The following is a 144,179-nucleotide window of genomic DNA, read 5'->3' on the forward strand; positions in this document are numbered from 1 at the left end:
GTCAGTGGATGCAGAAGCAGAAAATTCCAAAGCATCTTGAAATCAACCAGAAGTGTGCATCAGGTGATGGCTTTTTGATTTGAAGGTTTCTGTCTGTTCCCTCCATAGCATGTTACTTCTGCTAAAAGCTCATGGAGAACCCTACTGAAGTGATGAGTACTAGTTTTTCTCTCTTAATAAAATAGGACTTGTTACTGTTTTGCTGATCTTTAATGAGGATGTCAGAAAGAGCCTCAAGTTTTGGAAACGATGTGAACACATCCCTGAATTGTCATTGAGGGTTGACCGTCGTTTAGATTTGCATTTAAATTCCTTTCACCTAATATCAGTCAATCGTATTTTCTTTTTCTTTGATACTGATGTTCTGAACATCGTTCAAAACTAAGATGGAGAAGACCCTCACAATTTTTACAGACACAGGACCAAAGCTTCACACACCAAAAAGGAAGCTGCCCTGACAAACTTAAGTTGGTTTTAATACGTGTTTTTTAAAGACCTTTGGATTTAACTGTGACAATTAAGTTGCTAATTTTGGCTTCTCAGACAATGGTAGATCATCCTTCAGTGCACCATGCAAACCCTTTGTTTTCATCAGACCCAGACAAGACATAAACACGGCTCCACAACCGGTGATGTACCCCGAGGGAGGACTTAATTGTCCTGTGCTGCACAAATGCCTTTGAATTACATATGAAAGAAGTTCTGAGCTCGAAGATCCAGAATACCCATTGCAATTTTGTTCGTTTGTAAGACTAAGTCTCTTTTCAAAAGATTTAGATGCTAATATAGGAATTTCACCGTGAAAGATTAGTTCTGGAGTCTGACAAAAGCCGAAGAAAAATGGTGATGGCCTCAGTGAACTATCTGCTGACTGTGCTTCACTTCAGTAAGAAGCAGGAAGCTATCAGAGGGTTACAATATCTACATTTTGTTTGCCGCAGTAAAAGCTCTGGGAGGGAAGGGCCTATGCAGTGCTCTCCTGGAATTGGTGGACAGATGTAAGGAAAACACATCTATCACCAGCCAAGGAAACATTATTCACTGGTGACAAATTAGTATGAGTCTTGATTTTTGTATTTGTTACTGATGATTCCTTTTGTATTTACAGAGAAAGGAAATTTGATGTTAAACTTTATTATTTCTTCTCAAGCGCTGAGATGAGGTTAAATTCTCAGCTCTGAAATGGCTAGACAACTGGAAATCTCGATTGTTTTAGTGATTATGATGTATTCTGCACCTGGATTCAGCTGTGCTACCCTTCTGTAAGCATTCTGTGTTTAATTTACTGTCTTCCCATTCTCCGGAGGAAGACCTTCTTTGGAGAACACAAATAGTTTCGTTGAGATGTTGTCTCATAAGTGTTATCTCGTTGCAGAAATTTAAAGCTGAAACTCAGTGTCACAATCCGTGATTATCCAGACTTCTCACATTCTGCAAATTGCCCAAGATCTGAAAATTGGCTAGACAAAATATTAAAAATAGCAGGAGATTATTTAGTTCCTCGACTACATTCTTTTATTGGGTCATGATCAGGAAGTACAGCCTGTATTCTTTTCAAATATGCAAATAGTTACAAATAAAGAATTTTATTATAAAATGGATAGTTTTTAAACTAGAAGCAGGGAAGATTATTCCTATTAAAAAGTCAGTCTGATCTTCTGTTTAGGCATTTTTCCTTTCTCTAAGGTATGAGTGTAATAGGAGAAGGCGGCTCTAGTATACAGCTATAAACCACAGTATTAGAACTATGCATTGAGGACTAGCTCCAGGGTATAATTTAAAAGGCAAATAGAAAAGTGTCAGTACCTGACATTGGTCTTTTTAATACATTAATAAAGCTGTGTTTCTTAAAACTCTGTTTGCTGCATCACTTACCATGAAAAATATAGTACTGTGTTTGTTTCAAGTTCTGCATTTATTGTGTTGATCTACATCTTATTTATGAAGAGTCAGAAGAGAAGTGAACTGTTACTCATATCAAACTACTCATACCAAATTGTTAACTAGATGCTGTAGAGGATGTAATATATACTAGATGACTGATCTCTTGCTAGGCTGCAGTTGGCTCATATAAGAAGACCCGAAGTCATCCTGTATCACTTGAAAGTTGGAAGAGAACTATTCCTCTATTTCTTATTTTGATAATCATGTCTGAGAGATAAGTATCCTATGAAATTCCAGCATTTTTTAACTGTTTAGCCAACAGAGTCACTCTCAGTTGTCTAGAGAATTATTTAAAGATGCTCTATTCATCCATAGGTGTTGACAAGGACAACATGTAGAGTACTATTTTGTCCTGGAAGTAGTGTTCTGAACACATGTAATGTCTTGTGAGAATGAGTGCTAGTAGCTAAGAATTCCTTCAATCCAGTGAATTTTCATTAGTACTCTTGTCAAAGGAAGATAGGTTTGAGTGGGAGAGGGCTTGGCTGTACAAATTCTGTGAATCTACTTTAGTTGACTAAAACCAGCAGAGGGTAAGTGAGCTTCTTTATTGACATGTACTATTTATACTGCTTTTGGAGGAGCGCTCTGTTTGCCAAGTTTACTCACCCAAAATAATCTTTGGGTAATTTCACCAGTGAATGCTTTCGACATTCAAATTTTAGCTCTGAAAGCACAGTTCACTCCGGTGCTAATCCTTTGCTCAGTGTCCTAGGCCCTGAGTAGTATTCTATATGCTGTCCCAGGTGTTATGGCAGACAATGATTGACAAGGTAGTAGTGATAGTCAGATCAAGCTAGAGTTGAACCCCAATTACCCTGCCTATGGAATGATGTTTATTTATATCAGGAATTGATGTTTTTTCTCATAGCTGTGGACCAGTTCACAATTTATTAATAGCTTTCAAAATTATTAATTGGGAGGTGTTATATATTTGACTTTACATAGAATAGACGGTATTTGGGACATTTTTGGCAACTCTGGAGATGAATATTAGGCCTTCTTCCTGAGGTCCACCATATTGCTTTAATAGTATTGTTGTAAAAATAGAAATAAAAATTAACCTTCTTTGATGTTCACACTCCCCCAAAGCCCCAAACCTTCACAATGTTAAAATCAGTTTTGTCTCTAGTTCCGTTGATTCTGATCACTATGGACTTCGTTTTCCTTTCATTGATCCTGAATAAACATGCGGCAGCCTGGTGCGTACTGCTTTCCATGCCTCTCAAACTTTGCAAGCAGACTTACATTTTACTTGTTATATAAACAAGAATATCCAACATGACTTCATCTGGATTAAATGCTTTTGAAAAATGACACTTATTGCCCTGGGGACTTGGGATTGCTTTTTTTCTATAGAATAAGGTAGATGGCTGATGAGTGGCAGTGTAAATTTCTTCATGCCATAAAGATCACTTTGTTTCATTTTGTACACTAGTGGGGACTGTGTAAGCAGATCAGGTTCTAAAGTTTAACAAGTTTTATATCACCTCATCAGTCTGCAAACGTGCTTACTTGAAATGGCTGAGGTGGTGGCTGCAGTGATATGGCTCCCTCCTCTAAGTTATAAAATGAAAAAATACCATGTCATTTCGTATGTCATCACGGAGTGCCTGTCACCACCAGATTGTCATTGATCTGAGCCAAGAACATCCAAGGAGGAAGACTGTGCCTCCCTCGTCCTGGGGGAAACCCTCAACCGAGGGGCTGGGGAGGCTCGGGTTCTGTTCTACATTCTGGCACTGGCCAAAATGGTCATCAGCTTCCCAAGCTAAGATGCATACACTTGCCCAAGTGTATGAAAAATGATGTTGACCTTCTTTGCAAGACAATTTGAGCACCATTCTTGGAAGAGGTGAGGGCATTACTGCCAATTGATTTCCCTAAGATTAAAATTTTTAACACTTAAGCATAGGTTTTGAAACTGATTTACTTCAATACTATAAAAAGTTTAAAGGCATTTCATATATCAATCAAGTGGATTGCTGTTGTTATCTGTTGTTGCTTCTTGAAGCGTAACAAATTAGAATGGAATCTTGGAACAAAGTTCCCTACTGAAGCACAGTTGCAAGTGAAAATTACAGAAAATCACCACTAGATGGAGTCAGTGATTTTCTAATTTATTCTTCATAGCTCTGGATATAATAGAGTTGCGAAATGATTATGATCACTGAGTTGTTAAGTGGAATATGTTAATTTAAGTAGCTCACCTGTATCTTGTTATAATTGCATTATCTGTTCTTTAAGTTTTACAATTCTATGATTTTTCACCTGATCTAAAAATATTTTTTACAATTTGATGCTGAACAGCAATATTTAAATAGAATTTTTTATCAGACTTACAACATCCTAGCCCTTGTTCTCGTGGGTGACTTCAGCTTACCAGATACCTGCTGGAAATACAATGTGGCGGAGAGAAAACAGTCCAGGAGGTTCCTGCAGTGTGTTGAGGATAATTTCCTGACACAGCTGGTGAGGGAGCCAACTAGGGAAGGTGACCCACTGGACCTCTTGTTTGTGAACAGAGAAGGACTTGTGGGTGATGTGATGGTTGGAGGCTGTCTTGGGCACAGACATCACGAAATGATAGAGATTTCAATTCTTGGAGAAATAAGGAGAGACATCAGCAGAACTGCCACCTTGGACTTCTGGAGGGCAGACTTTGGCCCGCTTAGGGGCCTGGTTGACACAGTCCCTTGGGAGGCAGTCCTGAAGGGCAAAGGATTCCAGGAAGTCTGGACATTCTTCAAGAAGGAACTCTTAAAGGTGCACCCTCAGTAAGTTTGCAGATGACACCATGTTGGGCGGGAGTATTGACATCAAGTTGGGTGGGAGTGTTGATCTGCTTGAGGGTAGGAAGGCTCTGCAGCAGGATGTGGACAGGCTGGATCGATGGGCCAAGGCCAATGGTATGAGGTTCAACAAGGGCAAGTGCCGGGTCCTGCACTTGGGTCACAACAACCCCATGCAGCGCTACAGGCTTGGGGAAGAGTGGTTGGAGAGCTGCCTGGTGGAAAAGGACCTGGGGGTGTTGGTTGACAGCTGGCTGGATATGAGCCAGCAGTGTGCCCAGGTGGCCAAGGCGGCCAACAGCATCCTGGCCTGTATCAGGAACAGTGCAGCCAGCAGGACTAGGGAAGAGATTGTCATCTTGTACTCAGCACTGGTGATGCCGCACCTTGAGTACTCTGTTGAGTTTTAGGCCCCTCACCACAAGCAAGACATTGAGGTGCTGAAGCATGTTCAGAGAAGGGCATTGAAGCTGGTGAGGGGTCTGGAGAACAAGTCTTATGAGGAGCAGCTGAGGGAATGGGGATTGTTTAGCTGGAGAAAAGGAGGCTGAGGAGTTACCACTGTCTACAACTACCTGAAAGGAGGTTGTAGCGAGGTAGGGGTTGGTCTCCTCTCACAAGTAACAAGTGATAGGACAAGAGGAAGTGACCTCAAGTTGTGCCAGGGGAGGTTTAAGATGGATATTAGGAAAAAAGTCATCACAGAAAGAGTTGTCAAGCATTAGAACAGACTGCCCAGGGAAGTGGTTGAGTCACCATCCCTGGAGGTATTTAAAAGATGTGTAGATGTAGTGCTTAGGCAGATGGTTTAGTGGTAAACTTGGCACTGTTGGGTCAATGGTTGGACTCTATGATCTCAAAGGTCTTTTCAAACCTAAACAATTCTATGATTCTATCCTGTATCAATGCTCACATTCCCTCTTCAGGTCTCGTAAGTTGTTCTTATGATTCTCTTCAATCCTGTCATTTCAAAGGTTAAGTTCAATTCTAGTGGTTTCATCCTTTTTATTAATTATAAATTGATAAATGGGGTGAATTGCCATACTTATACATTTTAGTTGATGTTTAAATAAAAATACTGTTATGCACTCTTCTGAAAAGCAACTTTGAAATCATCAGCAATCATGAAATCCCAGTGGTTAGAAGTAAGCTGTGCTAAATTTACCAGCACAAAGATTCTTCTGTTGGGATCTGCAAACTCACCTTAGACCAGGATTATTTTCATTTCAAGCGTCACCCAAGTGAAATTGTAATAATTTTTTTCATGAGGCATTACTTAGAATAGTCTAGCTTCCTTATCTGAAGATAGCTAGCCAGCCAAAAATTTCATTCATTTTTATTCTATAAAATATAACTTGTTTTCACCAAAGAGTTGTCCAGATACGCCAGCTTTCTTCCCATGGGCCGTTACTAGTGTGTCACTTGTGAGGTTGCGCAGAATATACAGCCATTCTCAACTTCTTCGTTTTCTGAGATTTTTGCCTTGCAGGCAGACCCATTGTGGTTGTCTTTTGTACAAAACAAAAAAGGGAGAAAAGACTTCCCTTCAGCAACATTGCTCTTCTTGGACTACAAGTAGCAGGCAGGTTTTTTGTAATTTGTTGGAGAAAACCACTTAATTTATGGCAAAACAAGCACGTGGCAGTATTTAAAAGGAGCTCTTTCACTATTTAATGGATATAATCACTAGTTCAGGACTCTTACCAGTGCTGGATCTCTTCTAACATAGCTCTTACCTTATTTTATCTCTTCTGTTAATAACAAGAAAAAAAGTAATAAAAAGACAAATCTCATTTTACACTTAATGTTTCTGTTACTAAGCAAATTAGTAAATGCTTTCAGGATATTACTTTTACCCAGCTTCTTAGAATATTAACTTATACTAATAAAGAAATTATTTATGATACTGAAAATAAAAACCAAGAATTTTGGAAATGCATACTACCAAGTGAGAAAACCACACAAACAGGAAGATATATATTATTGAAATACTATAGGAAAAACTTTAAAATCTATCATTGGCTGTAATTATACAAAATTATAACTATTTAAAGAAAGCAGATGACCTGCATCTTATTTTTAATTATCCTCATAAAAAAGTGGTACTGAAAAGAAATGAAGAGATTTATGTGAATTCCTTGCTTGCTTTTTGTCATCTTGTGTTTTGTGAAAAACATAAATAAAACTGATGAGGAAGAAAAGAAAACCAGACTTTTTTGAGCCGAAAGCCTGTGCTTTGTTGTCTATCTAAAATCTGAGCCCTATTATTCCTATATGATATTACTGTAGAACTCAGTCATACTCATGCCTATCTATATGTAGCTTTTTCCACTCAGGTTGCTGAAAGCCAGACCGAGAATTTGTCTAAATTCTGCTAATTATTTTTTGTCAAGTATTGTCCAAAGCACCATTATTTTGCAGACTAAATTCATGTGCTTTTAATCAACTACTGCTGCAGGGCCATAGGTTTAAAAATACACAGTACAATTACTTTCATACATAATGATGTAGCTAAGACTTTAATAGTTTGTGGTGTCTTTTCACATCTAAACAAGTAAATGGGTTTATGCAACAACTGTGTTGAATAAAGGTCACAGACTAACAAATGGAATGGAACACATTAGAATAAGCAATTTATATAAGCTTAATTTTGTAAAGTTTACAAAGATTATTTTTAAACCATATGTAGGCTCAGAGTCAGCTATATTGTGCATCTGATGATATAGTCATCTCGTGGAATAGTTTATTTCACTATCCAATTAATTTCGGAATTATACCGTATGGATTTGACATGTTTGCTTTATGCATTCATAGCTGTTATCAAGAACTTTAATGGCTTGCTAACCCCCACCTATGAATAAAGCTTTTTCCTTTGTAAAACTGGAAGGATGTGGCAGAATAGAAGCAAGAAGGGTTTTTACACCTCCTCTTGTCAGTCTGAATGATTCACTAGTCATGGTAGGCTGTATGCTCTATATCAATACAATTAAATAATCAGTACCTGTAAGTTAAATCACTTCTCACACCCACTAGTAAAAATATGACAATAAAGCTATTCCCATTATAGTTTTCTTTTTTCATTGAAAGTAATTACATACAGTTTAGAGACTACAGCTACAAGACATAAAAAGACACCTAAAACTTTTTATCTATAGGTAATAAACTAAACAGAAGAAAAGATACATTTCTGTAGAAGTACAGTATGTAATTTTTACAGGGACAAGACACTGAAAGATGGTAAAGTATCTCTTGTTTATTTAATTGTAGGCCCTGTAAATGTCACTAGGATCCTAGACAAACAGTATTTTTGACTTGAGAATTAACTGCATGATGCAGTAGTTATAAAATGAGCATATAAACCATTTTTTAAAAAAGTGAAGCATTGGTTTAACACTTAAGCTCATTCAGTAGGAAGAAGGTGCTTATTCTTACTATGAGCTGCGCGGCTGGGGCTTCTGATAACCTGCATTGGGTCTGGACAGCTCAAAAGCTCTGCTAATTCCATGTAAAACCTGTGGTCCCCGTATTAGGTGTCCATTAGAAACACAGGCGTCAACGAAAGTTTTTTGCTACCCATTCACACGGTTCTTTACCTAAAATGAAAGTGTTACCAATGTGGCAGCTATCGTGTAAAAAACAGCATTATGATTCATAAGAATTAGTATCTCTGAACTTGTGACCTTCTTAATCTACTCTGAACTATGTCTAAGCACCATGAAAAGTCCAGCTCACTGCTTTTTTAATTTAATTTTAACAGTGCTTTAAAGAAATAGTGAGAAAACAATAAAGTTAATCTTGACAGGTTTACGTCCTGCAGTGATTTGTGCTCTAGAGGTGGACAGGCCAACCTGGGGCTCTCTACAACTTAGAAATGCAGATAAAAGGTAACTCCTACCTTTTGTTGTGTTTGAGTAATGAGTGCCTAAATAATGTAGCTGAGCTCATTTGGGCACCATCAGCACCAGTTTACAAAACAAAGCATTTCAGGGAAGCTCTAGGTATGAAACGTAGATGTTCAGTCTAGACAGATAGTACAATCAAGCATTAGTATTTTGAGGCTGTATGTAGCATTCAACATGCATGAAAGGAGATTATATATATTATGCATTGTCTTTTGGTAACTTAGGTGGTCATTTTAATGGTGGGAGGGTAATGAAAACAGAGGTGATGCAACTGGCTATCAATGAAGAAAGGCTGGAAGAGGAAGCATCTCAAGGCATTTTTTTGCAGGAAGGTTTCATTTTGCCTTGTGAACTCTTACATTTACCTCTGTCACCTTTTTACTATGAGAAAAGATTTTAAGCCTTCTTTAAGGAAGGAATTCAATTTTGCTATTTTAGGCTTTCTGTCCTTTTGACAGATTTAGAAGGAGCATCAATGTCTATCTAAAAGGCAGCTGAATTTCTGTCTCAATAAGAATTCATATTGAAGTTTCTCAAGCAGGGAAAGTATTACATGAAGAAGTTACAGGGCAGAACAAGAAATTTTGAGGAATACATCTTGAAAGACTCATTTTGTTGGCTTGCAGTGAAATGGGCTGCAGACTCCATGTACTGAAGTTTGAAAAGAAACTTAATTTGGCATTTATCCATGAAACATAAGCAAGTTACCCTTATTTTATAGTATAATGCAATGCCATTTTAGAATGCACAATGTCTTCACTATTGATAGAGTCATAGGAAGTGGGGTGGCCACATTGGAGACTTTTGGGACAGACAGTGTTATTAGTATTGAAACATGTGAGATGTACTTGGACTACAGGGAGCTCTTTTTCTTTGGCTGGACACCTAAGGCAACAGCAAAAGTTAGTACTGAAAGTAAAACTGGCACTTAAATTACAGAGTTCACAGCTAATCTTAAATGAATAGGCAGAGTTAATCTGATAGATTACTGCTGGAGGATGCCTGCAGACTAGCCAGATAGGGCAGCACTGGTTACTCCAAGACTGCAAAATGGCCCCCCTGCCCTGCCCCCTCACATTTTCCGCAACACATTTCTGTTATGTGTCTTTTAGCAAAGCGTATGAGCCAACTAGCCAGCATCCATAATGCCTTCTGAGACTCTTCTAAGGGCCAAGCCATTCATATGCACGCTGACGGCCTTCAACACACTCTGGACCTCTTCCTCAGTCCTTAAGGTCCTGTGACATACCATGCAAATACAGGCTTGGTGACCTGGCCTTTGCTCCTCTATAAATGCACTTTTTGGTTGTTTTGTGGTAGAGCTCAGTGCAGGGATGGTAGAAAGGAAGGACAAGGAGGAGAATGCTGAGAATTTCTGTTTGTGTTTACCACAAAAGATACCTGGTGGTATTTCAAAGTTCTCTCTGCTGAATTTCTCACCTGTGCTTCCAGGCTGGCAGTGAGATTCACAGGAGCTTTATGTCAACTGCTGTGCACTGACCGTACTAATTGGGATAAAAGGTCTTGTGATGAGCAGACACATGAGCAAGCAAGGGATGGCCTGGGATGCCACAGAGAAGGCTATTCCCACAGCTGAAAGCTGCTTCTGACTTTTGCTTCTCTTTTTGTGTGCGTGGTGGTGAAAAGTGCTTTTCCCAAAATTGATGCTGATGGCTAAGGCTACCCTTTGACACATCCTGGGAGAAGGCAGGAGAAAGATCTGCTCAGTTGGTCAGCTACCACCTTGCAGAGTAGCGTAACAGGTACAAATAGTACTTGAAACGTGTGCAATTAACCCTAACTAATAAAGTCTGTTGTGATTGAGTAGGGGTGTTAGATGTGAGAGATTGTTAAAACAGGTTATTTAGAAATGCTGGCAAGATTTACTGGAGCGGAGGCTCCAGAGGGCTGGGGGCAAGGGGCAGGCTGCCTTTTGAAGCCACAGGCTGGAGGAGGATGCGAGTTGGTCGCGCACGTGAAAGTGTGGCAGGCCCACTTCCACCTCTGGGCATACATTTTTCTTTCATTTGTGTCAATACCACATTCTGCACTGATGCAGTGCATCCCCCCTGTCCCCAGCAGGTCTGGTACAGCTGTGGCAGCAGGGGTAGACCAGAGCACCAGTCCTAAAAACACAAAACAGGCAAGATATTGGCCTGTAATTGGTGAATTTCGTGAACACAATGTTACAAGCTGGGCAAATGGCAGCGGGTGTCTGTTTCCTTTGAGTGGACAGATCTCTGTAATGTCCTATTTCCTGGCGTGGATTAAACTGAACTTTGGTCTTGGTACAGTTTTTTAAACATTTTGTCTTGATTTTTCCAGTATTAGGTGTGAGACGCATTTACATCAGTACGTGACTCATATCAATAATTAGATCCTTACTCACACAGCTTTGTGAGCGCTCTGCTTATAATATTTAAGTCAACTATTTCCTTTCTGAGACAGAAAAAGTACTGTGAATAATTCTGCTATGCAATTTGTGATTCTGTTGTGTAGGTCTTTGAAGTAATTCTTCTGATTTATTTATATATCAGGTATTTCTCCTGATGCTTGCCAAAACTCAAGGTATGTCCTTATATGTTTGAGCCATAATTTGTATGTATCTCTTTGCCTTTTGTTTATTCAACAGTTAATATAAGCAGAAGGATACAAATTAAGTTTTTAGCTGGAGTGCTGACTGATTAGTTTTCCAAGAGAAAGACATCGATGATGTTATATATGGTTTTAAGATGCACAGCACTGGTGATATTTATGAACACATGGTAGGTGTGCATAAATGAATATGTTTGTGTGCATGTAAAAGTGGCGTTTTATTGAAGAATCTGAGGTGGGTTGTCATGGAGATTAAAAACTTTGAAATGCTATTCATTGGTATTAGTTGTGTTTGCTGGGCGTAGGGATATTGGTTCTGCTGATCTGAAACTTTCATTGTAAAAACACTTTTACCTCTATTGCACAGGCTATTCTAGCAGGCTAAGTAAATAAAGACCTGATGAGCACATTCAATTTAAGGCAAATAAACTGTGATCTATTTTTGATCAACATTACAATTTTAGTTTCTAATCCGTTAAAATGCTTGTCTTTTAATTGTGTAATATTTCGGGCTATTTATAAGGTGGCAGAAAATTGTCAGCTCCCCCAAACCTTCCTACCCTCTACCAAGAAAAGAATAAAGTTCTGGTTACTGGTAAATGAAAAGATTTTCTTTAGATGGAAATGATATAGAAATGAAAAGCATCGCATATGTTTTGCTAGCATTTGGTTTTACAGTATTATATACATTTTCAGCTTTCTCTGTATAAAAAGCTAGGAATTTTCTGTGCTTCTTCCTTAAGTAATTAGAACAAAACCTTATAGACAAGTTTACCTTTGAAGACCGTTGTTTTCTGCATGAGATCATTGATGTGTCGCAGTGAGTATGGTTGTTTTTTTAACCAATAAATCAATGAAAATGCTGCAACAAACGCTGCATACGTACACAACATCACACACACTCTGAATGAGTAATACAGTTTTCATAACAGACTTGAAGTGATGACTATTAACTAGAATTATATATATTTATATTTAAACTGACACTACAGAATTCTTTTGAGTCTTGACAGATATGTGGAATATTTAAATGGAGTAATTGTAGTTACCAGACCTCCTGGGATTAACCTGCTGGAAAGAAAGTGACATTTTGCAAAGAGAAAAATGAATTTATAATGTGGAAAAAAGCTAAAAATGAGGTTATGGTGTGCCTGTTTATAACCATTCAGGAGGAAAATATGTTTACATGGAGTCACTAATATGCTGTAGCGATTTACTTCACTTACACTTAATTATAGAGGAGCTTTGAAAATAACTTATTGGATTCTATGTTTCCTGAAACAGAATAAGCCATATTAAAAGGAAACTTATCAGTTATTTTATTTTTGGTGCATTCGTGTTTAGGATTCGATTCTGTGCTATTTGTATTTTCATCAGGAATAACTCTACTAAATTCCACATGCTCTATGCCAATACAAAAAAAATACATCCCAAAGAGAACCAACACATACAACCAAAAGAGAACCAATGTCTCCCAAACTACTCTTGGATAAATCACACCCTTTCATTTATAAGAGGGACCTATTCTCTCAGGCATACTCAGTTTTTCAATTAGAGTAGTTTCTTTAATGACAAACACTGCCTGCTGAGCTCTCCTGGACTGGAGTTGAATAGAATCACAGAATCACCACATAATTTAAGTTGGAAGAGACCTTTTGAGGTCATCTGGCCCCACTCAAAGTACGACCAACTTAAATAGGTTACTCTGTACCTTGCCTGATTGAGTTTTGAGCAGTGGTGGTGCCACAGCTGCTGTGGGAAACTTGTTCCGCTGTTTGACTACGGTGAAAATATTTTTCTTAATGACTAATTGGAATTTCTCATGTTGGAATTTGGGTCCACCACCTCTCATCCTATGACTGTGCACCCTAGAAAGAGTTTGGCTCTGTTCTTCATGCCCTCCTAGTAGGTAGTTGAAGACAGCAGATCAATAAGATCTCCCCTTTGCTTATTCTTCTGAAGACTGAATGAACCCGCTTCTCTCAGCCCCTCCTTGTACGCCATGTGGCCTAGTGCTTGGCTAGTACAGACAGCCAGTGTCCGTGGAGACTGTGGTTGATGGGTAAGAGCAGAACTGGAAAAATTCAGGAGTAAGTGGAAAGAGGTTGTTTCAGAAGAAGGAAGGGACTAAGTGGGAGAGAGATCAACCATTCCTTTAAGGATTTGCGAAGACCTCCATGTCAAGCCTATGTCTAATGCAGCAGATAATGCCACTCATGAGCTGGCAAGGAAAACTAAGCCATAACAATCTATGACATTACAATTTAAGAGAAACACTACATTCATGGGTATTGAAGTGACCTTAACTCACGATCTACCTATGTACTGTGATACTATCTACAGCATGAATAAAAGTAAGGCATGGTGTATGACAACTATATCTTCCTACATTAAAGAATTTTCATTTCATCACAACTTTTACATTATATACAATAAATATAATATATTTTTTTATTAATTTAACATATTTGTCTAATTTTCTCACCACCCTGTAATCAGTCAGGACACCATAAGTAATTTTCTTCTCCTAAATGATCCAGGCTAATAAATAGATAATGCATGACTAAGATGAGGTGAAACTCACTCATGACCCTCCTTCTCTTTCTGTTACATGCCATTTAGCAGCTAAAACTTCAAGCTAGTACCATTGCTTTTCCTGTAACTATGGTTATTAGTTAACTTCGGCTGCTATTACTAGGGGAAAAAAATGCTGTTACTAGCCTCTTTTAGCAGCAAAAATTTATCCTGTTTTTCCCACAGCACAGTCATTCAGCCTTTACTGAAAGCTACGCATGCCCAGAGATAGTACCTGTCGCTGTGCTCTTTGGTTTCTTTCTCCCCTTGCTCAGGCAGCTAACGAGGATTTAAAAAAATGTATCTACACTATAAATTGCTGCGATGAACCATGCAACTTGTTAATTAAATGTAAGCCTTTCTTTGCAAAACATTTGGCCAAGTATTTCTTGAAGGCAATCACATGCAATTCCAATTACAGAATGATTACCCCTTCCCTGAGAAGTAACCATGGTAAAAAAAAGACTAAATAAAGGAAGAAAACTCCAAACATGCAAAGTCCCCTTTAAAATATTTTATTCTGTTTTTACACTACCTTCTACCTTCATCAGGGTAGTGTCAGCACCTTGTAGTTGTGCATTAAACTAAGTGTATAATGAGTGGTTCATTCTCTTTCTTAGCTTCTCCTCAGGGGGGGAATTAAATGTGCACTCATACATCCTGTTTTGGTGGAGTTTTATTTTTTAATTTTTTAGAAGATTTATGCAGAAGGTGCCTTAACTGTAGAAAGTTGTCAGAATGAAGGACTCGGGGGACAGAGAATTACAGAGCAGAACATTATTACGTATCCTAGTAACTATTCTTTTAATCCTGTCTCAGCCTATACAACCACAAATGGGCAGAAGGAGGAATGAAGGCCTATTTCCCGAATCTGCATGTGATTCTACAAGGCAGGCATTGAAATGCTTAACTGCTGGGAGCTCGGCTGGACGGTGGGATCTTCTCAGGTGTGTGGAGGAAGGTAGGTAGCGTCATCCCACTCGCAAGCTGTCTTAGGGGATTTCTTTTCAGGAGCTACACACGGTAGAGCCAAGCCATTTTGGAAGAGGGTCTGCAGCACAGGTCTTTGCTGTTCAAGGAGCATGTGCTACCTCTACCAAGCAAGAGGTGACAGGTGTGTTTCTGAGTTCCTCTTGTCTGAGGCCACTTTGCACAGATATGAATTCTTCATTTGAGATGAGAAGCTGGGCAAGCGTGGGACTCAAAGGGTTGAAGGCTGCAGACGGTTCTACAAAATGTCTGGCTGCCCAGCACCAACATATTAAAGAAGTTTTAGTAAGATTTCTGTCTTTTTCTGTATTCTGTCTTTTTCTGTATTTTTGTCTTTTTTATCGTCACTGTGAAGGAAAGGTAACATTGTAGCAAAACTAAGTAAAATCTTTAGATAAAACTTAATAGATGTCTCCTTTCCCCCACGTTATTCTTTCATGCTTTGCTGAATATTAGGAGAATAAAAAGACAGGGAAAAGAGGGAAATATTTGCCTAATATGAAAGAGAGAGTTACAAAATGAGCATTCAACTTGAAGAGAATGTCAGGGAACAACAGTACCTTATACTGCACTCTGAAAAATTGTAAAAAGTACAAAGGTTCGTAACATATTGTAAAGAAAATTCTTTAGAAATTGCTCTGTTATCTTGGAGGTAACAGACACACCATATGCTGTGTCTGGCAGTTGCTATGGCAACTACTTTTAAAATTTAAGCACGGGGAAACTATTGCCTAAAATCTCCATGACTTGGGGCCAAATCTTGCATGATGCTGAGCACCAAGGGAGAGTAAAAAAAGACATAAAGGAAATCTTAAAATATCTTTCTCGTTAGCTTTTGAATTTTTTTCTTGAAATACTTCTTATTTGTTTTGGGAGATTGCAAGCCCTGGACTCCTGAGAACATTGAAAAAGGGATGAATGGGATGATTGCAATATCTTAAATTTAATACCGTGCAAACTATTTGCAATGAAAAATAGGAAAAACCTATTTGTTCATAGGGGCACGTTACATAAAAATTGTGGTATTTATCTGAACGTCATCTTTTTGTCACTGTTTTATGTGCTTCCGAGTTCTTGCGTAGATGTCAAAAAAGGAAATAGATGAGAAGGTAATACATCTTAATAATCTGCCACTACGGATTAAAAACGAGCACATGCAGATTTCTTTCTGTGGAAAAGTAGTTTCAAGCTTTGAATAATGTTTTCACTATCCCACCGGCAGCCTCCATAGTGCACTTCTGATGCAAAAGAGGCTTAAAATATCAAATAAGGATGCTTCTAAGGAAAAATCAGTACAAATAAATCTTTGCCAAAAAAAGGTCTATTAGGCCACGGTACTATGAACGCTGTTATAAACAAGTTCAGCACGTCGGTAACTGGATTTCTGTGATCCAGCTGCATCATAAATTCTGCCTTGCCCACGTGCCTTCCACAGTGCCTCCTGGAGGAGTCTGCACAGGTGGGACACGGTTTGGCCAGAATACAATCATCCTGTACTGTAGCTCTTAACAAAACTACCCATACAAATTTCACAACGTGGCCTGGAGTCATTCAGTAATGGTCTGATCCAAAGTCACTGAAACTGGTGGGATTCTCTCTATAGACGTCCCCAGGCTTTGTTTGAGGCACTGCGCCTGCTGCTAACCTTATATTGATAAATATCAGATTAATCCTTACCCAAAATGTCTCATGTTTTGAGCACGCATCATGTAACACTGGCTTTTTGAAAGTAAATTTAAAAAAAAAAATCAGATTAGATTAGATTAGATGAGATCCTTGAAAGAAAGTTTAATTGATCTGAAGAGTATTTATCTCATGCTGTTAGGTCACACAGGGGTGAGACCTTTCTGTGAGTTCCCCCTCCAAAGTAACGTATCCTGAGAGCTATTGTCCTGTGATTCTGGCTCTCATAAGCTGCCACAAAATTGCCATAGCCATTATTCACCAGAGAAAGAGTTTCAACTTCAAACCTAGTGTAGCAACTAGTCCGATCAGGACCTTACATTGTGAAAAAAAATATATGTTTTAAACGCACCTTGTTCAACTATGTGGATCATTATTCTGTCTTCCTCACTTTGTCTGCTACGCATTAATGAAGGTGCCTTAATTTAACTTCTTGAAAAATTCTTCGATGGACAGCAGCAATAGAAAAGGTTAAACTGACTTGCAAGTAATGTGACATTGACTAGATTATGAAAATGGCAAATACATTCCTTATCTGAGAAATTATTAATATGTAGGGCTCTGAAGTGAGTAGCAGAGGTTGGAAGAAAGTGAAGAAAAGGCTTTCTTTTTCGGCTACCGATCCCGTTTAAGTTTTGGGCAGGGAATTGTAAAAGGATCAGGACTGTCCTGAAGGAGGTTGGATTCAGTCTGGCAGAGCCAGCTGTTAAAATCACAGCTGGTTTCTGGACCTACTATTAAGAAGGGTTTTCACACATTTTGTTCTCGGCTGCTGTTTCCTCTCTGGGGAAACGGTGACCAGGTCCTTCTCCTCTCTTCCCCGTCCACCCGGGTTTGCACCTGAAAGTCACTGCCACGTCTGTGAGAAAGACAGTCCTTGCTGACTGCTCGTTCCTGCCCCTGTCCTCTGGCTCTATCCCTGTACTGCCTGGCTTTCTAGAAAAGTCGAATATTTGCTTGCCAGCCCATTTCTGAAGAGGATATACATGATTTCGCCGCAAATCTGAGAATTCTGGGTGCCACGTTAAGGTATTTGCTCACAAAACCCGACCTGCTGCTGAATATACATTAAGGCACTGATGTTCACAGTATAGCTGATAGCTGGTGGAAATGAAATCATCTGTATTGACACATTTGGAAGTTTCACATCTTTTTCCACTTAACATGCTAACGTGATAATTGCTAGACTGATGATTTTTCCAGTGACACGTCTCCTTTTGTCAATATTTAGACCTGTGTATAAAAGCTTATCTATCACACCTGGCTAATTTTCACTTAATTTAAAAATAAATGGAACATGTTTAGTTTGCAGGGTTAGCAGAACAAAAAGAGGTTTTTATAAACATTTTTCTTGAAACATTCTTTGAAGGATAGGAAAAGATAATGACAAAAGGATACAAAATCTGGCTCAAATTACGCTAGATTCCATGAAACAATCAATTATTTTAATGCTTAAATAAAACTAATGGAACACTGAAGTTGAGACTTCATTTTGCTTACCATTCAATGCAAATGAAAACAAAACGTAATGCCAAGTAAAAATAGGAATAAATACCCAATAAAATTATTTAGTAGCACGCTCCAGGAGACAGGAAAATTTTTAGCTGAAGCGATTGAAGCGCTGGAGCATGTCCAGAGGAGAGCTACCAGGCTGGTGAGGGGTCTGGAGACCAGGTCATATGAGGAGAGGCTGAGGGAGCTGGGCATGTTTAGCTTGGAGAAGAGGAGGCTGAGGGGAGACCTCATTGCCCTCTACAACTACCTGAAAGGAGGTTGGAGAGAGGTGGGTGTTGGCCTCTTCTCCCAGGTGAACAATGACAGGACCAGAGGAAATGGTCTGAAGTTGCGGCAGGGGAGATTTAGATTAGATATTAGGAAGAATTACTTTACTGAAAGAGTGGTCAGGCACTGGAACAGCCTGCCCAGGGAGGTGGTTGAGTCACCATCCCTAGAGGTGTTTAAGAAACGTCTAGATGTGGCACTTCAGGGCATGCTCTAGTGGCAGAGATTGTAGGCGTTTGGGTTTTTATTGTGTGTGTATGGTTGGACTCGATGATCTCCAAAGGTCCTTTCCAGCCATGAAGATTCCATGATTCTATGATTCTGTGTCTCACTGGACAATTCTTCGTAGGGCTTTGATATTGAATCCCTGGGCTTGATTACCCAAACAGCTAATTCAGCTAGGCTTCTCTCGCAGCGTTTGTTTGCTGTGCATAAAATGACTTTCACTATTAGTGATTAGTTAAAACTTCATCAGTGAAGGAACATAGGCGTAGTATTTTGAGTATCCCGAAGGAACCAGAACTGCATTAGCCTCAGTTTTCTTTAGCTTCAGTGCTTTTTGCAGGACAGATCCTCAGGAATGAGTGTGACCAGACCAATCTGCAAGAACAGCTATCGTGACCGTGGAGTGAATCACTTGATCATTACTTATAAAGGCTGAAGTCATTTTTTGGTATTAAAGACAACATTTCTTCTACATGCAATTGTTGCTCTTCCTGTAGTTCTGTTTTCACACCACTATCTTGCAACTGTGTCCTGCCTGTTAGGGTGGACAGTTTATTCTCTTATCTTTAATAGAAGCACTTCTGTCAAGAGGAATTGTTTTCACCTACTTAAAGCTCTTATTCTAGAACAGTTCATGAATAGTTTTGCTTTATTGTGGTATACACCGGTATTCCAGCCACATGATGGAGAATTCAGTCATGGTCAGCTTTCAATGGGATCTCACATGCAATACAGGTGTTTGACAGGGTTTTCAGTATTATACCTATGATATCACTTTTGAATATCATTAAATTGGTTTTTTGTTTTGTTTTGTTACCTTTTTCTTCAGATAATGATGACCCACTTTTGGGTTCTACTTTTGGAAACTTTTGTCTCACAATCTGAAGGGTGGCTAGTATTCTAGAAATACGCCGCTGGGCATGTGGACACGCACCTAGACATGAGAGGCAAAATTCATACTTTCTTCCACCAGGTCACCATTGTTCCTAATACTTCTGTAATCTTAATTTGTTCCCAATATCACAAATGTGTTATCTGAAAAAAAAATTTTGTCTTGTAGATTTTTATGAGATCCAAGAATCTTTTTTTCTGCGTGACCAAGGTCATTGTGACAGCTTTGTCTTCTAATTACATGCTTATTAATACACTTCTGCTTTTCTTCGCATTGTGTGGTGCAACTTGTGCTGATAGTTGCTTTCGCTGCGTGTCTGACACAGTGCTGCTTTGCTGAAAATCTCTGAAATTGTTTCCATGTGTCTTAGGAACAAATCTGGTCTTTGCCATTTGACTATATTCATGTTCTGGTTTAATGCCCATTTATTAATTTTTATTTAGCAGCCATTATTTCACATATTATCTCTCAGTAGACGGTTTTAATTTATCCTTCAAACAGTTGCGGTTGCTAATGAAATTTCTCAAATAGCTTATTTTTGATCAGAGATCAGGGATTCTGTATGCAGCTTTTACTGGTTTTTCAGCTCCATATACGATTATCGTGCAGGCCTTTAAAATCAGAAATGTGGGTAAGTGGAAAGAAAATGTGCTTTTGCAATCAATAGTCTTGTTAGAAATATTCTGAATTATTCTGTCTTGCAAGCCTTGCAAAGGGCTTTGCAAGTCTCTCTCATTCTGCTGAAAGATTATGTTGTAGCTTTCTATAACCTGCAGACACAGCTGAATATCTGATTTCCTGAGCAGCAGTGTTGGTTTTTTTTCCTCAAAAATCTGGAAATATTGTCTTCATTTCTTTCAATTCTTGGGTTCCTATCCAGACTAAGAGATTCAGATGGCTTATTTTTTCCAGAAAAAAAAGAAAATTCACTCAATCCCATAAATTAGAAGTGTTGGAACATTTGCAGAATGCCAGTTACTTGAAAAGGTCAGGATTACAACAGGTTTCTACCCTTTCACATGATAGTACCCACAAACTTCTGGAGCAATAAAACTAAACTTCAGCCCATGGATTCAACATTGTCATCTTTCAGATTTTATCACAGTCTTGTGATATGTGGTGCATTTCTCTATGTTTCAGCTGCTAAAATTATTTGGATAGAGGAGATTCTGAGGATTTGTTTTAATAAAAATATAAATTCCTAGACTTCATGTTTCTCAAAAAAAAAACTTTAACATACGATTTAGATTTTCACAAGAGTTTTAAAAATGAAAAGTAAATAAAATTCTGAAGTGTATTATTAAATGAATATTTAAAAATTATTGTAATTTTGGTCCCAAAGCAAAGGTCAGGGAGTATTTTATGGTGCTTGAAAGCTTGTGGTTGATACTGTTGTGAAGCAAGGCACGATTTTGCCAAGCCCATGCCATTTTTGGAACTACCAAATTTCTGTATAGGCTTGTTCTTCTGTAGGTATATTTGCACAGAAGGGGAACATTAGGACTTGGGTAGGGAAATACATAAAATCAGTGGAGACGAGCTTTGCCTTAAGACTAGACAGTGTTGTAATCACCCTCCACAGCTTTGGGAAACAAGAGTCTTGGTTTTGCATTTAAATCTGTTTGGCAATATGCACTATGTCTCCCAGCCACTTGGCTATTTGTAGAATTTGCTGTATTCAGGGGGTTTGAAATACTTTAAAACAAATTGAGCTGAATGGGGATCTTAAACGATTTCCTGATTGGTGTGTCTTCTAGCCCCTAATGTGTCTTTCTAGGTCTTAGTTATTTCCTTTTCATAAAAAAATAATTGCTCTTAAAAATGTCTGGTTGGATTTCTTTTGTAAAGAGAGCAGAACTGAGGAGCTCTAGGCAGATTAACTGGACCGCTTCGTTTAGTAGGCTCCCTGAGCTTTGAAGAATGCTTCAAAAGTATGGAATAAAGCTCTTTTTCTTCTTATTTTTACATGGGCTAACAACTTCCCAGTCTTTTAATTTGCTGTCCTGTTGCATTAGAGTTCATTATCTTTGTGTTACAGTTTAGTAATTCTGTCTGAGTTTCTATCCTTTCTCTCCTCTGAGTCCCTGCTGAAAATGGCAATAGAAGGAACACAGCAGAAGCTTGTATACAGACAGAAGATATAATGAGAATAGCACTTCTCGTGGGAATTAAATGCTGCATCACAGGGTTTCATTTGCAAATATCTGCAATGGAAAAGCATGCTTAAAAGTGCATTCAGATTCACTGTTTGGAGTCTCTTCTCTTCTGTACTGTTCACATTATAAAACAAGGGATGCAGTTTGAGGTTGGTTGAGGGTTAGATATGTAAATTTGGAGGAAACAATTCAGAACATGGTTTTAAGGTGCAGTGAAGACAAGGATGACTTTAACCTACAACACAATTCACAAAGCAATTTGCAAATATTGGTTGATAATATCTTTCACGTTACAAATGAGAAATTCAGAGAACTAAGACTTCAAGTGACTTATCCAATGCTGTTTGGCCAGATGGTGGCCAAATGCAGGTCTTCAAATGACAGTTCCCGTGTGCTGACTTCTCAGTGAGATTATCACGTTGGCTTTGAACACACAGATTATGTTCTGAGTGGACAACCTGACCAGTCTTGTACCAGTCCAGAAGAAGTCTCTTACAACATAATAAAAGGTGGAGAGAATAGATATGGACAGTTCACATGTGGAACTGCCAGTTCAGTGAAATGACTACCCATTGTCATAACTGTATATAGTTAGAGTTACTAACTGGGGAAAAAAAAAAAAAAAGCATATACTGTGTGGTAAGCCACTGTTATAGTGGCTCTTGTATGAGATTTGTTCCCTTTGGCCTTCAAAGGATCTTCCATCAAATCCTTTGCTTTTTTAATAAGAAACTTGGGAAAAGCTTAAAATGTCAATGTAGGTATTTTTTCTTTTAATGACAAAGAATGCAAAACTTCAGAAAGGTAATCTTGACTTTCAAAGAGATCTTGTCAGTTCTGTTGATGTCAGTATCAAAAGAAGTTAATAATTATCTGAAGAAAACACATTTCTCTTAGTTACTTTCTTTCTCATACAAAATTTCCCAGGTTAATCACAGCAGCAGATCTGCAGAGGTACGTACCCTGCACCTTCACTTTTGCAGCACATTGTCTAAATGCTACCAAGATTCATACAGGCAATTATAGCATTATACCTTCTCTGGCATGACTAAACTTATGTTTGATAGGCTGCAAAGAGGAAAACCTAGTAGTTATCTTAAACGTATATTTCTCGTACAGTATAATTATACCAAAGGAGTGGGTTGCCTTTTTGCTATCTATAGGTCACATGTTTGGCCATGTTGTATATCTTTTAAAGGGGACTATAGCAGATGTTGAAGGTGAACAGGTAACTTGTGGAAAATTGTGAGTGAATTTCACTTCTGGATGATCAGTATTTATTTGAGAAAAATAAACCTCAGCATTATTATTAAATGTCATGAGTTCCTCAGCCAGAAGGGGCTCTAGTCTGTGGAGCATTGGTCCTGATTTTGATCTGTACACCACTTCTAACAGAGTGTTAACTCGTGAAGCCACTGGAGGACTTCCCAATGAGAGTTTAATTTCAAACTGAATTGCCATCAGGATCAGTTTTGAAATTCAGCTAGATGATGAAACAAACAAAAATACCTTACTGCAAACGAAGCAGTCATCATTCTTTCTCTTCTATAAAGAAGAAAAGAAATTCTGATACAGTAGTGCTCTTCGGATGCTCTTTAAAATTTACTTCAGAATGCAATAGGAGAATCCTTTCTACAACTTCCTTTGGTTGGGATTGTGCAGGATGATCAGACAATGACATCTTCAATTCTGTTCAACAGGAATGATCAGCAGACTAGCACACAGCAACATTTATTCATTTATTTATTTATTATGTTCCATTTTACAGAAATTTTAAAGGTCTTACAGCTTAAAAAGGCATGCCTTTTGTCCATTATGTTTCTTTCAAAGCTGCATCCATGACAAGTGAAAGGACCTTGGAAATGCTAGAAATTCAAAATTTTTCACATACTAATTTGCTCTCCTTTGGATTTTTCATAAAGACAAATCAGGCAGCACATTTCTGTGCCTTAGTTTCCTCAGCTGGAAAAGGAGGGGAACAAAAAGAAGCAGTGCTAACTCCCACATATATTGGGAGGATAAATGCATTTGATAGGCTTGAATGGAAAGCTTTACATGAGGATATTTACCATAACCAATGCTTTATTTTGCCTGGCCTCTCATCAAAAGAAACACAGGGTTAATTCTGGAAGCTAATTCTTGGAGCTATGCTGTTGTATAAATCTAAGCTTGGTATTATTCAGTGCTATGTTCTAAAAAGCACCACACTTTTTCTCTCTCTCTCTCTCGCTCTTTTTTTTTTCCCAAATAGTACTGCACCATAATTACAATTGCCGTAGAGGCAGGCGCTAAGCAATTAAATTCCCCATAGGTGTCGCATGTAATTGTTCCTAGCGAATCAGAAGATTAAACATGGCAACAATGCACAGCACAAGATAGCCCAAACTCAGTTTTTCCTGCAGAACTGCAAATAGTAGCAAATCAAAAGACTGTTCTCCTTAATTACCACTGTATGAGGCATCAAGCTAAAAGCAGGCTCACTCTGTAATGTTTTCTATACAACTACAGTATGTACATACAATGCAAGCCTTTATGCATCACCTAATAGACAATATTATACACACAATTATTGCTAACTTTCATTTTGCAGGGAGGAATCACTGGTGAGCCTAGGACATTGGCCTCTCAGCTTCCCCAGCAAGCAATGTGTTGACTAAACTAAGGGAACAGTTTTACTTCCTGAAGGCAGTAGAGACTATTTATACTTAAACACATTTCTTCACAACTTACCGCATGTTGTATTAGGTGAGAGTCTGTGAGCTGGATGGGCTGCAGTCTCCGTGAGGTTTGCAAGCTGGAGCTTGTGGAGCACTTCACCAAGTTTACACATTTTCTCTCTCTCGTTATGCTGAAATCAGCTACCCTGCTGATCAGAAGTCCGTTTGGGACTTGGACTCAAGTCATCAAGAGTCAAAGAGCTGAAACAGTAAAAACAATGTGGGGTTTTAGGGAAGAAATTGTCATTCTTGTACACTGATGTAACATGTAGCCGTCTGATCAATATTTTTTTGTTGTTGTTCTGAGACAAAATAGGTATTGGAGCAAGCTGAAGTATTTGTCATCCTCGCTACTGCTTTTGCCAGGATTTTATATAGTTTTGCATCATTATTTCTTTAATCAGCTTTTCAAGTGCTGTAAGGCAGCAAGCTATCCCAGTAATGAGTTTCTTCCTATTGTAGGTTAACTGCTTGTTGAGATTTCCATTCAGTTGGAGAAACCATCTTGCTCTCTGACATGTTTTTACTGATTATCAGGGTTACTAGATACACTGTGCGCTGAATTTTAATTGGCATCAAGCTATATATTTTTAGTGAGAAAAATGGGAAGTGCTTTTCATGAAATCCTTGGGAATTCAAGTGCTGTCTTTGAGGAGAAACTGATTCATAAGCTTCACTGATTCACACATCAGAGGCAGATTATAAATCAACCTTCCCATTTATGAAACGTTCACCTGAGGCATAAACAAAGGAAAGGAAATTGTGAAAATCCTTATTTAAACATATAATTATTCATGTTGTTATAGCAAGTATTATTTTAATTACTGTATAAGGTCACCAGCTGGCAAGTGGATTTTAACTTCCAGCATATTAACCTGTTTTTATCTATAAACTAAAATAACTCAATTGTTCTAAAATATAACTCCAAACAGTTATATTTTATAAGGGTTTATTTTAGCAATATTAGTACACCAAATAACAGTTATCTTTTTTAAATTTTTTTTTAACGTTAATAAAATGCAATGTTGGAGAAACAAAAGTGGGAAAAATGAATTTATCAGTAAATTGTCTGGAGGATGGGAAGTGAAATAAGCCTAGGTAAGCAGATTTGCACTATTTGTAATATTAGTAACCAGATATGCACAGTCTTAAATTTTATAGCAAGTGAGTCAGAAAGAAATACACTTAAGTTGGAGTGCATCAAACATTTGTTAATTATGGCACAATAGACAATCTCATCCACCTGGGAAGCCTAGGTACTGTCTTTCCAGCCTCTAGTTATGAAATCCATTACTTCATTTTCTTGAAAAGACAGAAATTATTGTGTATTCCCTCAAATCATCACAGTCCAGCCAGCTGGGGGGAAAAAATGAACTCTCTAAAGCAGCTTGTAATTCCACATATTTGCCACCAGTTAATTAAAAGGTAATGTCCACAATCCATATTTTCATTAGTAAAAGGCAGGTAAAAGGATAAAGAGGATCATTAAGGAAACGAGAATCATTAAGAAATACTGTAGCCAAGGTAACACCTTGTTTTTGTGGAAATAAGATAAGCACCTTTTGAGACCATTCTATTAGCGGTGATTACGCTACACAAAACAAAAATTTTCCTTACATCTATAAGCAAAGAAGTTGCATCCATATTTATTCCTTTAGAAATGTTTTAAACACTACAGAACCATCCTAAAGGTGACGTGCAGTGCAGATTTTCTTCTGCTTTGCATGAGGTGATAAACCACCGTTAAGGGACAAATAATGGAAAGAGAGGAAATGAAAAATATACTAATGAACGTGTTTCAGTGAAACTCTCTCAATGCCTGAGTCTATTTTCCTTCAAACATGGCCTGATTTGTAGTTGTTTGCACAGTTATTAATAGTTTAATTTTATTAGTTCACTGCAGAAAAACCTGATTTACATCTTGTGCAATTAAGTGATGAGTCAGACTCAATCACATACTAATCTCGATTACTCGAATGCAACACTGAAGGTGACCTCAGCGTGTTTTTGACATTGAACTTACACAGAAAGTGTTCTGAAAAACAAAATTTTGTACTGTGTCTCGAGAAAAGTAGGTTCCAAAAGACAGAACTTCACTGCCTCTTTCAAAATTGATGGGGTGACTAAATTCCGATTCCAGTGATACCATAATTAATGAACGTCTGGTTTTGCACTATTGTAAATTTTAGAAATGTAGCCTGTAGCCATCTGGTGAAAAAGGTAGTCTTGCAAATACAGAAAGAATATTTTAGGATGGGAAATAGTCTAACTTGTGTGCTGAATAGCTATGTGGGAATTTGCTGCAGTAATTACCCTCCTATCATTAGTGACAAGTAATTGCTATAGCAACCCCACTGCCACCTGTCTCACACACACTCTTTCTCTCTTTCAAACACACACACACAGACACACACACTCTCGCACACTCTCTCACTACATATTCATAGTATTGAAACAAAAGCAGAAAAGCCAGTAGCTTAATGTCATTTATTGAATCACTGTTTTTTCTAATCAACAAAATATAACCTCTTCCTCCCCTGCCAACTCCTCATAAATATTTATTAAAAATAAAATGTTTGTGTTGTAGAAAATAGTGCTGTTCAACCAAAGTATCTCTATTCAACACTAATTCTCTGAGGGAGAGAAAAGAGAATTGTCACAGCTTGATTTCTTTTTTTACTTTATTGCATACACTGGGCCTGAGACTGATTTTGCAGATATGGATGTGAATTCTAACAAAGGCAACCATCTAACTGGTTTGATATTCACAACCAGGGCAGCTGAGATTCATTCTCTTTCATTTAGACACATCTAAAACCACGTTTTCTGCAGCTTTCTGTCAGCACCAGGTATTGCTTTATCACATACAAGCACTTATAATTTCTACACAATATTTTTATTTTGTTGGCAGTGGGTGAAGGCTGAAGACCAGGCTGGCTATCCAGGTTTCACTATGGCATCGTCTAACCCTGGTTCTAGTCTTCTATTTTGCTACTGCTCCTGACAATGTCAGCAGAACTTGACTTGGAAATCCTAAAAAAGATCTACAAGAATAACAGTTTCATTGTATTTGAAAGTACCAGAAATTCCCTAGGATTAGCCGGTGAAAGAAGAGAAGAGAACTGGTGTTGAGCCTTTTTGTCTGCAGCTTACAAAATGCCAGCCTTGTGCCCACAGTTACAAGCATTCTTCATAATGTGATGATCCTGCTATATCAGCATAGGACATAAAATTGGCTAACAGCTTGCTCACCACTAGATGTCATCAAAATACCAATAAACAGGGTTTAGGCGTGCAAATTTGAAAACACTAAATCTTGCTAACCCTATCACTCAGCATGTTCCAGTGTGAAGATGAAATAAAACAACATTTAAAATATGAAAGAACAGTTAGGAAATGCAGGAACAGCACGCCTTGACATAAGCTATTTGTGTGCCACATGCTTATTCCACCCCATTTGATCAAAAGAGACCATTCGTATTTAGTTCTTAATATACGTATTTTTTCCTAAATAAGATACAGATTTTCTCATTCTGCTCACTCCATCTAAAAATAACTCTGTCCTACAGTTCATCATGCTGCTGAGGAAGAGAAGGGAGATGTCTAATGAAGTACAACGGTATTCGATTTTTTCAGATAAACAAATCATACAAAATATTATTCCAGGTAAAAGCTTGGATGCAAAAAGTAAATCTATATAATATTTTTATGGAAATGAATCCTACTGTTTTTATTGCTTTGTTGAATAAAATACTGATTAAAAAGTTCAGATCAAGCAGGTAGAAGTCTTAATCTTAAAATGACCCCACAGACTTTTAATAAAGGCACTAAAAGCTATGTGCTGCCTTATATCCAGAGAAAAACTCGCTGCATCTTCTAGCAATCCACGTTTTCTCTATTTGGTTTAGAAACTCAGAGGAAGAAACCTGCTTCCGATCAACTCACCATTTAGTGTGGAATGGTTGGCTGGTCATGTGAAGCATGGGTAGACTTCAGCTTTCAAGAAGGAAATCCATGTACTGTCCCTTAAACTATTTGTCTCATCTATTTCTGATTAAATTATTCATTCTTTTTCTGATGTTCTATCTCAAGACAATATGGCCTGTCAAAATACAGGGTTTGCAAGCAGAAAGTAGTATTCATTTCCCAGACATGTGTAGTCCTTCTGTGCTAAATCTTTAAGCAGTATACATTAATCCGAGGGACTTGTTGGTAAATGATGTCCTATATTTTGTCATCCATATGTCTTGAATTGTTCCACATATTTGAGGATTAAAGGGACACATATATTGTTAGTGGGAAATTTCTGCCTGTTAACAACTGGGAATATTTAAAGAGAAATTAACAACAACAAAAAAGAAAACTCTGCAAACATGTAAAACATTAAATGCGGTCTCAGAAACTTTATAGTAAGAGCTATCTAATAGCTTATGATGAAGAGGAGACAAACAAGGTTTTTTAATGTCCATCTGAAATAATACTGTGCTACGGATGAGTCTCGGGAGAGAGACAGCACGCTACCAGTGCTCTCTTCAGCAGTGTCAGGGCTGCGTTCCGCCGGCGCCCAACACCATGACATCCCAGGGCCTTCTTGTAACTCCGCCCTACTGTACATTGAGACTGTTCAGCATTTTACAGAAAATACCTGTCTTCTTATGGATTCGGGTCCCTATTTGCAATCCTTCAGAAAAAAGAATTCCAGAGATTTCCCTGAAGCTTACTCTTAGAAATGAACAATTCACTCCTTTATTTCGGAGCTCAGTTCAGTCAACCAAATAAATTAATTTTACTTTCAGCGATGAAGAGGCGTTTGTACAATTTACCTCCTGAACATCAGAGTGCAACTAAAGACAAAAAACTGTGAAGGTGAGTATTAAAATCCAGTAGCCGCTCGAGACTCAAGTGTTTATTAGCACATGAAGTTCTTATTTCTGCCCCCTTAGAATTAAGAGCCTGATCTCTTCCTGATCCTACCCATGGAACAACTCCTCCCAGAGGAGGAGGCAGAGCTTTTTCGGGACTGCCTTAGGAGATTGATTGTACTCTCATGGCTTCTTTAATGCTTGCAAAAAAACCCCACAACGGTGCCTTCATACTTGCTGATGGATATAGTATGCGCAGCTCTTAAGTCCATGGGCAGCAAAGCTGGTTATTTCTCTAATGAAATGGAAATAACAGAAGAAAATATCCAGTTCACACCTGACTGTGAGTTCTGTAGACCTAAGGATCATTCTAATAAAGTCAAAGCCCATTAGCAGTGTGTAAACATCTTAGACACTGACTGTTCATGTTGAATATATTTTTAAATGTTTTCAGTTCTCATTCAAGGCAGAAATGTCAACACTTTTGCCAGACAGTAAAGGGCAGACATTAAAGGGTGCTACAATCTTGAGGCTGCCATCTGGTATCCTTGAGTGCCAGTCCTGATGGAAAGGAGAGGTGATACTTAAGAAGGATGACAACAGAGAGGCAGTGGGAGGGATTGAAGGGGGGGAGGCTTTGTCAGGGATTTCTGTTGCTCTTTCACATTGACTTTTCACTAAAATCTTGCACATAAATGATTTTTTTTTGTTCCGGAGATGAAAACTGCTGACCTCTCAAAATCTGCTTGGTATCTTATGAAATCTCAGTGCCTTATACATGTGATTCAAATACAAATAAAGGATTGATGGCATTTATAACGTCTTCTACAGAAGGCATATTGATGGGGATTCATGAGTCACAAACAAATTGCACATGTGAAAGCAAACTGTATTGGAACACATTGCACTTCCATCCAGAGGCTGTTTTAGGAAGCTAAATACTATGCCTTACTCATTATGGGGGAAAACTGCATTTTAAATGGTATTGGAATATATTCTCTGACACAAACGGATGAGGAAAGTTCTTTTCCTTTTCCTCTGTTGCCAAAAAGAGGGAGGAGCACCATCATTCCAGTAGGATGGCAAATGTTTGAGGTCCAAAAGAATGCAGATTGTGTTGTTTCCTCCCCACTGGACCTATGCTGAAAGGGAATTCCCAAGTCATTCCCAGATAAGTAGGGATGAGGAAGTCAGAATCTATTTTATCTTTTCTGTCAAAGATCAATGGTTTTATTTCCCCTTCTGACCAACCTCTTCTGTCCTTGAAACATAAAATCTACATTTCCATCCAGAGACATTTGGTGACATTCTAGATTTCTAGCTATGATGACAGATATTTGCAAACACTTTGCCTGAAAATCAGTAATTATTTGTCAGATAGGTATACTAAATATGCATTCAGCTAATAAAGGTGGATGGTTACCGAAAGACTAATCACATTCTAGAAAGTCGGTGGGTATTTTGAACCTCTATTGTCCCTTATGATATGGTAGACCAAAATTCAGAATAAATTGTACTTCATAGATTGAGACATTCAACTGAATCCTAGTATATTTACATTGGTGTAGCTGAAAGCAAAGATAGCAAATACGAAAATCATTGGACCAAGATGTTACTCAGATCAAAATTATGAGACTGGCTGGTGCTGCAAAATCAACCATTAAAGATCAAGGTTTGCATTCAGAAGCATCGCTCACAATGTGAGTTAAAATATCTCCCAAGATAGGTCATGTGGAAAATGATGCCAAAATAACTGATAAGTCAGTAGCAATCTGCAGATTCTTTCTGTCTGCTTGCAGACTGATCATATTTTTAAAGTGAAAAACTGGGGTGTTGTGTTCAGGGGTTCTCAGGGAAACATTCTGGCACAGGGAAAGGGAAGCTGGCCAGGAATTCAGAAAAAAAAGAAAAGAAAAGAAAAAAAGGGGGCACTCTTCATCTCACTTTCAGTGCTAAAATAGAAAACTGGGACACTTTGTAGTAAGGACAGGTTGGGATAAAGTTTTATCACTGTGTCACCTCTTCCCTGTCTCTACTCTCAATTTCATTCATTCAAATCTAGCTCAAGTCTTGCCCTCACGTCAACATGCACACCACCAATTCTATACATGATTTATTTTACTTTTTTTGCAATCAGTTTCGACAGTGCAACTCAATGATTCCGACCTCAGAATCTCCCATAATTTTCCAGTTATTAACTTAAGATCTCTAAGGCAACCTAAGCTCTCTCTTCAGAAATACTCCCGTATTTCATGTTACGATTCCCTCTTCCTCCTGTTTGATCATTTTGCACTCAGGACCAACACTTCAGCACTGAAACTTCCGTCACCTGACAGTTTGAGGCTGAGGGTACTGCTCTTCTCTCTTTCCTTTCCTACGTTCCCTTCCAAGATCAAAGCTTTTCCTTTGATTGAAAACTCACATTCCTTTACGACAAAGTCCACGCCTCCCCATACCCTCACACCTCACACATGCGTACCCCCTGTCCTACACTACCTCTTACTGACTGAAAAGTCTGAGTATGTTGCTATAAAGGCAATGATGAATTTTGTACGCAGGGAGGTTGCCCATGTTTGTTCCAGACTTTGCTACCTCTTTATTCTCCACAACTCTCTGCTGAACTATTGCAATACCTTTCACAATATTTCATCAGAATCAATAATTCTCAGATTTACAGAAAGAAGAATGTACACTTTACTGCCAAATTTCAATATGTTCTTGAGCAAAAGATGGCAAGCAATAACAAAAGAATTGTCCTCCAGGAAACTCGCCTAAGGCAATAACGGAAAAGGAATGCCAGACTGTTTCCCCAACAATAACTTGGAAAATATATTAGACTTTAAAAAGAAAGTAACTGTCAACCCATCACAGTGACAAAATATATACAATTGGTCATACATTATAAGTGCTCAATAGTTTGATTTTCTGGAAGAATAAATGATATTCAACAAAACTGCAGAAAACATTGATTCTCAGACCACAAACACCAGCTCTTCTACAATGTGAAACATGGAAACTTTACAACATAGAAAACGTTAATGCTTTGGAACTCAATGGAGATAAAAGCCATCAAATTTAAGCATGCATGACATCTTCACAGGCTCAGCACCTGAGTAGAAAATGCAGACTATACAGTTTAAATCTATACAGTGGATGAAAAGCTGCACAAACAGGCACTCAATTCAGTCAAAATAATTGTGACTTTCATTCTGTAGGTTTTTGATCTGCTGCTTCTATTATTTGATAGGGTTATCAGATTTGGAAGGTACTGGGTTTAGCTTGCATTCGATCTAAGAAAGTAGTTGTCCTAGAAGGAGGTTAGAAGTTGACGAAAACTGATGAATATTCATGCCTGCTATGTTATAATGGTATAACCATTTAGCAGGGAGGACTTTTTAGGCATTTCAGGAAGGAAATAAGATGTAGAAATAAATATAAGCTAACTTGAATGCAGGTGTGTTAGTACGGTGAGGTTGTGCAGTCTCTGACTGTGCAGCTAATTAACACCTGACTGGACATGGTCCTGAGCAACCTGCTCTAGCTCACCCTGCCTGAGCAAGGGGTGGGACTAATGACCTCCAGAGGTCCCTTCCAGCCTCAACCATTTTGTGATTCTGTGATCCTCCCAAGCTAATTTCTTCCACTAGCTAGAAATAGCCAAGTTTTCCTACTAAAACTCTGTTGCTGCAAAGTAGGATATAGAGGATATATCCTGTTTATAAATATGATCTTGTTATCACAAGGAAATAAACTGTCAGTTAATTTAATTAATTTAAAAAATAAAAACACATCTCAGTTGAAAGCTAGCTTGGAAGTAGCCCAGAGGTCAGAAACTGAAATCTTTGATGTATGCTTGATTATCTCAGTCTTCAACATATGTCCTTGCTTGATGCTGTCTATAAGTTTCTGAAAATTATGAAGACACTCCACATTTCCAGTGGGTGTAGGAACAGTGAAAACAAGCAAGGAAGTGAACTTCCTGGATAATGCAATGGAAATAGCATCTCTATGCCCATCTGAAACTTCATTTAACTTAGCCAGGTTTACAGTCAGTCTAACATTACAGTGCTAAATTCATTCAGGCTAAATTGGCTTATTGCAAGTGAAAACCGTATTGCAAGCATTAATGTCATTTCTGAATTTGACACTAGGCATAGATCATAGAAGCATAGAATGGTTGGTGTTGGAAGTGATCTTAAAGATCATCTAGTTCCCACCGCCTGCCATGGGCAGGGACACCTCCCACTAGACCAGGCTGCTCAAAGCCCCATCCAACCTGGCCTTGAACACTTCCAGGGATGGGGCATCCACCACCTCTCTGGGCAACCTGTTCCAGTGTCTCACCACCCTCCTAGTGAAAAATTTCTTCCTAATATCTAATCTAAATCTACCCTCTTTCAGTTTAAAACCGTTACCCCCAAGCATTCAAGGACCACCTTCTTCAAGCTCAGGAAGATGTATCCTGACAAAGAGTAAGTCAGGCAAAAATGCCAGCAGGCCTCCGTGGATGAGCTCCTGGACAATCTCAAACAGAAAAAGGAAGCCTACAGCAGGCGGAAGCAAGGACAGGTACCCTGGGAGGATTACAGAGAAATTGTCCGAGCAGCCAGGGATCAGGTTAGGAAAGCTGAATCCCAGATAGAGTTCAATCTGGCCAGGGGTGTCAAAGGCAACAAGCTTATATAGGTAGACTTAAAGACCCAGACTCAAATGACCTATATTGCACCATAGTATCCCCTTCCAAGATCTTGCCCACCCCCAGCCTATTGCTGAGGGCCAAATGTTGGAGACAGAGCCTTGATGCTGTGTGAGCACTGCTCAGCAGTAACCAAAACACTGGTGTGTTACCAACACCTTTGTAGCTACCAGTACAAAGCACAGCACTATGAGGGTTGCTATGGGGAAAATTAACTCCATCTCAGCCAGACCCAATACAGAAACAAATTAAAATGATTGAGTTTTCACTAATATTTAGCTAATTTGAAAGAGTTGGGCCTGATTTTTCAGAGCATTTTAAATAACAAGCATAGATCCAACTCATTTCAGTCACAGCTGTGATCACTTGGCACTTCTATGTATCTGCCAAGGATGACTCAAATAGGTACCCAGAAAATGTGGCCATTTTTAGCAGCCATTAGCAGCCATATGTGAAAATTTTGGTTTAAGTGTCTCAATTACCGTCACATTAGAACTTTGTGGCAAATTCAGTTCTCACTGTCACAATTCAAATCCCTTATCCTTCACCTACCATTTCCAGACATACTCTGCTCCTACAGACTTTCCTAGCTACATGATGGATGAATCAGTTTTCTTTTGGTCATTATTCTCCCTCACAGTTTATCCTTGATACACTTCCAGAACATAGTGTAGTCTATTCAATTAGGCAAAATGTGAAAAGAATCTTGCAAGAACAGATAAATAAAGACTACAGCATAAAACATACATGTGAGGGATGAATTAATATTGCCAAATCAACCTAAATTCTTGCGTTTCCTAAGTTTTGAGTTTCTAACTTAGAAAATTATCATTCTTGCACTGCAATACATACAATTTCTGATTTTTTTGCCAGTAAACAAATAGCAAAAATTATCTGCATAGTAACCATGTTGCATCTTGTATATAATCACCAGCACAGAACTTCAGTAGTATATATGGGAAAACAGCTGACTTTAAACCAATGTTACATCATTTTCCCAGCGTGCTTCACGGTATTTTTCTCACAGCGGAATAATTCTGGAGCAATTAAGCAGGAAATAGTATAGTTATGTTGGCAGATTGCTGCCCTGTAGCTAATGAGCCTGTGGTCTTAGCAGGTTTGTTAGAATAGATGCAGTTTGATGCTTACATGCCTAAACCACTTTTGGGCTTGACCTGGTGTCTTTACATTGGTGTACGTCAGACTGTATGGGCCTGTTGGCTGCCGGGTAGAGTTGAAGGATGCCTAGTGCACAGCGTCATGCGCTATTGAGTTAAGCATTCCTACTGTTCAGGAAATTATATTGCTCGATTCTAAAAGCTTCTTACTAAGGTCTAGTACGTGATATTCCTTAGTACAAGATGAACTGCAATATCTAAAAGTTCATAACTTGGTTGCATTTGGCTGGACAAAATTGAGATTTCTGCTACAGAGCATGCATGGGCTAAGAATTCCTTATGAAAGGCTTTTACAGTATGACCAAATCTTTGAAAAATATTCAGCGTCCAACTGCTGGCATGACAATTTCAGTCCAGAGTTTGAAAATATAGCAAATTTAAATGCAAGCCAAAACTGAATATTAAAATGGTAAAGCATTAGATAACCTTAAGTTGAGACATTTTCTAAAATTAGTGTCTTTTATGCGTAGGAGCTGTGTAAAACTGATAATATAAAATTACTACCTTTTTGTTAGCCTACTGCTTATCTGCTTTCAACCAAATTAAAAAGTACGATTCAGCTTCTACGGTCCTAGATTATTTTCTCCCCTATATCTTTAAAGCTGCGTGAGTTAGTTTTCATAAGGCCTCTTCAGAAGGCAAATGGATGTTTGCTTCTGTTCTCTGTGGTGGAATGTTATGTCACTAAATATTGTCAAGGATGTATAAACTTGTAGAAGTAACTTCAACAGGATGTTAAAGGAAAGATAATGCAGATACCTTTCGATGTTTCAGATGGAATGGATACGTATTCTCTACCAGAAAAACAATCTTCTGTGCTATTAACCTCATCATTGTGACTTTCTCAAATGATGAGTAAACCAAATACGAGGGAAGAAGTTTGGTATGGTTGTCTTTCATGATGTTACAAATATTTTATAATATAAAGGCAGTGATGCATAACCTTTCATGTATGTTTACAAAGTAATGACATAATTGTTCATGCTTGCATGATAATTAAATGTGTTGATGTTTACAATTAGATGTAATAACATAAAGATGGTCTGAACATTTGCCAATGTATCCTCTATCTGGATCTTTTGAAAAATAATATACAGTAGCAACTAATTAGGTGACTAATCTTTATGGCAATTTACAAATGGTCTGTACAATACACACACAAGCAGACACACATACACACATTTTACATTTTTACCTATCTAAACGTAATTAGGTGGATAAAGGCAGTACAGTTTTAGTATAAGTGCCTTACTTCAGTCTAAGGCATATTATCCTTACAGAACACCTGACTAGATTTAAATTAAGATACAATATATGTAATTGTGAAGTATTTTACAATAAAATTTACATTATCTGACATTATGAAAAGAAATTTTTCTTAATGCTGTGATTTGTATGTATATTTTAGACTAGTAGTATGAAACAATCAACTCCTGTAGAGGAATGACAAAAAAGGTCATTTATATGTCTCACACAGAATTTGCATAAGAATAGATGTTTTTTGTATTTCGATAAAGGTGTTTCTTGTTCACTAAAACTGAAAACCTTGAATGATTTTTTCTTGCAGTGACATTATAAAGGACAAAAGGCTATAAGTATTGTTGCTTCAGAAAAACGTACAACGCAATAGTCCACCATTGCAATTAGCCACAATTTCCTTACAGAAAAATGATAAGTCACAGGCTATTTAAATATCCACAAATGAATACGAATATATTTCTCTTTTCAAAACTTCTTTGGGAAAGCTTCGTTTAAGTTTTAAGTTTTCAAGGACTGGGGATTAATGTGGCCACTGTACATTTCTGAAGAAACAAACAGTTTATTAAAACTGACCTGTAGGAAACTTAAACACAGCAGGAACTTAATAACCTTTCTTCATTGCAGCTTTACAGAACCTAGAAAAGGGGACAGTGCATAAGTACGGCTTAACACATTTGATACGTTACAGTTGTAAAACTGTAACCATGAGCAGCTAATCTAATTTAAAAAAAAATCAGAAGTGATTATTAAGCTTCAAGGGAGCTGTGAACAAGTGTTAGTGATTGAAGAATATGTGGGACTTCCATTCAAAGAGTCAAATTAAGTGATCAGCCCCTATTTAGGAGCCTTTTCAATATATTTTATACCCCAGGGAATCTAGATCCGACCAAGAGCCACGGCCAGTGGTTGTTCTGCCTACATTTGCAACAGCTTGAGGTATGCCATCTCACATGGCTTAGGGAAATTGCTGCCAGCATAAACCAAATAATTCCCTCCCTCTGGTCCTCAAGAATAGCTGGAAAGTGTAATCTCTCATTATCAAACCTTCTGCTTTATTCTGTCCTGCTGTAGCTCAGTGTCACTGGCCTTGTTCACAGTCATCTTGTCTTTGTCACAGATACATTTTTTTAATGTGACAGAACTGCATTTAGTAATCATGAGCTTGACAGATATGTATCTGTAAAAGAAAAAATATAGAGGGTAAATTTGGAACGTTTTCATCAGTTTAACGCAGAAATGTATACATTTTTGCCCATGTGGGTTCACACATTTCAGCTGAACAGATAAAGCCTTGATTACAACGTAACCCTATATGTTCTTCATTTAAATAATAAAGATGGTGTCCTACTTGAGGGTTCCCTGTATTCAGTGTTCATTCTCTCCATGCTAATTCCTTCAAACAGATTCATTTCGGTAGCTTCAAATTTAATCTGTAAAATCAAACCTTGAATTTTAGATTTTTCAGGAGCACCGCTCTGTTGCTTTCTTATATGTAGGTAAGTCTATCGGTGTAAACAGATTTCACTATGGGTAAATAAGTAAGTGCTAATTCGCCACTGTCATAAATGAGCCCAAAGGTACAATCTTACCGTTCATACACTCTATTGCATATTTTTCTAGCCAAGAACTTTCAGATATATCAAATTACTTCACCTGACTCTAATTAACAACAGGGATGCCCTGGTGCATTACTCTCACAACATCTGAGCTAACTGGAAACATTAGGCTACAAGTTTTTTCTCCTGTCATATAATCCTGTAATTCATCGATTTGTAGATGAGAATCTGGGTTATTCCTCTGGACTGACTGCAGAGTGAGTTAGGAGGTATCTTGTGGACTACATGCAAAACACTGTGGAATGATGGGATGAATGGTTTTCGTGAAGCTTTGTAAAGCTAGTATTAAGTAGAAAGGATGGACTGCTGAACCAAAAGCACGAAGCTACTCTACAGAAAATTTGAGAAACTTCTGAGGGACGTTGTACATTTATAAATGCTAAGTAATCTGCCCAATTTAAGGCTATCGGTACTGAATGATGATATTCAGCGCTGAACTTTCACTATTGCTCAAACTGACAAGGCAAGCCTACAAACAGCTGAAAGCCTCACGATCTTTTGTTGACTGCAAAAGCTCTCAAGCAGATTTCATTCCCTTCTGGTCTGTAGGAATATACTATATTAGTGTAATCAGTAGAAAAAGGATCTTGCTTTCTGAATAGTAGGAGAAAAGGCACAGGGCATGCTCCAACATCTTAAAACAGACACGTTAGAAAGGACAGAACCAAAGTGCTGTTACTGGAAAATCTGGGAAGAACATTGTGTTCAACATTTTACAGCAAATCAGAGCCTTTAGTCTAGTAGCTTTAGTCTAAAGAGCGGTTGTTAGATATTAGTGTAATGTAAGTATAATGCATAATGATTAGAAAAACAGGAGGGGAAAAAAAAAAGATATACCTGAATTTATATACCCCAAAATATATACCGAGAGTTGCCCCAAAGGGCCACTACAAGAAGTCGCTCAGTGCTCTTCTCTTCAAAGTGTGATACAATAGTTTTTGTAAGAAGATATCATATGGAGAAGTAACAGCAAAAGCTTTACAAACACAGTGTTATCAGATCCCTTGAACATGGTGGTGCTCTTTCCCAACCAGGTTCTGAAACCTGATTTTATTTGTCGCATCGTGGCTAGCTTGCAACTCTAATTTTTCTCAACAAGCTCCTTTAGTAACAATTGTGGAAAAGCTTCTATCTCTCCCTGACTGATTTCCAATATACCCCAGCTTATTTTCCTCAAAAGAACAAAAATCAGCACTGCAGCTGGAAACAGTTTAAGACGAGGAGGGGGCGGGAAGAATGGCTGGACCACACCATCTCCCACACTTCAATGATTGCACCTTAACTCACTTATACTATGTATAACTGTTCTTCCTACAGATCAATGGCCACCTTACCTTGCACCCTCTATTTTTTTGAATAATATTCGATTTACTGGATGATGGTTTTAAATCCTCCAAATTAATTTACTGGACTTCACTCTTCAGTAGTTTTACTGCAGGAAGAGATTAAGGCATGGGAATAGCTATATGATTGTCGCATGTTTATATTGGGAATCCTTGAGAATACCAGCTATATTCTAAGTTGGGAATTCAGTGATCCATCATGAGGAAAATCCAATGTTCTCACTTTTCTTCTTTTTTTTTTTTTTTTTTTCAAATTGCACACATGTAGACAAATATCGTAAGGAACTGCCACCCATGTAGACACACAAAATTAACACACTTGTGCCCAGTATTGCATTTACCAACCATCAGATTAACTAGTGCTGTTCAAACTTTCCCTATTATGTCAGTCATTTCAAAGCTGCTATTGCAGAAAGCTAGATATTTTATATCGAAAGTCATTTGACCAATAAATCCACTTTCCTCAGCAACCGTGCAGAAATGTGTTGTGACATCTCATCAGTAATAAGACTTAGTTTGGTAGTAGAAAAAACGTCAGACTCTGATTAAGAAACAAGACCACACAAGTTATTTTAATATTGGATTTCAGATTTCAGGTTATGCCTGATTAAGCTGAAGTTTGCTGGTCCCTATAGCCATTGACCATGCATGTGTCCCTGGGTGAAGATAAATTTAATTCAGAAATGAAGTCGAAATTGTTCATCTCTTTCGTTACAAAGTTTTTGCCTTGCCAAGAGAAACTTGTGCACATCTCAGTAGATGAACAGTACAGACGGACAGACCACAAATCTGGCACAACATGTCACTGTGACACTTGTAATATCAATATATGATGCAATATTTTGCAATGACACCTGCTATATTTCTCAGATGGCTCCATTGCTCTCAGAGAAGCTTAAGGACTATTTTGAGCGTGTGAGAATGTAGACAATGGATTACATGGACACTTGCAAATTCAGCTTTTGTATCCAGTTTTTCTACTTAAAGATATGTTTGATTTTATAGTTTTTAACATTTTTTGGACTTACAGTTTTTGCGTGTGTCTTTCAATGCAGGTGTCTTAAAGGAGAATCTGAAGTGCTCAAAACCCCATCTAATCTTGGTTTAACAGTGCCTACTTACACTGACATTGCTTTAGATTTAAAATATACTGAAATTTAAATTAACCTATTTAGTCCTTGATGTTTTTGTTAAAATGGCTTGTTTTCATTAATAATGATAAAATAATTTTAAACTTTAAAAAAATTCCCCTTGCATCTTTTTATTTCAGTTTTTGTTATGAGCCATGTTTAAGGAGGAAGTGGGGTCAGTATTAAAAAAAAAACTCTCTTTTTTTTTTTCCTTTTAACTTCATCATCTAAGTGGTTATTCTAAGCACCTCATCAGGTGTTAAGAACTCTTAAGTATTTCCTTTTGGAGAAATGTAGAAGGTAAATAATGTCTACAAGCAAATAAAGGAAACTGTTCTTCAGTGTTTCAAGTGATTAGAATGGCATAAGCTAGGCCTTAGCCACAGAGGCTTGTTTGATATTGTGTAAAGGTAGACATGCAATAAAAGAAAACAGGCATAGAAAACTCATCAAGAAGGAATTCTGATGGGAAGGTCAGCCAGCTTTGTTAGTCAGTGGTGGAAGCAGAAAAGAAAGAGAGACTGGTGCAAAAATGCCGAGAGGGATTTTTCAGAGGTTAAAAATAGCAGGAAGTTATCTGACTCTCAAACCCATTGGAGCTGAGGGGCATTTGTCACACGAGAAAGACAGGTGGGAGAACAGGGAGGTGCTTCACCCCTTGGTAACCCCAGTGGTAACCCCAGAGCATGTTGGTTATTCAGTCAAAGCCTAGGAATGGAGAAGTTTTCTTTCCAATCACCTGTTCCACCTCTCGTAACTAGATTTTGGGGTAGGGATCATGGGTTTGGGTGTTCGAGCAACGCCCTTTCTCGTAGTGAGCTTGCAATTTCCTTATATGGAAATTTGAGTAGATGGCAACTTTTCTTTGTTTTACACTGTACCAGTCTTGTCACAGGCACTCAGTAAGTGATGGTTACTGATTTCAGTGACTACTGTGATGTACATTTTATCCTCTTATTCAGTTTTATTATTATTTTTTAAAAATCAAGCAATATAAACCTATTCCAGTTGGGTTCTGGTTTCTGTAAAGACTAAATTACAATTTGCTTTCTATGCAGCCAGTCAGTAATGACACTGTCCTGGGCAAATGATGAATAGCTATTTTGGCTTGGTTCTTAAAAATGCTGTTTTCATATTTCATAGCGAGCTGAACAGTGGAACTCTACAGGAGTTGGGACTGAAACTGGCATTTTCTACAAACTCATTCTATACTCAGGGGTAAGTATTATCCCAACAACTATACTGTTACCAGATCATTTCATTAAAGACATGTTTACAAAGATCATACCCGTGTTACATCTTTCTCTTTTGCTCTCAGATACGGTATGTGGGCTAAATTTACATAGAGCTACCCCTTCTGTGTGCATCCCTGAGTCTTTGTTAAACTATTTTTTTCCTAAGCAAGTGACTTTTTTAACCTTTATTTCTACTGTTTTATAGCACTTATTCTTTTCCATTACTACTTTTCTCTCTTGCGTACTTGAATGACAGAAAGCTGCACCCACTATCACATGACCTAAATATTCACTTACAGTGAAATATCTTCAAAGCAGTGACCTTCTAGAGCAGGCTACAAATTTGATAGTAAAAGCCATTCTATTGATGCTTCTCTTTTCCTTTGTTCCTTTCTCCTAAGGAAAGTAGATTGGAAATACAGCAATTATTCTGCCTGGAAATTGAAAGGGATTTCTGAGCAACCTTGCACAATTGAGCTGGCACATGTAAAAACTGTTTCTGACTCACTGAGCTGGCATATACTGCTAAATCAGCATTGGCAGGGCTCCAGACAGCCTGTCACCAACACTGGATATTGCAGTAAGTACCAGTTCTGAGTATTGTATCCAAATTGGTTTTATTGAGTTGTTTCGTTCAGTGCTGCAAGGTCTGGCTTAAGAAACCGAAGCCTTGGACTAGAAATAAAGAGACCACAGTGGAAGTAAATGTATGTCAGCTGAGCTATGGTAACTGAGTATGCTATTAATAAAAAGGCTTTGCTTAAATTCCTTTCAATGCCCATATTTTCTTACACAGACAGACTTCTAAATCTTTTACAAAGGTATCAATTAGTTTATCAATTATCTTTATGAAATAGGTCAGAAAATAAAAACACAGACCAAAACATACAAAGAGCGATTATAAAGTGCAATACCCATGATTTTCTCAGCAATCTTTTTTTTCTGGAAATAAATGTTTTGTTACTTTTTAGTTGGGGACATAGGAGGGGATCCCTAAGGAACTGTTCTCTTTTATAGGTCACCAGGTAAATCTTGATATTATAGTCAATTAGTCAATTTCTCATTTCAGTTTAAGCTATGTCATATTTTCTTTCACTTTCTACAGACGAGGGACATCCATAGAGAGAGCAATCACAGTACAGCTAATCATGCAAATTTACTAACCTGCAATAATTCAGTTGAACCTGTGTGATATGCTCGTTACATAAAAAGCGACACCCATTTGGACAAGATTTGTCGCATTTTAAGTTAGGCATATAGTAAGAACCTTCCAATATACTTGATGAAAGAAACAACTAGGTCTCCAGTAAGGCTCATATATTAACTGTTGTTGACTTCAGAGAAAGAGAACGTGGTAGAGGTAAAAATATCAGGAAATGGCACATTAGAATAATGGAGCCTGCGATCATACATCCTGGATGCCAGCAAGCCTATAAAGCCAGAAAGCTCTAAAGAGTCTGTGAGGTCTTCATCGCTCTTACTGTCTATGTTAACTGGATTAAAGGTAGTCTCTGTCATCCCTCTGTGCTTCAATACCTTCTTTGATTGCATAGTAGGCATACTCACAGGCTTTTGGAAAATAGGAATGGACCGTAAGAAATTATCTAATCTGCCCTCCTCTTGCAAAATAGAATGAAGTGCATCTGAATTACTCCTGACCTACCTTATGAAATCCGGTCCTAAAAGGCTTCAGCAACGGATTTAAAGATGGGATGACACATTCCAAACAATTTGTTTGGTTGACATCTAAAAACTTTTAAACCGTAGATGCCTACATTATCAGCTCTCCAGTTAGAGCAGAGACAATGACAGCTTCTAATAATGTGCTGGGAAATGCTAGAGTGCTTGATTGTCCCTGTCTGCAGGTTCAGCACACACTTCGAAATGGAATAAATCTTCTGTCATAGAATAACTAAATTCACCTGGCCTGAGACAATGGTGAGAGAAATGTATTCATTTACAAAATAAAAACAAACAAAAAAGGTAATACAGGTATCAAGACAAAAGGTACACAAATGAAAAGATAACTATACCTCTACCTAGTACTTAGTAAGTTCCAAAAGTTTTTCACACCCTATTTGTATCTAGCTGTCAAGCTAAAACATACTTCATGGTTTCTGGCTGATGTACAACCCTGCATCTTCAAGTTGTATTAATGGAAAGGAATCTGTCAGTGGGGAGTCATACTTATTTTTATAGCAGATTATCTCTGAGAGCTATTCATATTCAAAATACCCCTCCCTCCCACTCTTTCTGATTTTCTTAATATTAACTCAGTGGTGAAAGGTTTCCTTTCATCACTCCATTGCCTTCCCTTCCCAGCTTTGAAAATGCCAAGGTCTTCTGGGCAAGTTTAGGTGGTGTCATTAGAACCTGCTGAAATACTCAGTATTGCTCAGAGGTGAATCATTAGCAAACCAAAAAGGAAAATGCTCTTTCCTACCTCCTAAAGCAATGCTTAGTCATTGGTACCTTCATATTCATGAAGATAAATTGTACTTTACATTTCATGTAAATGTGTAAATTGATAATCAAATTTCTGAAAATGGGATTAATGCTTGCTTTTGATTAACATTGTGTCACTTTATTGGTTTTTGGTGAAGATTGGGTAATAAAAACTGACTTTGGGGGGATATTGAGCTTGGAGTGAACTAAGCCATCAAACCTGTCTTTAAGGTTCATGTAGCTACCGGTGATGCTACAATCTGCTGAATCTATCTGCACCCAGATATTATTATATGTAATATTTATTTGGTAGTTTGTAATGTCTAGTTCAAATTTTCTTTCCTGCAATTTTAGGCTATTCTTCCTCATCATATCCAGCATAGACCAGGTTAATAACACAATCCCTTCCTTGCTGCCTTCTCTCAGCCTTTCTTCCAACCTGTAATTGTATACCGTGTTTTCCAGATCTCTGTCCATTTTAGTTCCTCCTTTCTGGACTCTGTCCAGATGCGCACACCTTTCTTTAATTATCATTCTCCAAGAATGGATGGAGTTTTCTAGCTGATATCAAGCAGACCGGAAGAATAATCCAACATGCCTTGCACAACAAGGTATGAGGCTTGCTGTTTCAGATCATGTTCTGCAGAACTCCTCCCTCACCTGTTATCGCCCGTGCTGTGTCTGTATAGCTGATCATTTCTGCCTACATCTAAAACTTTGACATTTGTTCCTATTAAGTGGCAGCCTCTTTTCAGTGTCACCTGTTCAATTTATGAAGAATTTTTTGAATGCAAGTATGGTTTCCATTATACTTGCAACTCCTCCTAAGTTGTGTCATCTTCAAATGTGATGTCTGTTTTCTATTTCATGATGCAAATCAATACCAAAAATACTGAACAAAACACGGGTCAGATCCTTGTGGAACATGTACTGACGTATCATTCTAGTTAGATAATGTGGATGGGTTTTCAGTTCACTTGGTAGCAACTCTGTCACTGTACCTTTATTTGCTTCTGAGGATGTTATGGTGGACAGTGCTAAAAGCTTTGCAAGGCCAATATAAATTATTTCTCTTATTATATATACATACAAACAAGTATACATATTTTTTCAGTGTTAGTGTGGATATATTCAGCCAATATGTTTTAAGACACAAAAGTTACAGAATGTAAACGAATGCAACTATATGAGCATTATTTTACTTGAAAAATACAGTTACAGTCATATATATTTGTTGGTACTAGAAAGGTACTCTCTAGGGCTTCTTCATGTAGTTTTCCTGCAAACAAAAGACTTATCTGAAAAAATGAGTGTATGAAAATCTGCATTGAAATCAACTTCAGTGCCTTAACAGTACATAAGTAACCGAAGGAATAGGCCTCAAGGTTTCCGAAACAAAAATGCCAAGTTTTCCAGTAGAGTCCCCAGATGTAGTCAGCTGGTTTTCTCTATGGCATCACTATTTTTTACACCTTGGGCTTAGGAAGGTGGCGTGCTGAAATCCTTTGAATCATTTCCTCTTCTGAGGACTGACTGACTTCGAGGAATTTGATTATCAGGGCAGCAGCCTTTCAATCCCTGCTGTAAGGAACCAGCCTTGGTTTTCACTTTGACAAAAATGGTTTCTACCCTTAAGGATTGTGTAACATATTGTGTAGTATGATTCATTGTAAGAGCTTTGCTAACCGATGGTGTGGTTAAATAATAATCAAAACTGGAATATTGGAATTGTTTTGAAAAGATAGCTAAAGGACATCTTCCTATGTCCTTGAAAGAACACTAGTGATGATCATATATAACATACTAAATACCTTTGTAAAACACTCTGCCCTGGATTATCTTTATTCAGAACACAGAGTGTGATTTTGCTTTGGAAATCTTTATAATTCCTATGACCTATACAGTTGAAAAAAACCACCAACCCACAGCTATACTTTTCCAAAAGCAGAACAAAGAGAAGAAATAACATACCTTTCACAAGGGACTTGGTATTATCTGAAACCCTATAATCCAAATCTCATTCTGTTTCTTCAATTGGTTGAGTGATTTCAGTAGGCGTGCCTGCAATCCAATCAATTTTAAAACAGCTGTAAAAATAGATTTCATTCACCGAAGGACATCCTACTCATGGATTAACATCAAAGTTAGTAAACATAAAAGGGAGTGTGATGAATTACAAATATTCCAACAGTACCATACAACTTATCCCAAGATTGTGATTTGTCAGCAATATTTGGGATAACTGCTCCTTTGGAACCCACCACTATTACTGAAGAATAATATATATTAAAAAAATCTCGCTTTATCTAGCAGCAGAGAGAGGTTTGTCTGCCAAGAAGCTCTTGTGAAACACTATAATAACTGGTTAACACTCATCTGGAAGTTTTAAAAGGGTGTTTACATAAATAAAATATCATAATCATTTTAGACATACAGAATATGTTATAGCTAAGATCAGCTATGGTAGCCTTGCTAATACTCTGATCTTATGGGTGCTTTCTTGAGAACAAAGGAGATTTTTATTACAGCTAGTTCTCAGAATATGAGATACATCTCTGAATGGTGACAGCAGTCATTCATGGTGCCTTACTAAGAATACCATTTGTCATGACAATAAATTACATTTCTCTTCTTTAAAACATGGTAAATATGGAAGGGTTGAGTGTGGGGGAAGCCTAATATGAAGCACTTTAAGAGAAACATTAAAGTATTTTGCAGTGCATTTCCTCCTGTTTTTCAATAACAAAATATTAGTATTACTCTGTGTGTTACAATGAACACGCAAAAGGAACAACTGAACATGAAAAAAAATTACCAAGCAGAAAAACCCAGCAAATTTATTGCTGTCATGATTCCAAAGGCAGAGGGATCAGAAACAGAAAGGATGCAATATATTGGTGTAAAAACCAAGCTTGTGCTTAGCCATACTTCAGGAGAATATTCTCAGATTTATTTAATAAAATACAGTCACGTGTATATTGTGAACCAGAAATTTCCTACACTTTCAGTCCAGTTCCTCTCTCTATAAATTGGCAGATACTTCAGGGGAAGTCACAAAGGGCTCCACAGTAAGCATACTAGAGGAAAAGTTGGAAAAGGAAAGGTTTTTCTTAACTTTCTATATGCCAATTTATGTTCATTAGCATGAAAGTTTATATGACTTCCAAATCTGAAATTCATTAGGCATTAGTAGTATCTCACGGCAATGTGTCCCCTAGGTTGAATATCTATGGCTTGTATTGTCTTCTTTCAGCTTATTCTGTGTATTTTACTCTCCTTCTTAACTCTAATGAAACTGCTGATCTTTCACATTACTTCAATTTACCAAGCCATTTACATTTCCTCAGTAATGGTTTTTGAAACCCTTTTCTATTATTGATGTAATCTTTTTGGAGTTCAGATGGTCAGGAGTGAAATCAATTTAACGGGAGAGCATACTGCAAATTTATATACATTCAGTATTATTTCTTTCTTACCCTCTATTTACAACAAACTGTTTATTTTCATAGTTGACTTAGATACAGTGACACCTCCCCCCCAACACGTAGTTTCATTTGAATGGAGGTATTACAGACATTAATTGAATACAGGTTTTCTAAACGCTTCTTCTTTCCAGGTCATCTCATTTTAACGCCCCGTGCCAAATACTTGTTTCACTCATGCTAGCAGACATCTAACAACATTTTAATGTAATATCTGTGTTTTCTATTGATTTAATGTGACGATATTCAAATAGTTCCCTGCGCTACTTATTGAATGCTTCAGATCTGTGGAAATCTAGAATCCTGTGGATTTCACTTCATCTCAGCAACAGCAAACGTGAACTTATTTGAGAGACTAATAGGGAGTTGTGATACCTTTTAGCTCACCCTGTTAAATGTTATATCCATTCAGATGGGGTCTGTGTCTTCTCTTAAACTATATGCAAAATTGTTTTCTAAAATAATTCAATACATTTCATAAAAGTAATTGAAATTGGGAATCCTCAGTCCTTTCTAACACCTGGTGTGCATTAGATGCGAAAGGTACCCTTCCGGAATAGTGTTGTCCTTGGTTGAGGGTTCTCTCCCACAACACTCTCTTGCACTCCTTTTTTATCATATGGTTTTACTATTCACAAAATCACTCAGAATTTAATCTGAAAATTTCATTTGCTATCATTCTGCTACTGAAGATGACAAATGAGAGTCCTGCCTATTAATATCAACTAAGATTCCAAACGGGTACAAAACCATACAACAGCAGACTGAAATTGCAAGAGTTCAGAAACAAGGAAACCACATGAACACAATCAGCAGATTTGATAGAATTGTCATAGGATTATCATCAATGGCAAGTTATAGTCTGGACGCCTCTGTCCTAAATCTCCACTAGGTCTGGAAGGTCTATCACCTGCCAGCTGAAACTCCGCTGGAACCAACACACCTTCTGTTTTGAACTCGGTTATACTGCATAACTGAATAATAAGACTTTCACTTTGCAATCAAATTTACCTGGGACTATAGTGTTCTCTCCTGCTTCCTTAGCCTAAATACGCACTAAGAGTTTATATCTATTTACCCAGGTAAATAGAAGACAACTTCTGCTACTATTTGTGATAGTAGGTAACAGTTTTAGGAATTATTTACTGCAGCCAATGCTGTTCTAATCACAAGCATTACGAGATATGAGGGGAGTTGTCCTTAGGTAAATTGCTGTTACTACACAAACCCAAACCAGAGGTCCAGCAACTTGTCTGGGCGGGTTTGAGGCGGATGTGCTTTAAGGATATTTTGCCTACTGAATCCTTACTAATACAGCCTACTTGTAGAATGTGTTATGTGGCAAAGGCTCATCTGCAACAAAGGAGCACAGAGACACAATGGCAGGTGGGGGAGGTTCCTTCCAGGCCCATCACAGGAGGCATCAGCCCATCTGCACATGACCAGAGGAGCACAGGGGCACAAAAGCAGGTAAGGAATGCAAATTAAGGACTGAAAGGAAGGCACATTCTGTCAGACCTTTTCCAGGACAGCCTGAGCCCCATTGTCCAGGTGTGAAACCCATCAAGATGAGTCAATGCTGGAGCACCTTTTGGACTGATAGAGGTTGCTGCCTAAGGGTATGGGGCACATTATGAGATGCAGAATACCATTTCAGGATTGCACAGGATTTACTGTGGGATGTTTAGGGGAGGAACTAAAGACAGGAAAAGGGAGGAATTTAGGTGATCTGGGGAGGAACAAGAGGAAGAAAGGGACAAAAAGTGCCTGTCGTGTAAATAGTTTGCTGGTGGGTATTCTGTGGCTGTGCTTTGCATCCGATCAGTGCAGACTGCCCTGTCTTATTAAATTCCTTCCCAATGCTTTCTTGGGTGCTGGACTCCCTGTTCTGCGTGCATGTGTCTGTATGGCACTCCGAGAGCACCAGCTGGGGTCAGGCTGTGGGCTGGAGGGTCCGTGTGTCTGAGGTGCCAGTGACTGGAGAACATGCCGACACGCAAGTGAGCGTGTGAGCACTAGCAAAGATCAAACTGGACTAGTGGCCAGAAAGCCCTGTGTCTGTGTCTCTGTGTGCGTGTCTAAGGGTGAGACACCACGGTAGGAGATGACTGTTGGAGGGACCAGGGGAGTGCCAACCATCTCTAGAGAAAGACCGTGGCATATGGGGAGTCTCTAAAGGTGAGAGTCATTTTCCCCCCAATCGTAGACAACGAAAATTTAACTTAAAAAGTCACCCTATGTCTCCACTACAAAAAGCTGACAAAATAAAGTGTTCCGCATTAGTATAATTTCAAATCCCAGGTTAACGTAGAGAAAAATATTATAGGATATATGCACAAGCATACCTCTACTTTCAGAAAGGGAAAGCAGATGCAGTTCTGCTGAAACTTAATGTACAATAAATAAAAGGAATTTACAGACATATGTTATCAACTATACCCTATATATATAACCTATAGTTGGCTCATAATTCAGAGAATGCATTTTTTCTTCACAAAAATTTCTGCAAAGTTACAGTAGACTGAAGATCCAGTGAACTGTCAGTAGAGTGGCTGTTGCTTTGGCAGACACTGAAGACCTTCATGTGTGAGGGTGATGATGGAAAAGCTAAACCTGTAGCCAATTACAGTATCACCCTTTACATTCAAGGCTGTCTGCAAACAAATAGCTTTCCCTTGATGTACTCTGCATATTCAGTCATTCTCAGAGTGAGTGTAATTAAAGTGATTTAAAAGGCTTGTTAAAAAGTCAGATCTTTCCAGCTAACATTCCAATAACTTAAAAAATTATTGATTTATTTACAATGTTTTTGTGGGTCATTTTCAGAGTATTTGATAAACATTTGTGTTGAGAGTCTTAGATATAATTCAAGTTTTGAAATGACAGACTTGCCCAGCAACAGCAATGCTGATATCAGAGCAAGAATGTTGTTTGGAGACTCTGCCTGTGAGTATAGCATATAGTTTATATTTAGAAAGAAAATCCTACTGGGATTCCATAAATCTGCAAAATGGTCAGACTTTCTGTGTTATGGTCCACTGCACAGCAACATTTCTCTGTGTGACTCAGGAATAAAAAATGCTGTGTCAGCTTCGTATTAAAAAAACAGACAATTTATTTGAAATGTGGGGTTTTTTCTTTATTATGAACAAAGCTTTAATTTTGTGTGCTGCTTATTGATCTGTCCTCATTTATTCCTTGTTCTCTTTGTGACTTTAACATAATAACAAAGGAAAATCAACCTGCTTTCCTTTTAATTAGAAGAAAATGTTCCATCTTAGACATACAGACTAAAGCAGCTTCTTTTAAGATTTCTAGAAAGGTGAGCTTTTGTAGTATGATTTAATGGTAAAGTGTGTGTATCAATACGTATCTTTTTATAAGTATCATAAAGTAATAGTAGAAAATAATTGATCATTCCAGTTGTGAAGACAGGCAAAATTATGTTGCAAACATATCTTTGCAGTCAAGTTATGTCTTGCGTGTTCTTTCATGGTCAAAGGTTCACACTAGTGCACGTCATTCAAAAAGGAAAGGTTGTTGTTAAATGTTTAAATGGATTTTACACTGAGACCCTTTACTAATTAGATCTTACTCAAATCTGACCTATTTATGTTTGGCAGAAAAGTTGCAGCAAAACTTTTAAACAAGCAATATAGATAGAGTGAGGACTCAGATACTGGAATGTGTTTCTAGGTTCTATACAAAACTACACCCTCATGAGTACAAGCTAAACCAGTATTAAAAAACAAACATTTGCGGCCCTCTGGGTATGGAGCTATTCAGGCTCTCTTGTGAGTCAGTCTCAGGGACACATCCATACAGGCACATATATACATGCACAGCGAAGAACGGTAGAATTTTAACTATCTTGGTTGAAAGGCATTTTGAACACTTGAGTAGCTTTTGTTATAATTATTATTCCTGCGCTGCAACAGCAGCTTGCTCACCATGAAGGAATTGAGGTGTGTGAATAGTAAGTATGCACAAACAATCTGCTGCTGCCATCCAGAAAGTGTAGAACTTATACTATTTCGGAACAGCACAACAGCACTTTGTTGTCTTCCAGTCTTCTAGAACAGATTCAGAGGCTTAAGAAAGCAAGAAAAGAACTGCCCCATACTTAGATAAAATCTGGTTTCCTTTTTGCAGTCTTCAAGCGTTAAATGAAACTATTTTCAAAGTAGTTACTTAATTCATTAATAAGTGCGTATATATCTTTTATTTATCTTCCCGATGTCTGTTATTCCTCGTCTCAGTTAGGAAGAGCATTTTAAAAAACTGCATCAGATAAATCTACATTCCTGTATTTGGAACTCCTCACTTTCAAAAAAAAAGGTTTTTTTTTTCACTTTAATTTTACTGATTGACATAATTTCTGCATGTAAAATGCAAACTGGGCTTTTCTAGTATGACACTGCTCTCAGTGAGTCTTTAATGTTTCAGCATCTCACTTAAAAAGTTTTTATGGTATCTAAGTGACAAATACAACTGATTTACAAAGTCTGCAAATGACACAAACCAATATCAGCATAAGTACTATTTACTGTCTTTGTAAGAGATCTGCAGGGTCCTGAGGAACCACAGTCAGTCCTGTAACAGACAGTTAAAGAGAAAATACTTCTGAAAACTAGATTACAACTTTTAAAATTGTGTTTCATGAGGCTAGCTGAAGTATCTGTATCTGGGTTTTATTTTCACATTTCAATTATGATAGGAATACAAAAAATGGAAAGGTCATTCATGAAAGCTCAATTTAATTTTACACAAAGAGGAAATTAACAAACTGCAAACAAATAAATGCTGCACAGATAAATTAACCACCAGTCTTGTCAAAACGATAGTCTCACTTTCATGTAAGCAATTTCCTCTGTCTTAAAACATTCTTAGCTATTGGATTCTAAATCACGAGAAACAAAAAAATCATACACTTAGTAGAGTGTGCTTGAGTGCTTGTGCCAAAGCTTGCTTTAATTTAAATGTCTCAATGTATTTCTATATACATGGAGCAAGCTGAAGAATAAACAGTATGAATGATGTTGTTCATTTTGCCTTACTGTAATTCTGTGATTGTATGCTAAGTTTGAATCAAAACACTGTGCATGCTATGTCAATGTTACCTGCTCTGATTTACACTTATGAGCATGTAGAGAATGCATCTTCACTGCTGCTACAGCGTCCTAGAAACATTATCGTATTATCGGCACTCAGAGGCTTGATCTTACATATTTACTTCCAAATAAATACATTTAAATGAGAGTAAACACATTACATATGAGAAGGCTGGGATGTCAAAGTGTTTTACCTTAGTCTCATTAAAAGTACCAATTATCAACTTCCCCTTTCAAGGGCCTGCAAAATTTTAATGACACAAAAAAACCGCACATCAAAGAGAAATCCCTATATCCCACAGAAACTGAAAGCTAAGCCTAAACAAGGTGAACTAAAATGTAAACGCTATCCTTTTCCGATTCTTTCCTCCTTCTAGCAGTGGTCAAACTGGGATCAGACTGGGCTCCAACAGAGAAGGTGCAGCAAGAGCAGGCTGTTCTGCCAGGGTGGTGAGCCCGAGATGAGGGCGGCAGCAAGGCGGCGGGGGCAATGGCCTGACTGACAAGTGGCAGAGTCCCACAGTACCTGAACAAGGAGAGCAGAGCAGGTCTGGGGACAGTTAGCCAACCCGTTGGCCAGCAGGCAAGTCCAAAAGCAGCAAGGCAGGTCCAAGGTCAGGCCAGGAAGTCCTGGTCAGCGGGTCAGGTCTGGATCAGTGAGGCAGTGGCCAGGCACCCGCAAGGCTGCCCCCAGGCAGGGACCAAGGGCAACTGCCCAGCTTTAATGCCGCTCCTGAGTGGAAGGGGACAGCCTCTGCTAACACTTCTGACGGCTCTTCCTCAAACAGCTCGCCGACTCAAGGCTGCACAGCTGCGCTGCCGGTGCTGGCCCTGAGCCCAGGCAGCCGAAACCCCAAGAGCAGGCTCTGATACCAGCTTCCTCCAGTTCACTCTTTTACACACCCTGATTGCAGCTAGGAAGCAGGAAACCAAAGATCTCTTACAATTTGGGCACCGCTAAGAGTGACTTGTCACCCCCACTAGAGTGAGCATTCATGCTGTGTCATTATTTCCCTTAGTGACCCCACACACATATTAAATAGGATGTGACACTTTATATGGGCTGCACATGTGTACCACGTAGTGCAAGAACATATTCTAAAGTCTTCTTATTATCTCTCTGGAAGCCTTTGGCTATTGAACTGGTTACCTCTAGATCAGAGGTTCAACTTCATCTCAAGTTGAGATGGAATTAGCTGCATACAAAAGCTGTGTTCAGTTCTGTCAGTCCATTTCTTTCCTAACGCTCACATTAATTTTTTTAAAGAAACTTTTCTAAATATAAATAAAATACATGCCCACTTATTTGTTTCTGGTTGTTGCCTTCAAGTTCTCAAGAACTTGATTTTCTAAGAATCAGGTAGAGGTGTGGTCTGTGCAACCTAAGAGCTTCTATTTTGAAGGGAACACGTACATTGATAACACGTTGTGATGAATTTGAACGTAACCTACTCTGTAGAATCAAGTCTGTCTCAAAAATTCGAGAGGTCCTATCTTAATACTTTAATCATTACAAAGTTACTGCAGTCTCTCTTTTCATTTCTGTGTCAGACAACGAAATGCTGGAGTAATTATAACTTTATTATATATGCTCTTATTTAAGAAATTTGACTCCTCTCTGCAGTCTGTTAATCAGCTTCCAGATACTACAAATCAGTATAACACTAAATGCATTGTGGTCAAATTCACCTGAAAAAGGCAGATAGAAGTATCACATAAATCCTTGCAATTCAAAGTGACACCCATAGCTCAGGGCATTAGCACTGGATTAGAGTTACTATACAATATAATTGTTTACGCAGTTTTGCAGTGTAATACAGACAAGACTACACAATCAAAGCTTTCACAGACATAAACAGACATCATACACTGTAATTATATTTGTCTGCAAGATTATAATAATCATAGATGGCAGGTATTATAAGGCAGTTCTTTTTTCTGGTTAACCCATTCAGTATACTCATCTTACTCCAAAAGCAACTGCCAGTAAGGGGGTAAAAGCCTGTTTCTGCTATGTTCTTGTGATGGGAATTTTCTATAAAATAGATGCAAAAGCAAAATATCAATTTACTGGTTGCTTTTTTACTGGGTTTTATAATGTGTAATACCTCCTTTTGACTCAAATTTTCTCTTTCATTTTTTGTCTGAGAGCTTCTCAGGAGCTTAAAGCACAAGACCATAAAAGCCACTTCAGAAATGACCATCAGAAGCAAAGGTTTATGTGACTTACAATTAGCAGTGTCATACTGTGTAAATCAACACATAAGGATTTTATCTTAAAGCTACTGTATGCACTTCTATTTTTAGAACACAGTCCTTTTTATGCACTGAGAGTGCAAAAGGTACTGACATCAGGAAGTAGATGAGACTGAGAGTCCTCACATAATAATAAATAGCTGAATTTCTTGTATTTTTCCAGTGTTTTTGTAAAGAGAACCTTGACACCCTTTGGTTGTGCAGACTCAACACCGTGACAGTGATAAGCAACTGGAAGGATGTGAAGAATTACATCATTGGAATGTTGTAGAACTTGGACTACATCAGATGTTAAAAAGCTAGGAGGTGATTAATTGGGGGAGGTTTGTTTTACAAAAAATGATTATAAAAATAGTTTCAGAAGTGTTTGGTGTGTTGCACAGAGGAGTAACAGGGTAGAACGGGATAAAACCAAGAAGGAAATTTTTACTGGCTGAGCTATTAAAAGTGACATGAATGAGGGAGGAATTGGTCTCTTGGAACAACATTTAAAAATGAATTAAAAAAAAAATTCTAAAAAGCATGCTTTTACAAATTGATCCATCTAAAACTTGTTTTAGTCGATTGATTGAATTGGTCTTTATATGAACTACGACAGGACAGGGGAAAGCATTATATGCTATTCAAAACATATTCCAAAGCTAAATTTTTAATGGCTGTATTTCCATTACAATTTTTAGTGCTATCATCATTAGGTATTTATTCAACTGATACATCTGGTATCCTACTGTCATAAAGATCTTACATGAAATGGTAACTTCAGATAAGTAAGAAGCAAACGAATGGTACGAAGTAAAAGTTCAATTACAAAGTTTTTGGTTACAACATTTATTTCTTTGCCATTAAAATAAATTTTAATGAAGTTTGTTCTTAATTGTCTGCAGCTGCTGTGTTCACGATTCATTAGCTATTGTCTGACAGTCATCTTGCCAGAATAGGGTTTTGTGATCTGTCTACATATTTAAGAAAACAAACTAGCACAAAGGTTTATTGGCTTCCCTCTTGAATGAATGAGCACAAAGAGTTTGGATAAGGTAATGCCGTGTTTCTGGCCCCTTTAATCCCAGATGTTATCTAGGAGAGTTGACAGAAAGGGATCGATCCTTGCATGTTCACAACCACATCAGATATTATGGAGAAGACTACGTATCAGGTTAGCTTAAAATCTTTCCAGCACCACACCATGCTATCTGTCCAAAGAAATCCGGCCTAATTGCAGTACACCCTGTTTAATGATAGATTTTCAGAGCACAGTCCTTTGGAAAATCCATCACTATTCCTGAAAGAAGTGTGCCCAATACAAAATTCCTTCCTGGAGTTGCACCTCTTTGAGGCAGCTCTGCACCTGCCCTCGGAAGCAAAAGAATGATGTACAACCCCAAAGATATGCAAAATTATGAATAAACCCCACTTCATTTATTAATATAATGCCACCACGGAAACTTCAGGACTGGGCTGCTGCTCTTCTCCATCTCATAATGAAATTTAAACCTTCCAAGCTATATTACAAATGTTGTAATTGTGATCTTCTGATAGGACCTTTAAAGTCAAAGAATTGGAGTTTTGTTGGGAGCTGGAAGTCCAAAACCAGTGTTCAAAATAATCTACATCCATCTCTGTATGACAATAGAAGTTTTTTTTTACAGTGCTTTTTCACAATATTTTGTGTGCAAGGTAATCAAATATTCTGAAGAAGGACTAAATTCTTGTCTGTTGTTAACAAACAAAAACTCATGTAAGTTAAAAATCTCCATTGGCTTTCCACTGTGCTAGTTCTGAATACCTGCAATATCATTTGAAGCTGCTGAAGATATGGTTGGAATTTAGGTCTCCCTTTACTTCTTGGCTTAAGGACGACCCTAAAGACACCAAAACAGTCTGGACGTAAGTAACTTTTTTTTTTTTTTTAATCGGTGTGCAGCAGTCTCGTGGAATGAAGAATAAAGATCTAACTCCTCTTTTCGTCTTAGGTATTTTTCTCACTTATATCTTAGTTTTGTCTTGGACCTATCGTAATTGTAAATTCCCATTCAGAGTTACTTCCAGAATATCACAAAGGAACCACACACTGGAGGAGCAAGTCTTTTGCAGATCTTACAAATACTTCCTACAATCTCTGACACCAAGGCTACAAATAGGTGGGAGGAGGGTGGTTTTCACCTCATACCAATACCTTATACCATCTAAAATAATGAAAACAGGAAATTGGAAAACATAAAGAGAGAAAGTAGAAAAAGAAGCTGAGGACAGAATTTTATGAGATATACAAATGGCATTTTGTATTTCAATCTTGATTTCTAAGTGACAAAATCATGTCTGGTGCTGCTCTGTTTGATCACAGGAGAGAATCTCAGGGAAACAAGAAAGTGTAAGGGCTGAAAAACTCTGGACCAGTGATACTGGTGAACTCCCCTCTTCATACTACATTTTCATTGTCTTAAGTGTGAATTTACAGTGGAAGTTTTGGGGTGGAGAGGCCATTGTCTATTTGTCCCCATTTCCAGCCTCCCTGCAAAAGAAAAGCAGGTGAAAAGAATCACAAGGCAGTTTTGCAGCAGCCAGAGTGTGTCTTGATGCCCTTGCCAGCCCAGACTGCTTCCATCATGCTGCTGAACATGGGGCACAGTCTCATCACCCAAACCCACTGCAGGAGGAATGTCTCTAGCAGAGGACATGGCACAGGGAAGAGCTTCAGTTTTTCCCTTCCAGTGTCTCTTCCGGTTTATATTAAAGGTTAATCATCTTCTCTCCCAACTTAATGTCAGATGTTTGCTACTTTGCCTGAAGAGCAAATTATTCTGGAGACTGATTAAAGTCCCTGTTTGTAGTGAAAGAATTGTTAAAATGCAAACCAGTCCCTTTTAATGGCCATTTCCTGCCCTGAGTCATTCACCTAGGATTCCCATTGAATTCAAAGGGAATTGCACTCACTGATCCAAGGGCAGAATTCATCCCCAAGTTTAAAGATTGTGAACTTGGTAAATCCTTAAAAACAGTTAGCTTATATACAGTAGAAACTGTACTCACCTCAATATAATGCCTACAGGCTTAAACTTTAGAGTCTATGAATCTCACGTTGAATTTTTGATGGAAAATGCAGAAAAAAGAAATTTACACATTAAGTCTTCTTATTGACGTATGAAAAAAGAGCATTAGAAGAATTTGGTTTTAAAAAGGAATTCTTAATAATAGTCTTATGCTGAAACTAAAAATCTTTTGAAAATAGTGAAAGGCATTCGTGTCTGTCATTGATAAGGTACTCAAAAAGTTTCAACAGGAAAGATGTGTATTATAAAAGTTTTGACCTTGAGCAACTGGTATACACAAAATTATTTTGTTTTGGATGCGCAACACTGGTTATGTGACTTTCTGAAAAATAAAACAAATCTTTTCCTGACCATAACAGCCAGGGTTCAAGTTCATATTCTTAAGGAAGGAAAGGCTGTTTCTTCTGTGTACATGAAGCAGAAAGCATAATGATCATTGTAAGTATTAATATGGATTCATACTTTTAAAGATAATTTGACATGAAAAATGGGGAATAAATACTTTTTCACAACTCTTTCATCACTCAGTGCTTTAATATGATGTTATTCTTTAGGAACTTATATTTTATACATCTTCCTATTAATCTAGTAATTTTCATGTCCTTAATTCACACTGAGATAAGTCAATTGATTTCCCTTCCTAAAGAGGGCATGCTTTTTCCTCATATATGCACAACCTCCCTGAGATGGTAATTAAGGAATGCAAAATAGAGCCTTCTAGGAATTCATTGCAAAGAACAGAAAGTGATACTTGAAAAGAATGGCCTCAGAACACCATTCTCCTACTTCCAAATAACTCCATGCCATCACTGTCTAGGTTTAACACCATGCACATTGCCATCATATAACTTTCCAAGGACACACTGAATGTGACTCGATATTTTTTGCCTTCTCAAAACGTTTGCAACAATAGACATAGTGTATGATTAGTGGAAATAATAAAATGAGATATCATATGATAATACATGTGGTCAACAAAACATAATCTGTCTATGCTGTTTTAGATGCATTTGTGACTGGTCCCTGATCGAATACCAGTGTCAAAAGAATACAATTTTGGCTACAATAAAATATATAGGTAGTCATGTGAAGGGATTTAAGTTGCCAGGATTCTTCATGAAAAATAATTCCTGTCTGTCACAGAGCTAAGTTAACAGAAAAGCTTGTCTGTAGACATGCTGTTTTCAACAGATATTTCCAACGGGTTTCAGGTGAAAAGGGGTTCTACGTATCAAGAAACATATGCATTAAGAAACACATGGAAAACAGCAGAAGTGTGTCTTGTGGTTAAGCTTTCTCCTAGTCATAAACTAAGTCTGATTGTATGCCAGTCTGAAAGGCTTCTTAGAGATCACTCCTGTTATAATCCCTTTCAGAGTAAGTAACTTGCCACCTGAGCCAAGCTGTATTTCTGTCTTTCTTGCAGGACTGGCCTCCCTGGCCTCCCTGGCAGTCCTTCCAGGGAGGGCGGGCAGCTGCTCTATCTGTTCAACTCACAGGAGATAAGTTAACCCTATCCTCACCTGCCGTCTACAAATTATCGTAGGATAAACAGAAAGACTATCTCAGTCATCCCCCCATTGTGAGGTTCAGAGATCACTGCCAAAAGTAAATATCCCACGCGCTTCTGAAAACTCAGTCTAACATAGTAACTCGTTACCCATCTGGTAAGATGACGTGGATCATTCATATTCATACTTAATTGAAATTTATCCGAGTTCCAACTCTGTGATCCTGTATTTCAGATTCTCTGCAAAGACAGAGATCAGCTGAGTTGGAATCCTGATTCTGAAATTTTCACAAATCTAACTTAGATTTGAGTTTTGGATCTAGCCAGTCTTTCTGCCTCCATGCTATCCTACACTCTGGTGGCCCAGTGTCAGCCCTCTTCTGCCTCTGTTTTGTACAGAAGTAAAGTGGTGGTTCTGGTTTTCTCCTACAGTTACAATGCTAAGCAAGACAAGAAACATAATACCATTTTCTATTCCATCCCATTTCTATTCCAGCTCTATCATTTCTGCTCACGGAATTGCACTAATTACCGGTGTTGTAATAAATGTTTTATTTACATCTACAACTTGCAGATCTTGTATGCGCTTGAATTTTCCAAACACATATATCACCCATGTTGTTTATTTGCATAATTATAGTATTTTACAGCATATGAACTGCTTGAACTATATTTTAATGAAAGTATTTAACTGTATAGGTTTGAGACTTATTCTCATAACTATACCTGAACTTCAGATAATATTGAAAACTGATAATTGTAAGAACGTTACAAAACAGCAAAGAAAATTTCACCTCTTGCAGTTACAGTACAAAATACCGGCTCGCTTAAGCTCATCTTTGTCCTTCTGCTTCATTTTCACTTATGTTATGACACTTTTTTCTTTACGATAAATTATTTGTCTTTTATTTCAAATGTAAAGCTTTGATCCTTAGAGAAATTGAGATAAAGTTCAGTCATTAAGGCTTTGGTTAGTGTCCAAATTCTTACATAAAATATGTAAATAAATGTTGAGAGAAGAAATTACTCAAAAGTTAAAACATGCATGAAATTAGTATAAATCCTTCTCTGACTCTGGCATTGATAATTACATTACACATTTGCTTTAATTCCCTACATGAATAATTTTTTACCAAGTTTTCCTTCCTGTGTATTTTCTGCTCATGTTAAGTCCAGTCCTTTAGCCAGTAAACAGTCTAGTCAGCTTTCCTGAAACAGGGAGACAGGAATGAGCTTCATGTCAGCCCTTTGCATTTCATCTGTAAGTCTTCTGCTAATGCTTTTGGAAAAAAATACATATTTACCACCTCTCTAAGTTATTCTAATACATGAAAATATCTTGCCATTTGTGCATAAAGTGTGATTAACAGCAGAGATTTGAAGGAGTGAATTGGCACAATACAGGATTTTTATTTGCTCTGCTGAATATCAAGAGAGACTCGTGTCAGGAAGAGGAGGAATAATGAACTGATACTTTGACAAAGGCCTGCACAACTTCTGTCAGCCCAGCTACTTCTTGGTACATCAGTATTATTATCCCCCTTATCATCATTAAACAAAATACTTCAGCACTCTGAGAACTACTATTATATAAAAAAACAAAACCAGCTTCTTCCATTTATTTCTAAACACTACCATATAGAGATTTTTCCTCTTTGCCAACAGCTGTGTTCTTCACAGGATTTTTTTTTTTTTTTTTCTGTGTCCATTTCTGGAAATACTGATGCCAGATACTTTTGGCATACTGTGCATCTCTAAATGGAACTGTAGCTTGGTATATTTACAATGCATTACTTGAAAGGATATTTGTATGTGATCTTATTAACATGAAGTATAATTAGCAGCAGAGAATTGATAAGCCTATTATTATTCTAATACAGATTAAATTCTTTATTACAATGAAATGTTGTGTCTGTCCATTAAAGTATCACAGCTATGTTACTATAATGTGGACTGTGAATATTAATATTGAGTTGCTATGAATATCTGTGATCATATGTGATTTCACTGTTATCTGTAACAGTTACACTAATCATATTTAAAGCTGACCAAACACTTTTAATATAGCCAGGCAGAGGCTTGCCTTAAAATGTTATGCTGTTTTACCGCTGAAGAGACATAAGACATTTACAGTATTATTATATAGGATTACCATTTTTCTCTTCATTAAAATGGTTTTAAACACATCAGTGACTGAAACTGAGATTCCTTATTAATGAGCATTAGAGGAAATGACAGCCTGAGAAACAAACGCAGATAGTTTGCAAAGACGAAGTCATTCTTTCAACAGCTATATGCATGTTCTTCAGAGCATGAAGTCTTAGGTAAAATGTTTTATAAATAGCATAGTTATCTGGTATTTAAAAAGTGGTGCAAAAAAGTTTCATATAAGCACGTTTAAGCACTGAACCGTATGTACTCGAATAAACTATGCCGTAGATTTATCTGTCAGCACTTTGTCGTTAGGCCTCGCTGCTAATGAAATCAGTGAGAATTTTGGCATTGTCTTTAACAGCGATCATTTTCCCCAGTACAGCTTCTCCAAACTGCCTCTCCATGGAAAAAGACTGAAAAAAACCACAGCTCTTCTGGAGCTTCCAAGGGCTGACATAACTCGCCACACTGCTACACCCAATATTATTAAATTGCACAGAGCCATTGTAAAGGCTTTTTTCACAGTATTCTTGCCAATCCTGTTTGACATAAAGACTTACTGGGCTCTCACTGGTAACAATCCAGTCACAATTGCGTCACGATTTGCTCCTGAGAGCCTATGATGTACAATGATTAAAAAAGGAGTGCAGTTTTCTGTTCTTGAGAAACATACCTACCAAGAAGGAATACCCTGTACAGTAAAAACTGGAATAAACAGTAAAAAAGTGCAGAGTGACCCTCAGAAATTCAGCCTTATTTTACAGCAAAAGAGATGGACGGCTGGACTTTGAGAAGTTATGGACAATATAAGCTAAATAATATTTCTTTCTTGGTAATTCCAAGGGTTACTATTGAAATACTCTTTCAACTTAAGCCTGGACAGAGATTGTGATATAACTGAATGGATTTCTGAACAGGAAATGATGAGATTTCTTGGAAAAAAGTAATAGCCTCAACAATGAAAATTCTGGTTAGTATACACCACTTTGCAACTGCTTTCTGAAAATGAAAAAGTACCATATTGTATTTATTTTTGAAGGTATTAAAAAAGCCATTATCACAACATTCAGTAATACATTTCCTGGTTCAGAGTTTATTTTGGCTATAATCCCAATTTGCATCTGTTTAAGTTGGATCATGGGGTTAGCCTTCCAAGTCCTGAAAAATGTAACATGACATAAAGAGGAGAGACTCCAAATTGAGTATAATATCAACGTTTATCATCATCATGTGGAGTTTGATGAAAGCAGTTTCATATTATTATATACATTACTTCATTGCTAATTAAAAATGTATTTCTGTTATTGTTTATAGAAAAAAAGAGAAATGAATGCAAATGCAATGGAAGGCAGTGCAAGCTCCATCTCAATTAATGAAAAATAGAACACAAGGCTATTATTGTACTTGTCTTGGATGTTGCTACATGACTGCTGATTAAGTTATACTGCTCAAAACAAGGCAAAACACCAAAACATGTAAATGCTTGAATATATCCAATGATATTTAAGAAGGCTTTCAAGGACGTAGCTAATTTTAGCACAGTATACAAAGCCAAGAAGACTGGAGTAGCCAAAGAAGACTTGGCTAGAAAACACTTGAGGGAATCAATGGGATCTGAAAATAATGCCTTACTACATTTTCAGGGGTGTTTTGATATCATTCCTACCTTACTTCTTATTCAGATTTTAGTCTGAATTTTAATCTTCCATGAAAAAATGTTTCTTTCCTGTCCTTGGGAAGGCTGGATATCCTGAGAATCCCTCTGAAATGGGCCCCAATGGGGACATACAAATTTAAAGCCTCTCACTGCTACTGTATTTAGGAAGAAGGAATGTTTATGGGGCAAAATAAGAAGATGTGATGGTAGCAATGGCTGGAAGGATCAAGAAATGTGTGAAGGATCATTGAAAAGAAGCAAAAGCATCCTCTGTCCTCTGCTTTTATAAACACAGTATTAAAAAAAAATCTGTTATAAACTAATGCAGAATCTTAGGCAGTAAGGGGAACATATAACCAGTATTTTGATATCTGGCTTTGTGCTGAAATGTTGCTGGCCGGTTGAAATCTGTTGACTGTAGTTGCAGTTCAGTAGAGCTGTCTCTCCACAGACAAAGGATGTGCAGCATGTATGGCTGAACTTCAAAAGTAACCTAATTTACCAAAACATTCCTCACTATATTAAAATAGGTGGCCCCACTTTTGAGGTACCTGTACCAGATTCCCTTCCACCAACAATCATTATGTGAAGAACACAGCTGTTACTCCACTGTGGCCTGAGACGAGTGCTTGTCCTGCATGTTCTGTCCTGACTAAAGCGTCAGTTCTAGCAATATGTTTCATACAAAACCTTAAATGGAGCTGCCGTTAAAATACATTGAAATATTGCTGTATCATCTTCCTAGCAAGCCAGGCAAATTCACACTGAGAATAAATGTACACATTAAACTGCAAAATTGAAGCATGTCATTACAAACAGAAAATACACTAATAATTATAACACTATAAAAAAAAAGAATAAATAAAGAATTGAAAATCTACAGCCACAGAAATATGGTGAAGAAAGAAAAATGCTAGTTTTTGTGGGTGTCTCTGAGCAGCAGAGGGGAAAATTTAAACCCATAGATGCTCCGAGTGCAAGAACAGCAACTACCAATGCACAAAGTAGAACCTCCATAAACTGGTAACAATTTCCCAACAGACTTGGGATGAAACTGGGATGTAACCTTAGGAGTCATTCTTGAAGCTGAGAGATGGCCAACATGCAAACATGTAGTTCATATATATAAGATGCTGGGTTTTGTAGCTTGTTGTTAGTACACTAGATTTACAAAACATGACAATGCTTTTACGGCCACATTTCCAAACATAATTCACTGAAACATCAGGAAAAATGTCTGGTTTCTCTTTGTAAAGAATAGAGATGATTGATAGTTTTTTTCCTGCCAGATCCTAGCCTTCCTTCTCATCAATCTACCAATGCCCTTGTAAGCAGTAAGACTGTTGAAGTCAGGGCCGACATTCAAGATTTGGCCCCAAAGGATGAAGACAGCATTGCAGCTGAACTGTACAGCTACAGTACTTTTGAGGTTATCATTGTGTTTAAATTTATCTTTGCTAATGACTAAAGTCAGCAGCACGGCAGATGGGACAAATCCACTTCATGATTTAACGAGAAAATGCATAAATATACAAACCCCGATGTTATATCTACTGAGATGCACCCATATGTGTGTGATTGCAGTATATATAGGAGAAGGTGCTCAAATATTTCTAAAAATTGTTCACAATTTGATCAAATTTTGAACAGCTATTCACATTAACTATCCTTATACACCTCATTATTTGCTGTTTACAAGCATTTACATTCCTACCAGCATTGTGGAAGTACTATTCTTCAGAGAAAAAAACAAAGAAAAAATGGTAAATAGTCAGTACTTTAGTTAACTTTCTTTTAAGTTTTTTCTTTTATAAATGTAGATACTCAACAGTAGGGTAGAAACAAGCTATGACCATTCACACACAACAAAATACAAACAATTCATTAACAACCTTAGCCTGAGCTTTGTTAGCATAAATTGTTGTTCAAGACTTTTTAATAGCAAATAAATTTGAACACCTCAGTGTCCAGTGTTTAGGACTGGCTAGGCTGTGCTCAGTTGAGCAACAAGAAAAACCCAGCAAAAGTGACTATGCCACCATTGTACTAACAAAGCCCTCGGGTTAATAGAGGCTGCTTTGACCTTATGGCACAAATTAACACTGCCTCAGGGTTCCTTTAATTTAGGCCACCCTGCAATAGCCGCTGGCAGTCGGGGATTACTGGATGAAAGCAAACCAGTTTGCTTGTGAACAGGGATTCAGGAGACCTTCATTCAATTCTTGACCGTAACACAGAGTCTTTGGGTGATATTAGGAAGTATTAAACTTTCTGTGCCTCCTGCTGCTGTATGAAGAAGCAGCAGTAACATTTCCATACTTTATATATGTGTGTGTATATATATATATATACTATGAGATGAATTTAAAATTTTTTTTGGAACTTTGCGCATAAAGCCTTAGAAATCCGCTATCAGTTTTGTCAGTCTTTGGTTGGTCTGTGACAGAAGAGTCCCTAACACAGTTTACAGCTCGGGCTGCAATGTAAGAAGGATTTTTTGATTTTTGTGTGTCTTTTTTGCATGCACAAGAAAAGAAGACATCCACAACCACCCATACAAACAGGTCTGTTAAAAATCCCTTGAGTATATGCTTCCATAAAATAATATATATATACCTGAATAATATTCATTAAAAATATCCTGTGAATGGTTTTGCACATATGCATGAATTATTTTTTTGTGGAGTGAGGCATTCTCCCTAGTGCAGCTTTTCTGATGTATTGCAGTTAACACGCTGCTCAGGGAGAACTTGGATGCCACAGAACTTTAATATGATGGAGTGTGTGCAAAGTCTGAAGAAGATAAGTGTATATTTTGAACAGTTTTATCATTTGGATGTTTATTTGGCTGCAAAACTCTCAATTAAAACACACTGTATTACCATGTACTAAACACTTGATTTGCTTTTAGTAATACAAAAATTAATTACAAAGTTTGGAATTTTATTGTTTTGTATTGAGCTTTAAAGCAAACCCTTGCTGATATTTCAACATAGCTTGTACGCATGAATTCCATAAAAACTGAATGAAGACTTAGCCAACTGAAATTTTTCCTACAGATTGACATGTTATCCTTGTTTATTCAACACATACTCTGTTAAATATAGTCAGAAATCTCTGAAGGTAATTTTCTTAGTAAATTAGCCCATTATATTATGTAGACAGACATAAAGTAATGTTGGAGTTCTACAAAATGCAGAGATGATACATTGTGTACCTAATGCAGAGGAAACCGAAGAGGTAGTGTTCTCAGGTATATCAAATATTTATGGTCTTACTGTAACATCGGCAATAGTGACAGGCTGCACTCAAAACGGCTTAGAGACTTCATTTGATTATTTAGTTGACATATGGAATACTCTTGTCTTTTTATCCTGGAGAGGAATATATAAAGGACTGTCTGGGGCTCAGTCTCTCTCTCTCATGGGTAAGAAGTGGGAGAGCAGACAGCGACGGAAAAATCTTACTGAGTTTAAGTTTTGAAATACTATTTTTGGAGTCTGATTTGCAGATTTTGAGTCTGTTATCAGTTAAAGCAGATTTATGTGAAAATTTTTGTGACCTTGTCTTTATCACCTAAAGTCATACCTGCCTGATTTCACCAAAAACACGGTCTCATTTCCAGTATAAATAGGAAGCATGAAGGGTATATGTGTACCTATCTGTACGCGCATGAAACTCGCGTTCAATTTTATGTTTCCAATTTGTTCCCTGCAACAGCTGAAATCACAGTGTTGCTCTGTAGTTTCTTTATTTGTCACATTATATTAAACAAGAAAATAAGATAAATTTTACCATTCCTTCTTCCTTCTTCAGTTACTAAAGCTCAGCAAAATTCTTTACGAAGTCCTGGAGGTTTTACACTGGAATGGCTTGTATTTTATGAAAATGGCTTTACGCAAAACTCAAAGAGTCGTATATACCTAGTCATATATACCATATATATACAACATTATATGAATGATAACGCAGCTACATGAATAATGTTTTATAATCAGCAATATATGTTGTCTATAAAGAATAGTAACTTCTTTATTATTTATGCATTGCCATAAGTGTACATAGGCTTCAAAGTCAAGGCTGACAGAATAATTAATGAACCAAACAAGAAATATTTTCAACATGCTCAGAAGACCTAAGCTAACTCAAGTCCCAGCTGAGGAGGAAAGCAAGCTCAGAGCAACTGGGGAGCTATGAGAAATCAAACATGCTATGAATGGGGCAGACATAGCCCAAGTGCACAGCTGTTCTATGTGCTCACAAAAAGCTAATGCATTAAATAGTTAATCTTTCATTAACAGTGTGTAATCAGTTGGCATGATTTGCTCAACACACAAGAAAACTGGTGACTGCCCCCCTGAGAGTGTAATTCCAAGCTTCAGCATTATCAGTATTTGAAGAAACCTTACCTCACCATTTTAGACACAAAACATTGCAACGACTTTTTTTTTCTTCCCCAAAAGTACAAAGAAAAAGAAGGAGAAAAAACAGAGCAAAAAGGGAGAGATCAAGACAAACTTTTCACCTTTGTTGGGATTGCGTGAAGGATCAATACTAAGTTATGAAAAGACTTTGCAGATTAATCTGTGGATTAATACATTCCGTCAGCAGCACCTGCCATTTCAAAGGAGCAGTAAAAGGTTAAGGGAACAAGATCAAGGCAAGAATATTCTTCAGCTATGATTCCTCCGTTGGAAAGATGCCTTTATTTGCTCCCTAAAGGAGGTGAGTCCAGCTCGTGGTGTTGGTGTTGATGGTATAAGGAGGAACAAGGAGGAGTGAGATGGGGGATGGGGCTCCAGGAAGACTCTTCCACTAGTTACAGCCACTGGGGTTTAATGCGATCTATAAACTCATCTGTCTGTTTACATACCAGCAAATGATACGTCTCTCTGATCCACTTACATTTTCAAGCCTAATGTATACACAGGGCACTGACGTTGTGTATACAAGACACAGAGATAGCTGGGGGCTGTGTGCTGTCCCTGCTTTCACAGCACACTGTCACTCTTATAAATAAAGCATTCGCTCGGGAAAAGAGTCTGAGAGCTGGAGAGCCACATTGCGTGCAAATCCAGCTCAGTGCCTGAGCTTCCTCGAGGTTGAGGCTAATCCTAACTGACATGTTACAGTAAAAGTACTTTATAAAATCAATATTAAATTCACAGCCTTTGACATCCTGGGACATCAAAGATAAAGGGGAAATAAGCCGTGGAGTAAACAGTCCTGCAGCTATGCCAGTTGCTCAAGGAGAGAGGCAAGGGAAGACACAGGAGACCATGGGGTAAATTAGTACAGTGTTAGTCTTGTTTTTATACCAAGGTCTTGACATCAATGAAAACATTATAAAAACAGCACGCAAACTCCTACAAACAAGAAAAAAATATTAGGAAAGTCCCACTCAGTTACACATTCATATAACCTTTTAAGGTTAAAGGGATAAAATGCTATCTACACAAGCCACAGTATTAGCTTCCTCTTTCAGTAAATTATACCTGAGAGTGATAATAAAAAAAAACCCCAACAATGTATCACTGAACTAAAGAACCACTGGGCTAGAATTTGACTGCACAATTCTAACCTGATAGTATCATTCCCGCTTTCTGGGATGTACACCTGTGTGTATTCTACAGTCATCCAGAGAGTCAGCCATCATAGCGTTTGTATGATGGATGTGAAATACAAACTGTATGGGTTATTGAGTCAAGAGGAGAAGGGCTTGAACAATGGTGGTGCTACTTGCCTGATGAATCCCAGGTTCTGTCCTCCATATGTAAAATGACAGTCAGGATTGATACTCCAAAAGGAAATGCTGGCCTTGAACAAGGGTAAAGGGAAGACCAGGATGAGTTACAAACTGGAAAATATCCCTTCTCCTCTCCTTACCTTCCCCAAGCCTTTTCCTATTGATGAATAAATATAGCACATACTCTTGATACAAGTCAAGATGACTTACCAGGACAACTCCATACTGGAGAATTGCATTGTGTGAGCTGAGAAAGTTCCTTGCCATTTTCTGGCTTTTGTGTAGTCAATTTGTAGCTCTAATGACTCTTGGTGGTCCTTGCACCAACCATAGAACAGACATTTTTCACTTAAAATGTCTGATATGCAAACACTTCTACTCTACTAGGCATTAAAAGAGTAAAAAACTTAACTTTTTTACATAGTGAAATTTGCTAGAATTATAATTTACAAGCTACAATCTTTGACTTTTCAGAGGAAACCTCTAACGTATTTGTACTCATTAGGAAATGACACACAATGATTTCTTAGCTTGCTGTATCACATAATATTGTTGCCAACCGTTCCCCACTGGTTAGTATTTCTGATGAGACAACTGGTATGGTTTAAGAAAGAAAGAGAAAAGCAGTATGTTAGAATAAAATATAAAAAAGAAGGGACAATAACAACTGTTTTTATTTAATTAATGTGTTTCCAAGAAAGAAGTTTCTACCCTGATGCTTAGGAAGACACATAATTTCAACAGTATTCAACCCTGAAGTTAGCCAGAGCTAGCCACCTAAAAATCATGGAATCATAGACTCATAGAATTGTGTAGGTTGGAAGGGACCTTTCAGATCATCAAGTCCAACCATTAACCTAACACTGCCAAGTCCACCACTAAACCATGTCCTTAAGCACCACATCTCCCCATCTTTTAAATACCTCTAGGGATGGTGATTCAACCACTTCCCTGGGCAGCCTGTTCCAACACTTGATAACCCTTTCTATGATGAAATTTTTCCTAATATCCATCTTAAACCTCCCGTGGTGCCACTTGAGGCCATTTCCTCTTGCCCTATGACTTGTTACTTGTGAGAAGAGACCAACATCCACCTCTCTACAACCTCCTTTCAGGTAGTTGTAGAGAGCAATAAGGTCTCCCTTCAGCCTCCATGTTCTCCAACCTAAACAACCCCAGTTCCCTCAGCCACTCTTCATCTAGACTTGTGCTCTAGACCCCTCACCAGCTACATTGACCTTCTCTGGGCATGCTCCAGCACCTCAGTGTCTTTCTTGTAGTGAGGGGCCCAAAGCTGAACATAGTATTTGAGGTGCAGCCTCACCAGTGCTGACTACAGAACAATCACTTCCCTAGTCCTGCTGGCCACACTATTCCTGATACAAGCCGGGATGCTGTTGGGTTCCTTGGCCACCTGGGCACACTGCTGGCTCATATTCAGCTGGCTGTTGACCAACACCCTCAGGTCCTTTTCCACCAGGCAGCTCTCCAGCCACTCTTTCCCAAGCCTGTAGCGCTGCATGGGGTTGTTGTCACCTGAGTGCAGGACCTGGCACTTGCCCTTGTAGAATCTCATACCATTGGCATTGGCCCATTGATCCAGCCTGTCCAGATCCTGCTGTAGAGACATCCTGCCCTTAAGCATAACGACATTCCTGCCCAACTTGGTGTCATCTGCAAACTTACTGAGGGTGCACTCAATCCTCTCTTCCAGGTTGTTGATAGAGATATTGGAGAACTGTCCCCAGTAGTGAGTCCTGGGGAACACCACTTGTGACCAGCCACCAACTGGATTTAACTCCATTAATCACCACTCTTTGGGCCCAACCATCCAGCCACATTTTTACCCAGTAAAGAGTATGCTCATCCAAGCCACGAGCAGCCACTTTCTCCAGGAGAATGCTGTGGGATATGGTGTCAAAGGCTTTACTACAGTCCAGGTAAACCACATCCACAGCTTTTCCCTTGTCCTCTAAGTGGGTCACCTTGTCATAGAAGCTGATCAGGTTAGTCAAGCAGGACCTGCCTTTCATGAACCCATGCTGATTGGGCCTGATCAGCTGGTTATCCTGCATGTGCCACGTGATGGCAATCAAGATGATATACTGCATAACTTTCCCAGGCACCTGACTCTGAATAGCTTTGTTGCAAATACTTGAGGGTAACAGAGTAAACTTAAGGAGAAAAGGCTGAAGGAGTGATGCTGTGAAAGTGATTGATCAAAGTACTGATAATTAAAGGAAGAAGCCACCTCACATCTCATTCCAGAAGGACATATACATTTCCAGTCACGCAAATGAATATAAGTTTCTCTATTTCTATAGTTGACAGCTGATGTAAACATTTAAGACATACTTTAGGGGGTGTGGTGTGGCGTGGAAATTATATTAATACCAAAAAAAAAAAAAATCATAGCACAGAAAATGCCAGAAAAGTAAATTCTACCATCCTCTCTTAGCACATGTCTGTGACGCAGAACCAGTTTTATTAGGATAAATAAAACCTTTGTCAGCAAATAGGATGTAACCATTTTGCCGTTACAAAGACCAAACCAATCTTGACCCTAAGGCTATTGTCTTCATCTGGGAAATAAAAAAAACGCTTACTGCTTCCTCTAAATATACTGCTGGGCCTCAGTGACCAATAACCAGTAGTGTTATCTATGACTGCCTTTTTGGATCTTTCATGTACTTGGCAGCATGCCAATTATGGAGTTAGGAGAGAGCCAGAAGCTGGTTTAAAAAATCACTTGGACCATTATTTTACCCTTCTAGAATAAAAAAGCAAAATTGCTGATGGTAACTGCCAGAAGTCAATGCTTTGCAGCTTGCTTTACTCAGAGGCATACAAGATGCAGTCCAAGGCAATCTGGTACCTCAGAAGGCACTGAGTATGTCTGGCCCTATGGAAGACCCATGATGAGAGATTTGAGGATAACAGAGAACTTGAAAGGTACTTCTCACACCAAAAGGAAACTCAAGAAAATGAAGGAATTTTTTGAGAACAGAAGGGAAGGAAGGTATTCAAACCAATTCAAGATTCAAACGAGTTACATAATTTCAGTTTTTAAGAAAGACTTCCTTCATGGTGCTTACTGTCACTACTCCTACATCCCCCTAAAAGAAAAAGCATTCCTATTGTTGTATTAGGGACTAACTTTTGAGTACTCCATCTGATGTTTTGTGAGTTGTTATAGAAATGACAAAACCAATTCTTTTCATATACAGAAATAATATAAAATGTTTTAACAGACTTCTGATGTTCTTGAGGTGTCAGTACTGTTCATCTTACTGGGTGCTATAGCTCATTTTGTAATTTTTTTTTATTCTGTTCTGTATATATTTGCACACTCTACTTATCATAATCACATCTGAATAGCTCACAGCAGCGTACTAAGCAACATGAGTAAGATCCGTTACAGATTATTTGCATTTTCATTCCCCCAAAAGAGGAGGCTTATACAGTTTGTGCCTCATTTTTGTAAGGCTGATTGGATACTTTTTGGTGTTATTTTGCTGGGTTATTTTTGGATGGATCTTTTTGTCAGATATATTTGCTTTCTTTTATAAATTTCCATGCTGCTGTGCAGTTAGGTTACAGAAGGTAGTGTAAAAGAAATATAACTTCTATTTGGATGGAAGATTTCTACACCTATTTTTTTTCTGTGCAATCATTCCACAACAGATTAGTCCTTTAGGATATTTTGGAAGATTTTATGACAATTCATTGGTGAACAGTTAATAGACTGCAGTTTGCTCAAGAGGTTGAAGGTTAAACATTTCCCCAAAGTGAAGAATGATTTGTATATGGTAAACTAAATGAATATAAATAGCACTGTTTTACAGTCTCTCTGAGGCAAATGTGACCTAGAATATGTGGCCTAGAAATGTGACAATAATATTCCCTACCTGCAATTTTAAGCCTTTACAATAGTGACTGTGAGTCAAAGGAAACATTTTAAGTACAAAGCAAGTAAGTAGTTAGACCATCACTAGCTTGAGTTATTACATTCATGCCTGATATCAGTTTGATTTTACTTGAACAAAAGGTTAGCTAGATAACGTCTTTGATTATGTAGCAGAGAGGCACTACTATACGTTGAGGTAACAGAGAAGAACTATACTTCTGCTTGTTCCTTCAGGAAATAACACTTCAAATGAAATGTCTTTTGCAAAATGTCCTAGAGGTTATAATGATATGCTCAACATGAAATAGATATGCAATAAATATTCAAAACATTACACAGCATTACAAATTCATATAATCACAAATGCTTAATTGAGTTGGACACAAATAATTTATTTCAGCCTCTCAAACTATTTTTGTTAGGATTAGCTACAATCCTAGGACAGTAATCCCATAAAATAAAGACTTTAGCACAAAGTGCTAAACTTACTTAATATTATATTTCATTATTCCTTCTGTAATATTTAAGTCTGCTGGGCTCTGTCCCTCATCTTCCAAGCAAGTTTTGAGTTAATATCTCAAAATCATATCTTGACCAGCAACAAATTACCAAATATAAAATTACTTTAGCATGTAGAAAAATTACTATCTCCCCGTCCTTTGCATGTCCAGTTCTTTGTCTATACCAGTAATGAGAGACGAGACAAGGGATTCAGATATAGGATTTTGCTTGATATTGCATAGTGCTGTTTTTAGCTCACCAAGCCGTGGTTATTTATGGTTCATTTCCAGGCAGTCATGCGTAAGGATCTCAGCTATAAGGTCTATGAACTGCAGTGTACTATTGTACTACCAGCCTTTTACTTTATATTCTGATAAGACCACAGATGGAACCAAAATGCAATTTTTCATTACTAAAAATTGGTACACAGAAGTGGTCCAAATTAGCTAACACATCATAGTTATTAAAAAGTCAAAATTTGCATATCTTCATTATAAATTCATTATTCAAAAATATGTAAGATAGCAAGGCTATACATAGGGCATCACAACTGTACCCCACTATCACTGAGATCACTGAGTGTTAATTAAATAATCTGAATCTTAACTGAAATTCTTTGGCTGAGCTGTGTGTAGGAAGCCCATATTAATAATTATGCTCTTTAATAACAATTATCCACTTCTACTGATACAAAAGCTTTCTTCTTCCTGCAAGGGATGAAGAAAATACAAATAAGAAAACATTTTTCTTTTTGACTGAAATAGTCCCTATCTTTAACATTTGATGTTATCTTTTAAATAGTATTTTCAGATTGTGTAGAAAATATTATCACTTCATCACTGATGACCAGTTAAGTCATGATTCTCTACTGTGCAGACTGTTCATTGATGAAATATTAATGTGACCTCAAATATGCTGGAAAATTAAAACTATTTGTGAATCTCTCACAGTGAATCTCATTCTAAATAACATCTCTATGGTAACTGTACTTCTATAAACCAAAAATTAGACTAACAGTCAACAGTATCAGTATAACCAGTCAAATATGTTAAATTAACCTATGCCATAAAGTGTTGCCTATTGCAGCCTGGTATCCAATTAAGAAAATAAATAAATCAAACATACATGTAGATGACTCATTCTGTGTTTAAAATGTGTTCACAGCCTCAGATCTCAAAATCATTGTTTAATCCAATTTCCTCTCCGTGCTTCCTCTTTCATTCCAAGTTTCGTTCTGCATAGCCAAAAAAGTATGAAGTGAAGAAGTCTAAAAAGGTCCTTCCACAATGCATATCATTGTGCGCCTATTGTAACAGTGCATGCCATTCACCCACACGGGCAGCACCACCAAGAACACTTGCTGAAGCAAGCACTGTTGAATTTGCTTGAAGGCTGTAAACTTCCTCCCAAAATATTAATGCTTTAGCAACAGTAAAAAGTAAAAAGACAAAGTTCTTTTAAGTAAAAAACTTGAAGCATTCTGGAAACGTTGTCTAAACTATAAAGGCCAAAATTTCCTCCATGTATAGCAAGTAATCCATTTTTTTTCTTTCATTTGCTTTCAGAAAAAAACCCCAAGAAGCAGAACAGCCTTCCTCCCTCCCCCCGCTCCCCGCCCCTGGCCCCTAGTTATCCCAAAAGCAAAAGATAGCTAACCACTTTTAAGGCAGCAAACTCCAGGAAACCTAGGTACGAATTGCTCCTTCCAGGATTAGCAACTGCCACTAGTCGGTTGAAATTCAGCCCATGTCAGCAGGTAACAAAGAGAATTACTGTGTTACATGTGTCTAGTGAAGATGGTTTCCGTGCAGTTTGATAGAAAATGATGGTCACACAGAATACTGATTAGGCCTCATGTTTTCTTAAAAAACACAGTTTTTAAAAAATGTTTCACCAGGTGCTATAAAGTAAACTGCTATGGAGAAAGATGTAATCCTGTCAAAATCTCTAAATTTGGGTCACCCAGGGGCATGCTGATGCCTATATTGATACTTCTCTTTCATTGTTACGTGTACAAACTCCCCTGGTTTTAGATGCTTCTAGAGCTGTCTATATGACATCCTCGTCATTCTCATCAATACCCAATTGGACTAAAATCTCATACTAGAATCTATACCTGCAGTCAGCTTGGTCTTTTGCGACAGATCCCCTTGGTTAGGAGTGTTATTTTCTTTCTGCAATATTTTGATTTTGCTTGAAATAGTTTGTTACACTTTTCAGGGGCAAGAAAACTTCACTCATTCTGGTGTAGTAAAAATGCTGATAAAATAAATGTTTCAAGGAATATAATCCCATGTTATCTGGGGACTACAGGGATACGTCACGTAAAGCTCCTTAGTGAACTTCAGACCACACATCTCTGATCACACCACTGTTAAACAGGATGGCAGTTTCATAACTTTTTTCCTTTGTTTTCATAGCCAAAGCACTTCCTCAAAAGTAGTTTCCTACATTAGTATTTTAAGGTCTTTAAAGTTTTCCCAGAAACTTGACAGTGTTTTTGAGGTTACTGTGCTCAGTATTTAGCCGCTTCCTTGTTGTTAAAAAAGAAAGTTCCTACTGCATCTATATTTTTGTATATAGCATAGTGGACTTCACAGGCTGCCTTGAGAAAATGCTCAAGCACTTTACCTGCAGAAAGACCTTAATGTGTTGGCTTGCAGCCTCTTCGGGCTCGCATAGTGGAGAAAGGCAACAGCAGAATCTATTCTGTTTAGGGCTTCTTTCCCCCCTGTGGTGAAGCAAGCCTTGCTTTTGCTTAATTTTTGACTGGAGAAATTAATTACCTTTAACTTCTGGAAATGGTTTTTCTCCCTAAAGGCTTGTCATACTCCATGACTCCAAAATAAATGCCGCTGAAAATCTTGATAGTTATAGATTAAAGTTATAATTGCATTAGCAGAAAAAAGTATCTTTAAATGGACTATTTTGTAGTACAAAACCTGAGATACAGAAGATCCTGTTCTGTTGTGTAGTAACAGATAAAACTGACATATGAGTACATCTGATCTCTAGAACACAATTTGTCTGAAAGCAATACTGAGCACCAGAGTTTGACTTGAAATGAACAGTCCCGTACAAAATCAATCCCAAATATTGCTAAATACTGAGGAATTTTTATCCAGCACTGCTACCCAACAGACAAAATGAGTCTCAGGAATGCTGGATTTTCTCCTGTCTCTGCCACTGATCGGCTCAGTGTGATCCCCAGTTACTTCACGTCTCCTGTGAATTCTCCCATGTTGCTCTACCTTGCTCGTTTAGACTGAAAACTCTTTGGGATCAGGGTTCATTAAATTTCTCTTCGGTGTCTAAGCCAGCAAGGCCCTGTGTTCAACTGAGATTTCATTTGCAGTTCCTGGAATAATATATGGTAAACTGCTCCTCAACATTTAAAATATAGTAAATACAGAAAATAATTAGAAATATTAATGGTTACTGCCATTTCAGATAATTAACTGAGAAGCACAGTTCTACATCTACAAAGGACAGAGTTATCTCTGTTAGCAATATGTGATGAGATCTCTCTTCACATGTGCAGGTGCTGATTATTTATACAGGTGTACATATAATTATTAACAGGTGTTATGAATGAAGCGCAAGAAAGAAACCTGAACAATACAAACACACGATGTGTAAGTGACTTACCAGAATTAAAAAGTTATAGGAGAGACCATGTTTAAGGATATGTTTGTCTTTAAATGAAAGATTTTGAGATACTTTTAAGACCACAGTGACGTCTCACTTTTCTCTCACTTTCTTTGATGTAGGAAAGTATTTGGTACCATGATGATTTGGTACCTTGATATAAGAATGTATTCGGTACCATGAAGGATGAAAGGATGATAAAGGTGCATTATGTGAAGTGGCAAATTCTGTCCTGCAATCATTACACACCTTTGGCTTACAAAGTCCCTTTGGAAAATGCAAAAGATTAACTGGACAGCAATTATTTCAGTGTACCACAAAATGAACGTATTTCCTCTGATATTGATATATAAGCATGTATTTTAGTGGTACAGGTGATATATTTAAGAATATGTGTATGGTTCAGGACAAAGAATTATGTTTATCTAGTCCAAACAAGCTTCTCTTACAATACCAGAGACTGGCTCTAGATTCAAAAAGCACCTACAACAATGCATAGTATCAAGCATTAAACCATCTGCATCTGTAGGAAACATCCCCTGTATTTTAACACTACCTATAAACAGATGCAAGTTTGATTTAATGCCAATGATACTCTGATATAATAGGAGCTTGTAATCTTCAGAAACAGCAAAAAATGTGCCTAGGCACTTTAGCATACTTCAGTGCATACAGACATTCCTTTTGAGAGGTGCTTGCAGCATTTTCATTTAGAATATGTTCGTAATATGTGTGACGACATCGTCTTGGCTGTTTGAAGAACAGCCTCCATGTATTCCAGTTCACTACAGAACAAGGTGGGTGTCACACTTCGATCCGTCATAGTCCATGTCTCTGCAACCTTTTACAGACACTCCTTGTACTTTAGGTATTACAGAAGAATGGACACTGTCATTGAACTTGTAGGTAAGGTATATCTGCCACAGAGATGGTAATTTACTACATAAGTTTAAGAAGACTCACCACTAAAGCTGAGCACTGATTTTGTTATTTTATCACAGCAGCCTCCATGAAATGAAGTAATTAATTACTATTGGAATAAGCAGACTCAGTTTCATTACCAATTAAGTTAATCAATTATCGATACTTTATACTTCTGAAATGATATTTTGTTTCATATTGTTTGGAATTAAGAGTTTCTACACACACATTTCTCACACACATGTATAAACTTGAAGAACCAGATTTCATGATATGTCAAGGCCAGGCTGGATGGGGCTTTGAGCAGCCTGGCCTAGTGAGAGGTGTCCCTGCCCACGGCTGGGGGGTTGGAACTAGATGATCTTTAAGGTCCCTTCCAACCTGAACCATTCTGTGAGTGATTCTGTGACCACAATTTGTGAAAATTATTTAGCTGGAAATATCAAAAGTTTCTGTTGGAGCATTTTATATAAAATCCAAATATGTTTGTTATGCAATATAATCAGCTTTTTGAAACTGACCTGGAGAGCTTTATTTCAAGTTAATTCAGTAAAAGTGAACAATAATTCATAGGTATTACAGGTCTCATGATATGTCTAATGATGCACACAAGGTGATGTTTCTCCTAGGATTCATCAGACAAATTAGCTTGGCAGGGAGCTATGTGGAACTTCAGAAGACTCTGCTCTCTGTCAAGCATGTCAGCCAGAAAGAAAGGGGGTGATGCACTACAACTCCCAGGTGACGAGATGGCTGTAGCAGAAACAGTTTGATGCTTTGCTAAAAGTAAACCAAATAAAATTATGTATCTTAAGTGTCTGATATATGCAATTTGGATTTTCCTAGTAGGAATTTCCCCCAGGAAGTTTACATGGTATGCATATTCTTAAAAAACAAACAAAATTATTGTATTTGCAGAGCAGTATTCATACTTTTATATATATATTTTACTATTTTTTCTGTTTTTAAATGTTTTCTGTTCGAAAAATATTTCATAATCCATCAGTATGTATTTCTTATCCTGTTTGTTTAGTTTTTTTTTAACTTTGTTGACAAAAGATATTTTCACAAGATATTTTCTCTATATTGGTATTCGTGACTTTCCCTTATTTCAACAGCCCAATGAGATCTTCATGCTGCTTTTCATGTGTTTATCTTTTGACAACAATAAATCTCTTTTATGTATGCCAAATGTTTCACTCTCCTCTCTCATTTTCTGCCTGAGTAAATTTGGACATTTTACGTTCAATGTGCTTAAATTTTTTTACAATAAGGGAATAGTTGATGTCAAATTTTCTGAGAATGTTCTGTACTAACTTATGGAAATGTGCTAGTGCTTAAATAGCTGTTTCTGCTTTTCATGTTCCTCCATTTTATATCTGAGTCTTTCATTTGCTGGTCATAGTTTTTGTTCCTGTTTTTAGTAGAAATATTTTTGTTGCTGTTTTATTTATTCTATTCATTGAATATACATTGAATCTATTAACTTTTTAGCTCCTCCTTAAAATGAAATTTGTACTTGGATAGAACTTTGATGGTCAACCTAACACGAACAAAGGATTCTTTTCCTTCTTGAGTAACAATGTAGGCAAACAACAGGGTATCTTAACATGCTAGTCAGTCACCATACAGAAAAACCTAACACAGGAATAGAAAAAGAAGTTCTTGACTCAACAGGAAAAAAAAGCTTGCCATCCCCATAAAGAGAGACTGAGAAACTTTAAATATCCTGAAAATATCTTCAAAATCTCTTATTTGGAACTACAGGTTAGTGAGCAGTAATGGCAGCACAGTTTGACAATAGAGTTAAATACAAGTTGGAGGAATTAAGGGATTATTTTCAGAACTGTGTAAATGGGAGCATACAAATCTATTTTAACACTGAGCTTAGAGGCAGCCTCCAAAATAATTTCTGGTAGATACACTGTTAAGATAACATTTTTATTCCAACTAAGGTAATGATGGAAAATAAAATGACACTCAACGCTGTCATGCTGACTGCATGCCACCCACTTGTTAGGTTGTGGGTTTTAGCAGCCAGAAAAATGGCTTTCTTGGAAATATTGCTCAGAATGACTAGTGACATGACCTCAATATCTGTCTACCAACGTTTTTGTAGTTGGGTCAGCGGGTGACAGACTGTAATTACTTTTCAAATGATGAATTTCATTTTCACTCTATAAAACTAGTATCAAATCTAAAAGAGGAATCAAACTACAGTGTCAGAAGAGCATCTTTCATTTTTCATGTTGCAAGATGCAGTTAGAAAGAAAATTTACTTTGCTTGTATAATCTCCTGTTAGAATCGATGTTTTAAACAGAGGTTGTAGGTAGTAAGACAAAGAAAATTCTGACCAAAATATGAAGATAGCAGTATATCATGTAGGCATGCAAGGATTATTTAATGGTTTAAAATCCTTGACAATTATAATGAATAAGTGCATATAAATGCATAAAAATATAGTACACAGAGAAGAAATTACTGTTTATACTTATTCTTTTATGCTGTAACAGCAGATAAAAAAGAACCAACAACCTACCTGCTGATTTACAGTGCATAAACAGAAAGTTGTAGGTGACTTTTCTATTCAAGGTAACACATGATCTATGGTTTCTCCATAAAATAATTATAATTCCATCCTAAAAAGTTGTTTCTTCAAACAGAAATAATAATAAATTATTACAATAGAATTTTCTAGTTTATTTTTTGAAGTCTGCTCTCAGTCTTCACAGGCCACTAAGCCTATTGACAGAGTTTGCAGGAGCAAAGCATTCTCCACGGCAGAGAAAGGAGGAGTTCGGGACATTTAAGCAGATCAGACAAGTTCATAGTACCATAAGGAAGCCATCCAAGGATCTTAGGGAATTGGTGCTCTGAGGCCCTTCTGCCATCTACCATACAATTCTTGTACTAATCCCTATGTTCACTTTCACTGGTAACTTCCCTAGAGGCACAATACCAAAGGCTTTACTTAAGTCCTACAGAAAAGTCAAGCTACGTTTCCCTCATACAAAATTTCAATTATTTTGTCAAAGAAAGGTTTCAGATTACTCTGGTGCAATCTCCCAATGGGAAAATACAATTACTGGTTTTCATTTATTATTTTCTTTCATGACTTCAATTATTATTTTCTTCAAAATTTATTCCGAAGCCTTATGAGCTATTAAAATTAGTATTATCACTTTCATCGTTATCCTTTTCATGAATACCCCATATGCAACAGTAGTAAGGTGTGCAGAGTTGGATTGACTGATAAAAGAAGAGGTTCTATTGTGTCATGATTTCCTAACTTCACTTTACAACAAGTCTGTTCATCTTCAAAAAAACCCTGTCTTTCCAAGATCATAGAATGGATCTATACTGGAACAAGGATATTAGCTCAGAGTTTTGGGATTCTAGGTTAGCTTTGTGATCTCATAGTCACATCTTTTCCAGAAATGTTCTGATGGTTCAGTCTAGCCTGCATTTACTGACAGAGAAGTACATGGCCTTTCCATAAGCCTGCAAAAACTAAATCAACACATAGATTATAAAATAGCTGAGAAAATTTTCCCAGAGATATGTGTAATATTTTCTACAATTTAAAGTGAATTAATGATAGTTGTTATTCAACATCTGATTTTTATGACATCTCTGTTAAACCTAATTAATAGATTTAAGAAAAAAAACAGAGAAAAGCAAGATGTGAGTCCTGCCCAGTGTAGCCAGTAATCTTCTTTACTAATAAGTAGAATGTTTCTTACTACCATAATTCCTCACATATACAACATCTACAAGCACTTTAATGTACCTGCACACCAAACTACAAGGAAGAAATGGGTTGAAAATGATCAGTCCCTGCTCTGATGGTAGGTGGAGACTTCCGTATGATAACGATTGTACCACCTGCTGGGTGCAAGAATAGTGGTATGAGCTAGTTCTAACCAGAGTTATGGCATCATGTATGTGACAGGTATCATGTGGGCTGTCCATACCTTAGGATGTCCAGGACTCCCACTGGCTTATCCAGCATGAACCAGCAGGAAGTGCAATCAAGGGTTGAGGTGTTTTGTTCTGCTTTGGAGCAATGAAGTCTTCTGCATTATCAAGGCTGTGAACTGTGTAGCAAATTTGTTCATAAACTGGGTGTTCATATAACTAATCCCAGGATTATGCTGTGCAAGGATGTCCAATGGGCATGAGATAGAAGTCTTTAAAAAGAGATTAAGAAACTGGCGATTGCTCAGCTGTGTGGTTCTCCAAAAAAAAAGTGAAGATGTCTGTCAAAAGCCAAGTCCAAGGGAAACACTGACACAGACAGAATTAATGAATTTACTGCTCCTTGACAAGAGGATTGCTGGTGAATGGTACAAACACAACAGCAAAGGCCAGTCTGAAGGCTAATGAACACAGTGAAGTACCTAATTTCTTTTAAATTCTCCATTAAAATAACATTTATTTTTTTGTCAGGCTCCTTGGCCGTAGGGGATTGGCTCATTAGCTAATCTCAGCCCAGGTTTTAACTTCTAATCACTCCTAGCTCTGCTTCTTTTCTTCATTACCTCGTATGTCAGTGACAGACAGAAGTGGGATGTCTCAGACTCTGGAGAAATGGTTGGACCTTCAAGCTTAAAGGACTGTGACTGTCAGGAAGAAGTCCAACTGATCATTGGTTAATAGTGGTATCCCTTAATGACAGATGTCAGGGAAAACACTGTTTAATGTCTTTATTAATTGTCTGGGTAAGAAGATAGAACACAGACTCAGCAAGCTGGGGCGGAGCAATAGTTATGTTGGAGAGAAGGCTGCTATTCAGAGACACCTTGACAGGGTAGAGAAATGGTCTGACAGGAAACTCTTGGAGCTTAACACAGGCAAATGCAAAAGTCTGGTGTCTGAAATGAAATAGTGCCACGCAACTATACAGGCTGGGGCTGAACGGATAAAAGGCAGCTTTACAGAAAACGATCTGGGGTCATGGTAGAAAACAAATTGAATGCAATTCATCAGCGTGCCTTGTAGCAAAGAAGGTCAACCATGAACTGGGCTGCATCAGCAGGCCTGCAACAAGCAGGTAGAGTGAAATAATTAGTCCTCTCTATTCAGCACTTATGCAACTGCATCTGTAATACTGTGTCCAGTTTCGGATTCTCCAGTACAAGAAATATAGTGGCATACTGAAATACAGTGGCATACTGAAATGAGTCCAATGGATGGCCAACAAGGTGACAGGGGACGTGCAGTACTTGATTGATGAGTAGAGGCTGAGAGAAATGTGTTGTTCAGCTTGGAGACACGGTCAAAAATTAGAACAAGTTACCCAAAGCAGACCATGCCTGGACTATGGGGTTGACCTAGATGACCTTCAGATGTACCTCCAAGCAAAATTATTTAATTATTCTGTTTTCAGAGAACAATAGTTTTTCTGCCTGTCTACTGGATGTGCATAGAATTTAGTCTTCATGATACTGGTTTATTTTACCTTCAAAACACAAAACAGTAATTTGTTTCTTTATTTCTTTTATTCCTAGTCTTTATTTATGATCATATCAGTTATCTTTTTATTTAGTTTCTGGGTTTTTCAATAATTGTCCAGCTTTCAGGTGTGTTATATTTTTCTATGAATTCCTGTAACATTGAATTCTAAGTGGCAGATTAAATTCCCTGAAACTTCACATTATAGTACCATTTCTCTGTGCCTAATCACTCTGAATCTGTTTATGTATTTGAGCTAAAATTTTACATGAATGCTGTTTGTCTTAGGCTATTTTGTTTTTGTTTATTTTTAGGTTTCATCCAGAACAGTAGCACTTCTTGTAAGAAAAAGGTTAAGGAAAAATCCACATCTGTTATATGTAGCTGTTGCATTTTAGAGCTCCTCATTTAGGCGATGGCATTTGTTGAGTAATGCTCCTTCTGCTGCCCCTACAAAAAGCTGCCCAAATGTGAAACTGTTATATAAGACCTAAATAAACTTACATGTTGACTGCAATGTTGTTAGAACTAAATTTCTAATATTTTACAATTGATGTTCACTGAACACTCACCATATCGGGAACTCGCTGTAGAACTTTTGCTGCAATTGCTCTTACTAATTGCTTAATGGAATGGGGTTAAGCTCTGGTACAATATAGACATTATTTTATTTGTGCTTCAGTGAATTACCTAAACTACATGGATGAGAAAGATGCAGAGATAAAGGTCAGTCAAAGTACTTGATAAAGAACCTGGGGAGCTAAAAAAGAACCTGGGAGTTCTAAAAAGGCTTAATGCAGCTAAGGGAAGTGAAAGTGACTAAATAAGGAAACTGAGGTTAGAAACGATAAAGATGGCTAAGAATTATACTATTCAGACTGACCAAAAACTGAGAAGAATAATACAAAAAAGTGCAGTACAGCATATAACATCATCATAACAGCAAAATATAATGGCCTAGGAACTGAAGAGCAGGGAAGGAGTAAGGTCTGGAGGACACAGGCAGAAATATAAAGCAAATACCATTTTCAGAGTGTGCAATGAAATCAAGTATTACTCTGCTATGAAATACTGATGAAATTCACAAGTTAACTATGTCTTGTGTGCTGTCAGTCCATAGAAAGTATGACAGCATTTCAGTTACTTCAATGGCTTAAGTAGCCAAGAACTTTGCAGGGGATCTCAAATTAGAGATTCAGCTTGATACCTGGAAGTCTGATTTGCTTGAATGGCAAGCATTCACATTTGCAATAGAAGTACTTGTGCTATAAACATATAAATGATTCTGTATATGAAAACCGAAGATGGGTTTCTCAGATTTGGGACTCTTAGTTTAAAAAACGCATTTCCCTTTACTGTCTGCCTGTCTCAATTTCTCACCTGTAAAATGAGTTCATCCTCATTGTCGTAAGGACCAAATGAATATAAATTAACTGTTGCATGAAATAGCCAAACGGCACAGTAATGAATGCCACAGAAAAGACATTAAACAATTCTGTCTTCTAAGTAAAGTTTGAATAACGCAGAGTAAAAAAGGCATAGGACCCCACATTGGACAATGAACAGAAAACAAAACTCTGAATAAATGCTCATTAAGGAAGTATTGTCCATCCTCTGCAGGGAATGTGACAAGCGTCCTGTGAAAACCAGTATTTGTGATGCTTTAATTAAGCAAAGTATGACAATGGCATGTGAGGGGAATGATGGTGAAGAATTAAGTTTGTGCAGGCACCTTTAAATCAGCCATATTGAAAGTTTTGAATGTCTGAGTTCGACTCTTCAAATATTTTAAAATATTTTTTATAGTTTAACATAAAGGAGTATTTATTTACAAGACTATATATGATGGAAAGTTGCCTTAAACAGCAGGGTTCTATTTCAACTTAAATACATGTTTTATATAATTGTAAACATATTCTGTTGTTTGTATACTGTTAGATTAAGTAAGAATGGCAAGCATCAGTACTAAAAGGTCTTTTTTTCTAAAGCCTCTGTGTTTTAGAGAGTTTTGGAGTGCCAAGAAAACCACACACTCTGTGGCTGCTTCCAGCTTAATTTCCTGAACATCTATTGCAACTCATCTTTGTGCCCTTTTTTAAGCTGTCAACACATGTGATACCTGACCTACTTTCAGGAACTTTCCATGACACAGAACCCTTCAAGTCCCACAAAATAATTAAAAGCTCCAACCCTAATGTAATCACAAAAACAAAAGAAATGCCAATAAAAGAGATTATTCTCAGCTCTCCTTGCTTTGAAACAGAGCTGCAGACAGGGGCAAGAAATAGCAATGGTCTGCACAAAACCATCTATTCAGCATTCACATTACGTGGCATTTATAATGTGTAGACTACTGCAGATGCACTGACCTGGAGGTTTGCATATAGCACAGGGATGTGAAAAGAAAAAATCTCTACCTAGAAGCAATTATAAGGCACCTGGAATATTATATGCAATACTAGCTGCTTACTTGTATTGTTAACACAAGGACTAGAATGTGATAATTTAGCAGTACTTAAAAATTATAATGGAGAAAATGACTCATCTACATATTCCAGTGATATTAGTCCTATTACTGGCTGTATATAGAGGAAAGATATTTCAAATCATTTCTGAGTAACAGATCTTTGATTTCAATAAATTCCAGGTGCTCCAGATGTTAGTTATTGTCTAATTTGCACAAATACGCTTGTTTAATCTTGAGTGTATTCTCTGACAGTTTGTACAATTATTCTTTCTAAAAAACATGCCGTAAACAGATATTTGTGTACAATTATTCTTTCTAAAAAATATGCCTGGATAAATAATTTGAAATCCAGAAGATTGAATATTTACACTTGTAATTTTGACTGGACAAAACAGTTATGTTTTGTGAGTTATGTGATGGCTGTGATCACCTTAGTATGATTCATAAAAGGACTCATCACATGTTTGAAGGCTTGAAGATATATTTGAATAAAGAGCAATCACTGTTATATGGTAAGGTACCTTTTTAAAAATAAAAGCATATTAACTCTACAAAGTTCACCTTTAACTCAGAAAATAGTATTCTAATGAATAAATGTATCAAAATTGGGCTGTATGGGATTTCTTGCAATCTCCTGTCAAGCATCTGTTACTAGCCATTACAGGAAACAGGATACTGAACCAGATGGACCATCAGTCTGTTTTGAGGGAATTGGTACTGATGCGATACCAACACTTAAAGTAAGTACACCAGCACAAATTTGCTCAGAAGGCCCAAATGCATACAGCAAAAAAATAATTAAATCAAATTTAAGTACATAAGTATACACCCATCAAGAAGAGAAAGAAGGCAGAGGGACAATTCTAAAGACAACCAGAAAATGAGAAACAAAAACTTGTAAAAAGAAATTTTTAAATGAACAAAAAATGTAAAGAGTAGCTTTTTTTCTCACTCTGCTGGTTGGCAGATTAATTATACCTCTATTACAAAAGGAAGACCAAAAAAAATAATCCCTTAAAAATGTCTTTTATAAAGAAATAACAACCCCGATTAAAATGTAACTTTTGTTTTCACAGTCTTGTAAAGTTTCTGAGAAAACTTCTGCAGAAGTGAGCTTTATGGTCTCCATGTAGATCTTAAAGTGAGATCTTACTCATTTGAGGCCAAAGTTATTGAGTTTATTGCAAGTCTGTTATCTTAAAACATGGGATTTATACAAAAAATGTAGAAAAGTGCATATTACTTTGAAGATGAATTGCAGTGTCTCATACAAATTGGACTGTCAGGGTCCTAAGTGTGTGCCTCCTCTTTGAGGAGTTCATCTTTCTGCACTCAAGGCCAGCTTGCTGATAAGAGGCCCCATGAAGAAACAGCTGGAAGGAGCCTCTGCCGAGAGTCTCTGCAAAAGACTTCTAAGACCCCTGCTTTTAAGCTGAGGTTCTCACTGTTGGTTCCATGCCTGTGCCTATACCTAGCCAGGTACCCTAACCCTAATCCAAACCCTAACCCTGAGCTGTGGTCTGACTTCCTGGCTTGACCTCTTGAGTTCTGAGGACTTGGCTGGAGACAATGACCCTGTGTCTGACCCAGGTCACTGTCCTTGGACCTGATCGCACCCCTGATTTGCTGATTCAGCTTCCCAGCTTGGCCTTGGACCTGCCTCATCACCAAGAACTTGACTAGTGGTGTGGACTCTTGGCTGCCACTGATTACTCTCACCAGACTTGCTCTGTTCACCTTGCATGGGTGCTGCAGGACCTTTGTCAGGAAGACACCTGCATGCCTTGTTATCATGCTCAACTTCTGGCTCTCCTGCCCTTGCAGGGCAGCTTGCTCTTGCTGCTCTCCGATATGGACTTTCCTGGCTACTGACAATTTGATGCAACAAATGTGTTAATGGAATCTGGAGAAAGGAGACCAATGCTAAACATAACGAATGCCTGATCAGCATTTGCCTGGAATGGACAGAATCTGCCTAACAACTGGACACAGAAAAACGCCTAATCTGTAAACAATATCTACTTATTTACATATAGGGGCATCTTTTGCAGGCATACTAGAGCTTAGTCCGTCCACAGTTCTTCAGTGTGTCTAATACACTTAAGTGATTATTGGAATTAAGTTAATTAATAATTAAGTTAATATTTACAGACAGAAACCTTGAAATTATATGTTTCCCTAGAAATGCAAGTTATGACTAAATTAATTTGCCTGAGATTTGCCATTTTCCCAGTATAAATTATAGCCCATGGCATTTACTGTAAAACATTCTTGTTGCATCAGTGCAGCACTAATACAAAGTACAACGTCAGCTTTCAAGATTAAATAATCTTTCCATGGTGAAACCAATTCTAAGCATCCAGCAATGGTTCACAAAAATCCTGTGCGTTTTTATTCTGTACTCATATTTAACACAATAAAACCTAGAAAAATACTTCTATACTTATAATTAATACACTAAAATGGTAAAAATGTAAAATGAGGAGAGATAATACATGATAATCTATCTCAGCTTCCTTGTCTTAGAAAAGGGAATTGAAGGAACAGTTCTCTGGATATTCTATTAGTCCTATTAACTGAACAGAATCTAGTCTAAAGTTTCCATCAGTATTCACACTACTCACTGTTTGGCTATTGATTGCCAGTCTGGTGTTTGAGCTGAGAGTTCTATGGTATTTTCCACTATGCTCACCTGGCCAATAGTGGTATTTGATGTGCCTTATTTTATAATCCCTCTTTCTCCATCACATAAACAAGAAAAAAAAAATCCACTTCTTAATGATCCCTTTGTGATCCCAAGCAGAGAAAGAAATTCCTGTTTTCTCTTCATTGGATCTTTAAGACAATGGTATAAAGATTTCCTATCTGCTTATTTTCTGCTACCTTTAGTTTCAGCATGAAAGGAATAAAAATCTGACTACAAAGTTTTTGATAAGAAAGGTTTTTGCATACAAAGATGCTCTCTGTGTATGACAGAATGAAAATAATTGCCTCATCTTACAGGAGTTTATTTCTATATTCTAGATCATAGAATCACAGAAAGATTTGGGTTGGAAGTGATCTTAAAGATCATCTAGTTCCAACCCCCCTGCCATGGGCAGGGACACCTCCCACTAGACCAGGCTGCTCAAAGCCCCATCCAACCTGGCGTCGAACACTTCAGGGATGGGGCATCCACAGCTTCTCTGGGCAACCTGTTCCAGTGTCTCACCACCCTCACAGTGAAGAGTTTCTTCCTAATAGCTAATCTAAATCTCCCCTCTTTCAGTTTTAAACTGTTACCTTAAAGAAGCAAATGCTCTTTTTACAAGTTCACTCAAATTTTAGAAGCACTCAAGAGGTTTTGTTTGTTTGTTTGTTTGTTTTTTGAGGGATGAAAATAGTAGGCTTGTCACAATGAAAATAAGTACAGTAGGTAGATTTATATTCCATGACAACGGTGACATCTGTGTTTTGCACAGCATTTTGGATGGATCACTCTGAATAGGCTATTTATTTTATTTTTAAGCAGTTAATTCCCTATGTAGAATTGACAGGTTTTTTGATACCTGGTAATTGCATCACACCCTTTCTGATCATTGATTATAATGATGAAAAAGTGAACTTGAATATATCCTGAAAAAAATAACAATTTCTTGTATATTGTCACTTCCTATCAAGTAAAGTGAAATTTCTATTGATAAATAGTACACTTGCTGTATTGTATGAGACCAGATAGTCACAATATAAGTGGTCTACTCGTCTTATCCTCGGTAAAATATGGATCTAGTTCATGCACAGACTTCCTCTGTTGTCCTTTAATTGACATTTGAGTTCAAATTTAACTGCCAGAAATCATCCCACTCATTGAATAAAGCTGGCAACGCTGCAAAGAACTGTGACCTCAGATCCTAAGTCATACGGAAATTGCTTTGGACTGTGGTTACTCATGTAAAAAACAATACAGCATGGAATCATAGAATCATAGAATAGTTTGGGTTGGAAGGGACCTTTAAAGGTCATCTCGTCCAACCCCCCCTGCAATGAGCAGGGACATCTTCCACTAGATCAGGTTGCTCAGAGCCCCGTCCAACCTGACGTTGAATGTTTCCAGGGATGGGGGCGTCTACCACCTCTCTGGGCAACCTGTTCCAGAATTTCACCACCCTCATTGTAAAAGATTTCTTCCTTATGTCCAATCTAAATCTACCCTTTTTTAATTTAAAGCCATTACCCCTTGTTCTATTGCAACAGGCGCTGCTAAAAAGTCTGTCCCCATCTTATAAGCCCCCTTTAAGCACTGAAATGTTGCAATAAGGTCTCCCCAGAGCCTTCTCTTCCACGCTGAACAACCACAATTCTCTCAGCCTGTCCTCATAGGAGAGATGTTCCAGCCCTCTGATCATTTTTGTGACCCTTTTCTGGACCCGCTCCAACAGGTCCATGACTTTCCTGGAGCTGAGGGCTCCAGAGCTGGATACACTACTCCAGGTGAGGTCTCACCAGAGCAGAGTAGAGGGGGAGAATCACCTCCCTCGACCTGCTAGTCATGCTTCTTTTGATGCAGCCGAGGATACGGTTGGCTTTCTGGGCTGCAAGTGCACGTTGTCGGCTCACGTCCAGCTTTTCCTCCACCAGTACTCCCAAGTCCTTCTCAGCAGGGCTGCTCTCAATCCCTTCATCCCCCAGCCTCTATTGATACCAGGGTTGCCCTGACTCATGTGCAGGACCCTGCACTTCGGTAGAAATGACTGAACTGCTCATTGGCACACACTGAGCCTTGAGAGATACTTTTGCTTGCAAAAGTATTACTTTCAACAGTCAAGGAACTTCTTTCCTTCTTCTGGTTATTTTTTGCCATACTATACTCTTATCCCCAGTCCTCAGAGGAACAAAAAAGACAAATCTCAGTGAACTTACGCTCTGGTATCAATACTTAGATCTTAAGTGAGTGAATAATAATGGATATGAATGTGAGCCTTTCTGCTGTCGCTCATACCCAGCCACTATGAGAACACAGAAGAAACGAGGAGTCATTTTAAAGTAATGACCTTCAGGAAAGAAAAAAAAAAAAAGGAAAAAAGTGATAGTTGGAAAAACTCGGGGAAAACATAATAATTTCTGAAGTAAAAAATAGATAATATTTTATTGGAGCAAGAATCTCATACCAGCATAGTAGCAAGTACTTTAGGAAAAATAATAGCTAAATACTGTGGTATACATGAAATCACCATTAATAAAACCTAGAACTGGTATTTTACATTCAAAATTAAGAATAAAGAACAGTAAAAGTAGCATCATAAAAGACAGAGGAGATGCAATTCAAAGAACACATTGATAATCTGTGTACAGTAACACCTTGTACCTGGAATTTGCTGTGTAGGGATATAGTACTACATTTATCTAGTAATACGTGCCTAGTATCTTCTATCATCAGCACTATCATCAGTAAAGTAAAAGCTAAAAAAAAAGCAATATTGTCTAAGAAAATATTAAAAAAATAGGCATTTTCTAGACTACACATTCATAAATTGGCATAATAAATGGCGTGGATTATTTTTACTGAATTTGAAATGTTTATAGGTTCTCTTCAAGGCTACTCAAATCTACTTAGTGCTTGATGGTGTTTAATTTTCTTTGCTATCTCCCATATTCGTTATTTTCACTTTATGCTGTTGTCAGCAGCTGTGCCCATCTGACATCTCTGATAGCCCTTCTATCTTGAAAATACTCCTGAGGGCTTCCATATACAGAAGTCTCAAATTAGGCATGTAATTACCATGGCTGTGAGCACAACTAGCTTTGAGCAACTTACCCATTTTTCCCCCTATATTTGCAATTTAAATTCTAAAGCTACTTTACTATTTTGATGAAATTAGGGGGTTAACAGTGCTCTTGACCAATACTGCCTTCTTTTCTTCATACAGTACTATGATTTTTCAGTTAGACATAGCCTTGTGAACTGAAGTTCACTGCATATGAAGAAGAAGATCTTAAGTATACCAATCACATTTCATATTTAAAGAACATCCTCCTTAGTCTTGGGAGGAAAAGCAAAACTGTACATCAGACAAAAGAAAGTTTTTATTTTTATAAATCCACTAAATCTTTATTATGTACCTTCAAGTTTGTCATCAGTTATCATACACTGGAAAGTTTAAGAACTCTGTTATACTTAACTGCAATTTGTTTGTTTCTAATGACAGAGATTTAAGGCTGTTTTACATGTCCTCATTCAAGACATCCTGATGGGTTGAAACAGCCCATGCTTCAGGAACCCAAGGAAATGTCAGCAGGTGGGGTGGGTTGACCCCAGCCAGCAGCCAAGCACCCACATGGCCACTCACTCACTCCAACCCCCAGCAGGTCGGGGGAGAGAAAAGTGAGAAAACTTGTGGGTTGAGATAAAGACAGTTTAGTCAGTGAAAGAAAGAGAAAAATCAATTGATGCAAAGGCAATTACTCAGCACCTCCAACAATCAGACTAATGCCCAGCTGGTGTCCAAGCAATGACCTTCTTGGATGACAAAGCGACTCTCCTTCTTCCTCTACCTCCAGTTTTTATGCTGTGTATCCTCCCAATTTCATGCCCATCCCCATCCTACTCACTGAGGGAAGCATAGTGCTGCACTGTTCAGCAATAGCCAAAATATTTGTGTGTTAGGAACATTGTTTTAGCCACAAATCCAAAACACAGCGCAAAAAGGGCTGCTATGAAGAAAGTTAACTCTATCCTAACCAGACTCAGTACAGCTTAGAGATAAAATCTAACTTTTTTAAAAAAATAAATAAAAATATCTCTCACACAAAAAGGCCCACTTCAACATTAAGCTCCAGCCTATATTCCAACCTTAAATATTCCTTGTCTGCCACAATGCATGCTAGAATGGGGCAAGAATTTGTCAGTGATGAGCAATGCAGTGAGAGAAAAACAGAGCACTCAGAAAAGAATTCTTGAAATTGTTTGGTTTGTAGCGGTAGCTGTAACAATGTGGGAGGTAATCATTTTCCAATTTAAATGACATTTTGTACTTAATGAGACATTCATTCATGGAATTTAATGAATTTTAAGAGCTGCTTTTTTTAGGACAAGCCTTTATTTAACAAACATAAAACTAAACAAGTTGTTTATTTTTAAATATTGATGTTGTCACTATTACTGCAAAACACTGAGTAAGAATTCACACATAGAAAGTGATATCTGAATGTGTCAGTTTAGTATCAAAACAACTACCATGAGAAGTATCTCAGTTTGACAGGTTAAAGAGAAAGATGTAAAAGAAATGGTCTCGTGGTCTGGATACAGGCCTTGGAGCAAGGATTTGCATCTCAGTTCTAATCACAGACTCCTTCAATTATCTCAGGGAGATCACAACTTCCCTCTTTGTTTCCCCACAACAGAGGATAGCACTGCCTACTCTACCACTACTCTATACGGAGGTGCACACATTTTTTGAATAATGCTGATCCTGAGTATAGCTCGCTCTGGGCCTACTGCGTGCAAAGCAACAAACATAGCAGAAACAGATTATCTAGGAACCAAGCAAAAACTATTCTAAAGCACTTTTTGAACAGTAGTAAAGGAAGCTTATTAAGATAAATTAGCCTGACAACTTCCTTAGAAGGTATAGAGTTCTAAGTCGAAGTCAAGACGAAGTATTAAAGCACATACACTGAACCTGAAGTTACTAGAAGTTTCAGACTACTACAGTCTGAAAACAGATAATCTTATTCCAGCCTTCTCTTACCCCATCTCTCACTGCTCTGCTACAGCTTCTCTTTGAATCTTCAACCCCTCACACCAGATACCGCGAAGCAGAGGAAAGCCATGCGCTGCTTTTGGAGAATGTAACTGGCCTGAAGACAATTGGAGTGGGTTTATTCCAGTTGTATAAGGCAAGGAAGATTGTGCCCTTAGCATGTTGTCCAATGAGGAAAACAATAATCAGTTTCTCAGTTCACATATGGAAAGCATTTCCGTGAATAATAGATGGGAAAAACTATTGAGATAAATACTGTTCTGTTATCTGTCATAATGGCAACCAATTAAACAGGTCTGTTCCTCTTATCTAATCTTTCCTTTCTTATTAGCATTTAGAGTGCGCCTATCACCCAACTACCTCTGCTCTAAATATAGAATTGATACCTGCACAGAATGTACTCTATAATCTGCCTTGTGTCGTTACTGAATTTAGCTCCTTAATTAGTGCTATTGCCTCCTAGGTTTTGCATGCACCAGATAAAATAGTATTGACTGAAAATTCACGCTAGATTTTCTGTTGAAACTACTTGATCTTTACATTCAATATTTTTTGAAGTAATCTCTCCCAATGAATAAATTGCTTTACACATACTAGATTGTTCTTTTTCTTGGTTTCATATTATAACATTTCCATGCTCTTGGGAGTCATAATGTCATCTGTACATACAATGACATGCTTCAAATCCCTCCTTCAGGAGCATCACTAGGTAATATGAGATCTAAACCAAATTTCTTTTCATGTGTTTTGGTTGCAGAACTCCATCTGACAAGGGTCATTATTTACCTAATAATGTTCCATGCAAAATTTTGCAAGTATTTAATAAATGGTTCAATGACAGTTGTAGCATATACAGTCAACTGCAATATCTTCATCTATTGCTTTTCTTATTTGGCTAAAAAAACCCAATCAAGTTTGAAATTGTTTTATTTGAGAAAATTAAATCTTTTTATTGCTCAGGATTCAATTAACAGTTGCATGATTTTTCTCTTAATATTTGATTTTTCATATAAATTAGCACGATATTAGATATCTTGGCAATAAGTGCCAGGATTACTGTGTTTCCAACAAAACCACCGTAAAGTAGGGATTAGCAAAGGGGGTTAACAGAGGCCAAAAGCTTTTTTCTTTTTCAGGCATTCTGAAGACTTTTTTTTTCCAAACAGCTCTGGTTTTACGTACACTAGTCACTTCTCTGAAAGAGTATAAATCACAAAGCCATCAGGACTTGTAAAATATAACTGAGTAACTAAATTCACTTAACTACTTAGTACCTCCACATTTATCTACACGGTCTAGTTTTCCTACCTCTTGCATTTCATCAGCATTTTAATGACTTGGTGACTCTTCTTGCTGACACTGATTTTGCAATCAAATCCAGTAGAGCACCTAAAAGCATGAAAAATTTCAAGACCATCCTAATTTAGTAATGGATTCACATCCCTAATACATCTTTCTCTGTAATATATTTTGAAAAACTCTCTTTGTATCCTTTAAACTCAGTATTAATAAATGCTACCTTGAACAATGACAGGGAACAGTTCAGCAAATATCCACAGAAATAAAGCAAGCTGCATAATTTAGATTCTGCTTTGGATAGTACCTAAGGGAAAAACTGAAAAGGGAAGGGAGTAGGGAAGGGGAGAGGGAAGGGAATGAGAAGGGGGAAGTGGAAGGGGAAAAAGGAAGGATAAAGGAGAAGAGAGGAGGGAAAGGAGAAGAAGGAAAGGGGAGGGGAGGGGAGGGAAGGGAAAAGAAATGCAGAGATTCAGAAATCAAGCAGATGTTCTTTTTTCTATACCACCAATTAAACTGACATCAGTGAAATGTGTTGCGATACACACTGTGATCAATGACATTAGTAAAGCACCAAGCCTTCCTTTGGACAGAATAGTTACAGAACAAAACTGTAAGGTAGCACAGACTGTCCCAACTACATTTGCTTTACCCTAGCTAGGATGGATAACAACACTAGTGCATATCAGGTGCACCAGGGAAGCCATCAGCACAATCTAGCTACCAGAAAACAACTCTCTGGAAATCTACAGTGCATACTACAATACACTCTTTGCTCATTGTTCCCTATGCTGATTATCTGAAATTAGCACAAATTATGGTCGCCTATAGGATAGTAGTACTTCTGCTTTTTGTGTGCATTCATGTGTAGAAAGTCTATGGCTCTCTTGTAGCGTAGCCCAATCCACAATACTTGCTTCTACTACTAAAGCAAGGGCAACCGCATTTTGCTATTGAGTCAGTTTTGCTCATCCTATAGGAGAGTAGTCTGTAGAAAAAAATGAACTGTGACAGCCATTCAGACCACATAGTTATGAAACAGGCAAAAGAGAAAATTCATACGACCAAACACTGCAAAGAGGCACCCCAGGATTTTGGATTAAGTACCTACATAGCTTTATCTGTAAGGACAGATCAGTCTGCTACATCTGCTCTGTTGCTCAGCGTAGACGCATGAACATTCTTAGAACTGGAACTGAACAGGTGCTAGAAATAGAATGGTCTAATATTACGTTTCATTTTAGAACATTTCCAAAAGCACTGCATACTGACATGTTGAGTATAGGAAACTTTAGGAAATGCTTCCACTGAGTCATCAGTTACTGTACTGCTTACCATATGAGCTCCTGTTGTCTGTTAAGCCTACTTGTTGGATAGCTTTAGAAACCAAATTAGATAGTTCATTCCACTTGTATTATTGCAAGGCTTGGTCTTGAACCCTGTTTTCCAGATGTCATGCATGAACTTCTCTTTTATTTCCTGACTTCTCTTCATTGTCTCCATATGTTCTTTAGCTGCTTCTACTTTCTTAACTTTTTCAATCTCAACAGAATTGCAGTCTACAAAAAACCCCACACCAAACAGTTCGATGGACAGGGCTTTTGTCAGCCTCTGAGACACCAGAATTCAATTTTCTACAGTACTAAATACTGCCTGTGTGTCGGGCCTAAATTCAATAGAGGCCTTCAGTCCAGCCTTAGGCACCATGCCACTTTGCAGGATTCAGTGTTGCCAGTTCTAATTAATTCCATGTGAGTGATGAAATCTTCATTAGGAGAGACGCTAGTACCACAGTGATGTGAGAAACATCAGACACCTTCTGAATTTTAGCCAGACCTGTGAGAAAATCCTCTCTGAGTGTCTTCTTCCCCGGCTTGCTTGTCTAGGGGACTTTAATGATGAAGACTTTGAGGATGATGCGAGAATTCTAGGAACTTAAATGTTAGGTTTAGATGTCAAAAGACTCATTGTGACAAATATTTAGCCTGCCTGTTCATCATGTTCTCTGTCTGAAAAATAATGCAGATTTTTTTTTCCAAATAATTTTGGTTTCTTTTTATGAAGTGCCCCTTGAATCTTAATTAAAGCAAAAATAAAGCATAAAAGGTAGACTGACCATACAGTATAATTGTTTCAACCCAGAGACTCCTAGATCCCCTTTCAAGTCACTGTATCCCAACATCTTGGGTATAAAAAGTATCTGTACAGAAGGAATGTGTATATGTGTAGAAGCTAGGCTGAAGTCTATGTCAATATTTAATAAACTGTTATTATTGTAACATATGGCAGCTAGAACAATATATTTGAAATGAAAATACTAAGGGGGGCTTCTTGATTTGAAAATAGTAGTGCCATTATGTTGTATTTCTAAACCTGAACAAATGTTATATTTAGACCTAAGACACAACAGGGTATGAATTATTGCACACTAATTCACAACTAATGTGTTGCTGCGAATGAAGCTAAAGCCTGAGTGCAATCAACGCCGCTCCATCAGTACAATGTTAATTCACACACTAGAAGATCTTATTGCACTTATAAAAATATTATTCCAAAAGGTCACAGATTCTAAAAATAAATGGTAATGTAACCAGGGTCAAGTTCTAAGAAAATATTATTATCAACCACCAGTCTGCTCTATGTCTTCTAAAAATAATCATACATATCACAGAGAACTTGCATGTGGCTTACCCAAACCTAAGCAAATTCCAGATTTCAGCAACAAAGTTACATGTAAGACCACTGAATATGGAGCTCATGGTCATACTTGGAAAATAAAACAAAAAAAAAGACTAGATCTGCTGCATACATTCAGACAAACTGGTATAAATCAAACTGATGCACCACAACACTTCTAGATATACTTCCAGGCATTACGGACTACCCAGCTTCCACGTATCTAGGCCTAAGGAAAATTCCGTGTTTGTTTGGTATTCCATCTGCAGCTGTGGACCCTTTCAGGACAGTTTGGTCCTATGCTGTATTAATTAGACTCCCCAAGCTAAATATTTTATGGGGTTTAAGTGTGTTTTTAGTGAACCTAATGTTACCTTCTAATCATGTTTAAGAATAGAGTATGCATTGATTATGGCATTGCCTAGTATTTACATATTTTAAACAGGTTTGCGGAAAATTTTCAGATACTCATTTACCCATGTCATGGTTCCCTTACAGAATAGACCAGGAATAGGTTAAGAACCATCAGCGAGGAACCTTTTACCAATGGATAGCTGGGGTTATGACTTTCCTGAGGCTGAAGACGCTGTCTAGTCTTTCTCCTCCTCTATTAGGACTGACAAGAAATAGAGCTATAGAGAAAGGCTGTGCATGTGTTACGTTTAGAGATCTGTCTTAAGAAATGGTAGCTCTAAAAAAATAACCTATAGGTAGAGAAAAGTTTTGAATAAGCTTAGGGTGCATCAATGCTGAAGAAAGAAAAGGTTTGACAAAGTACAATTGAGCAATTAAATGGAGTTTTTAGACCTTAGAATTTAGCTTTGCCCAGGAAAGGAAATGAGTTACTCCTGGACTCCTGTACATATTTTTATCTGTTCCACTTCAATATATTTTCACTTCAATATATTTTTAATGCAGATGAACATGAATCTCAATACTAATCCAAAAACTAACCCAACTTTTAATATTTCTTTCTGAGCCCAAATGACTCACACTGATTATTTTCACTAATAAATCTGACCTTCTGAGAACTGAAAACTTTTGAAAACTTTTTTGTGTGTGCTAAAATTTCATTAAGGATATTGGGGAGATTCCTAATTTAAAATTAATAAGATTTGATTCCATGAGTGGAAAATTATAAATTTTAAGCAGTTCTTATAAGGAATTTTGATTTATCAAAATTGAATTTATACACTGTATTTTCTCCACCACAATTCACACCTTTTAGTATAGAAAATATTTTATTATAGACAGTGAATTTACACTGGAATAACTCCATACAAAATCAGATTTATTTAACTACATTTCTTTAATAAAATGAAAAAAAATAATATTAGACATGTATAATTTAAGAAATGAATATACTCTTTTAAGAGTGAGATTTAGTAGTAGAAAATAACGCTGAACAGAATGTTCTTGTGATAGCTTAGGTACTGTACTTGTATTTGTGAAACTAAGGTTTCTTAAGTGTCATTTAGTGTGATAAAGAAACCAGCTGTCCTACCCAGTTTAAACACATCTCTCAGGTACAGACAAACTCCCTCTATCCTCCATTAAAAATCTTGTTTGTACTATTTAATAGGCAGGAAATTCCTAAAGACAAAGCATAGACAAAATATCGTTGGTATTACACTAAGGAAAATGATTGTCTTGCTGACAAGAGAATAGATATGTCAGAAGATGGCAGAGCTGTGCCACATGAGTCGAAGGGCTGAGATGCTGTCTAGGGCCCTTGGTGAGTTAATATCAGGTCTCTTCAGAGATGAAAAATAATAATTAAACACTGCTTGTCAATTAATGCCAACTTAAAGAAAGGTCCTACACTTAGATTAAGTGAGGAGATTGGGTTGCTTGAAAACAGCAAGAAAGGAGGAAGAAAAGGACTATGGAATAATGAAAGATGTAAGGTAAAAAGGGAAAATAATTAAACACACATGCACTTACACAGAGTTGGAGCACTCATATTTCTAATTAGAATTTCAGTGCAGGAGCCCAATTTAACCTTAGGGAGTCTTTATAGTCATGTCAGTGTTGTGCACAGCACTCAATCTAATGCTGATATACCAGGTTGAATTTTCATATTACATTTAACAGAATGCTATTATTCATACACATAACATATATCTCACTTTTAAGGGCAATGTGGTGTCTGTCTATAATATCTGCTTGTGAGAAGTGTTTACTAGAAGCCTGAAAACTGACAGTTAGTTACTTTTTCTCATTCTTACTCCATTAATGAATGCATGTAGTGGGTTCCCATATTGCTTTAATTGACACAAATCTCATATTTTTGAGTTATTATACTGTATTGGCTTTACTTCAGGGGCAACTTTTTGTCAGTATATAACATCCAGAGAAAGAAGACACAAAACCACTCAAGCATTTAACAAGTGAAGAATGTGCGTAAGTGGAATAGTCAGAATGATACAATAACTGCACTCCACAGCGTGTTCCAACCTCTGATGAAGCCTGTGAACTCAAAGAGAACTGTTCTATTTATTTTGAGTCTTATCTCCCACCTAAACAGATGTGTCTCGGGTTGAAGGAGCAGTCAGTATAGCAGGAAGCTAATTAGACAAAGTAAAAAGTTCAGGAAAATATTCTATTCCACAGAATATTTCCTCAGAAGTTGTAGAGAAAACTTGTATTAACAATTTCTAGCTCTGTCAGAGACCCATTTCTCACTCCTAAAATCCAATTTTTCTTCAAAATACTTGAGAGGAGTTGAACCATTTCAAATATAACTAAAAATGTAAATTTCACTAGTAATATTTGGGTTTTATCTCCATTTAGATTAACAACATCTTTACTCCCTCCTGTATAGTCTAATTTATCACATACGTATCATTCCTTTCGAGCAAAATGCCTCCTAGCTACTTCACTGCTTAGACAAATTTTAGTCAAGTTTCATGGATGGCAGGTAGGGATGTGCTGGAAGGGTTAATTTTCCATCTCTCCACCAACAATGCTCAATGGGGCATATGTGCTTCTGGTCATGTGATGCAATTACAGCTGACAGCCTGCCCTGTCCCCTGAACAGCTGGGTCTGATCCTCAGATTAATGAACTTAAAACAGTAAAGTCTTTGTAAGTTGTAATGATCAAGAATGACAACACTTTCTAGAGTATATCCCGTATTCCTGCTGACCAGTACCTTTCATGGGCAATTACTGGCACGTGCTCAAACAAAACAGAGAAACGTAATTAGTGAAATACTTTTTACCTGTGAATTTTATAAAAATATTTGGTTTGCAGTTTCACGTGTCTTTATTCCTATTGATAAATTTTTAAAATTACCCTTCTTTAAGCCCCCAGAATGTTTACACGGTCCTTGCACATTAACATCTGCTAAGCCTTTTTTTGCTCAAGAGGAATAATTCATGCATCTTGAGTTTGCACACGTTTCCCATATGTCTAGAAAATCATATGCTCTCACTCCTTTCTTGTCAAAGGTTTTAATTCTCCATACATTTATCAAGGAAGAAAAACTGCAAATGCACTTTATTTTCACAAGTTTTTCACCAACCACTTTACATTTTGAATCCCTATACATTTACAAGAATGTTCCCATGGAAACCAGAAATTTTCTCCACAATATTCTTGGCAAATGAAATGCCAGTAAGAATGTATTTAATAATTTTAGCAGAAACTTTCAGTGTTTTAGTTTTAGTTCAGATTTTTAAGACTATATTTTGAGTGCTGTGTCAGGGGATTCATGAAAAAAGTAGGGAGCTCTTCTGACATTCGTAAAAAGATTCAGATGCTAGCATGCATACTTCTGTGGGCTAAATATAGCCATGCCATGACTTTTCTGCCAATGGCATGATGGTAACATTAAAAACTCAAAAGTTCTGATTTGGCCCACAGACCTTAAATTTTTGAAATAGGTGATGCCTTCTACATAGCTAGCTTGGATCAGGGGAAAAGTTATCATAGAGCTTGCTTCACAGGAGAAGCTCTAAGAAACTCATGTAGACCCTTACTGATGAGAAAGAAATGGCGTAAGTCATATCACTTTTATTTTTTTGCAGCTTTCAAGTTCCACGCATTCAAGAAGTTACATATGACTAGCTTTGGAGATGAGAAGAGACCAAAGAATATTGTTCTACATAGACTTCAGTAAGGCTTTCAACACTGTCTCACCTAAGATCCTCACAAAGAAGTTGATGAAATATGGGCTGGATGAGCAGAGAATGAGGCAGATTGGAAACTGGCTAAACAGATAGGCCCAGAGGGTGCCAATCAGAGGCACAAAGTCTAGTTGGAGGCCAGTAACTAGTGGTGTACCTTAGGGGTCAGTTCTGGGTCTGACTCTTCAACAATTTTATTAATGAGCTGGATGATGGGGCAGAGTGTACCCTCAGCAAGTTTGCTGATGACACAAAAGTGGTAGGAGTGGCTGATACACCAGAGGGTCATACTGCCATTCAGAGGGATCTCAACAGGCTGAAGCAATGGACTGAAAGAAGTCACTGACCTTGTGCAGTTCAACAAAGGGAAGTGTAAAGTCCTGCAGCTGGGGAGGAACAACCCCATGCACCAGTATTAATCTGGGGGCCAACCAACTGCAAAGCAGCTTTGCAGAAAAGGACTTGCAGGTCCCAGTGGACACTAAGTTGAACATGAATCAGCAACGTGCCCTTGAGGCAAAGACAGTTAATGGTATCGCAAAGATAGTTAATGGTATCCTGGACTGTATGAGAAGGAGTGTTACCAGCAGGTCAAGGGAGGTGATCCTTCCCCTTTATTCAATACTGTTTAGGCCTTCTTTGGAGTACTGTGTCCGGTTCTGTGCTTACCAGCACAAAAGAGACATGGAGCTACTGGAGAGAGTCCAGCGAAGGGCCACTAAGATGGTTAAGGGAATGGAGCATATCTCCTATGAGGAGAGGCTGAGAGAGCTGGGACTGTTTAGTTTGGAGAAGAGGAGGCTTGGGGAGATCTTATCAATGTATATAAATACCTGAAGGGGAGGTGTAAAGACGATGGATTCAGGCTCTTTTCAGCAGTGTCTGGTGACAGGGCAATGGGCACGAACCGAAACACAGGAGGTTCCATTTGAAAACAACAAAACATATGTTTTTTTACTGTGGGAGTGACTAAGCAAAGGCACAGGTTTCCCCGTAGACATTGTGGTGTCTCCATCCCTGTAGATATACAAAAGCTATTTGGACATGATCCTGGGCAACCTCCTCTAGATGTTCCATTGATGTCCCTGCTTGAGCAGGGTAGTTAGGCCAGATGACCTCCAGAGGTCCCTTCCAACTTCAACCATTCTGTGATTCTGAAACTCTGTGATCTATCAGCTTAATTGCTACAATCGGTCTTGTTAGGTTCTCTGCGTGTACATACAATTTACTCCAGAAACAGCTTCAACAGAAATTTACTAGCAAGAACTCAAGCAGACCTAACTTCTGCTCCTAAGAATCTAAGATCCCATTCTGCAAAACTAGGTCAGTCTAGATTCATGATCGATAGGTACTGGGACAACATGATACTGTGGCCATAAAGTCAAAGATAGTTTTCATTTTATATGTATTTTACATTTGTAAAGTATAACTATAAATGACCTCTATGTAGATTTTTTAGAGGCACAAACCACAAAAACTTCTGACAATAAATAGGCAAGAGTAGGGGAACAAAATGAAGTGTAAGGTATGTAAAAGTTTACTCATTTATGAGAGAAAAAAAGCAATGTGACTAACATATATTCCACCAAGAAGGCTCCTGAAAAGCTTCTTCCTCTATAGTAACATTTTTCCCCAACCAATCTATGATTTCTCAGGTTGCAATGAGTCATGTCATGTAACTGAATGTGTCATATCCAACTGCGATATGATGAGAAACAACATAACAAAAAGTGACAAGATTTAACATGACAAGTAAGAATGAAATGCTACAGTGGTAAATACCAGTTTTCAGCAATTTGGTATGTCATGTTTTTTAAAAAGGACACCCTAACAGTATAGTTCTCATAGAGTAATCACAGCTCCTGACATACAGAATTACTTAGTTTTCAATGTTCCATATTTTCAGGCACACTAATGGTGATTATCTTTTGATATCCAGCTAAAAGATGTATTTTTGGTTCAATTAACACTGATATACTCATGAAAAATAACCATCAATGTGAGTCTAAAACAAAGATGTTTACTGTGATTAGCTGAAATTGGGAAAATTCATTTAACCAGTAATTGCAAATTATATTATTGATAAGGAGACCTGCTTAGAAGAATAATTCCACTTGCTCATTTTACAGTGGCTGATAGTGGCATATAGTTTCTTATTGACACTAGGTAAAAGCTATTATTTGGGAAATGTACGAAAATTCCATCTGCTAGCCAAATTCACGGCTGAAAAAAAAGAAAAAAAATATTTTTGAGTTCAACAGTACACAGAGACTGAAAATAGCAATTTTTAATTCAGGCTGGAACTGAAAGGGCAAAAATATTAAGCCTGGGAGACAGAAAGGGAAAATATTCACAAATTGGGCAGGACCAACAACTGGCTAGGAAAGAAGTAGCTAATCCTCACTATAGAAATTTTTAGTTTGAAAAGTTTCAAAATATTTGTTTAAAACTAATTTTTGTTATTTTTATAGTATAAAACATGTTTAATATTTAGGTTACATGGTACGCAACACCATCACTGTTGATATGTCATACTGTGAAACAGTTGCACTTGAAATAAGAACATACTTTATGTTATAATGAATAAGGAAGGTTCTTAGTGTTCTGACAAAACCTTTTCTGGATCACGATGTCTCCTGTCCCTGTTTTACTGAGGTAAATGACATTAAGAGTATAAAAAAAAAAGACTTTGGTATTGGAAATGCAGCTGTAAGTAGTTCCTACGAAATGGAATGAATTATTCAGAGTCATCTAGTTAATGACAGAGAAATCTATGCAAACATTGCCTGTCCCAGACTTGTTCTACAAATTTTTCTTCACTCTTAAAGAGCTGTGTGTTTCATGAACATGATATTCTAAAAAATAAACTATGATTTTCACTACAGGGTACTTTTTAGATCATAAGAAGGAAATAGTTTGGATTCCTTCAGTCTTGCTAGATCTTAAAATTTGAGCAGGTCTACTTCTCCATTGATCCAAGATCAAGTTTTCAAGCTCCCAGTGTTTAGTAGTTTGTCATAAATAGAAGAAGGAAGTTCTAGTTCTCTCCATGACATCCCAAAAAGAGAAGTCCTTGTTTTGTAAAATGAAAGGCTATCAGCATTTGCTATCAGTGAGGAATATCAGCAAGAAACAAGCAGATGCCATCTCCTCTGGAGCTAATTCTAAAGTGGTTGTGACATTGCTGTCTAGAAGACTGCCTGGCTTTAGATACCTTCAGTTGACACCTCTGATACTATTGCTCTGATATGTGGAAGCTTCACAACACAAAATTCCTGAAAATAAAACAAAACTTCTAACCTTGGGGACCATCACTGTCTAGATAGGTGGGATTTCTATGGCTGTTTTCTGGAAGAGGAATACTATCTCCAGAAGAGACAGAATCACTTATCATTTGAGGAAAAGGGAAAACTCTGTGAGTCAATGAATGTTTAGAGCATATGCTTTCTGCTTACCTTTCCTGTTTATCTTTAGCACGAAACCAAGATATCTAGAGGCTGGGCAGCAGACACTGTAGTTGCCATCAGTCTAGAAGTCTAGAAGAATTGCATGAAGATGCAGAAAAGAAACATGTATGAGCCCAACTTGTTCACTCGCACATACTACAGTATCTCTGAGCAACCATTTTTGCAGAAGCACCAGCTATGCAGATATGTGCTTATTCTGAGCTGGTGAATGAAGCAGACAAAACATCCTCTCTAAATGGTGAGGAAGATACCCTATATAACCAACACTGATTTATCTTAGGGAGCGTAGACGTGTGTGAGTCGGGGATGCAAGTGACAGCCATGTTCTTTGAAGGGATGGGTCAGAACCGGTCACTCTTTAAACTGCACTAAAGAGTGCCCAACCTGCAGGTCCATATAATTATTGACTTTGCAAATTCCAGATCAAAGAATATTGCTATTGACTGAGAAGTTGCAGCATGTGTTCACACGATTTTACCTCTGTTGGTTTATATGTATTATTTCATAATTTTGGAGACGTGTTTATTTTACTTAAAATATTAATAATTTATACTAACAGATGGACCGCAAAATATTCTTATACAGTGTAGCTGAAGCTCAGTGGAATCTGGAGTTCTGGAGATCGCCTTCCAAGGTGGATTTTTTCTGTTACAAAAGTGTATGGAAAGCAAAAATTATTCTTCTCATTTCAGTAGTAAATACCTAAACTTCAGTATAATACTAGAGAGAACAAGGAAGTGATTATGGAACATATACGGAAAATGAAGTGATGGTTTCAAATTTGAAGTTAAGTAATTACACAGATATGTAAAATCCTATTTCTGCAATATGTGTTATACTTCCAAATAAATCTATGAATCATCCATCACTTATGGGTGTCTTAAATCCAGACAATGATTTCTTGTTTTCAAAATCCTAAAAAGAATGTTCTTGCTCTCCGCCTTCTTGATTTTTTATTTATTTTATTAGTAGTACTTGAAAGTACTAAGACAAAACTCTTGTATCCTGTAAACTTTTATGTTTCCGTTTCACTTCCAAAGAGAAAGAGAGTGGGAAAATACCTGAGAATCACAACTGTGAATGCAATTTTCATTGCATTCCTTGGTGCCTCTGAGGGTGATGAGAGTATCACTATCAGTGAACATTCACCTGTCTGGTTTTTCTGTCTATTTTGCATTGACAATCAACAATATGGAAGCCCAAGAAAAGGACTCCTTGCAGCAGAATAACTTACGCACATACGGTCACTGGTAAAATATGCAAAAGCAAAGTGACAAAAAACCGGAATTAATTCAAACTTCAGAAGATAATAATGAAGCTTACATTCATTATCAGAAAGGAGATAACAAAGCCTTCAAACAACAAGAACTATCAAGACACAAGCAATTGTTACTTAGATCCTGACTATCATTTTTCTCTTAGGAGATCACAAAATGCTTCAACAGAGTACCTAATTTACAATAGATCAATATTATACAAGCCATAGGGCTAGAACTCGACAACAGTGCCTAAAGCACAATCAAAGTAAAGAAATATTGTAAGCAACAATCCCTTGGAAACCTGCGCATTAGTAAACTAAGAAAATAATTCCTGTTGTGCATGGCCTTTGAAGTTCTGGCATTACACTTTTTGCCTGGAAAGAAAATAAATACAGACTAGAAGTTTGCCAGACTTAGACAAAAGAAAGACCTGTAAATACCAACCACTACCGCTTCCTGCTATTACACATTCAGTAATGTGGAAGTTCCCTTAGGCTTACTGGAGGTGAAGCGTGTCAGAATGATCAACAATAGCTCTCACATTTTCAGAAATACCTACCTTCTACAGCTAGACAGTCACACTTAGAAGCAACAGTATTACTGCTGTGATTACAATACACTGAAGTGTTACAGGTCACTAAGCCAAAAGGTATTCAAGCTTTTTTTCCTTCAGTTCGAATGTATGCATCTAGGATAGACACATGCTAGAAGGAAAATCTGACTCTGATCCACCAGTCTGCGAGCAATGTTTAGGTCTAAAAAAGATGTTCCATTTAGGTGACATCATTGTCAAGTACTGCATAGCGCCTACCACAGATGGGGAACCGCTACGGCAATAGTTCCCATCAGCTACAGCTTTCCTCTCTGCTTCCTCATACTCATTGCCAGGATTGCCTCTGCTGACATACTGCAGTTGTGTTCTTACTGCTGCTTTTCAGACTCTGAGTTTGGAGAAAGAGCTCACATCAGAGCATTTATCTAGCTTCCTCCTTGAGAAAAGGTCTAGCATGTGTTGTCAGTATCTGTTCACTTCTTAGAGGTTTTCCAAAGAATTATGGTAAGTTCCTCCATCGATCCATAATTTCCTTGAGCTGCCAGAAAGTCTTTGGCACTCCCCCAGAAATATGCTTCCACAAGTTCTGCTAAGATGCTCAGAGCAGATTTGTCTATCTAGAGCAGAATATCGGAACATGAGCTGAAGTTGTACAGCTAATATGGAAACAGTGTACCACTGGCTCCTAAATGTGAAAGCACACCAATGTTAAAAGCTCTGCAGCAGGAGTCCAAGATAGCTTATCTTTTGATCAGACATATTGGGGAATATTTTCCAACTTTTGTAAAGCCATGGTGCCATACAGGAAAGAATACAAAATTCAATGGATCTAGAAGAGCATGGAAATAAGAGTGTGGTTCTCTGGTCCAGTGATTTGCTTGTGTGGGAAGAAAGACTTGTGGATTCTGGCACCTACAGTTAGCTCTCTGTATATTCTATGGACCTGTCACTAAATAAAATGTACGGAGGAAAGGGGAGTTAGCAGACTATTTAAATTAATTTTTAAATTTGAACTGAAGTTTCAACATTGGTGCGCTCACCGTGAAAAAAGTAAATTCAATGTTGGGCATCGAATGAATGACAGAGTTAAAAAACAATTATATATATTTTACCTTTAGCTAAAAGGGTAACCCGACATTTCCTACTGGCTTGGAATTTACAATTTAATGTAGACTACGGAAATATAAAGCCATGAAATGGTTGGTTCTTTGATGGAATTTTTGCTTGGAGGTTTAGAATACTCTTAATAGTTTTTGAAAAAAGAAAGAAAAAAAGCATCAAACCTGTTTATTGCCTGTATTTGCTCAATCCAAACAGTAAAAGTAAACCAATGATCAATAGAATTTCTGAGCCTAACCCAGCCATATGAGAGTCAAAAAGAGTTCCTCAGCCAAGTCTGATCTAAAGGAAAATTCTGTGCAGACAAGGGTAGCATAATTAGTGTGCTGCATATGTGCCCATAAATTCATGCAAATACTCAAGATTGGTAAATTAGAATTCTTAATCACAAATTTCTCAGCAATATTTATAAATGTAGGTTTATTTAGAAGAAGAAATATTGATTTTTTTTTTTCTGATGTGGGTATTACATTGGAGTTGAAATGCTGTAAAACATGAAAATTATGATCTCGGAAGGACTGCCAAAAGAATATTGATTCAGAACGCTTCTAGATGACTGAAGAAAATGAAAGCGAACCTTCTTGTTAACTGCGCAAGCAATTTTGATCCCTTTACTTATACTTCAGAAAAAAAAAATTCAAAATGAGGCTATAATGTGATGTTCATTACAGGTTAGAATATTCCCATTTCCGTGTAGGCTGATTTTGAGAAACATGTTTATAAGTACACTGCCACACTAAAAGGGCAACCAGTATTAATGACTGGAATTCAATACTGATTATTTAAAGCACCCATCATAGTGCATAAGATATTGGCATTATTTCTAGTTCTTTAAGTACTTTGAGTTCTTCTAGATCTCTACTCCTACTATGCCTTATGTTCTTGAGCAATGTTGAGAAAAAGCTGAATCTGCAGGGATTTCTTTCGCTTTTCATTTTATAACCTATAGCGAGAAGAATGCTTTTAAATAAAAAATTAATATACAAAGTTCTTCATTGGTTTTCCTCTAATATCTCCTTAAGTGATTTAAACAAGTGGGCTGTTTTCTAAGAAAGAGTTTGAAGTGGCTAAAGCTCTATGACATGTCATACTTTTTTTTTTTTTCCCCAAGATGTTTTCTTTTCATCTGTTTCATGGGGTTTTTTTGTAGTCTTAACACTGGCAATCTGAACACGTGCAGACACTTCTTGGGTAACTTGTGTCTGATTCATGGGTGGGGAGTAAACCAGAAAACTTCAAGTCATAATTCTGGCTTAAAACAGTTACAGAAATTTATCTTTATTTTTTACTCTTTTATAGATTATACTAACTATAAACCAATAATATGTATTTTACAGTGTGCATTAATTTTTCTCGAGTATGTGTCAAGTTAAAACTGTAGGACCTGTTTTCATATTCTTAAACAGAAAGAATCTAAATCTAATTTTATTCACTCCTGTAATAGTGGCAACCCTTTCACATCTTCTATTTCAACTGGACTGCCTAAGCATTTTTTATGATTATATAAAACCTGAACTTTTCTTTTTGAGTCATGCACATAATTTTTAATCACTCACTGTAGCTCATGCAAAAAAAGTAACAGCTTGCTACTTGTATGAGTCAGAATCTAAACAGAGCTATTTAAAAATCATTTGGAAGATGTGTTATTAGCTAATTAGCATAATGTAGTTGCAGAGAAGATATACAATCTAACGTGTTTCACTGAATCAGTTCATAAACAAAAACTGTAATTAGCTACTATTTCCTATGCATTATTATTTTCCTTGAGATTCCATAATACAGCCAAGCCAACCTAAGAATGCTGGCAAACAGATTTCAGATCTGAAATGTTATGCTGCAATTGGGGCACACCTTTCATTTTTCACGTGTTACATTCCAACACTCTTTGCTTAAACATTTGCAGCAAATTTAAGTTGTATGTCTTAATAACTTTATAATTATTTGGATGTATAAGACAAGATACCTTATTTTAGGTTATTCTTACGACTTCCACTTAAAAAGCTGAGTTTAAAATCTGAAATAGTAAAACTGAGCAAGACAGAGGCATTTCATTTTCCCAGACTCAATGCTTGTATTGAATTAAAAAAACCTTAAAACAGCAAAGTCCACTTACTTTTTAGGGATACTTTAATTAGTCATTAGAATCTTGCTCCAAAACAGGTTAACTGGAACCATTTGATCATCATTGGATTGCATGTGAATTAATAGCAGACAACGGTCCATAACTGAGGCCTGACAGATTTCAGAAATGTACATTCATATATTAGCACATCTTACAATGCTTGGCCACATCCTCCTCGAAGTCAGTGGCGATTGCAATACATTTCCTTTCCTCTAGAATCCCTAAGCTCAACAGTAAAGCAGTAAGGTCTGAGAGATTTCAGGGATCCTTTAGTAACATTCATAGACTACCTCTACATCACAGTTACATTAAGTTTTCCAGACTTCTGGAGAAAAAGGATGAAAAGCCTTTAGCCATTTTCTAAAATTTCCTGATCTAAGAAGGGTTCTGAAAGAGCCACAGAAGAACCAGCACAGAAACCACCAGAGAGAAAAAAGAAAGAAAAGATAGTTACATTTTAAGCTTAAAATTATTTTGGATTTTGAAAAGAAAGTTCATAACAGCGTACAAAAGTGATACCATCTGCAATCAGGCTGAATATCACATTTATTTCCAAGAAAAAGGACAAATTATATTTAAAAAATCTCAAGGGAACACTGACTGATATGTCCGTGATACTCAATATGCTACTGGAGAAGCCAAAGTTCAACTGATTTTAGACCACAGAAGCATCAGGAACATTGAACAACATTCGTCTGAACTTTTGTAAAGCGAAAAGCAGTATTTGTCAAAAAATGTAGTATAATTGGAAAGATATTTTAGATCAGAATACTACCTGTCACTGGGCATCTGTGGATATTAAACTGTTCCCAACATGTCAACTTTTGTGACTATGGCTTATGAAGACAGAAAATAATTAGTTTTTTTATCAGAGTTTCTAAGTATTTCAGCTTGCAAATATCTGGATTTCCTGGTCTTGTGCCTTGTGTTCAGTGACAGTGCTGCAGATGGTCTTGGTAACCTCACAGACAAAATCCTAACTGAGATATTACTCTGATTCGTCAGATTCCTTCCGAAGATGCATGCTAATTGTTTTTTATGAGTGCCTCTCAGTATTTCCCAGATGAAAGACAACACCATGCATCAGGTTGACTTCAATAAAAGTAAAATTAGAGTACATATTTTTCAGGTAAAGTTTTAAGATGACATTTTGCAAGCTTTGATATTAGTAGAAATGGACATTATAGACAAGAAGAAAAATGCTGAATCTACATCCAATTAAAATAAAAAATACATTTAATTAAAAAAAGTCTTATGAAATTACTTAGAACTATCAAGGCAAATAGGCAAAGGAAATTACCAACAGCTGCTGAGGAGGATTCATAACTGTAAACTGAACTGAGAGGAAAGGACTGAGGGAATATTAATGTAAACTCAAAGATTAATGTTTAATGCTCATCATCATTAGGAATTTGCTTCCTTGTGCAATACTGAAATAAATGAGGTTCATTGTGAAGAAGGAAGATGTCATTTGTCAGTGAACAGAAATGGATATTCTAAGCTTGGCAGTACCTGGCCTTCAAATTTGGTCTGTGTAATCATCCATTAGCTTAGAGAGTTGCACAGGAATTTTGTTTCCCGATATGAAAGACCAATAGGAGGTTCCTTGGTAAAGTCACTTTTCCTTTAAGCTACAGTACAGCAGAGCTGAAGCACAGCCACAAATGTAAAAAGAAAATTGACCAAAAGTGTGTTTAATTAATCAGGAATATATTCCAAAATGGTGTCAATTAATTTCTAGTTATATGTTTAAATAATATGGCTTTGAGCTATCCTGGCCAAAGTTGATTCATCATATTCATGTTAGAGGAAGTGGTTCATCAGTTCCAAGTAGAATCTCAAAATCTTATCCCACTTTTGTCCGCTCCTTTTTTACATGCTCCCCAGAAAGTTCTCCCTCAAGGAGTCCTGTAATATCCAGCCACAGAACTCTCACTTACAAGGTACTAGGACTATCAAAACCATCCTCAAACTTATTGTCATCCAACAAGCTGTCTTCCTCCAAGACAAAAAAGACTGTATCTGAGAATACCACTATGTAAATCACCTTATTAGTAATATACCAATTACAGGGATCATCCCCAAGCTACATACAAGTAGTCCATACTAAAATGTAACCATAGTTTTTCTTGGATACTTCAGAGTTTCAACTTGGACAAGCTGTCAGCCTTACATCTGTCATCACACAGCAACTTTATCTCCAACAATGAACACCTAGGTTTTGTCTACCAACCTAGCCCCACAATGTAACTTTTTCACAGTCTCTTTTTGAGGATCAGATTTTAAATAATTTTATCAGTGAGCCTATCTTGTATAGATGACTGGAAACATAGATTCCCTTAGCAATTTCCATCAAAACTCAAAGAACCACTGCTTTTTCCACCAAATTCCTGCATCAATATTGCTTCCTTTGGCATCATAATTATTATCGCAGCAATTTAAAACCTATAATTTGCAGGAAGACCAGAGATCAGTGCACCTACTGCCATAAAATTACCAACAACCCAAATGAAACAAACTAGACAAACTAGTTTCTTGGGTAAAAGCACATTTGTTTTGAAGATTCTCAGGATACCACAGCAATCTAAAGTACATTCCCCAAGGGAAACAGACAGCATGGTTTAAAGAGCCATTTGAATACAATGTAAGAACTTATATGAAAGAAACCCCAAACTCCGCTGTCACATATCCTGGAAAGTCATTAAAATTATTAAATCTACCCTGGAAGATCACTAGAAGGCCACGCTTTGTACCTGGAGTCATCTAAATCAGGAAGCCAGTCTCCATCAATTTCTTTCCATAGTCAATGGAGAGAGCTTAGCCGCTCTGAGAATTCCTAAACGTCCTCTGAATTATCACAGAACCACAGAATAGCAGGGGCTGGAAGGGACCATCAGAGATTATCCAGTCCAACCCCCCTACCAAAGCAGGTTCACCTAGAGCAGGCTGGACAGGAACACATCCAGGTGGGTTTTGAATATCTCAAGAAGGAGATTCCACAGCCTCTCTGAGCAGCCTGTTCCAGTGCTCTGGCACCCTTAAACAAGTTTTTCCTCATGTTCAGGTGGAATTTCCTGTGTTCCAGTTTGTGCCCGTTGCCCCTTGTCCTGTTGCCAGCCACCACTGAAAGGAGTCTGGCCCCATCCTCTTGACACCTGTCCTTTAGATATTTATAAACATTGATGAGATCCCCTCTCAGTCTTCTCTCCTCCGGGCCAAACAGACCCAGGTCTCTCAGCCTTTCCTCATAAGAGAGGTGCTCCGTTCCCTGGATCATCCTTGTAGCCCTCTGCTGGACACTCTCCAGTACTTCCCTGTCTGTCTTGTACTGGGGAGCCCAGAACTGGACGCAGTACTCTGGATGTGGCCTCATCAAGGCAGAGTAGAGGGGGAGGATGACCTCCCTCAACCTGCTGGCCACGCTCTTTTTAATGCACCCCAGGAGACCACTGGCCTTCTTGGCCACAAGGGCACATTGCTGGCTCACTGCTGTCCTCTGAAAGAATCTCTCCTACATCCACTATGTACAGAACATATGGAAACTGTTCTCCTAAAGCAGGAACTATAAGTAGCAATTTTATCATCAGATAGTATAGTCCACTTGCCCTCTCCCAGATAAGTAAATCCCTTAACAGTATGTTGTGGAGAAACCTCGGGCAGTGATGATTTCTAATAATTGGCTTATTTCACTCTTATCTGCAACCACCTCTTGGAAGAGGGTGTTTGTCTCACAATTATATTTCACTGAGAGGACATAGATGGGACACTACTACTACTGTAACTGCTTTTCAGGGGCTCATTACCTCTGAGTGCAAGGAAAAGCAATCTCAAGCCTAATTTGTGACCCATGCCAGACTAATATTATCTAGACCTAGGGCTGTGAGTCTGTTTCAGAAAAAGGTTAATTTCAATGTGATCCCTCTAACCTTTCAGATCCTGTGTTCACTGGACTGGAGAAATAGGACTTTTATAGCAAAGTGAATCTGTATTTGAAGATGGAAAACTTTTTCAAGATCTAGGAAACCAAGATAAGAACTCTTCATTCTTTGTTAATGTTTAAAAAAATAATTCAATATGACCTAAATTACCGTCTGGGTCAAGTTATTTTGCACAGAAGCTCTCTATCTGTACGTGGCTAATGCTTTTCAAATACAGCTGCTTTTGAAGCTATTGAATTGTGTTCCTTTTCCAAGTTACACATTTCTAATGCTTCATTTTTATTTAGGAAAGGAAATTGGAGACAATTATAGCAATAAAAGGAATTAATGGAAATTTTGGCTAAAAATATCTATAACCTGGAAGAGATGCAGCCATTTTGAAATTAAGGCAAGCAGGAGACCTGACAAGATAATGGAGATAGATGATTCTCACCACCTACACAACAGAAGACAAGGATGGTGAGGTTGATAACAGTAATACCGAAGTTTGTTTTGTAGCATGTTTGCTTTGCTTTCTAAGTTTGTAAAATCATCACAGAAATAGCAGGGTACTTAATTAACGAGTGGGCAAGCAAGACAGGAGGATAACAATGCTCCAAAACAATAATCAGTTTCAGGTTGCCTTTTATGGACCAGAAGTAGCATTAGGCAACTAACTGGTTAGGAGTTTGTTTCTTTAGCCTGTATTTATCCACTGCAGTAGGTGATTATTTGAGATACATGAACTTTTCAGATTATTTTGAAGGGCTGTAAAGGAGAAGCAAAAAAAAAGGAGTTCCTTGGAAGATGTTGGGGAGATGCTATGCAGAGACTCACAGCCTTAGACATTCAGGAAGAAAGTTACACTTTGGAAGAAGTGGTTTAATTAGCTTGTAGTTTGACTCACCTGAGAACTTTCTACCTAACTCATGAAATGCATATTGTCTTGCCTACCTACCTACAAACACTCCTTCCTACTCTAGTACACTAATAGTTCTGTTAAGGATTCAGAAGTGGGTTTTTTTCAATTCACTAACATGAGGGGTCCCAAGTCTGTTATCCAGGTTTTTCAGGTGGAATAGCCTCCCTGTGTTCCTCTGTCAGCATTGCCGATGAACCAGCTAATATACACTAACCAGGCTTGAGCAGGTCACTGGAGAACTCCGTATACTCTTTCCTCAATTATTCAAGAACCAACAGCACATCTTAGTTTCACTTCTGGCAGCTTCATAGAGGGTAACTCCTTCACACTCCCAGCCTGCAGTGTTAGCAAGTGCAAAGGAAGAAGGAAGCTTAAAGGACCTTTTTTTATTTTGGTGGAAGAGCACCAAACCCTGACAGTTCTGAGAAGATGGTGTTAGCTTTTCCCTGTGCTTGCAGATCTGTAGCGTCTGGGACTGTACCCAATGCTTTGGAATGAACAACTCGACCCCAGCCCACCCCTTCTAATCTCTCAGAGTGATCCACGTGCATCAGAAGAGGTAATGAAGGATTATCTGCAGGATATATCAAAATAGGGTAAAATAAGGTATTCCCAAACAGATAATGTCCCTGGCTAATAGTAAAGTCTCAGAAATACTATTCCATACATCTGAAACAACAATATTGCATAAAACCCTCCCAACATGGAAAACTGTGGAAATCATCACTTAAGTTTAGATAAGACTTTGATGGCAAGGATTATGCACACACCAGTAAAGCCTCTATTGACTGCACATTTCTGTCTGGAAAATGAATCTTAGTTTTCTTTTTGCAATAGCACACGTTCATTTTCTTTTCCTCTTTGCTCTTTCATATCTAAAGTTTGTTCTTGGATTTTTTTTTTTCAAATTATACAAATATTTTGCAAAATAAATTCCCAGTTTCCTAAGGATTCTATTTTCCACATTAAGTCAGTTACACTGGACATGTTACATTATAAATGGCAGTGCTTTGACAAGAAGATGAAATCAGGATCAAATAGTTATGTCTAAATTCACACATGCACATATATGTATGTATTAATAATACTAACTTACATATATAAAAAAAATTACTTACACACATTGAATGCGAGCCTGCAACTGCAGTGCAAGCAATAGATCAAAACTCCCCATGAAAATATACAATGGAGGGTAAAAAAATAAGCACTGCCTTAAAAAAAATCCTGCTACTTTAATTATTATATAAGACATAAACTGGGATTTAGATTATGCTCTACACATTGATGCAAGATAGCCTGAACCTAAAGTTTGTAAGATTTAATTTTCTGTTGCTATTAATGAATATTACAACAGCAGCTGCCCCCTGTGGCTTGATATAAAAAGCAGTGTATACACCTAGCACAACATTTGCAGACCTCCTCAGTTTTGTGTTTTTAATGTGATGAAAAATTGTACGAATAACAAAGGAAAAATGTCATGGTAACTAAAACATTTCCTATACATGTATTTTAGAGGGAAGCTAAATCAAAGGTCTTCAAAGAATTACTAGGGTTCTTTCTAGGAGGTTATTGACAAATATGTAGTTTGTCTTCTGAGTTTGTGCCTCTTTCACAGATTGGTGTATTTGTGATCCCACAGGCAGGAATAAGTGTCTGTAATTCATTTCTCCTTGTTAACTAGTGTGCTTTTGTGTGTAGGATGATTGACAGCAAACTCGGCTTAGTCCCAACGGATGAGCTTGTTAGCAAAACCCTAGCATCCTATCTCTAATAAAGCATATCAGCAGTACATTTTGTCCTATCTATTAGCCTCTCTGTTTCTTTTTTGTGAAAAGCTGAGTGTCCCTTTGAAGCAATGACAAATAAACCCCTGAACTGAAGTGCTAGGCTGCCTTATGGACAGCTGGATAGTAAATGTCACACCGTGTATAGAATGCCTATTATCAGAGTGAGCCATTTGTTCCATTCCTTTCAGTATCTTAATGTAATACAAAATTGCTAAATCAAGCCCCATGTCTGTGACAGAACATAATTAATGAGAAAGCAGGAGCCAATTCAACACTCTTTATTGGGACCTAATTGGCTCAGGCAACAGAGTTGTCACTCAACAAGAGACTTCCTTTAAAGCAATTTTGTTCTTGGTTGTATTACAGAGCCTATTAAATTGTCCCCTCCTTGATCACACAAAGAAGTATCTGCATGCAATAATTAGCTTTTCCAAGGGGATTTTTTTTAACTCTTTCAATAATAGCACATTTTCAAGCACTGCTGGAGGAAACAGCACAGGGAGATGTGCAGCCTCTGGACTGAATAATTGTAACATGTGCATTTTGGGAAAGCCTATGAGGGGCGCATCAAAGCTACAGCTAGTACTTGGGTGGTGGCCTGACTTCAGAGAAGGTTGCAGGTCAAGCTGGGCATCTAATATTTGCACTCTGTGCAAACTGTTCAGCTAAAGGAGCAAGTGAAAGTGTAAAGGTATGGATTGTTTAACCGAGTGCTTCCTTTCTGATATAATATTAAGCCACCATGAGGAATGAGAGGTCCTATTTCTGAGTGGCAGTATCTGGAACTTCCGATACCAGGATGAGCAGCCGTTCATTTTAAGTAGGAATCAAAACCTAGGAATCTTTTTCCTGAAAATGTCCATCAGAGTTTCGTGTACTGTATGTTTTTCTTAATCAGGAGATTGTTATGGCAGAGTAAACTGGTGAGGGAACTCTGTAAGCATTAAGACAGATTTTTTTTGCCAGACAAAGAATGAACTTCATATTTTGGAGTTAAGTAGCACTTAAATCGTTATGTAAGTAAGAAGGAAGTCTAGAACCTCCTTCTGTAGCCTCCAAAACCGTAAATCTCTACAACTGGGTAAAAGACAATTTATTCAAAACCAAAATATATCACTTCTTGAAGTCAAGTGATTTAACCACTGTCAAAAAGGTCCAGATGTGGTCACATATGCCTGTTCAATTGAAGCTGCTAAGCCTCATAAGAACTTATATGAAAGCCAGAGAATAAAAATGAGACAGTCCTGAATCAGTTGAATATCTTTGTTTTAGAAAGACTTATCATAAACTGAACTTTGCATTTTCCGTTCAGTCTAGAATTAAAGCTAGTATTGCAATGGAGGACTTGGCCCGTGTTTTTCTCAAAATCGTGACATTTGTATAGGACTCACAACCCAGTGCACCTGTTGAAAATAGTTTGGGAAATACAATGATAGTCAATGACATTTTATTTATTTATTATTTAATTAGTCATTAATAGATATTTAATAACCCTGTATAAGTTGTTACTTTTTGAAAATCATAAGTGAAAGAAATCAATATATTTGGTGTTTAACAATGAGCAGATTTTAGTACTTCCCTCCTATGTCTCCCAAAGACTAGAAGGATGTGGCTAATCATAGCATGTTATCACTTATTATTATTTTCTTCAGGATAAAAATTCCAGGGATTTCAAAGGGAATGATGAAAGCAGAACTAAAAGAATGCAGAACAGTGTTTTTTTTTCCAAAGAAATAAATGTTTAATGGGTCTTGGCATATGCTATATCTGCAGTTATATTAAGTGATTGTGATGAAGACATTTTGATTTGCACATTTTATGTAGCTTTTTTAGTGGTACAAGTTCATTGACATTTGCTCTAATATGCATGCAAACTACATCATTTCTAATATCCACCCCTTTGAAGACTGAGCTAGAACAGAATACATAAATATATTACAAAACCATTTTTTTTCAGATTTAAGTGCAAGACAAAATCCTAAATGCAAATGTTAATCAACAATGTCTTTTCCCAGGTGACTCATGAAGACTATGAAAGCATGTTCTCTGAGCAGTTTTATTAGCTTATTCTAGTAACAAGTGAAAATGATTACAAAAACTGACATAATCTAATTTTCTTAATTAATCATTTGCAATCAATATTATAAAACTAAAATTGGGTGTTATGATCAACTCTATATGGTCTAGAATACTAAAGGACACTGAGGAATTTTAAAGAATACACCATAGGCATCTATATAGAAGATTTCTGACAAGTCAAATTACAATGTCAAAAAAATAAACATTTAAACTGAAATATTGCACAGACTTTTCCCAAACAAATATTATGTGGAAAAATAGCCATGGAAAAGATATTTTGGGAATATATTCAAAACAACACTGATTTAAATGTTTTATCAAATAAAATAGTTCTCTGATATTCAATTTTCATCCAAAAAGTACTTGAGTTCCTAAGTGAATTGCCAAGCTTCTGTAGTTTTGGCCATCATAACTGTATCACATGAGTTCGATGCCATGCTGTTTGAATCTAACACAACACCAAAAGGCTGTTTCTCTGTTTCAGAAAACCTCGGGCTCCAGATATTAGTAACAGCCTCCTGACAACACATAGCCAGAAGTTACATATCCCCGCATGCTTGAAAGGTCACTGTCACTAATGACATAAAAGTGAGGTCTAACCAAGAGACCAATATGACATCATTTGGTTTTCATTGCAAACAGAACTAGAATGTGTGATTCTAGGACTGGTGGTTATTAATTTTTCAGTAACTGTAAAAAGACAATATTAGCTATGGATTCTGTCTCTAATGCATAAGGACAACATCTTGCGTCTACATTAGCTGACAGTGGCTAGCAATAAAACAGGAATTAGACACCTGTTTTTGTGTATTATACAAAGTTATTATGATGCATAAAGAACATTGTTTAGGTCTGTAAGTTTTTCCTTCTTACATATGCAAGGACATCACAACAGATGTCTCAGTAAGGACTGGTTTACCTAATGGTTTTGAACTGTTTCCTTGTTTTGATAAACAAAGCATTGTTATTATTAGTAAATCTGGCAAAAAAGTCTGAGCAAGGACAGAAAACTTTCCATCATTTTTTTCTGTCTAGTATTATCCCGTACTACCCCACAATTTTACCCTATGAAAATGATGACAAATTCTTCAGCATATAATTTTCCAGAATATCATGAAAATGTCATTTTTTTCATGTAAATACGGTCTGCTTTCTTCATCTCCTATACAAATGTAATAATATGTGCCCTAGTAGCTTGGTCCCCAGTGGCATAATTTTACACAGGTCATTGTGTTTCAGAAACAAAAATATTGAACACTCTAAGCAGTCTTGGATTTCTAGGCACTAACTCTGAGGGAGTCTGCAACCTCTGAATCTGTCATGTAACCAGACTTTTCTTCAGCACAAAGTATGATTAAAAGTAATAACACATGTCATACCACTGTGGCAATGCCAACACAGAGGATGCGTTTCTACAGAACAGATGGTACTTGCAATGCTAAGAAGTCTATTCTCTTCATTTTACCTCATTGTTGCTTGGCTTCTGTGCCTTCTCACACACGTCACACATTTGAAAGTGTGCACAATGTCCTCTTTCTAAAGGGCATGAGCATATGAACTCATATAAACAAGATCAGAATGCAGATTAATTTATCTAGAGCGTAATTCAAAATAGACTTGAAAACAAATAATAATAATATCTTAGCAGAAGAACCCTATAGCTATTATTTTAGAAACTAAGGAATTTATAATTTTGAAAAGCTGGGAAAGACAGTATTCATATAAAAGATGATGAAGATCAGTTCACCTGCTACATTACAGATACTCGTGTGAAGTACAGCATTTTTAAGAAGTGCGGAGTAAACTACATGATAACGTAAGACTGAACATTATGAAAAATAATTTAAAGTACAAAAGAAAAAAAAGAACTATGAGGTAGGCAGAATTCCAGTTGACCTTCATCCAAAATAGGTGCTCTCATAAAAAAACAATGGGATACTTAATGCCTGTAAGAGTTTCCTAAATATCATTCTTAAGGTGGCATGTCTAGTATTTCAGTGACTGACAGTAAGATAACAAGGCAAGAAGTTACACCTGTAAGGAACCAGAGGAAAGAGTACTATATATTATATAATCAATACCATACATTGAAAATCTTGAACTTTTTTTACAGATCTGTAAAACCTCTAAATTCTTGTTTACGCAGATTTTATGGATCATAAACTGAGGGAGAAATGCTTCAATGGGTACAGAAGGAAGTAAGTTCTGACTGATACTGTTCTGGATTACAACTCAGTAGGCCCCTGTCCTGCTCCAACAGATAGATACTGTTCTGCATGTTTATTTCTCAGCTACACAGGAAGCGAGGTACAGTTCACGACTGCAATACTCTCAGATATAGTACCAAGGAACAAGGAGAGTTACAAATACTTCAGTGAGCAAGAAGGAATGATCTGCTGGCAAAACTAGTCTATTAAGGAATGAGTCTGTATATACTGTAATAATAAAGTGTGATTTCGTAGAATCATAGAATTGTTTAGGTTGGAAAAGACCCTTAAGATCACTGAGTCCAACTGTAAACCCAACACTGTCAAGTCCACCACTAAACCATGTCCCTAAGTGCCACATCTACACATCTTTTAAATTCCTCCAGGAATGGTGACTCAACCACTTCTCTGGGCAGTCTGTTCCAGTGCTTGACAACCCTTTCAGTGAAGAAATTTTTCCTCATATCCAATCTAAACCTCCCCTGGTGCAACTTGAGGCCTTTCCTCTTGTCTTATCACTTGGTACTTGGGAGAAGAGACAGACCCCCACCTCGCTACAACCTCCTTTCAAGTAGTTGTGGACAGTGATAAGGTCTTCCCTCAGCCTCCTTTTCTCCAGGATAAACAACTGCTCAGCTGCTTCTCACAGGACTTGTTCTCTAGACCCCTCACCAGCTTCGTTGCCTTTCTTTGGGCATGCTCCAGCACCTCAATGTCTTTCTTGTAGTGCGGGGCCCAAATCTGAACACAGTATTTGAGGTGCAGCCTCACCAGTGCTGACTACAGAACAATCACTTTCCCTAGTCCTGCTGGCCACACTATTCCTGATACAAGCCAGGGTGCTGTTGGCCTTCTTGGCCACCTGGGCACACTGCTGGCTCATATTCAGCCGGATGTTGACCAACGACCCCAGGTCTTTTTCCACCAGGCAACTTTCCAGCCACTCTTCCCCAGGCCTGTAGGGCTGCATGGGGTTGTTGTGATCCAAGTGCAGGATCCTTGTTTCTTTCTTGATCAGCAAGTGGATGAATACTGACACTTCAAGCCAGTATACGGTTGCCCTTCGCAGCCTGAAAATGACACAAATGCCCTGAAAATTGGGCAAAATTAACATGGTTTATCCATGTGTTACCTGAAAAATCCCAACAGCCTGTTCAATCCTCTTCTATAGCTGCCTGTGGGGTCCCCTATACTGAGAGATATGTAATATTCAGCAAGAATAAAGACTTGGAAAAATGCTAGCATATGTAGCATCCACATTTTAATGTCATCTGCAACATTCTCCATAATTTTTTCTGCAATCACTCTTTTCTACAATTAGTCTAGTATAAAAAGACCTGTTATAATAAATTGGTCAGCCTGTTATGTTTGCCTATCTTGGTGGCTAGACAGACAAAATTGTTAATTGCATGGCACGTGATATGGTTTTTACAATGGCTGGTACAGCACAGTGATTCACAAATTATACAAATAATTTCCTTCATCTTTATTTCTGCTAATTAACTTTGTTTTCTTTGTCTCTGATTCATATTCTCAGGAAGAAAATTTCTTGTAAATCATTGGTCTTCACTGGATTATGTCTGAAATTTAGTTAGGACACAAAGAGTGAACGAAAAATAAATTATTCTGCCCTCTGTTATCTACTCAGTTATGGGATCTTCTTAACAGTTGTGAACTTCACTGCTCTAGACGAAAGATGCTAACAGAATACGTAGCAATATTTTTGAATATTTCAGGGAAAGAGAATAACTTTTCCTTGTTCATCAATGATTAATTGTTCAAAGCTAATTAATCTTCAAATTTCAAAGCTAATTAAATAATTTTTAATTAATTAATTGTTCAAGCCCTTGGAATCATTCAAAGTTTTTGTTAAAGCATCAGAAATCCTTCAGGCTTACTGCAGTCCATCTCAATGTTGAAACTGTATATTACAAGTTATGATCCCTGTAAATAGCAGACACTTTGTTACATCCACTCTCCATTGTCTCTCTTACTGTGACATTCTAAACAGACTCTGCTGGGATCTGTTGGCAAAAGATCTGTTGATCTTTTCTGTTGGACCCTTCCTGTCAGCCCCGGGAAGAAAAAATGATTAGGAGGAACATGAATAAAATTCCTTCAAAAGCTGACATAGGCCTTGACTATGGGTTAAAATTCTTCACGCAGCTCATCAGTGGAGGAACAAAACAACTTAAGCGCTGTACTTCTTTAAGACCTCTGGGTACACATGTAATTTTAGCTCGGAATTCTATGTGAAATGTATTTTATCGTCTCAACAGTTTTTAAAATAACTATGTATACAGTTCATCCCCAGACAACACATAAGGCTTTATTTGGGGGAGAGAATTAGTATGATAAAGCTGACAGTCACTCTTTATTCAGGATAGACGTAGCAAGCTGTTACTACTTCTTTTTTGAACAAGAAGCATAAAAAAATTGATACCTCACTGAAATATAAGGCTGCTTAGTCACTGAAGTTTAAGTTTCTTTGGAGCTAGTAAGTGGATGTGTATGTATCTGTGTACAAATCACCCAGGAAAAGGGAAATAAAGTCAGAGAAACAGTCAGAATGACATAGAGACATAAATGTAAAATGCTTCTGAAGCAAAAGAAAGAGTGGAAATGTCTCTGAGGAGAGGAATCCTGGGAAAGTGCTGAGAAATGTGAGAAGACAAATTGTCTCCAGTTACTTGGTTCCTGCTGTGTTCATAGAAAGGAGATTTTGTAAATTCTTTGTAAATGAACAAGCTCTATCAAATAATTTCTCTCCTCTAATAGAAATAGTTCAAAGCATTCTGACTGCTTATGACTTAATATCAAAACGAGGCAATTGCTATTAGATTCTGTATTGCTATTCCAGAAAAGGCCTATGTGAAACTGGTGAAAACAGCTTGAGGACAGAGCCTCAGCTAATCTCACTTGTTTAAATATTTAAAAAGGAATTTACATGATAAGACTGAAAGTTTCAAGGATCATTATATGATATTTGTGCATGCAGATTTAGTATAGTGTATGTAAAAGCCCAGGCCAAACCTCCACAAATAGTTACTAGGCTTTGTGGAATTAGGAGCCATTGTGAGAACGATTCACATGTGGCAAAAGAAAGTGATGGAAAATGGTATTTCCTATAATTTCTGATTAATTATCAGAAAAAAACCCCTCTGATAATATATTTTTAAAAGGTTTCAGCTGCCTTGAATTTCCACCAAGTTTTCTCACTTCTTGAGTAAAGAGGAAGTCTAAGAAATAAATTCATTTGTAGAAACCAAATAAAAAAGATCTTAATTCACACCAATAATTTGATGTATATGGAAATGTGGTGCCTACCCAGCCACCATACAGACATGCTTTTCATTATTCTGAATACATGACCACTAAGATTTATTGAGGTGACATATTTTTATTTTATATTTAATTTGTTTTAATAATTGATGGGTTTTGATTAAAATTAACTAGATCTACTGTGCTATTAAACATGAAGCATAGATAATACCACAAAGCTGGACTATTTTAGATTTATCTGATGTAGTTAGCAAGTAATGTAGCCTGTGACACCTAAAAATTAGCAAAGCTGAACTGTATGTTTGTAACAGCATCCTGCCCACCAACCTTTAGTCCCACTGTCTATGATGACTGTCAGAGAAAGAAAAATATGTTCAACATTTTGCAAAACTCAGGCTTTTTATTAAATCCTATTAGACTTATGTTTGAATTCACTTGCTTTTGAATACTATTCCTTAAAAACCAGGGACTTAGCTGTAGAGGAAAACTGTAGAACTTTAGTCTGAGACTTCACACTGTTGTAATAACAGTAGCAAGTATCCCAAAGGCTGTTCTGTTCATTAGAGAGGGACTGAGAGACGCTTATAGTTTAGATAAAATAGGATCGTACAGTCAGTAGACTAATTAACCTAATGTAGATGTGACACTCATATTATCCATGTCAAACATGTATAGTCTTACAAACAATGAAGTAATTTTAGTAGTACATTTTGCAGATACAATGTTAAAACATTTCTAAGTTAATGCAAGTTGCAGCCAAAAAAATTAAATTTTGGTTTAATTATCGTGTCCTCCCCATTTTTTCTATGGTAGCATTCATGATAACTGGAATGGAAACCTTCAGATTTCTTGGTATTTCAGAGTATCAGTACCAAACAGAACATGACTGTATGATGATTAAGAAAAATTACTGTTTGCTCAGGCAAATAGTAAAAGAATATAAAGGAGAGAATCATACTTCAAATGTTTGTAATGATACTGGACAGGCTAGTCTCAAATTTCTTAATATAAATCAGGCTGCTACAAATATTTATATAGTTTTGATATGCAGTTATACAAACAATTATTATTTAAACAGGCATTAGGAAAAAAATAATTCAGAAAATAAACAAAGAATACTGAGTATGTCCATATAAAATTGGTGCTTATGAAATCCACAAAGCAACGGACTTCAGTCTCTCATTAATTTCTCACTCTCTTGCCCTCAAACACGGTCTCCCTCATTTTAAGTTGGCCACTCCTTTCATATGCCACAGTTTGTCTTTATCTTCAACCTAAGTTAAGTTTAGGAGTTTACAAATTTCACTGATGTGTAAAATTATTACAAAGATGTACTTCCAAATACTGTTTAGGGACCCTGACAACAAACACTCTGGCCCAAATAACTATCGTTATGGCATTACAGTATTTGCCATTCCAAACTGAATCAAGACACATAAGGAGTTTCCCATCTTTCTTAGTATGCCACTACAAAGACTTAAGGTTTGCTATAGTGTATTCATATATATTTCTAGACCTTAAATTAGAATTTTCAAAGTATTAGTTTTTGTGTACTTTGTCACTTGACTGCATTGCTTTCACAGGCATTTGAAAAAGGACAGCGGCCCTTTTCAACAACTGATGCCAAAGCCAGTGTATAGCCACAATGGCAACTCCTGAGACATTAGTTTAGTCTTCCTCATACCACTAATTTATACAGTCAATTTGACTTGGGACATGCAAATTAGCAGCCAAGAAAGAATGGAGATTAACTGCTGAGATCACAGATAATGTCCTCTTAAAATTTATTAATATTTTGGCTTAACTTTGTTTTTAGGCTCAAAAAAGCCAAGCTATAAATTTTTAATGTCTTTTCAAATGGAGGTCAATACTTCTTATAATAGGACAAATTTTCAGAAAATTCTGATCTCCTCTGGAAATCAAGTCCCTTTATTGTACTGCACCTTTATTAGGTGCAGATTTAATGAGATGAACAGATAGAAGAACTAACAGAGCTGTAATCCATCCCCTGCTCGGTCACAGTATACACTGTGATTGGCACACTTCTTTCACAGGATATGAATTCTTTTACCTTGTCCTTTTTCCATTCACGTTAGGGCTGCTTCTTCCCCTATTGGGAACCAGTATCTATTGTCCTGTTGTTCCTGCCAGTATTTATTGTCCTACTTATTACATTTCCAGGTATTTCCTACTATGGAACATTGTGGTATTTCAAAATTTTTCTAAAATAAGTATGAAATAGTAAGTACCATCTTTCCGTTTTTTACATTATCAGATAAATAGGCAAAATATAATGCAAAAATGCTTCAAACTTAAATACCTGAAACATCCAATTTTAGGTCCACATTTCTAAAACTCTTTCAAATGTATCAATTAAAAATGTATAGTCTATGACCATCCAATACACAAACGCTGAACTATTTCCTCAAACAAAAATACAAAGAACATTTTGATGTGAACATGTGAGTCTTTAGGCTGCAATAATGCTCATCAGCTATCTGTTATAATGACACAATAAGAGAAGTACTTTCATTACTATTTTCACAGTGCAAGACAGAATATCCTTGAAACACCACCCTTTCTTTCAGACAGCTCTTTATGGGAAAACAGACTCAAAAGTGCAATATCCATGCTACCTGAACTTTGAGAAATGTATTTAATGCATTTCTGCCAGTCCATAATAGCAATATCACTTTCTAGAAAGCCTGCTGGGCTGAGTTGCTGGGCTGAAAATGTGCTGTTTCTTATTTGGTGCTAGTCACCTGTATAGTCTTACATACATAATCACCTTTTTCTGAAGATCTTTACTTCCAAAGATGTTTTCTATAGTTAAACTCATTTCTGAAGAACCAAGAATTTCCTGAACCTATTTCATCTTTGAATCAGTCACATTTCTTATTTACATCTATTTCAGACTTTGCAAAACTGTCCTATTGAGCGCTACAATATTTTTTTACTTTTTAAAGATATTTTTTATACAGGGTTTTAAATAAGCCTTTACTTTTTGGTGAGAAAATGAAAGCAAAAGATATAATAAACAGTTCTATGTCAACTATTTTTTAACTTAATGCAAAAAGAAAAAGCATAGATACTGAACTGGAATAATGATGTCAGGATCTTGGTCCTACAGTATTAGCATCATGTTCTGCGACCAGATCTTACCACTGGATCTGCAGGAGTTACTGCAGTTCAAGTTAGGAAACAGTAATATAACTGCCTAAGCAGCTGTCAACACTTAGATCCTTATGTAATTTTCATTTCTCTGAGAACAATGCTGTGTAAACATGGGTAAAATGACATCAATAAAGTCTTCTGTGAAGTACTTTGTGTTTAAAGAATGAACAGAAAAATAGCTAATGATAGTGGAAGAAGAAATCAGTGAAGAATCACAAAGTATTCAGAATAAAACTAGTAGTGTTACAGCCTTTTAACTATTTAATTTATAGATTTTTGTAGAATGAAATATTTTTATTTGAACGACTGTGAGTTATAAGACACTAGGTCAGCCTTTGAATAAGAAACATCCTTATAGTAGAGAGTAAGTGGAGGTAATAGAGTTTACCTTGTTTCTTCTTACTGACTGTCCTGGAATGGGTGACTTTTACCATCTTTTACTTATCACAATGATATTGCTGAAAAATTGTGACATTGATTGTGTGGCATCACTGTGAAGAGAAAAATTATCATATGGATGAGTCAAAAAATAAAAAGCATATGTAAAAATACTTTAATCAAATGTCAATACTTTAATAACATATTTTACTGTGTGTTATCTGGAAATGACTGATGAAAAAAAATCCCATGAAGTAAACTAGCCACTGCTTGGCAAAAGCGTTTTCTCCTTCTGATGGTGGAGGTGAATCAAAATTGCAAGAATAAATTGACATAACATAACATAAACATATGATAAACAATTCTTTATGCATATGATAAACAATTATTTTGTAATATGAAAAATGGTAACTCATACTGATTTTCTAAGCACAGCTCTCTGCAGTATTAAACAGTTAGAATTACTGAACGCTCCCAGAACTGGATGACAGCTTTCATGGAAAATTTCAAATCGGTCGATCTTTATTCTTTTTTTCCTTAATATGATGCTTTTACAGACCATGAAATTATTTATTGAAAGTTTCTTCAAATACGTGAGTAAATGCTTTTTTCGCTCTTCAGAGAAAGAAACATTACCAGCATTATCAATGAATTCTGGAACAGTCCTGTAACAACAAAGTTACTGAATCTACATGATGAAGAATAATAATATACTACAGAAAATGTCAGACTTTTTACGGACTTCCACTAAGTGGACAAAAATGTTACAATTACAGCAGCTTTCATATACTCGGCTATTTCAGCAAATAAGATTAAAAAAAAAGGAGCCAAGCTGCTTCCTAAAGATATTCCTACCACAACCCCACCCGAAAGATGCTGCACTGAAACACATAGGCAAAACCTAAGTTAAATTAAAAGATGATTTACTACAATACATAGTGGAAGAGTTTTTGCCACTGTTCCCATTCCTGGGACTATCAGGTTCTGAGACCTGTCATGCTTTATAATTTGTCCCTTTGGTTTAAAAAGAAACAAATACAAAAGAAATTTTGTCCTTTCTGAAAGCTGATTGTTAGAAAACACTGACACTCTATCTGAGTTGAAAAACTCTTTCAATAACATAGACTGAAGATTGCTCAATGAAGTGAGCTATATTTTCAAAGCATGCACTTTGTTGAAAAGTTCATACTATGAAGATAGAGAAGAAGGTTAAAATCAAAATATTGCAAATTACAAAGAGGCTGTTATGGAATAGAAGACATATCTTTCTCTGCCAAGAAAAATGTGCAGTAATCTATGCATCAGCTGTCACAGACTTTGTGTCCCCATAAAAAAAGTTTTATAGATAGATAGCTGTTCAAAGTCCCACCTAAATTTTGAGGGAGCTGTACTGGACTCCGCCAAGGAGTAATTCTAGATTTCTAACTGTTATGAAGAACAATACATGGCCGCTGTGTACAATATACAAATAGACTCCAGTTTCTCAGGAAATACTGATTTGTCATCTGAGGCTGTTGGAAAATGAGTCATATTCCTCAAAAAAAATAGAATCCATGCTTGCAGTTTGAGAGGATGACAGTAACAGCTTCTCTTCAATTTGAATGTTGTTAGGACAAAACTATAAGCACTTTTTAAAGAAAACAACAAAAGAAATTCCTTTGTAGTTTATAAAATTTTCTTTAAAATTCAAACTGTCAGTCACCTTAATATAGAATTCAGCAATGTAAGTTTCTTGTAGGGAAGTGTTAGCTAAAAAGAAATAAACGGTCCAGTATAATAGAGCTGGTTTTACTCCTACACTCTGATAAAACGCTGTCCTTATGATAACCAGTCATCTACATTACATCTACTATGAAGAGCCAGAATTGACATCTTGCTGGGAATATTAAGGCAACTCTTCATTTACACAAATGGAATAAGCAGAGCATATGCACATGAGAATATTTACCCACATTTAAACATGAATTTGGTTTATCTGTATTTGCTTTCCTATTGGGCATATTTTCTGTGAATACATAGGTATTCAAGATTCACTGGATAAAACCTTCTTGGCAGAGTTTATATCTGAAAGGAACCTCCTCATGAAGTCACTATACAATCAATTACACAAGACAGAAATCAGCAAGAACTTTGATCTTTCCCATACAGGGTGACAAGATTATAAAATCTTAAATGTGGACAGAAGATGGGAAAAAACATTTCTGAAAATTAAGTGCACTGTAATGCTGAGCTGACACACTAATAATAAACTAACAAGATAATATTTACTACTGAGTATTATGCATTATACAGTTATTAAGTATCACCCAAATTCCAAGCACAGAACTAGAATTTTTAGAATTAGAAAATCTGAACAAGAAATTTGAGATTATTTTATTTTTATTTTGTCAGAAGAGATCTCCTCCCATCGTAACCAAGCATACTCAGAATCATAAAATAATCCAGGTTGGGAGGGATCTCTGGAGGTCCTCTATTCCAATCATCTGCTCAAAGCAGGGTCAAATTTGAAGTCAGATCCAACTTCTAAGTTACATATCCAGTCAAATTTTTTAACATATGTAAACACAGACATGCCACAACTTCTCTGACAGCCTTGCATCCAAATTCTGATGTGGCAGCTAGCAGCTGCTTCCATGAAAAGTAGTATTTAGTGATCTTAAGTAGGTTCACCTCCTCAGCTCAGTGAGAAGAAAGAAAAAAAGAACTTCTCTGATAATGGTCAGCTGTCTGTGGACTTAAAATTATTTTTCTTAGAAGTTATTATTTTAGAAATCTACCCTGATACATCAAATATACTAATAAAATAGTTTCTGAAAACCCAACATAGAAATGATGATTAAAAATGAGCTATGGCTGCTGCAGCTTTTAGGCTACATCATGTCAGGAATAGCTGTCCTTTGGTAAAATGTCTGTGTAGGGTATTGGAAATGAAATTATAGACTATTTGAAATGCCCAGAATGTAACAGTTCCAGTTCTGTCTTTTTTAAATTCTATATTCTTTATTCTACAGATGACTTAATCAACATCCTATCAACATCAAACAGGCCCTTTGTCCCTTCGCTGTGCCCTCTGTGAAAAGAACTATATGAGCTTATCCCCCTGGATAAAACCCATCTAAAATATGTGTTATCATAATACACATTTCTTCTCATGACCTGTCAAAAAACTGAAAATTATTCAATACGCTTTGGAAAAGGCTACAGAAATGAAAGTTAGTATTTCTTGTTTCCCACATATTTGTTGCAAATGTCCCTGTAGAAGGCCTCCTCACTCAAAATCACAACTATAAATTCATTCATGTGCTAAATAGATGCAGTGATCTTCCTCTTCAGCCCCAAAACGATCTACCTTCATTGTTACAGTGCTGCAGGAGAAACACCAAACTGGCCTTTCAGATCACAACTGTGTTCTAGTAACACCATATATTGTATATGTAATTTAAAACAGAAACTGTAATGAAATACATTTAAAATGTCTGCCTTAGCACTTGATATTCTACAGCATCTCTCCACAAGCACTTTATAGAAAACAGAATAATTTAAAGTCACATTGTGCTAGTATTGTCAATGATGTAAATTATCTTTGGTTTCAATTTAAAAGATGTTAGTGACGGACTCTGAGTCATTTCTGTATCGTCAGTAGAGGTAAAATTGAGAGGAATGAAGCAGAGTCATGAACATAAAATGTAGCACAAACTATAAAGAAACAGGAACTAGTCTTAGATAGACTGCAATATTAGAATGTAAAATATCATATTATAGCACAGGTAATTGAGTCAGATGAAACTGTAAGATTATAACGATGGTCAAAACTTAGAATCAGGTGGAAATAATTCAAAGACTGAATGTGTAGTTACCGCTAGAGTCCAGAGGAGTAACACAGTCCAATATATTTCAGTTTATAATTTTTAAAATAGTAGAATTACTAAAAAGCAAGTTGAAGTTAATGTATTAGAGAAAAGGAAGGAAAAAAGGTTCTTACTAACAAAAATTTCCAATAGAAAGTTATGAACAAAATTTTCCTCTAAACATAGATTTTTGGAAATATGCAGAAAAGATTAATCCAAAGCAGGTCTAACACATGAAGAAAACTATAAACCTCCAACACATCTCTGTAAACTTGCTGTAGATCCGTCAAAGTCTTTAAGGATGATGTATTAGGTTTGCATGGCAAGGTTTTGGTAGCAGGGAGGCTACAGAGGTGGCTTTTGTGAGGAGCTGCTAGAAGCTTCCCCTATGTCTGATAATGCCAATGCCAGACAGCTCCAAGATGGACCTGCTGCTGGCCAAGGCCCAGCCTATAAGTGACGATGGTAGTGCCTCTCTGATAACATATTTAAGTACACATCCCCCCCCCCCCCCAACCTTGGCCCTGTGTGATACCAACAAGGAGAGAGAAGTGAGAGAAACAACTCTGCAGAGACCGAGGTCAGTCAAGAAGGAGGGGAGGAGGTGCTCTAGGCGCAGGAGCAGAGTTTCCCCTGCTGCCTGTGGTGAAAACCTTAGGGAAGCAGGCTGTACCCCTGCAGGTCATGGAAGTTAATGGTGGAGGAGATACCACCTGCAGCCTGTGGACGCCTGAGGAGGTGGATGTGCCCAAAGGAGGCTGTGACCCCTTGGGAAGCCTGCACTGGAGCAGGTTCCTGGCAGGACCTTTGGCCCCATGGAGAGAGGAGCCCACACTGGAGCAGGTTTGCTGGCAGGACTTGTGACCCCATGGGAGACCCACGCTGGAGCAGTCTGTTCCTGAAGGACTGAACCCCATGGAAGGACTCATGCTGGAGAAGTTAGTGGAGGACTGTCTCCCAGGGAAGGGACCCCACACTGGAGCAGGGGAAGAGTGTGAGGAGTCCTCCCCTGAGGAGGAAGGAGTGGCAGAGAAAACGTGTCATGAACTGACTGATCATGAATGACCCCCATTCTCCATCCCCCTGTAACACTGGCAGGGAGGAGGCAGAGAAAATCGGGAGCAAAGTTGAGCTCAGGAAGACAGGAGGGGTGGGGAGAGGTGTGTTAAGATTTAGTTTTTATTTCTCATTACCCTACTCTGATTGGATTGGTAATAAATTAAGTTAATTTTCCCCAAGATGAGTCTGTTTTGCCTGTGATGGTAATTGGTATCTCGACCCATGAGCCTTTCATTATACTTTCTCTTCCCTGTCCAGCTGAGGAGGGGAGCGCCAGAGGGGCTTTGGTGGGTACCTGGCATCCAGACAGGGTCAACCCACCACAGGTGAAGAAAAATTAGGATGATCATCAAACAGCAGCTGGAAACCCAACAGTGTTCTAACTTCTATTTTCAATACGTGCTTGTAAAGCACCAGTAAGTTTTAGAGAAAAAGACAAAATGTGATTCTTAGTTCTTTATACTGTATAAAAGCTAAATGAATTCATTCAGTAAATAGCCTATTCACATGCCAGCATGATCACATTCATTGCTCTAAGGTCAGGATTTAAAAACTACGAAAATATATTCTTACCGCTTCACAAGAGTAAAGGTGAAAAATGCTGCCCTGGATTTTTGGTGGCAGTGTCAGTAATCCTGTCCTTATTTTTCCCCACAAACGGAAGGCCAAAAAGTAAGTATTTTGCATTCACTTAAAGATTCCGTTGTATTTGAAAATTAACAAACTACAACTCATCCTGAATTGTATTGATTCAGAATCAAGGCAATATACTGTTGTATTGGTTAAGCCAATATATGAAGGGAAAGAATTACAGAAATTTAGCTTCTTCAGATTCTATTAACCATTGCTAGACAGTAGCTGAGTAAAATGCCTGCGTGGCACTATACTAAAGACTGAGGCTGACTATATTTTACATAAGCCAAGAAATGGAAAGAGAGTATTAAAGGGAATCTGGCTACCACAATGATCCCATCTGGTACCCGTGAGGAAGGCATAACTCAAAAAAGGGTGTGCTAGAAGAGAAGTCATCTTCAGAAAGAAAAGATTAAGCAAGATTAACAACACAAAACGGTGTAGAAATGAAACTGAAATCTAATTCATTAACAGCAGAACTTCAGTGCTTATGTGTGTCATGATCTGTTGAAGGATATTACCATTAGAAGGAGGAGGATGTTAAACGGGTTGGACTGAGAGGCCAATTCCAAATGCCTGGCTTTCTGGAGCAATGCCAAGAAAATCCATTTTCTAGAACAATTACCAGACTTGCCCTAGAACAGTGAGTTCTTAGAGGGTCATGCCTGAGTGTGTGATCATAATTGAGATTTTGCAAGGATGCATGGGCAGTAATTCCAAAATGAGTAACATTACCAAAGAAATAATAGTAGCTGTTCTTTCTCCTGGAGAGTATCAGGATTAAGAAATGCAAATGGGCTTTGACAATGATGCCAGTTCAGTAATGAGTCCAATTCATTGGATCAGGGCATGCAACTGGGCTTCAGTAATGTCCTTGCTTCTAATTTTGGACCATAGGATATCTACCAAGATATTTTAATCTTCTTTCATTGCACTACTACTAAAACATTTCTGGCAAAGTCAAGAATTTAATTTAGCTTTCATGACTCTGAGATTAACATGCTTATAATGATCATATTCTTGTGCTAACAAAAATAGAGTGCCACATGATACTGGGAATAATGAAGGTTATGGTAGAAGACCCTGACATTATTTCACAAAAGGGAAACAAGAGACAATGATGGAAGTACCAGCTTTTCACTTTTGAAACCACATGGAAACTCTTTCTAAGGTGAAAATGATCTCACTGTTCTTATCACAAAACCACTACTCAGCTGGCATGATTTCTTGTTGACAAACCCAGGACTGACTAAAAGGGATAGCACAACTAGGACTGAGAAGTACTGGCAGGACGGAGGGAGCCTGCCTGCAACTGGCTTGAGACAGTGCTTTTCTTCATTTTAATATCACTAAGCCTAGTGTGATTGCCTAACCTAAAGGAAATCCCATATAACTTTGTGTTAGCACAACCCAAATGAATAAAACTGAAAATATGCCAATCTACTATTAATAACTGCCAGACTTGGATAATAACCATTGTTAAATAGTTTCTCAGATTGTTTTGGGAAGGAGACAGCATGTCACCAAACTTCTAGGTAAGGCTAGTTTACAAGCTAAGCTAAATGGGAGGCTGATTCTGTGGAAGCAATACACAATACTGTCATCACAAAAGCTTCATGTTTGGCAGAACAATCATTTTCCCCCTTGATCCTTCATTCTGGGATCTGTAAGACCCTGCAATTTTCAGATAGCAATGGCACAAGATCAAGGTTATTACTATTTTTTTAAGATAGCACTTTTTAACAAAAGGAGGGAAACATAGAAACAGCCAGGCAGCAGTTGCACATGTGGCATTCATGTTTTGTAATAATTTCAGCCTGAATCCTGCCAATATCACTTCATCTCAAGCCACTTGCTGGGACGCTGAGCACATCCATCCTCTCCTGTAGGCTTTATTTCTACTCAACAAAGAGACTATGCTTGGCTCCAGAGACTGTTAGTCTTCAGCTTCATGGGCACAAAAACAACTCAAAATCTACTATGAATAGTGAATAGGAAAAAAAACCCTTAGCAGTCAGTAGCAGGCACAGCGTCGTGGAGGGGCTCTCCATTAGTAGAGAGCTGCCTTGTAAAAATAATCCTTGGCAGAAACAGGACTCACAGCACATTCGAGAAAGGCAACTTTCTAGAAAGATTTCATGATTTTCCATAGTTTATTCCAAGATTTTTTTGACTAATCTCCAATCTCTTTTAAGCACCAACCATACTCTCAGGTATCACCTGCATCTTACAAAATTCCATACCCTGTCTACCATCAGCTTTGGTAGTACAATAGTTACTGTCATTAAACATTTTAAAATGCAAGATATTATTGCTGAATAAGAAATGACACTGCTTCAGATGAAAACAGCTACTGTTGTTCCTAAAAAAGCCAGTATATATAAAGAAATACAGATTTGTAAAAATTATTCTATGACCAAATCGCAGTTACTGTGAATAAAAGTATGAAAATAAATATTTTGGAAGATACCATAAATATACTTTTTACTTTACATTTTGTATAGCACAAAGTTCATGCCTAATACTGCTGTGACTGGCATTCCTGTAATACAATTGCTGGGGTTGCGAGACATTTTGTGACACGGAAGATGTGGGGTTTTGTGTACCATCCAAATGTTCAATCTTACACTGCGTGCACCAGATTACCTTTTCTCTACTGAGGCCGTGTGTAATTTGAGGGTTGTTTTTAGCCTATCCTAAAGAGGGCAGTCTGAATTCTTACCGTACATAGGGACCAGCGTGTGACAAGACACCCTTCTGAACGCTCACCCAGTGCGGAAGAGAAGCCGCTGTCAGGGCCCTGAGCACGCCCTGACAGGCCTTAATGGCCCTGAGCGGACTCACCCGTCGCCTCCACCCGCACCCTCTGCCCACAGGCTTCGTTTAAATTCAGGCCTGTCCTTTCACGCCTTGCCTGAGCTGGGCTGTGGGGCTGCCGGAGGCCTGGGCCTACCCGGGTGACATTGGTCCATGCCTGACCCAAGTCGCCGTCACCAGCCCTGACCCTGACCTGCGGATCAGCTTCCCGGACTGGCCACGGGCCTGCCTGCTCAGCGTGTCTTTACCTGATGATCTGGACTCCACCTGCCCTCCGTGGTCCCGCCCCGCTTGCCCCGCGCTGTGGAGCCGGGCCCTGGCGGGCGCGGCACCGGCCCTGCCCGCCCTGGGGCTGACTGTGCTCGGCTGCCTGTCCCACGGGGAGCAGCAGCGCCTCCGTGGCAGCCTCTGGTGTGGTGGTACCTTAGATACGCCTCTGAAGGCACAGGAAATGGACAACAAAGAAGCCCTGTTTTTCAGTCAGAGCGCTTAAAAAGTGCAGCTTCAGCAGTTTGGGGATTCTTTGATCTTTAGGAACCACCACATACCACTTGCTCCTCTAGTAAGTGTAATGAGCTGGAGCAGCTGGCTGATCCTCCCGGAGACAAAAACTTCATTTGTCTGAAGCTGTAATATAAATTCTCAAGAATGATTTCTGTCTCTCCAAAGAGCAGCTTGGAGGAGGCGGCAATGTTGTTAAATTTTAACAGAAGCTTGTTTTCGCTTTATTAAACACAAACTTCTACTGTATTCCCAGGAAAAACACCTTAAAAGATGGAGTCATGTTGTGGCATGTGGTGGGCTACAGAACTTACGATGTGTATCACCTTAGGGCCAGGCTGTGCTTTGAGACATCCAAAAAAAAAAAAAAAAAAAAAAATCACTTCAAGACTTAATGTTGCACCCTTGCCTGTACTCAACATTTTGTGAGTTGAGAGTGGCAACCTGGACATCCTATGAATTACTGCAGCAACAGATATCCTAAGTATGGTGGCACTCTCAGTACAATCTGGATGCAAAGGACTCCGATAACCTCCAACACTGCAGAAATGAAAAAGTTACATGCTGGTTTAAATTTATTCTCAGGTTCACAAGTAACATGTTGTCAGCACACGCTTCATCCATACACATATCCTTCTACAGAGGAAATCCTTGCAGGGACATTTTTACAGCATGCCTCTTGCTGTAGTATTACTCAGTCAGAATCCCGATTTTACTTTTGTGCTCAGTGATACAATGCAGTATGCTTAATACAATTATGGAACATTATCTCCTGTTTTCTAAGACGCTTTGAACTGCAGATAGAAACTTACAACTCATTACAGCACTTGCTACGTTATATGTAAAAAAACAAACCAGTGCTGCCTCTGCTTGAAGGTGGGTTTTTCATTTTAGGTTTGTACACTTCTTAAAGCACTCTTAAAAGCCAAACCTCTTTCTTTTGAAGTAACTTTAGTGACATGGTTGACAGATTATAGATAAGCTTCTACCAATGAAAATCTACATAGCTTATATGCAAATACAACGCACTTCAGTCCCAGTTACATTGCATTTGCCCTAGATTTTAAGTTTCCTCCCATGCCTCTCATTATTCGAGTTATTGAGTAGTTAAAAGTGAACTGTTTTAACAATAATGGAGCATTATAATTCTAGTCCAAGACAAAACTTGTGAAGAGAGCTTATTATAAAACAAGAGGATCTTTGAATGAAGAGGTTAATGAGGAATATCAAGTGTCAAATCCAAAATCACTCAGCCAACAATCCTGTGAAGTACAGTTTGTTTTGGGTATTTATTCTATGGTGTTTAGTCAGTTCCTTTGGTATGCAAAACAGGAAATCAAAATGACATGCGTACATATAGTATCAGAGTGTAACTCATGAAGATCTGGCTTTCTACAGCATGTAGGAAGTGAGCTTTCTTCTCTTGCAGGTATAATCATCAAAAGGCATTCTTACTCCATTTTTGTTAGAAATTCAAGTTCTCAGATGAGGCTTACATAAAATAAACCCAATACATTAGTCCTCCCTTTAAATTGGCACAAGTCACTGCTGTGGCTTAAGCTGGCACACTGATGCATACATTGTAAGGAATAAGACTTATATATAGCCAATCCTCTCTGTAAGTACTGAATTTGATTCCTCTGTTTAGCATTTCTGAGTCACTCAAGTAGACATATTTGATAAGAATGTGGTCTAATTGTTTTACTGCTAAACCTGAAACAGTTGCTGTTAGGAGCAAATTAGCAAGAGACCTTTGGATAATTCTACCACTCAAATCAAAGTCTCAGTCAATTAGCCATCTTAATAAATAACAGTTCCCTATAAAAGAGACAGGAAAAAGAGGCTAAACAAATATGCAAAAAAATCTGTAAGATGAAAAATTTAACAATTTCCCAAAGGTCAGGAAGGAAGCCAGGATCTAAATTAGATCAAAGGTTTGATTTTTCTATTTTGTCTCTATTCAGGCATATTAAAACCAAAATAAAATCATGGTAACATAATGATTTTTTCCATTGTGGTCACAGTCCGTATTTGTGTAAAGAATTCAGTTCAGCTGCATGTAATGAGAGTCTGGAGGGTAGCTTAGAGTTTGCTTCAGTTTGGTCGGAAGCAATCACCAAGTAACCAGAGGCTTTTGGCTTTTTGTGGCCCGTTAGCTGTCTTGGACTATGTCATGGAATGCAGAATGGATGCACTATACAGGGATGGTTCACTTCTTCATGGCATTAGTGCTTCCCTACACAGAGAATGCACATTGCTCTATCGCCTACCTGCATATATAGTTGATCTGTCTGTCTCCTGCTTTTATTTTGTCTAAGTTGTTCCAGCCATTTACTTCATGTATTTTGCTGTAGGTCTTGAATTCAGCCCAACTGACAGGTTGATAATGGAGCAAACTGACTGTACATTCCATTGCACTAGAGCATGTCTGTATTCTGAGAATGACTTTTGGGAGATATGATGCTGTATGTACATTTACTTGTACCATCTTTGTAGGTAAAGATATGCAGAATTAATAACTTGAAATAACACACCAACCTGTAAAAAAAAAAAGAAAGGAAATTAGAGGTAAGGAAAAATATGCCTTGCAACCATGCAACAGCGATGGAGTTGACGGTACAGCATGGTACAGGTTCTTATGATCTGGAATTCAATCCATAGGAAGCTCCCTCATATGCAGAGGAGAAACAACCCCTAGTTCCTTTACTGTGTTGCTGCTGAATAATATATTTTATACTTGCATTTAAAAAATCTACATTTAAAATACTGACTCAGCTGCCAAAAATTGCCCAGCATAGAGTGGCTACTTTCAGCAAAAAAAGAACTTTGTAAATAACACTAAATGGGGAAATCATGTCATCAATCACTGCACATATCGTTACTGGCACTGTCAATATATAGGGAATTAACTCACCTGATAACCTAATTCTGCTTCTGTTAAAGACAACAGCAAACTCTTACTGTCTAACATAGAAACAGAACCAAACTCTTATGCCGAGGAACTGATAGCACTATGCTCTACAAATTATAATGCTGCACCCATTTCTTCTTAGCTGATCATAATTCACACTTTGACACTGTGATTAAATAAATTCAAATAAATCCAAATATTTTTAACAAAATAGTCTCTGATTTAGAGTGGTCTTTGCATCCGAATATATAATTGTTTACCCTCATTTATCACACGTAAGTGCCCAGTCTTTGGTCATAGCAGTTTTTCTACACATGTAGAATGTTATTCATAATGTATGTTTCATTCACATTACAATATAAACAAAATGTATCAAAATACTTTAAATTAATTTAAAGTTTCAGTTTTATATACCTTTATTACAGCAGTTTTAAATCTATAAAGAGCTACTTATTAAAAAGTCTTGAATAGATTCTATGAAAAGAAGTTAAATTTATGATGTTTAGTATTACACATTATACAGTTTCTTTATTTTTTGCTCACTTGATCATGCTGTGAAAAATTCATGAATATTTAGCTATTAAATGAAATGCAAAATTTTCATTACCATTTTATTGAAAACTTGACATCTTAAAATACCATACATACCATTAGTATTCTACTGCATTGTCACCTTATTGAAAAATGCTGCTAAAAAACAATACCACCATTCAGAGAAAAAAAAATTGTCCGCCCAAGGCTATTAACTATAGTTCTACACATACATTAGTGACAAATAAGTGAAGCAGCCAATGCTCACAAAAGATGTCACTAAAATGCTAGGAAACAACTGTAACCATAGAAACCATCTCACACTGCAATCTGAACATCTTTTGTCAGTGTTTGACTAGAAATGAGATGCTTAAAATCATTAGGCTATCAAAAAATCTGAAGTCTCTTCATTGAAATTTACATATTTAAATATTTTGAAACCTGCAAAAACTTCAACATGATACTTTCATAAAATATTGTTTCAGCTCCTAGCCCTCAACTATCACTTTAGATACAATAACAAGGATTATACAGATGATTACTCCCTCCCCCAAAGTCTCCCCCAGCAGACCCTGTCTTTAGGATACATACATGATAAGAAGAATCTGGGCACTGAAAAAAAAAAAAACCAACACAAAAAAATGGGGTGAGAAGTGAGGACAATTTACCCAACTCTCCTTAATCCAAAATATTCACAGACATGGCATTCCCTATCTCTACTTACTGCTTTGGGTTTTTTAATGATAGAACGTAAACACTGTGCACCCTACTGACCGGATTAGTGATATTGTACAACCTTCATGACATTAGGTACAAAATTGTCTATGGACAACAAAATACCTGAGCGAGAAATTTTCTCAACCGACTTAAAAAAGTTTGAGAACTTTTGAAGATTAAGCATCTCTCCATTAGGCTAATGGCTTACTATTAACAGTACCTAATAAAAATGGCCTTTATAACTTCTGGCCTCTAGAATAATAGTACATCCCAGCCTTTCTGTACAGTGGCCGATCCTGTTCTGTAGGGCTGGGGGAATATGTAGGAAGGCAGCCTTAGTTCTTTTTGCAGTAGGACTCTGTGTTACAGTAAATCTGTGTTAGTCTGAAAATCTACTGTAGAAAGGCAAACCAAGGGCATAAATGGTGATTAACTCTTTAATACAGCAAAGTTCAATGGTACGAAGGACAGCTAATAACAGACATGCCGTTGTTTGCAGGGAAGGCTTGCTGATATTTCATAGAAAAAACGTTTCCATTTCTGCATGTGCTCTAATTTACCATCAACGAACTGGGAAATTTTGGAGATACAAATCAACGACATTTTTAATGGAAAAGCCAAGGACTGAAATAACCTGTACAGTGTCTTTCCATTATCTTTTTCAGAGGTCCTGAACTTTCAGGCACATATGGACAGTACTGCCAAGACCCTGTTACGCAATACATTGCTCAATTTATCTATTTCATTTTTCATGTCTTTAAGCAAAAATTCAATGGTCTTATAAACAACAGATCGCCAAGAATCAAAGGCTATGAGCTTGTCCTTTAAAGCATCGTTTGCCAATGCATTGTGAATTTCAAATTCCCCCTCTTCTCACCACCCCATCCTTTGGTGTTGCAAAAGGTCAGATTTCAAGGCCATCAATCTGATGCTTTCACAAATAGTGATACATTAGAACTGGTAAGAATGATTTTCTTACGATTGGCAAACAAGCTATTACAATTTGCTAACTCGGAATCTGTTATTTTTATCAGCAAACTAGATTGCAAGTGAAAAAAAGCGAAAGAGGAAGAAATGAAGAAATATGTCATTCATTATAAGGTGTTTTTATTATATGTGTTTTGCCAATGAGCTTCACAGAATTAAACAGAAGAGAACTGATATATTTTAAGTACCATCAAACTCATTCTGTAATTAGTAATTGACTGATTTAATATAGACTTCAGGGAGGTTTTGTCTACATAGAGATTGTGCTGTAGAAGTTAAAAGAATTCACAGGAACAGAAAATGCGAGACTGTAGGACTATAGCTTCTAGAAGGAGTATAATAAACATAAGCACAAAGGTTAAAAAAGTAATTTTTTTCTCAATCCGTTCTCTGAAAATGAATGGCTCACAATATTTTAAAGACAATGAATCAATCCTTTTCAAGTAATGGGATGAAACATTCTATGCAAGTACCAAATCATTTTTGTCTAAAGTCATGATGAGTTTTAATTTCTGAATCCAGCCTTGTCCTACATCATATCCACGTATACCTTTAAAGTGCATGTTAGTACTACTTTGTTGCCTGTAGTTCATTGTCTTGCTATCACACAAAACTGTTGTAAAATTAATTTCTTACAGAAGGCAAAGAGATGGGAAAAAATTTATGAACTAGGATCACAACTTTTCTTATCATTTCCTGTTCTAGTAGTTTTTCTGTATTTGGTATTCTGATGGTGAAATAGCAAGTCTCTCGGTTTCACCAAATTACTTATACAAAATTGCTCCTGTGGATGCCTCATGCATTCATTGAACACGTTTTTCTACTTCATATGTTTTACAGAAAGATCATAAAAGTAGTAACCATTTTCCTTGTCCTCATTAGTAAGTCTTGTTTTAGTACTATCATATACAAATATGTAGTACACACTGTAATAAAATATCAGATATCACTATATAAATAGTTAGATAATATAAATAAATATTATTAACAAAGACATCAAACACAACTTATGTAATGCTGACAAAAACATGACCACTTCCCACCTTCAAAGCCCTTAGCATTACAAGCATACCAAAGTACGCAAAATTGGAAATTAGCTAGTTCTACATCTACATGTAGATTCTGCTGATTCTGCTATTTTGAGCTAATTCAACAGTTTTCCTCTCCTGAAAACAGTTGATGCAAAATTATGGAAGAGCAGGTCTGTTCCAACAGCAGAAAAGGATCTTAGTCCCATTCACACACATATGGTCTTCCTTAACGTCTGATCTGATGGGTATCCCAGCGAAAATAAAAACATATTTTAAACGCTCTACATTCATCAGCACTTTCCTACAGCTAACTGGAAGGTATTTATTGATTATACCAGTTTGTTTTACTAAGCAGCGGAATTTGCAAAACTGAAACTGTGAAATGTCAAATAAATTGAGGTTCTTGCACTTTTGACCTATCTTAAATCATACTTTGTCATCTATACTAATATTTTTCATCAAACTGAATTCCACATTCAGTAAATTCACTCAAGAAAGAGATAATAATTGGTTGGTGGGGGTTTTTTTGCCTTTTTTTTTATTTTTTTAATTTCTGTGCATCAGCACTCAGGTGTTTTTTGCATGACTATTTAGTGTAAGGTCGTATATAATCCTGGTGTCTGGATGCTCCTACAACTTCCTTTGTCAACTGCAAAGTGTAACAGTATAGCATCCTCTCACAGTTCTGGAACATTATACTTTTTTGGCCTAGTAATGTAGCAACATACACATTTGCTGATGTGCTAAGTGCACTGGTTTTCTATTTGTTTTTGGGCATAGTCCAATAACTTATTTTCTAAGTTACTCAATAATTGGTCTTGACTTGGCTACGTTGGGTGACTCCTTTTCTCTTTGTTCTTTCTACTGGCAGAAATTAATATCAGCTGAGCAACTTGGTGTAAACCTGAAGTGGCTCCATGAGGATAACTTGGATCTGTCCTAAGTGCAAAAGTCTGACCCAAAAAAGAATTAAGTAATTTCACAGACAAAGGTCCATAAACAACCACTACTGAAAACAGGAGGGGTGTACTCTCTAGCACCCCCTGAAAAACCTGTGGATGCTGGGGAGCAGGAAGGGGGTGGATTGCAGGCAGAGGCCGCTTGCTTTCAGTACATATCATCTCCTGCTGCTGTCGTTGGAGAGAGAATACTGCTCTGG

The 144,179-nt window shown here is 37.4% G+C and overlaps 1 long non-coding RNA gene across 2 annotated transcripts; it reads right to left on the bottom strand.

Annotated features, from left to right (window-relative positions):
• Window positions 1-6,107: 6,107 nt before the first annotated feature.
• LOC134514758 (uncharacterized) lies at window positions 6,108-93,768 on the bottom strand. 2 transcript variants are annotated; one of them, XR_010070800.1, is made up of 4 exons: window positions 93,607-93,768; window positions 45,989-46,078; window positions 24,266-24,453; window positions 6,108-6,244 (listed from the first exon to the last, which is right to left on the bottom strand). It is a non-coding gene; the product is annotated as an uncharacterized LOC134514758 (long non-coding RNA). The 2 variants fall into 2 exon arrangements; XR_010070799.1 differs by lacking the exon at window positions 6,108-6,244 and adding an exon at window positions 23,299-23,497 and having other exon boundaries at window positions 93,607-93,762.
• Window positions 93,769-144,179: the final 50,411 nt, after the last annotated feature.

Source organism: Chroicocephalus ridibundus, chromosome 4 (assembly GCF_963924245.1).
Source record: "Chroicocephalus ridibundus chromosome 4, bChrRid1.1, whole genome shotgun sequence".
NCBI classification, from domain to species: Eukaryota; Metazoa; Chordata; class Aves; order Charadriiformes; family Laridae; genus Chroicocephalus; species Chroicocephalus ridibundus.